The 114,749-nt window shown below is 38.1% G+C and overlaps 7 protein-coding genes and 2 pseudogenes across 8 annotated transcripts; 5 read left to right on the forward strand and 4 right to left on the reverse strand.

Moving 5' to 3' along the window:
- The first annotated feature begins 3,571 nt into the window (after positions 1 to 3,571).
- GLYR2 (glyoxylate reductase 2) lies at positions 3,572 to 12,359 on the forward strand. Its single transcript, XM_089149823.1, has 12 exons — positions 3,572 to 3,880; positions 8,546 to 8,627; positions 9,042 to 9,107; positions 9,407 to 9,482; positions 9,558 to 9,613; positions 10,662 to 10,746; positions 10,872 to 10,932; positions 11,207 to 11,259; positions 11,356 to 11,426; positions 11,549 to 11,621; positions 11,719 to 11,823; positions 11,901 to 12,359. Exons 1-12 carry the CDS (start codon positions 3,661 to 3,663, stop codon positions 12,069 to 12,071), a joined length of 1,119 nt encoding a protein of 372 aa, XP_089005949.1. The 5' UTR covers positions 3,572 to 3,660; the 3' UTR covers positions 12,072 to 12,359.
- Positions 12,360 to 17,027: 4,668 nt separating this feature from the next.
- On the forward strand, positions 17,028 to 22,327 carry LOC149021595 (nucleosome assembly protein 1;3-like). Its single transcript, XM_089149824.1, has 11 exons — positions 17,028 to 17,240; positions 17,373 to 17,416; positions 17,537 to 17,632; positions 18,560 to 18,652; positions 20,462 to 20,540; positions 20,638 to 20,699; positions 20,780 to 20,964; positions 21,062 to 21,239; positions 21,322 to 21,365; positions 21,596 to 21,797; positions 21,936 to 22,327. Exons 1-11 carry the CDS (start codon positions 17,198 to 17,200, stop codon positions 22,002 to 22,004), a joined length of 1,095 nt encoding a protein of 364 aa, XP_089005950.1. The 5' UTR covers positions 17,028 to 17,197; the 3' UTR covers positions 22,005 to 22,327.
- An 816-nt stretch (positions 22,328 to 23,143) lies between these two features.
- Positions 23,144 to 37,134, reverse strand: PM-ANT (Mitochondrial substrate carrier family protein). The gene is made up of 2 exons (XM_089149826.1): positions 36,495 to 37,134; positions 23,144 to 24,368 (listed from the first exon to the last, which is right to left on the reverse strand). Exons 1-2 carry the CDS (start codon positions 36,819 to 36,821, stop codon positions 23,736 to 23,738), a joined length of 960 nt encoding a protein of 319 aa, XP_089005952.1. The 5' UTR covers positions 36,822 to 37,134; the 3' UTR covers positions 23,144 to 23,735.
- Positions 37,135 to 39,834: 2,700 nt separating this feature from the next.
- Positions 39,835 to 43,299, reverse strand: LOC149021597 (beta-fructofuranosidase, insoluble isoenzyme CWINV1-like; annotated as a pseudogene). The gene is made up of 7 exons (XR_016172348.1): positions 42,784 to 43,299; positions 42,641 to 42,649; positions 41,702 to 42,558; positions 41,452 to 41,610; positions 41,072 to 41,310; positions 40,793 to 40,881; positions 39,835 to 40,506 (listed from the first exon to the last, which is right to left on the reverse strand). The product of XR_016172348.1 is annotated as a beta-fructofuranosidase, insoluble isoenzyme CWINV1-like (transcript).
- An 11,547-nt stretch (positions 43,300 to 54,846) lies between these two features.
- On the reverse strand, positions 54,847 to 58,570 carry LOC149021598 (beta-fructofuranosidase, insoluble isoenzyme CWINV1-like). The gene is made up of 7 exons (XM_089149827.1): positions 58,267 to 58,570; positions 58,121 to 58,129; positions 57,148 to 58,001; positions 56,914 to 57,072; positions 55,768 to 56,006; positions 55,567 to 55,657; positions 54,847 to 55,375 (listed from the first exon to the last, which is right to left on the reverse strand). Exons 1-7 carry the CDS (start codon positions 58,433 to 58,435, stop codon positions 55,193 to 55,195), a joined length of 1,704 nt encoding a protein of 567 aa, XP_089005953.1. The 5' UTR covers positions 58,436 to 58,570; the 3' UTR covers positions 54,847 to 55,192.
- Positions 58,571 to 60,058: 1,488 nt separating this feature from the next.
- Positions 60,059 to 64,378, forward strand: IDD7 (indeterminate(ID)-domain 7). Its single transcript, XM_089149828.1, has 3 exons — positions 60,059 to 60,782; positions 60,892 to 61,288; positions 61,850 to 64,378. Exons 1-3 carry the CDS (start codon positions 60,575 to 60,577, stop codon positions 62,790 to 62,792), a joined length of 1,548 nt encoding a protein of 515 aa, XP_089005954.1. The 5' UTR covers positions 60,059 to 60,574; the 3' UTR covers positions 62,793 to 64,378.
- Positions 64,379 to 71,061: 6,683 nt separating this feature from the next.
- LOC149021600 (putative transcription factor bHLH041) lies at positions 71,062 to 74,557 on the forward strand. The gene is made up of 8 exons (XM_089147147.1): positions 71,062 to 71,289; positions 71,377 to 71,499; positions 71,597 to 71,702; positions 71,810 to 71,824; positions 71,907 to 71,969; positions 72,062 to 72,796; positions 73,149 to 73,538; positions 74,231 to 74,557. Exons 1-8 carry the CDS (start codon positions 71,174 to 71,176, stop codon positions 74,297 to 74,299), a joined length of 1,617 nt encoding a protein of 538 aa, XP_089003273.1. The 5' UTR covers positions 71,062 to 71,173; the 3' UTR covers positions 74,300 to 74,557.
- Positions 74,558 to 76,005: 1,448 nt separating this feature from the next.
- LOC149021601 (ATP-dependent zinc metalloprotease FTSH 5, mitochondrial-like) lies at positions 76,006 to 114,545 on the reverse strand. Its single transcript, XM_089149829.1, has 7 exons — positions 114,329 to 114,545; positions 113,185 to 113,260; positions 99,815 to 100,078; positions 89,755 to 90,000; positions 89,520 to 89,644; positions 78,075 to 78,551; positions 76,006 to 77,772 (listed from the first exon to the last, which is right to left on the reverse strand). Exons 1-7 carry the CDS (start codon positions 114,353 to 114,355, stop codon positions 76,846 to 76,848), a joined length of 2,142 nt encoding a protein of 713 aa, XP_089005955.1. The 5' UTR covers positions 114,356 to 114,545; the 3' UTR covers positions 76,006 to 76,845.
- LOC149021602 (fasciclin-like arabinogalactan protein 10 pseudogene) lies at positions 87,974 to 88,647 on the forward strand (annotated as a pseudogene).
- Positions 114,546 to 114,749: the final 204 nt, after the last annotated feature.

A 114,749-nucleotide genomic window follows, 5' to 3' on the forward strand; every position in this document is an offset into this window, starting at 1 on the left:
ACCTAATGAATTCTCCTACCTTGGTCATTTTTTCACCAAAATTGTCACACCCCACCCGTTGGTATATGTCTTGCCCGATAACCCATGGGTGCGATCCACAGTTACAAGATCCACGGTTTAGCAATCAATGATAATAAATACACATAATAATAAATCAAGAGCAAGAATAATTCAATAATTAAATGAAAATGTATATACATGTGTCCAACATCCAAAAAGGGAAGAATCAAGGAAATGAATAAAATAAACATGTCCAAAAAAGGATATCTTAGCGGAAGCTAAATAAATCATAGTTTAATTATTTTCTGTTCTTTTCAAGAATGACGATCTTCTCTTCTAATTTCTCGATGAACAAGGTCATCCAACCTTCCTTCATTGATTTATCAAAATAGCGAACGACATGAATTCTTCTGCCATGTATATTCATCCAACCTTTTGGGGGATTTAAAGTTCATCTGAGCCAGCTGATGTGCACCTCGACTATCTCCTCAATACGGGGAGCTTTGTTTAATCAATATAGGCGAGGTTTCGGCCTTGGCCGTTAGGGGATTTGAACTTTGACCTTCTACGTGGAACTATTGGTCTTTTGCGAACTAAGCCACTCATCGGGTTTAATTGTTTAGCAATCTTATTAAGGAAGTGTAAAAGAAAATAGTAAGATGGTTAGGTTGAGTTGAGTCAATTGGAACTTCCTTCAAAACCGTAAATGCTCTTAGTAGTGATTCAGGTTGCTTCCAAAAATAAGCGAGCATTTTGTCTATTATTAACCCCTTTATGTGATTTAAGATAATATTCAAGTTGTAAAACAAAAGAAAATGTGTTTTTTTGGTCACTAAAGTCTACAAGCAATAAGGGTGAATAGTACAAGATAAGGATTACCCAAAAAAAATAGTACAAGACATGGAGGATATACATGTGGAGGGGTTCTATCGTAATTCTAGAGTAATGCATGATGCTAAAATGAAAAATTGATCTTCGTTGATCCAAAAGATGAAGGACCTCTCTTTTTTTTTCCCGATATTAAACAACGGAGTCAAAGACTTAAAGAGAACTAAGAAGAAACAACAACACAATCTGCATGAAGGATCTCTTCCAAACCTTGAAGAATATCCTGAAAGAACATCCAAGAAGATAATCTAACTCAAGAAGAAACTTAGACATCTAATCGGTAGCCTTATTAGCAATACGTCAAACATGGACGCACCGCAGACTCGCCAACCCATTCAGACGAGCGCCAATCCGCTCAACCCCGGGAAACAATATCTAAAAAGAAAAGGCATTATTAATTGTTTGTTGTGTGGGGACCCGAGGAAAGGTGGAGAGGCACCAAAGGTAAGGGTGGTAAGAGGCACCATGAGTAAAGGAGGCCCTCATGACCTTGGTAGAGGCTCCCATGACATTGGTCAGGATCTTAAAGGTCTTGATCAAAGGGACGAAGAAAAAAAAACAAAACCAGACCAAGGAAAAGAAGAAAAAAACAAAAAGAAAGGACCCCAAAGGGGGAAGAAGAACAAGGGAGGAAGGACAAACAAAAGAGAAGACCAAGGGAGAAACCCCAGGAGGGGGAACAACCACACAAATGGGCAGAAAGGAGGTACGGAGGGGGGGGGACGGGGGGCACGACGGCGGGGCACATCCGGGGGGCGTGAAGTTTATGATACTTTGTTGAGAATTGTAATACAATTACCCCCAACAACTTCCCACAATCCTCGCAACAAACAAAGGAGAACAACTCAAAGGACCAGCAATTACCAGATTCAGGAGGGGGGAAAAGAAAGAAAATAAAAAACAAAAAACCCTCCCCCTCTTTCTGTCTCAATTCCAGTGGGCGCTGGTAGGGTAGTTAATAAGTACACCACTTGGACCCTGACTTGATCAGTTTCAACTAATAATTGCAACCAAAAAATAAACACCTTTTGAGTCGAATGACTGGATCTCTCATTCTGAGCGAGAAAGAAGTTTTTTTTTTTTCTTGGTAACCAAGCGAGAAAGAAGTCAAGTCTCAGATATCATAACCGATCAAAAGACAGAAAGAGAGAAAGAGAGAGAGGTGATGAATTAAGTGCTTTCACTTCATTACTTAACTCTATAAATTAGTATTATCTTCAAGTTGGGCTGCTGGGTTGGTACTGAATACTGCTGGGTTTCCTTTCTTCCTTTCCCCGCACCTTAGGGGGAACAAAAAAAGTGTCCTCCCATACCTGCTTTGATCAATCAAGGGTGGGGACTTCATTTGGTGAATTGGCAATGTAAGAACATGATCAACATCAATCAAACTATTAAAGTGTGTCAAACCATCCATGCCAAACCCACTGATTATTCCCACTGATGATGGCTTTCTTTAAATTAAAGCGAAACCTAGAAAAGAGATGGAGATGGAAAGTGGAAACAACAAACACCCCTTTTCTGAGGCTTTCAGAGACAAGTTCACAAGAAAATTTGTTTACGTAACTGCCTGGTTTTCCAAATATCATATCTCTTATAAAGGCAGTTGCTTTGGCAACTAAAAATGCAGGCTTAAAATGGTAAAGAAAATTATGAGGTTTCATAAAATGTGTAGAGCGACAAAAGAGTTACACAGTAGTAAGGGCAACATGATATATCTGGACTACATGCATTTGGTTGCTTAATTCAATCGATGCTTGTGTTGATTCAGATTTTGAACTCGTGGAATCAGAATCCATGGAGTCGTAGCTCATTACAGTTAACTCTTCGATTACATCAATCTTGTGAACTGATTTTTTAAAATTATATGATTACGTTAGTCAAAGATTCTTTTTTTATTCTTTCTCATTAGAAACAATTTGAAGGAATTTATAGATTTAACCTTAAACTATAAAACTTAAATTATTCCAATTTTTGGGTAGAATTCATAACCGTTAAAACAAACACCAAGAAATAGTGATTCGAAAAGAAACAAAAAAGAGAACACTGAAATTTAATACGATTCACACAATGATGTGGTATGCTATTACGTCCACAGTTGAAGTTGAAGAGTTTTTCCATTATATAGAAGAAGAACAGAAAAAGATCTTTTAACCCATCGCCAAGAACGACGTTATAAGAACTTTCACCCAAAGCTCTAATCGAAAATTTTAAATCTCCCAAAATAATATGTGGTAAGAGAACGTAAGATATATATATATATATATATAGACTTCAATTAGGTAAACGGGTCGACTCATTAGGTCGGGTCATACCATACCCAAACCTTCCGCTTCTACCACAGATCTCTGCAAATGGGTTATTCGAATCACCCACCAAAATATGTCAGTGCAGGTCTATCTTTCAAATCGGATAAAAGAATTTGGATCAAAACATAACCATTAACTCCATATGATTTTCTTATTAGATAACCAAAACACTATATTTTAAAGTAGTCATAATTTATGGAATGGCATTCTTCCTTGAGAGCATGGCACTTATTTAATGGACCTAGCTTGGGCTAGGGAATCCAGTCCACTAAAAGATAGTGGGCTTACCTTCTTTGTCACTTCATGGCCCAACTAAATGAGCTCTACAATTTCAAGAATACATACCAAAGTGGATTCTGTAGTGGTCAGTAACGGGTCACTGTTTCTGTTTATCCAACCCGTTGCGCCGTAAAGCGTGCCACTCCATCTGAAGCTTTTAGAATAAGAGTAGATAAAGCAGGAGGACATGGCAAAGGCATTGGTGAAGACCAGCTACTGTTCCTTCGCGTCCGTGATTCTGAAGATTCCAACGGTCACTTTTACCACCATGACAATGTGCTCAAGCTTCTGTCCTCAGATTCCCATCCATCTGAACAGACGACCTATCTCTCCATTTTCCACTAAACCTTTCTTCTCCGTTTCTTCCAAGGTTTTTTCTTCACAAGCTTCGAATGCGGCACCCAAAGGTATTTTCTTTCTGAATGCTTATCAAATCCATGTTTAGTGTCTGTAGGGTTCCTGATTAATTCTTTCGATTACTAATTCTCTTTATGAGGTCGAGTTTTACTTATTCACTTGAGACTTTCCGAAGGCTCGATAAGGGGAAGAGATTAACTGGGTTTTATTTAATTTGGAACTTCAGAACAGAGAAGACACTTAATCCTTAGTTGGAACGATTTTCATGATGCAGACACAGTTCCACACCCGGTTTGTGGTTAATTTAGCTCTCTAATCTGGACGATTAGCTGCTTTTGAGCTTTCTGTTGGAAATTTATAGATGATTAGACATATAAAGCAGCAAATTAGAATGCTTTTGAATATCCATTCTCTTTCATTTTTTTTTTCAGTTGTTCTCTGGAGATTGGGTGTTGCTTGGATTCCAAACAACATATGTTTCTTGAATCCCCAAATTTTATTTTTCTTTTCTTGGTTGTCTATTCGGAAATACTTTTCTGTGTGTTTGAGTTTTTCTCCACTCTCATTTGATTTTGTGTCCCTGTTTGGAGGCGGTGGATTCAACGGCTTTAATGGGGAATCTGAAAATGTCACAAAAGGCATTTGCCTTACTGTCTGAAGTGCCGTGTCAAGGATATTCAAAATTCGATTCTTCAATTTTGAATATTCAAAATTCAAACACCATTTGAATAAGTCTTAATTGTGATAAGGTTTGTTACAATGAATCACAATCTTGTCAATGATAAAATTAAGGAATTTGAGTTGTATGCAATCTCTTTTACATGTAAATAGAGTTTGAGAGGCAAACAAATGTAATTTCAAAATCCTTTGAAAATACCTATAAATACAGTCATTCCTATCATTTTGAGATAGGGTGATTCAATTCAATTCAATCTAACTCTCTAACTTGGTATCAAAGCCACTGACCACCATCCTCTTTAAAATTCAAAAATGATTTCTTCCTCTTCCTCTTCCTCCCCAACCCCAATGTTGCCATTGTCAAACATTGCTTCCCTTTTACCTGTTAAACTTGATAAAAACAACCACCTCCTTTGGCAATCTCAGTTCATTCTTGTATTGCATGCCCACAACCTCTATGGATATGTCAGTGGATCAATCACTTCTCCACCTGAAACTCTCCCTCCCGATTCATCAACCTCAAGTACAACAGCCAAGCCGAATCCAGAATATATACTCTGGCGTAAACAAGACCAGATCATACTCAGTTGGATCATCTCATTGTTATCTAAAGATCACTTCGCCTACATTGTTGGTCTCTCCTCCTCTAAGGCAACTCTTGATTGCATCTATGCGTCCCAATCTCAACCCCGTATCATGCAACTTAAGTACTAGTTCTGTTAAATCAACAAAGGTACTCAACCAATGGCAGATTATATTCAACGTGTTAAAAGCATAGCAGACAACCTTGCTGCAGCAGCAAACCCCATCTCTGAATCAAACATCATTCTTAGTATCCTTCGCTGATTAGGTTTTAATTATGAAAATTTTGCAACCTTTATCACCTCTTGCTTGGAACCTCTTCAAATGGATGATTTTGTTGGTTTACTTCTCAATCACGAAATTCTCAAAGATCACCAAAAAATGCCTCTTGATTTGCCTACAGTTGAGGCTCATATAGCCACCATACCACAAGATATTCGCTCTCCTACTTCTTATTCCAACACACATAGTAGAGGCAAACCTCAATTTAGAGGTCATGGCCCACTGAGGCTCCAGAACTAGGTTTATATAGGTGTTACCTTAAGCCGTTTGTGATTATAATAATAATAATCAACATAAAGGCCCTCTCACTCACCAATAACCCACCTCAACCCACCCACAACATTTCCTCCCAATGATTTACCTCAAAGTTCATTAGAAAACCCTCTACCTGGGTCCACATATAACCCACCCAACACCACATTCACTCCCACTGAAATAACCCAAACCTCATTTGAAAACCATTTACCCAGGCCCATTGATACCCCACCCATCACTCCATCTACAGAACCCACTCCACCACCACTATCTAATCCCTCTCCTCTCCCAAGCCACCCCATGGTTACTCAATCTAAAATGGGAGTAACCAAACCTAACCATAAATACCCAATTCCCAAAGCCCGACTCGCTACTTCAACTACTGATGAAATTCAACCTACTTGCTTTACCAATGCAAATAAGGATCCTAAGTGGCATTTAGCAATGAGTGAAGAGTTTGATGTTTTTCTTTGTAATAACACATGGCAATTGGTTCCTTATCGACCATTTATGAACCTAGTTATAAGTTGGTGTTTCACATCAAGCGTAATTCTAATGGGTCGATTTCATGATATAAAGCAAGGTTAGTTGCCAAAGGGTTTCATTGTTGTAGTCAAACCCACAACTATACGTACAATTCTCTCCATTTTTGTCTCTAGAGGTTGGATTCTATGCCAACCCGATGTCCGTAATGAATTTTTAAATGGTGCCCTAGAAGAACAAATGTACATGAGCCAAGCTCAAAGGTTCGTTGATTCTGCATATCCAAATCATATCTGTCATCTCCAAAAGGCACTATATGGCTTAAAACAAGCACCACATGCTTGGTCTCATTGCTTGGGGTCTTTCCTCATATTACTAAGATTTGTTTCAGCTCCATTAGATGCAGCCATCTTTGTTTGCTGAAGCAAAAATCAGCTCATATATCTCTTAGTCAACGTGGATGACATCATCATTACAGGATCTCATCCAAGATCCAATTATCACTCTTGGTACTAAGTTTGCAATTAAAGATCTCGGCCACTTGAATTATTTTCTGGGCATTAAGACATCTCAGGATTTAAATGGCCTCCATTTATCTTAATTCAAGTACACCTTGGACCGACGTAAAAGAGTCACCATGGATTCGACCAAGCCCATGCCAGCTCCGTGTGCCCCCTCGTCCTCCAACTCTATAAATGACATTGCTTATAAAGACCCCACACAATATGGAAGTGTTGTTGGTGCATTACACTACCTAACTTTGACCGGACCGGATATAGCATACTCAGTCAACAAAGTTTGCCAACATATGCACGCTCCCACTACAACTCATTGGTTTGTAGTTAAGCGCATTCTGCGCTATCTCAAGGACACAGTGACACATGGGATTCAAATACGACCTTCTTCATCAATTGAACCCCATGCTTATACAGATGTTGATTGGGTTACGTGCCCCATTGATCAACACTCAACTAGTGGTTATTGTATCTTTCTTGGTCCCAATTTAATTTCATGTAGTTCTAAGAAACAATATACTATGGCCCGCTCTTCAACTGAGTCCAAATACAAAGGCCTTGCCAGCACAGAAGCACAGCAGTGAAACTCCTATGGCTAAAACAATTACTGACCGATTTGAGTCTCACTTCTGTACCTTATTTATACTGTGATAATATCGGTGCCACATATTTAGCAGTCAACCCATTGTTCCATGCTAGAACTAAGCATGTTGAAATAGACTACCACTTCGTGCGTAAATAAGTGGTGGACAAGAAACTCTATATTTGGTTTGTTTTTAGCATGGATAAGGTTACAGATATACTTACTAAAGGGTTATCATCACCGTGTTTTAAAACTCTGCGGGTCAAGCTCATCGTCTGCCAAACTGCTTCACTTGAGGGGGAGTGTCAAGGATATTCAAAATTCAAAGACCATTCAAATAAGTCTTAATTGTGATAAGGTTTGTGACAACCGAATCACAATCTCCTCATGATAAAAATTAAGGAATTTGAGTTGTATGGAATCTCCTCTACATGTAAATAGAGTTTGAGTCGTAAACAAATGTAATTTCAAAATCCTTTGAAAATATTTATTGATAGAGTCATTCCTATCGTTTTGAGATAGGATGATTCAATCCAATTCAATCTCATTCTCTAACTTGCCACACAAATCCTTATGTTGTCTTGATTTTTCTGTATGATCCATTTTATGTCTTTTGCCTTTTTGTGTTTTCAGCTGTTAATTTCTTATGTCACATGTTTAACTGTATCCATTAAGATCAATAGATTCATCCTCCTTAAGTGGTATGTCATCTGATTCCTTCTTTCCCTCTTTATTAACCTATAGAAAGGAAAAGAAGATTAATATCATCTACTAAGAAGAAAAGAAGGAATCAGTTGTGGTAATAATGGTTTTCTACCCAGACACAGTCACTTGATCCGATTCTTGTTTAATTACTGCTACTTAATGGAGGCTAGACATTTTCACATATTTATTGGGAGTCAGTTCCACCATTGCGTGATCTAGGATCCTTTCTTTGCACCATCGTAGTCACATATGGTAATTCTGTTAACCCTAAAATTTTGTGAAAATGCCAACATCTAGTCATGGACCATATTCAGACAAATCTGGATGTAACATTCTGTAGCCAAAAAACTGCATGAATTTTCTGTGTGGATTGTAGAAAAACCAAGAAACAAGCCCCTTACTTTATGCACCACGTTCTTGAGATAAGCCTCCAATTTTGGCTCGTCAGCTATTAAGGGGATCCTTTATTTATCCAATAGTCAACCTGACAAGTGCTGACTGTATGTTCATATGACTCGGAATTGGGGGTGATTTAAAGGGTTCCAAAGATTGACATGCTGTGATGGAGACATATTTCCATATTTATTTTGTTAGAGTTGATGTTTTAATTGCTTATTATCTCAAACTTGCAGTGGTTGAACATCCAGCACATGTTGGCTTCCTGGGTCTTGGAATCATGGGTTCTCCAATGGCACAAAATCTCATAAAAGCTGGGTATATTTAATTACCTTTATTTTTGGAGAAATTATTATATTCGTGTATAGTTAGAAAATAATTTAGGTTTGAAAAGTTTACATTGATTCATGAAAGTTAAGTAGTTCAATTCAAGATTAGAAGAGGATTAGTTTCTCAAATATTGGTTGCATATATAATTGATGAGCATGGAGATTCTGCTTGTGGTCACGGCACCAAAAGACAAATAACTAAATTCAGAAAGACTGTAAGTTTAAGATGTGTAAGGAAGTCAAGCTTTCTTACTTCATTCATTAAGTTGTATAACCAAATCTGGCTACTTTTCAGGGACTTGATATTTTGTAGAGTAAGCTTCTTTGAAGATTTGGTCCCACTAACAGTTTCTATCTCTGCTTAGATGATTGCTAGTTTAATTCCTTGACTTGAATGTTGTAGATGTGACATCACAGTCTGGAATAGGACCAAGAGCAAGTGTGATCCTCTCATCAGTTTGGGGGCAAAGTGAGTTTTTGATGTGCAAACTTAGTATTGTTTTGATATTTGATATGGATGAAATGATTTTAAGGCTTACTGTATTTTGGTATTTCTTTATGTTTCTCCCTCTCTTTAATTCTGTACCATTTGTTTCATGGTTAACTTTTACTGGGTAAAGACTTTCTTAAGCATGATGATGGCTTATTTGCGTAAGAAAACATCAAAAGATGAGAAATGTGTTGCTGTATTGAACATCCCGTGCAGATCTTCAATGCTTGTATGTCTTTAGAAATCCTAACCTTAGACTTGACTACTTGTTTCTGCAGATACAAATCCTCTCCTGAGGAAGTTGCCGCATCTTGTGATGTCATATTTGCGATGCTAGCTGATCCTGAAAGTGCAGTGCGTACATTTGATTTAGTCATATTACAGTCTGCACCATGTTTCAGGTGCAATTAATCTTAGTTACTTTTTCAGGTTGATGTTGCATGTGGAAAGCATGGTGCTGCCAATGGAATGAGTCCAGGGAAAGGGTATTAACTTTTTCTGCTTCGACCATGAAATGAATATCTAAACTTAGCTCTCAGTGACTTCCATCCTTAGCACTTTACAGGTCTTTCTTTTTTTTTTTTTTTTTTTTTTTGGGGGTGGGGAGGGGGGTGGTTTGTAACTCTCTATTACATGGGGTTAAATCTTTTCTTGTGTCCTTTTCCATTAAATGATTCTAAAACTTTTCTGATTTTTTCTCAAATTCTTAGGTCATATATTTGGATTTATAGAAGATGCCAGTATATGCGTATGCTTTTCTCACATACTCTTGACGATGCTTTGGTTTTTTGTTTCAGTTATTTGTTTTCTACTCTTTTCTCTATTTATTTATGTTGGTTTTTTTTTTAATAGGACTGCTGAATGAATTAATCTGTTTAAACTGTCAAAGTGTGTACTCTAATGGGTCAATTTGAATTGTTATCCCCAAATTGAATTTACAGACTCAATAACAAAGCAGCTTCCAGTTTATTGAACCCACAAAAAGGAAAGGCTTCCAATTTGGGGAGCCAACCATGAAAGCAATAAATTCTATCCAATGGCAATTCAATACCTTCCCCAAAAAGGGTTCCAATTTGAGGAGGCGAACTTCCTTTTTGTTGAACTACATTTCAGGGTAAAGCAGTCTGGCCCAAAAGTACCACAAAACCAGTTGTATCGTAGTTTAGGTTTTTTCTATGTCAAAATCTGGAGGAAGTAATCGTATGCTTTCAAGCCTTTAACCACATAATCTAATCATGTGCACTTTATCTCCCATTCATATTGGGACATCTCATTAATATGTTCAAACATTTTGCAATACCCCCCCCCCCCCCCCCCCAAAAAAAAAAGAGGAAGAAGAATAAGAAGAAAAAGTCATCAAAACCTGTATCTTGCCTTCTGAAGGAGTTTTCTCATTTATTTACTCAATGATAAGCTGGATATAAAGTTATTATGGCTGCAGTGATGTGTTGTTGAAGTTTGTTGTTGCTTTTCCTTAAGCTTTTTTAGTTTCTTCCCTTGTGGTTAAAGTTCTCTTTGGATGGGCATTGGCAGTTATGTAGATGTTTCTACAGTTGACGATGGCACTTCTAAATTGATAAGTAGACATATTAGAGCTACTGGGGCACTATATTTAGAGGTAGGAAGTTTAACTGTTTGCAATTTCTTGATTCTTTGTCTTGAATATTTCCTTACAGCAAATTGATGTATTACAGTCAACACATGCTTAAATAACAATCAGCTAGTTTTAGTGTTCTTTAATAGGCTCCAGTTTCTGGCTCAAAAAAGCCTGCAGAAGATGGGCAGTTAATATTTCTCACTGCAGGTAGCTACTACCCCCATATGTCCAGTTAGTATTTATTCTTTTATGTTGTGCATTATAACATGTATTTTTATCTCAAATGGCAACTAAAAAGTGTAAAGTAATTGGCATTAAAATTCTATCCTGTCTCCAATACATTGCACTTTGGCTTTCTACATCTTTCTATCTCTTTTTTCCTTCATTTCTCTGCTTGTTTTTTCTGTTTCACAAATGTGCATTGTATAGCACAACCAAGGGCCATTTCATATAAATTGAAACTTTGGTTGCAATCTAACAGGTGATAAACCTCTGTATGAAACTGTAGCTCCACTCTTGGACATCATGGGGAAGGTATTATCATATCTGTGATATCTACTTCCTTTTCCTACATCCAGAATCTTACTGTCTCAAGCTTTCCTTGTGGTTTTTTATGTCTCTATTTTGCAGTCAAGGTTTTACCTTGGGGATGTTGGCAATGGAGCTGCAATGAAACTCGTTGTCAACATGATCATGGGAAGGTTTGAACAGAACTTGAGTCTCTGAATTGACCAACAGACTGTATATATTTGCTTTTCCAATTTTATTTGAATCTAAATAATTAGCAGCTATATTTCTTGAAGCTTCAGTTTTGTAAATGCAGTATGATGGCTTCTTTTTCTGAAGGGTTACTTCTCAGTGAGAAAGTAGGACTTGACCCGGCTGTACTAGTTGAGGTACTTCAAACGTCCTTGGCACATCTCCTTGCAATTTGGATCACTTTGCGATAGGAAGGAAGCAAGTCTCTTATATTTTATTTAACATTGTTTGCAGGTAGTCTCACAGGGCGCCATTAGTGCACCAATGTTCTCAACCAAAGGTCCATCAATGGTTCAAGCCATGTATCCAACTGCATTTCCTTTAAAGCATCAGCAAAAGGTCCATTTACTCTTTCTAGAATGCCTGAAATATATGTATTGACGACTGCATTCTCAAAAGTGAATTCATGTTGGCAGGACCTAAGGCTTGCTTTAAGATTGGCAGAATCTGTTTCCCAGTCAATTCCAATTGCAGCAGCAGCGAATGAGCTATACAAGGTAGCAAAATCTCAAGGCCTCAGTGATGATGATTTCTCAGCAGTCCTCGAAGCTTTAAAGACAGGCCGAAATCCCTCATCTACGGAATGAATTCACCACATGTTCTTAACACTATGGCTTGAGATAGAAGTTCAAGTTCTTTGAATGTTCAATAATAGACATGAAATGTTTTTCTTTTGTATTTTTGGGGTGAATAATAAACACTGAAATGCTCTTTTATTCGCTGGTAGGGTTTTTTCAGTGAAAGATTATGGGCATGAAATATTAGCATATCCATTTTGTACGGCTGTTAAATTATCAACCCTTAATTCCATGACAATCCTATTATAATTTTCATGTACCATTACTGCTATAAGCACTCATAGTTAATAGCCTATCTGCCACCAAAACCAGGCATGCCCATTGAAACTAAGCTTTTGGAATACAAGATAAATGGAGCATCACTAAGGACCAAAGTGCCTGTGCAGGAGCATTTGAGTGAGTGAGATTTTTTATTCACTTCTGTCTGGGTGCAAGAACCACGCAACATACCAGCATTTATCTCACAATGGACTAGCATTCTTTCTAATTTTCCTTACAAAATTTGGTAATTGTGGGATACATGTATCTACTTGCACATATAATACATCTTCTAGCTGGTACTTAGGAATAGATTGATGCATTTGTGTTTGTGGTGCAGAAGATATTCTTTGAACATGAATGGATAGAGAGAGAAAGAGATGAATGGATGAGGTACTTAGAGAAACTATCATATGCTTCCAATGTATTTATATAGATTCATGTTCCTGAAAATCCCTACAGCGCTTACAAAGACGGCTCAATTAAATGGTGTCAAGTATACGGAGATTTTTCCCCTTTTGATCTTTTTTTTCTGGTAAACCCGGATTCAACTTCAGTGTTGCGCATTAAAATGCAGCATTCAAGTCTGCCCAATGGCTCAAAGAGAGGCTTAGCACTACTTTTTAGCTTAGAAAAATCTGAAAATTTCAACAAACTCAAATGTCCAGCTAAGAGATAATTCCAACAAACTCAAATGTCCAGCTAAGAAATATTTATTTTAATTTAAACTAGGACGGGAAATTCCGTAAGATGTTCTACTGCATTATTTTTATAAAACTGATTCAAAAGTTTTGGGCAAGGCAAACAAGCTCGTATATTAACATAGTATTAATTTATGAAAGGAAGTGGTGGTCCTCTTTAAATCAAGAGATGCCTAAGATAATTTTACTGTTTGTTTGTGGGAAAAACAAAATATGTGGGCTAAAGTTTATTTAGGTTCTTCATAAAATCTCATACAAAATGGTAGGACATGAGAGTGGGTGCCATATCAACATATAAACTTCTTAATTTAACGAAACTTGTCTACTCATTCTTTCATCTTGGAGTTAAACAAACTCAACTTTTGAGATTTTCTTGAAAAAAATACATTTTTTCCACCACTTTATATTCACCTCATTTTATTCTATAAAATAATGGGTCTCTAAATCTAATTCAGATCCTCTACCCCAATACCTCCAAAATCACTTATCATAGTTTACCTGGGCCCTACCTATGTCAGGTACACTATGAGAGGGAAATTAAGGGTAGGGGTACTGGGGGTAGAGACACTAGACTGCTCTAAAACAATAGGAATTGGCTAGAATTAGCCAAATTCTATCTTGACTTAAAACGCAATATGGATTCATGAGTTAGGAATGACTCTGCTCGGTCTTAGAGTTTAGAGCTGAAGAGAAAAGCATTCTTAGGGTTAGGCTAATTGATCTTGTGACTTAGTGTATGTACATATAGTATTTGCTTTGAGTATTCTAGTTGCTCAACATTCATCATTTAGTCTTTACTAGAGAAAGTGAAACACACATTGTTTAAGTGTTTTTTTTTTTGAATGGAAGAAGAATTTTATTAATAAAAAAAACCACGAGAGAAGCCTTTGTTAAGTACAATGCCAAAGAAATATATGTGTAGATTTGAGTGTTCTTTGCCCAAAGGGTTCCCACTATGAATATGAATGTGTTGGCTTTGCCCTTAAATAGGGCAATTTGTTACTTTATTCATTTGGTTAGAAAAAGATGAAATCATTTGATCACATTGTCAAATCATTAAAGATATTTGGTTACAACTTTCAATAACATTAAAAAAAAGGTAAAAAAAACCTTCTTTTAACAAAATGCACAAGGAAAACAAAACTTGTGCTTGCTTGGATTTTTTTTTTTTTTTTGAAATATTTCAATCTAAAGGGGTTTACTTAGTTTTTTTTTTTTTTTTTTTTTTTTTTGGTAAACGGGGTTTACTTAGGTTGGACCAAAGGCCTTACATCCAAGGATGAACCTTGCGACTCAGAGGACCATGCTCTAACAATATCAAAGCAAAGTTTACAAATACAACACCCTCTGCACTCACAAATTCTCATATACAAAATAAATATCAAGACTACAATAACAAGCCGAGCATTTACACCTCCAAACACTCAAGAACATTGCAATGTTACCTAGCACAAAGAACCTTCAAACTCCAGACTTCTTCCATGTTAAACCAAAGATAGAAACACCATCACACGAGAGATTGAGGGCTGAAACTCTTGAGAACTAGAGTACTGCTGGGAAGAAACTCTAGAGGCAAGAAAAATCCAAAACCTAAACCTAAAAAGGTATTTGTACAAAACAATAAAATGACAACAAAGCCCCCGAAATAGATCGATAAGACCTCCATGTCCAGCCTGCATAAAGACCATAATGCCCTCAAAGAAAGCATCAATTTACAACACATGTTATATTTCACAGGAAATGCAAATATTTTTTGATAAGGCCTGTTTGATTATTTGAGTTTGAAGATTTCAAAAATCTAGATATTTCAAATTTATAAAGTCATGGTTCATAAAATTATCTGTTTGGTTAACTTGAATCTTTGGAATGAAATTTGTAGATTCACCATTCATCTTGAAAAAACATCTATGGAGTCAGTTCAAATGTTTAGTGTTTCTATAGTAGGGGTTAAATCTCTGAATTTTACCTCCTACCCATATATCTATAAATTCATGTTTTTAGTGTAAAAAGGTGGATTTCTAGATTTCATGAATCCAAAGATTTACACAATCAAATGGATATAAATCTCCCATTTGTGAAATCCAGAGATTTCAAACTCTGGATTCATATAACCAAACAACCCAAGATTTATTTTATTTTACTTCTAGACTACCAAACAAGGTTGAAGGAATTTTTGTTTTGTTTTAAGTCACTATTTGTTGGGGTAATTGTATTACAAATACAATTGAGAGATGAAGATCGTCTTTAGCAAATCCGGAGAGCTCGAAGTTGCAATCGAACGAACCATAGATTGATGAGGTTGAGTCACACCTTGATTCTTTTAAGGTAATTGATGCACCCTACTACCAAGGGTTTTTCGCACCACCACCTCCAAGATAAAGCAACCTCCAACTAGAAGATGAGGTAGTTCTTCTAGTCCCTTAAAGGAGCCAAAAGCTAGAGCACAACACTTAGACAACTCAAGAAAGAAATGAATTTTGTAAAACAAATAATGTGAGTGAGGAGAGTCACTATTCCACACAATATGCAAGGAAGGGTTGGGTTTATATAGGCCCAAACCACACCTCCTCACAAGGGGAGAATCAATTCTCCACTAATGGAGAATCAATGGTTTGTCCCTCCTCCACTAATGTGAATAAAACCCCTTGACCTAACATCCTCACTACTTGGGGAAGTAACTCTCATATTCACTTCTTTGGAATGAATAGGATTTAACCCATTCAAAGACCTTAACCCCCACTCATGGTAATGGCCATGAATGGTCATGAAGTTGAAATGAGAAATGAATGTCAAGAGTTAGAATTTGAGTAATTCCACCATTCAAGTAAGTCCACTTCATCACCATGATCAAGACCTTTAAGACCCATGACCAATGTCATGAAGAGCCTCATAACCAAGGTCTGAAGGGCCCCCCTTTACTCATGGTGCCTCATTACCACCCTTACCTCAAGGGCCCACACACAAACAAAACAGTTAAATAAAAGGAATGCAAAAACTAATTTTGAAACTTAATATATAGATAATATAGATTTTAATAAAAAACCTAACACTATTACTGCTATGATAACTTTAAACTGATTCATGTATAAAGATCTTTCAACCAGCCAGACACATGATTTGCATTCACTTATATGGAACTATTATTTAACTTATGGATGCCAAAATATTTCAATGAGTACTTTCTTATTTTATTTACGTAATTTTTCTTTCTAATTTGGTATTTAATAATATATATGGAAAAAAAATATTCCTGATTTGATGAAAAAATAGATCAAAGTCCAAATAAATTGAATAGATCGAATATCAAAAATAGAAAAAAGAAAAAAAAATAATGATTTTTTTTGGGGGTGGGTTGTAAAGTAAATTTGTTTTTTTATGGAAACTGAGGTTCATGTGGGCCGATTACATACATCCTCTTGACTACCCAATATTGCCTTATAAATTACAGGGCATCCAGTAAAATTACACTAATGCCCCTGTGCCTTCACCTGAAGGACTCATTAGCTTGCCTCAGCGAGACTCGAATCCACAACCTCTTCACTAAGAGGTGTTGGTTTCAACCACTAGAACAACTCTTTGTTGGCTTGTAATTCTTTATTTATAATGAAATTGGCTATTCTTAAAGTCAAATGTAGTTTATTGTTTCCAACCTTAGTCCACATCTTCCTCCCTCTTGCATTGGATTTTCTATCCGTTAGAGTAGGTGTCTATGCTCTCTTCATACTTCTCTACCACATAGTAAGATGGAGTTCACTTGGATTCAGGGTTGACTCATTTTGTTAGGATTAAAAAAATATACACTACCCTCTTTTAAAATTTTATAGGGCAAGTGCTTGAAATTTATTCATCTGTTTCTCACACTTTCCCATTCTTTTCCCAACAAACAAACAGGGTTTTGCGAAAAGAGCCAGACCGTGCCGCATCAGCAAGCACAGCTGTCCAGTGGTCCCACGGGTGACGGTACAGAACAGCTCAACTCCAACTCGAACTGTAGAAGCCCCAACTCCTTCCATCTCTTTTCCCTCCCTTTCTCACCTGAGTCGTCACGACTCCTCCACCGCTTTTTCTTTTAAATTCTAGGGCTTTTAGGGTTTTATTCCTCTATCTCCTTGCTCTCTCCTTGCTCTCTCCTTGTTCTCTCTGCTTCAGTAATTCAGTGACACCGATCGGTTCGACATGGCCGATCTCAACGCCTCCTCCCTTCCTGGTGCCGCTGCAGGTATTGTCAACCCCATTCACCATCAACCCTAAATTCTCCCTCTATATCCCTGTCATAATTTATCCCTCCATTGTTTTTTGTACTTTTTTTTGTTGTTTTTAATCTTCGTCTGTTGGACGATCCACTCTGCAGCTCTTAGCCCCGAGGATAGAGCAAGTCTCGTTACTGCTCTTAAGGTGACATTTTTTTTCCCTCTTTCATTCTGTTGCCATGAATTTTTGTTAACCCCGTGGACAAAGTTTGCTCTAGGGTTTTTCTATTCCCCGATGGATTTAGGGTTTATTGGGTTTGTGCAGGATAAGCTTCAGCATCTTGCGGGACAACATTCAGATGTCCTCGAGAATCTCTCTCCAAATGTTAGGAAGCGCGTCGACACTCTCAGAGAGATGCAGGTTCGGCTTATTCCCTCTTTTCAAGCTCTCTCTTTTGTGGAAGGAGTAATACAGTGATCTGATTCAATCTTCACTAATATCCCCTGCACATTTTTTTGTCATGCCTCGGGCCTCCCCTGTAAAGAAGGAAAGGGAAAAGGATATTGCTTTAGGTTTCCAGCTTTAATGTTACTGGTTGAAAACGTTATACTGTGTCTTTCTAAACTTGCTGTTCAGTTGGAATCACTATTTGTTGGGACCGGATTATTTATGGTTTCCGGATTTATCTGCATGTTGATCTTCTAGTCCTCTTCTTCCACCGGAAAGGACAGATTTGCGAGTTGTAGATAAGAAAAAATTGGACTGATTTGCTTACATTGCAGTGTGATATACTGATTCAAGCTACTTTTTCTTACTGTTCTTAACCTTAAAAAGTAAAAATGCTGGTCTGGATGCGGTAATTGTGAATATGTATTGCATTTGTATGTCCAGTTGATTACATTCAGGTTTATAATTGGTTGTATTGTCATTTTTACATCCTGATGTTGTGAAAGGTGACTTTTGGCCAATTTAATGCTCATTAGGGTTATATTAGGAGCCAAATAAAGTAGGACAGAAACAATGAAGATGTAATGATTATTGGTTTATTTGTTCTCCTATCTCTTAGAGAAATTCCGGTTGATTATCCATTTCCTAGGCTGTAGTAATCTTACAGACGATTAGCGCATGACAACATCAGTAGGTTAAAATTATTGGCTCTTTGGTTATGCATATAACTTTTTCCTCGTACATCCAACAGGTAGATCTACCTTCATCTCACACACATACTAGTGCAGATTTTTACTCTGTTTTAGTTGCTTGAATAATATATGTTGTTGTATTTCTTACCTTTTCTGTAATGATGAATCTTCAAGTCATGGAGCCTTCTAATGCTTTCTTGCTTTGCAGAGTCATCATGATGAGCTGGAGGCCAAATTTTTCGAAGAGAAGGCAGCACTTGAGGCAAAATACCAGAAGCTGTATGAACCACTCTACACCAAGGTATGATATAAGATGTTTATTAATTAAAATAATTTAAAAAATTATGTTTTGTTCCTTGCTATTCAGAGCTTACAAGCTTGTAGCCCAGTTCCTTGCCGGCAGACCTTGTTGGTTGTATGTACCACTGCCTTAACTGTGGGTTATGATGTCTTCATTATATGGGTGAAGATGATGGTGAGGGGAAGTTGTATTATGGATACCTTTGGTAGTTTTTTTGTCCTTGAACCACACAACCAGATGTGGGGACCTAGCGACCATAGGTTTTGCAATGAAGTGTGGTAATGAATATTTAATATGAACCTTGTTCATTATTCATTATATCTCATGAATGATGATGACTTTTGGGAAGAAGGATTTCTATTAGGCTGTTAGGGGTGGGAGGGGGTGTTGCAGGTGCTTGGCCTTGGACTGACCCAAACCCATTCCAGTATTCATGTGAAGATGAACTGATCCAGCTGGGTCCTCTGGGTTCAGTAGGATATTCTAAATGGATTTATTTGTTAGGTTTTATTGAATTGAAAATTTTTCTTATAATTGTTCATTTTAAATGGAACACTTAGTGGTAAAGTCCTTTCCATATTTAGTTTTTTATTCCTATTGTGATTTTAGTTCAAGATACCGTTGAGTTTTATTTAGGGTTCCCCCCCCCTCCCCCTCCCCCTTTAAATACAAGGCTGTAACCTGGGAAAGGGAGCTTTTGTGAATTATTAACTTGTTTGGTTGAAAGCCGTTGTGAAAACGATTGGTCATGTGAGCCCTTCTCCTTTTTCTGTCTCTTTTTCACTTCCAACTACTACTATTTTCATCTCTCTCCCTTGTTGTTCTTAAAGGATCTATACTGTTACTTTACTTCCCACTGTAGTCTGTAGAATCAACCCCATTTTGGATAAAATCCCGAGTGACTCTGTATTTGATTTTTGGTTCCATAATATTATATTATCTGTGTGATTTGAGACCCCTAAACGAGGTTGGTCCAAAACAACTGCCAGATTCTTTTTTTTTTGGGTGGATTTTATTTGTTGATCCTTGCCTTCGCTACTTGCATTCAAGAGAGCTCATGTTGCTAATCTTCACCCAATTTTCTTTAGTTGGTTATGTTGTGTTCTAAGGAAGAAGACAACCATGTACTCTGTGACTCTTTGTTTCTTTGATTTATTTTGTTTTGACTTTCCCATCATATCCCTCTTTCTCCCTGATGCTTATTTTACTTTGTTTCCTAGTTTACCCTTTACTAGATGCTTTATAAACCTATGCTTGATAGCTTGTGTTTTAGCATTTTGCTAATTTACAACTCTGCTACTCCATCCACTCTGCCATCTTAGTATAAATTTTTGTTTATTTGCAATTCTGCCCCAGGCATCTATACTTCCAAATATTCACTGTTTCTCTGTTTGTGCTTATGAATTGAATTATCTAATTGGGTGGGCCAGTAAACAGTCCATTGATTAAAATGATTTGGCACTTCTTTCTTATCTTTTTGGATTTATTCAATTGGTTTAGCCATTGCATTCTTTAGCGCCAATACATTATAAGACCTGTAAAATAGGGTTTTCCACCACTGTCTAGGCATTTTGTAGATTCAAATTTCAACTGATAGTTGTATTGTTTTTAGTATTTGTAGATCATTATTAGGGTAAAGTGGTTCAGATATTGGTGAACATCCATGAGGCATGCTTGTGTAGGGACATTCATTTTATCCCTTGTGGGTGCTTATTGTCTGGATGCTGGTTCTACAAGGATGTTTGTATTGTTCTTTATTCTTCTTTTTCCTGGCTGGAATTGCTCAGTAATTATTTTGCACTTCCCCAGCGATATGAAGTTGTGAATGGTATAGTTGAAGTTGCAACTGAACCTGTGAAAGTCGAAGGAGAAGATGAAGGTACAGAAGGTATGTGGAAACAGAAACGGTAGATACTTCAATTTGCCCGCGTTTTTTTTTTTTTAATAATAATAACTTAAAATATATTTTCATATCATTTGTCCAGAGAAGGGGGTCCCTAATTTCTGGCTTACTGCAATGAAGACTAATGAAGTCTTAGCTGAGGAGGTACGCTTGTCAAAAGAGTACTGTATACTTCTTTGTTCTTTTCTATATTGAAATTTGGTGTTGCTTTTCCTGGAGTCCAGATCTCAGAGCGTGACGAAGGGGCTCTCAAGCACCTCAAAGATATCAAGTCGTGTAGGATTGATGATCCCAAGGGTTTCAAGCTTGAATTCTTCTTCGATACTAATCCTTACTTCCAGAATGAAGTTCTGACGAAAACATATCACATGATAGATGATGATGAACCAATTCTAGAGAAAGCAATTGGGTACCTTGTTTTGCAACCTCAGGAGTTTTTACAAGAGTTTTTATTTAGTTCTTGTTTGCCATTTTCCTCATTATTTACTTATCTTGGTTGATTTTAGGACCGAGATTCAATGGCATCCAGGAAAAAGCTTGACTCAGAAAGTCCTGAAAAAGAAGCCAAAAAAGGGATCAAAGAATGCCAAGCCTATCACTAAAACTGAGGAATGTGAAAGTTTCTTTAACTTCTTCAATCCACCACAGGTTCCCGAGGATGATGATGATATTGATGAAGAGATTGTAAGTATTAGTTCAAAACTTTACATTGGGTCAGTGGAGGCTAACGTTCCTTAGTTAATTTTGCCCTTGGGTTTCTTGATAGGCTGAGCAACTTCAAAATCAAATGGAACAAGACTATGACATTGGGTAAGTTAACTCTTGTTTTTTTCTGGGAAGAGCTCCCTGAATTCTGGTATACAATGCATTGTTATGTGGATGTCTAATCGAGTGTTTTATAGTGAGAACCTTTTATAGATGCAAGCTTCCTAATTTTTATGTTGTTTCTGTGAAAGTATTCATTCTTTTTTGCTGTTGGTTCCACTTGGGAATGTGTCCGTGGTCTCTCTGAACTTATGGCTTGTTGATGCCTTATGCAGGTCGACCATTCGAGATAAAATTATCCCCCATGCTGTGTCATGGTTCACAGGGGAGGCAGTCCAAGGGGACGAGTTCGAAGATATAGAAGACGATGATGAAGAAGATGAAGACGATGAAGAAGAGGATGAAGAGGAAGAGGATGATGAAGATGAGGAGGATGATGATGACGATGAAGAAGAAGAAAGCAAGACTAGGAAGAAGGTATGTTTATGATATTTCCTATTTACTCGTTCTGATCCAAAACCCAAGGTAAAAGAATGAAGTTGACCTGCCATCCTTACAAGCATTGTTTTTTTGCTTCTTGTCACATTCATACGTATTTGACATTGTAAACTGCAGAAGGGTGGAAAAGCCCGAACAGTGGGAGCTCCACAGGGAGAGCAGCCTCCAGAGTGTAAGCAGCAGTAACCAGGAAAATATACCAGACCAAATTATTTGTTTAAGTTGATCTCTATGGATTGGACGACAATGAGAGAGCAAAGGATGATGAGAATTTTGGTGGTTTATTTTTCTTCTTTGTTATCCTCATTATAATTATTGTTATTCTTTTAGGCCCCCCGTTTCTTTTTTTCCTTGTTGTCTGGGTTTTGATTAGGTAGGTAGGAGGTGCCTTGCAATTTGTTAAATGTGTTTCGGGTCTTCTCTCGTTACCCAGAGTTGTGAACTTCCCAAGTACTATTTTAGGATGTATACGTAGCGTGCTTCATATTCCGTGATTGTGATGATCAAAATTTGGTGGTGTTTCTCATTTGTTTTCTAGTAATGCTTTGATATTCAAGCTTTGAATTTGATGTGGTGATGTACCCGATGGTATGTTTCTACCTTTTCCTGAACACGAGTTTTAACCACCATTTCCTCTGATGTACCCGATGGTTGTAGAGTGTTTCTGAATGGTACATAGAAAACCATCGTTTTGAGTCGTCAGGTTCCATTCGATGAATCAGCAGATTGGGGTGTGTCACAAGTATGGAGAACAGTTCAGAATTGTGGTAGGTAAATCTAATTCAGATTAAATCTCCAGGAAAATTCTTGTAACAGGAAGATCTATTATTTTATTCCTTCTTTCGGATCTGCATCGTTGGTTGATCTGTACCCATAAGGTGAACTGAAAACTAATCTGCAGTGTGATAATGTTAGCTCTTACAAAGATACACAATGACAGGAAAATAATTCGATCAGTCATCGTGTCTCTTCTGATAAGCTCTTAACGTCAATCAGGTTTAGATTCTTTACCAAATGTGTGCGGAGATGTAAAGGGAGATTAGTTCTCCTCCTCCATTTGGCATGTGAGAGGAGGTACAAATTCCCTTTCTTTGCTATTAGCCCTTCCAGGGCTCTTGAAGGGGTCCCTAGTCTGGATTTTATGTAGGCTATTAGCACTGGCGCCCTCTAGATGAATGATATTGTTTCCGAGCTCTTAGCCACTGCTTACAAAGCCTTAATGCCTGGCTGATTGAACTCTGTTGCCTCAACTTGTATCCATTTACAATGGAGTTTATATCTGCAGGTGTATCAGCAGGGTATGTCTGGAAACATAAAGCGGGGTGTCCAGATTTTTGATTCATAGGATGTTGAAAGAACATCTATTGAGCAATAGAGGAACAAAATCTGCTTGCATACTCGTTTACCATATACTCTTGTGTTCTGAATTGTCCAGAAAAGATCATTTGAGTTGTCCAATCTGGGGCTCTGGCAAATAATTGTGCTGTTTAGATATAACACTTTGAACCTGCAAGATTAAAAAGATTCTACACAGTAAACAAGCAACTTAAACTGAAGTTCCATCTTTGATTGATGACAAAGCTGAATCTGTGCATGCTAATGGTACAAGTGTTTTTTGGGCTATTGCTACAAGTATTCACTTCCTTAAAAATGAAAAGAAAACCCAACCCTTTATTTCGCAGCGAGAGGAAGGACATGGAAGTTGCCACGGGACCTCAATAGGAAAATTTGTTTGCCAAGGAGCCTCAAATTGGCAAACCCGGCAATTACATTTCAAAAATTGTATGCATTCTGCATTTGCTGGCAATTATTCCCGCAAGCATATCCAGAAAGGCTTCCAGGCCACAAATACTCTCAGTTTTATTTGGTTAAATAATGCTGCAAGAATGATCCAATTGAAGGAAGCTCACTTTTTGGCTACAACCCGCTCCAATTCATAAATTTTTTGATCTCGTCATACAAAACCAGGATTGCAGCAGCCCCAACGCCCCTAAACATGTTTGAAAGCGCACCACGGTAGAAGGAAGCAACACCTTCTGTCCTATAGATCGTCTTCCAACAGTCCAGGGTGCTTTTATACATAGGCTTTTCCAAACCAGATTGCATCATTATTCGCCTCCTTACAGTATCTAATGGGTAAGATAATAAGCCTGCCGAGGTCGTGACAGCTTGGGCAACTATCCAGCGCTTCCACAACTCCAATTCAGGTTTAGATTCTTCAGACATCATCTCTTTTACAGTGTCAAAGCCTCCAAAATAAATACCACGGTGGATGATCATCCCATGTAGAGAGGCAGGAAGGCCACTATAGATGCCCTTGATCCCATCTTTCCTGCGAATGGTGCTGAGGAAATGACAAATGCCCCTGAATTGACGAGCTTCAGACTTTCCTACATCTGCTGCTAAGCGCGTGTGAGCAATATCAAGTGGGTAGATGATAATCAGTGTCGTACAGCCAGCTGCAGCCCCAGCGACAAAGTTAGCAAGAGCACCAGACATCAAAGGAGGATCTTGTGCATTACCACTTCTTAGTATGTTTCTGTAGAGGTCCTGTAAATGGTGATAATGAAATAAGACACTAAAAGATACTTTTTTAAGTATTCTGAATTATATCAAGAGCACTAATGTTGGGTATTTCATGCAAAGGACCATTAATCCACATTTACAAAGAAAACAGCTAAAAAACGTTAAGCAAACAGTTCAGGGAAGCAAGAAAACAGTTTTGGATTCAGAGAAAGCTACATACTGTTTCAGCCCCCCTGAAGAAAAAGATGACAACAGCTAAGCAACTTAGAAATGAGGGGCCTAGTGAGAAGAGAGAAGAAACTTACTAATGAGGGCCCACATAAAGAAGCGTTTGTTAGACTCGTATCCAGACCGTGCCAGGTTGATCTGTTAATAATTCCTGTCACTTTATCAAGTGTTTTCGCGCCTTGGTGGTGTTCATGTTCATTGGAATTATACATCTAGATGTGAAGAGCTCATACCAATAGATATAAATATCATTCTAGGCTAGACAATCCATGAGATGACCCATTGGTTGATCAATCAAAACTGTAATTGCTTCATGTCTCCATTTGAATAGAGATTTCATGGCTAGTTGGTTCTATAATGAGATGAGATGGGTGGCTTCCATTTCCATTAGTGCCTTATAGGATCTTTATGACTCATATCCTCCTCGAAAGATTTATCCCTGAGAAGTTAAATATGGGTCTTGCCCCAGATAAGCATCAAGGAATTACTTGACAAAGAACAAGCCAAAGCTGTCATACGCTGCTCATTGAAAAAAAAACAAGAGGACTACCTAATGAAACATTGTTTAGACTGATCTTAAACTGAAAAATCTGAAGGTGCAAGTATTGTTGACAGATGCCTGGAATATGGAAATTGGAAATCAATAGACAGGAATCAGATGTTGCTCCAGCAGAGTTTTAAAAAGGTGGTGATCATGGGTCAAATAGAAAAATGATGCACCAGATCTTAAGCTTGTAACTGGATCCACAATTATAAATCACCTTATACTACAAAAGTTTCATAAAGGGCCAGACCACAAAGGGGAAAAATTAATAATAAAAGAAAAAGAAAAAAGAAAAGAAGAAGAAATGATACAACACTATCACCACAATGGCGCAGGAAATATAAGCAACTTTTATTTTAAACTAGTGATGAAAGCAGAAAGTTCTGGTGAAACAACCTCGGACATTTTGAGTGCTTTTATGCCACCTCAAGTAACTGAAATATTCAACCATAAATTATATCCATCAAACGGAAAAGGTGAAATAAGGGGAGACAAGGATAGACAAATTCAAGACCCACGATAAAAAGAGTGGAGAAATCAAATAGTTGGATGCTAAATCAGAAATGTCATTTCTTCTGAACCTTCTAATCCTACAAGCACCTTAGGTGGGACTTCCGTTCTTCATTTGTGAATTCTAGAAATTCCAGCATTAACAACTGAAGGTTGGCTGATGCATCATTCAGCTCTCAAAACTGGAGCAGAGAGTGAACTAAAAGCATATATCAGATTCTGCGGTTTCCAGGTTTGACAGAACCTACCCCAAAAACTATGAACTGAAAATATATCTAATATTCTGGTTCCAGTCGTCTTGTTCAGCAGGTGGTTCTGCATGGTTTAATATGCTACAGAATCAGATTCTGGAGTTTTCCAGACCTTTACTCTTTTTATTTTCTTCTTTTCAGTGCTCTATTATTTTTCGTATGTTGGAATCTGACCCCTTTATGCTTTATTTTAATAAATGGAGTCTTGGTAAGTGGATGCTTGGATCATCTGATAATTCAACTGACACCATCAGGTGACAGACCACTCCTAAAGATCCATGTTTTTACTGTTACGCTGCCAGACTCCCAAAGATTGCAAATGATAAGCTAACAAGCTGTGGCATGATTTCCTCCCAGGGAATGCTCTGTGGCACCTTTTTTTTGGGGGGGGGGGGGGGGGGGAGCTGTGACTTATCCCACCCGGGACCCCGACCCTTCAGAAGAAATTTCTCTTCACTTCTTCAATTGACTTAGTAGACTTTTCTAATGGGTTAATTAGCAGAGGTGTGCAAGTAAAAGACCGGAGGCTATTACTGCTAATACACCACAGAATTTGCAACCAACGACAAACAATCATATAAACCCATCCAAGTTCTTCAATACACGTCTGCCCCTCTTGACAACTAAACAATACCCTGACGTGAATGTTGGGATCCCTAAGTTAGAAAAAACTCAATCCAATTGAGGAAAGTTGTGAGATAAGAAGCTCACTTGAAAAATCAGGAGCTTTTGTTGGAAATTGATATCATATGCTTGAGAAGTAGCTCTTTGTAACATCATCAGTCACCTCTGATCTAATAAGTTCATTTTGTATGAAACTTGTAAAACTATAAAATAAATGTATAAGCAAATAGAATTATTAAAATGAAGTCCATGAACAAAAGTAATTTTCCCATCAATGAACGGCTGATTTGTGACAGACTTGTTTGAGGGAGACACCACACGAACCTTTCCTAACAAGAAGGAATTTTTCTGCCAATATCATTGTTAGTTGAGTTCTATTAGGAGTTCAATTCTAGGAGTTTTAGTCCATGTAATTTTCTATTTTTTTTTATTACCCAAGTAAGGGTATTTATGTAACAATACTCTTCCACATTATTATAAATAGAAGGCTTAGGATCACACTGATCAATCCAAGCTATTCTACCATAATCATTTCTCAACATGGCATCATAGTCTCAAGTTGATTAGGGAAAGAACAAGAATAGAAGGAAGAAAAAAAAGAAGAAGAAATCCACGGCATCCGTTGGGCGTTCTCTATTCTCTCCTCGGCCCTCGCGCTGTCTTTGAGACTCGAATCCCCAAATCTACCACCCTTGATGCCTTCATTTCCAATGGGTCTTGGTCCCCTCTCCCCCACCCTAGTCTCGCTCTTGTTTGGAATGCCCTCCCCCTATCCTTAGTCAATCGTGTGACTCCACCATTTGGTCCCCTTCCACCACTAAATCTTTTACCACAGCCTCTGCCTAGAACTTGCTTCGCCCCCACCACCCCCCTGTCCCTTGGTCCCGATTGGTCTGGTTCAAAGGTCACATTCCCCGCCATTCCCTCACTCTCTGGAGAGCTCTAAACCTCGCCCTTCCTACCCAATCATTCCTTATTAGCCGCCATATCCACGCCACCCCTAACTGTTCCCTTTGTTGGAATGCTTCAGAGGACATTGATCACCTTTTTTTCACCTGCCCCCTTTCTTGGTCCCTCTGGGACAGAGCCATTGCCTCCATCTGGCCCCGCTCGAGACGATCTCATGGTTTTGCTCGGGATTGGTCTTGGTTCTTGAGAAATTTTGCTGGTCCCTCCATTTGCGATTGCCTTGGCAAGTTAGTTTTCGGTGCCACCATCCACCATCTCTGGTGGGAGCGAAACATTAGAAGATGGACTTCCAAATCTCGCTTTCTTGACTTGATTTGGAGCGCCATCTACTTTGATGTATCTTCTAGATTGCTATCTATTCCCCATCCCCCTGTGGTTGACTCCCCCAGAAATAGGTTAATTGTTAGTTTCTGGGGTCTTTGCTCTTGAGCTCTTGAGCTCTCTTTGTGTGCTTGTCCGTTTTGCTTGTTGTTTTTAATATAATTAATTATTCATCCAAAAAAAAAAAAAAGAAGAAGAAATCCACCTGCACCACCACAGCCGCTGCCCTTCCTCTAATGCAAACCCATCACCATTGCCGCTGCACCACCACCACCCCATCAAGAACCTATCAAGCCTATTGAGCCTTCTGCCGGTAACCATCGATTCCTATCGAGAAGTCTTCCACTAGAAAAGCCTTCAGCTAGAACCCCACACCCTATTCGAGAACCAGATACATTCCGCCAGTAACCATCAAACCAGAAACCAGAAAGGCCTTCCACTTTAATCCTATCAAGAACCAGAGAAAACCATCGATTCTTTTTAAAGCAATGTTTATTTGATTTTTTACATTCTCATCCCTTGACTTTGGATTTTTACCTTTTAAGCCCTCTTCTAATCTGTAATCACATACTCCCCCCCCCCCAAAAAAAAAAAAGAAAGAAAAAAAAAAAGATATTGTCCCTTATACTTTAAATCCTATGAATCCCTAAAATTTATTTGGGTGGCCATGTTATACAAGTTTTGCGATGTTTCAATTGTTTCGAAAGGGTGAAGACTGAAAAACAGTAGGAAGTTTTTTTGAAAGTATGACAACCACCAATGGTACTCCTCCAATTGGCTCATAACATTATACTACTCTTCCTTTTATTATTCCCCCAGAGGTTTTTGATTGTGTGTGTTATGCCAGAATCATAGATCACCAGAGTAAGCTGGCTCCCCGCAATCCACACTACATTTTTCTGGGTATTCTACTACTTAGAAGGGGTACAAATGCTATCATCCTCCTTCTAGGAAAACCACTGTATTCATGGATGTCATTTTTAATGAGTCTTACCCTTGGTATACACCTCTCCAGGGGTAGAGTCCTAGAGGAGAGGTGTTCTTTCCAACTCTAGACCTTCCTACCACACACATAGACTCTCACACACCACAATACAATTTAGTAGCTTAGGAAGAGTTTGACCAGGGGAAGACTTTGGCCAGTATACCGTAGGACTCTAATGCTCCTCCTCTGTTTTCTAAACCATGTGAAGAACCTGGTTAGGGGGAGACAACTCCAATGAGACACACTATTGAGGTGTTTCAAAACAAGATTGACCAGAATTAGGAGGTGCAGACTTATCATAGGAAGAATTACAATCGGCCAAAGCAGGTAAAGAAAGATGACATGTTACCACTTCAGTCTCTTACTCCATAATCAGATGCTACTGTTCCCCTTGAGATATCTTCTTTTGATCTTCCTACTGCTATTAGAAAAGGAGTTAGATCTTGTACTCAACATTCAATTGCTAAAGATGTTTCTTATGAATCTTTTTCTAGCTCTTACCATGCTTTTATATCCTCTCTGTCATCTGTTTCTATTCCTAAAAGTTGGTAGGAAGCCTATGTTGATAAGAGATGGAAGACAACTATGGTAGAGGAAATACTTGCAATGAAGAAAAATGATACTTGGGAGCTGGTTACACTTCCTCCAGGAGAAAAACTCGTAGGCTGTAAATGAGTGTATGTGGTTAAACAGAATATGGATGGATCAATCAACAGTTTGAAAGCTAGACTAGTTGCAAAGGAGTTTACCTAGACATAGGGGATTGATTATCAACAGACTTTTGCCCCTACTGCAAACTGAATATTGTCAGAGTTCTGTTATCTGTGACTGTGAACAAAGACTGGAACTTGCACCAACTAGATTTAAAGAATGCCTTCTTGTATGGGAAGTTGGATGAGGAAGTACATATGGAGATCTCACATGGTTTTTTTTATAACAATACTGCACCAAAAATTTGTCGACTAAAGAGATCAATTTATGGGTTGAAATAGTCTCCTAGATGTTGGTATGGACGCCTCCAGAAGACAGTGTGACCTCTAATGGGAACAAAGCAAAGCAATGTTGACCATACATTGTTTGTCAAGAAGTTAGGTACCAATACCACATTTCTCATTGTTTATAGGGACGAATTGCCATCACAAGGAATAATAATGAGGAAATACAATGATTAAAGGACTTTCTTAGCAAAGAGTTTAAGATTAAAGATCTAGACAAGTTATAGTACTTCCTAAGAATTGAGGTGGCTTGATCAAAGAAGGGTATATACCTATCTTAAAGGACGTATGTTCTAGATTTATTATCAGAAGTACGAATGTTGGGGTGTAAAGCAATTTATCCCTATTTAAGGAGAAAGAGGGAGAACCAGTGGATAAAGGAAGATATCAAAGGCTGATAGGGAAGCTTATTTACTTATCCTACACTAAACAGAACATTGGTTATGCCATAGGAATAGTAAGCTAGTTCATGCATGATCCATATTCAGCTCATATGAAGGCTATTACTAGAATGTTGCAGTACTTGAAGGGAACTCCTAGAAAATGAATACTTTTATCACTCACTAATAATTTAAGGGTAGAAGCTTATACTGATGCAGATTGGGCCGGGAATCTTGATAAGAGGTAAATTTCAAGTTAATGTACCTTTGTTGGAGGTAATCTAGTTACTTGGAAGAGTAATAAACATAATGTGGTAGCCTTATCCAATACAAAAGCTAAATATAGAGCTATGGTTCGTGGACTTTGTGAACTACTATGGTTGAAAGGTCTGCTAGAAGATATTGGAATTCAAGTTCTGAACACTATGATGTTGTATTGTGACAACAAGGTGGCCATTAGTAATGCCGATAATCCTGTGCAACATGATCGAACTAAGCACATTGAAATTGACAAATTTTTGTCAAAGAAAAGATGGAACAAGGGCTAATCTGCATGCTTTTTGTGAGATCTGGAGACCAAGTGACTGATATTTTCACTAAGGGTTTAAAGAAAGGAGATTTCCCTCCTATTGAAGGGAAGTTGGGCATGCCTAACATCTATGCCTCAACTTGAGGGGGAGTGTTGGTTGAGTTCTAGTGGGAGTTCAATTCTAGGAGTTTCAGTTCATGTAATTTTCTACTTTTGTTACCCAAGTAAGGGTATTTATGTGATAGTATTCTTTCCACTTTATTATAAATAGAGGCTTGGGATCACACTAATCAATCCAAGCTATTCTACCACAATCGTTTCTCAACAATCATCTTGAGGCTATAATGGCCATGTAGTCAAGGTGAATGTAAGACAGCAGGGTAATCTATTTTTTGCATATCAAGGAAAAAGTAATTGGTTGGGACTTTTATACAACACTTCTACCCAAAGCACATTCGTTTAACTCTTCATTGTAGCCATAATAATCTTGTTGGGGAATTGCTTCAGTTCAGATCCTAGGTTTTCTGTAAAAATAAGAAACATGACACGGAAAGCCCAGTAACTATGCCAAGTGAAATTATTAGTGAAGTCTAGTGAAACCTCTACAATGAGTTTGTTCTTTTCTGGTTTCAGTATCACAATTAATTGTATCCTTGAGGGAGAAGCTATTGGCATTATTTTTAGATCCTGTTAGTCAATAAATAGACACACAACCTAACTCTGAATTTGTGACAGCTAAGACAATGCATTTCCTGAGGCTTTTACTTTATCAAGTATGTGAACTGTATTGTGTTATAACATCCACACACCTCTCCCACATTATGAATTTCTAGTGTTCTAGAGTACCTATATATCTGGGATCCCAACTTCATGTTACAAGTTGATGTCTGTGTACTATTTTTTATTATTTCTATTTAGACTGAACACATTAGATAACTAATTTATCACTTCATCTTCCTTGACAATTGTCATATATGAAATGTCCAAGTTTCCACTTCTCTTTGGAAAATGCTCATTATCCAGCCTTGTAAGTCCATATTTTATAAGGTTAGAAAGGTCATATTCCTAGACACATGCTCGTACACATTACCCATAACCAAATACATGCAACCTTGTTAGTGAGAAAGGTGTCAGTGGAGTAAAATAATTTGCATTCCTGTAAACAAGATTTAAAGTAGTGAGAGTAGGAGAGTTTGGATTTTCAATTCAAGGTTTATCATAAACCAGATACTTTCACCTTAGGCTAACTCCACCATCTAATTTACTTGTTAAACATTGGTGGTGGAGCATAATCAAATGTATGGTAATGGCTTCTCTCCTTCTCAGAAACATACTGAAGTTTTCATTCTTCAGCAACAAGAAATCCTTGCTTCTTCTTCATAAAGTTCTAAATCAGCTTCAACTAAATGTCCAACCTTTTTTTTTTTCTCCCTCTCTTTGGGAGACATGACGGTGCATTGAAGTTTGCAAGGAGAATGGAATTGCGCACCAACATAATAGAGTTTTCCCCCCTTTTCTTTTTAACTCAAACATCTACCACACCATGCAATATTCATTTAAGAATATCAGAAAATAAAATTGACTGTGTCAACACAATGAATTAAATATGCACACACTTGCTATCTTGAATCAGGATAACAGAACTTAAAAAATAAAGTAGAAGAAGGAAAGGAAAATTATTATGCAAAGTTAGACTGATTTAGAACTTCAAAATAACTCCTTTTTTTTTTTTTTTATTATTTTTTATAGGCTTCCATATAAGAATGGAGAGGGCCAACATTTGTCCAACACTGGCTTTGAGATCAGCTTCAGGAAGATAGGTATCTGCATTCTTTTTTAGAAAAAGCTTAACGCAAGACCTACTGCCAGCTCAACAAGCTGGAATTCCACAGTTATGAGTTATGACACATCAGTTTAGGATCAGAGAGATTTGGTTCTGATCAAGACAGTTGTGACCCTTTCAGATGGTTAAATGGCAATTGCATAGAATGATGACAGGTGGTTTCTGAAAAATCAGTGCTCTGATTACCAACACAGCTGTAAAGATCTTGTTGGATCTCTACCATGCTAGAAGAAATAACCTAACTAATCTAGTACAACATGTAACTATCTAGTTGAATCGGTCCTAGTTTTTTGGGGGAATTAATTCAGATACTGAGGCGTTAAAAAAAAAGTTTCTACCATAAGTTGAGACTTGGGCCTTTGTGTGGGTAACTGAAAAACTGGGACCTGACATTCTGAAGGCCAAGACTACAAAGTTCAACATATGGAGATAAAATTCAGGGCTTCAAGAAGTGTTAGAAGATCATATGAATGAAAGATTGACTAGATGATAGCTATAGATGGCAATAAAATCTGGTACTTCAACAGGGAGATACAATCAGATGAAATCGAAACATAATGTACATAGCCAAGCATTGGTCTCTGTTGGGTCATTATCAGGCTCCACGCCAGAACTGCAAATAAACATAGATGTTCTCAATTAGGGTTGCAAGTTCTACAACACCCTTGACAGCTCAACAAATTGGAGTCTCAACAGCTGTCCTACATCATGTTTTCAACAATCAAGCTTTATTTTAACAGCATCAGATATGTCCCTGGAAACGGAAAGGAAAGCCAATCTTGCTTTCAAGCTTGGACCTGATACAAGAGTATTACAAGCCAACAAATAAAAAGGAAATAGTATCTCTGAGCTGCCAGGCAGGGTATGCTACATTTCTCTTTGGTGTCCCCTCTTCAGATGAAATAACCTTGGTTCCCTCCAATCTATGACACTACATTATTCCACCACATTGGTGCATTGATGCAAATGGTAAAGAAGACAAGGAAGAAAAGAGAGATGGTAAAGGAACTGCAACTCTGGAAGTCACAACCATTGGGTTATGACTGCCCCAATCTATTCAATAAATGAAGCTAACCCAACAACAGGAGAAACAGGAAGAGTAAAACAAAATAACTGTAAGCATCCCCGTAATTTCCCACCCTCAAGCTGGAGCGCAGCTATCAATCATACCACATTGATGTATAAATAATTAAACCTCATATTTTTCAAGGATCTTGTATAGACAAACTTAAGAGCGTAGCTATCAATCATACCACATTGATGCAAATAATTAACCCCCTCAATTCACACCCTCTGTCAATAATCATCTATTTCTTAATAAGATCCTAAAGAACACATGAATCAAGGAAAAAAGTCCTTGAATAGTTCTATGCTTTAGTGATTAACTACAAACAGGAGGGCAACAAGGAAACTCTGGGAGCTAAAAAAAAATGGAAGACAAAGACCAAGAAGACTTGGGATGAAAAATCCTAGTGCCACTATCCTTTGCTAACAAACCACCACCCAATGTAACAACGGAAAAGGAATCATGAAAAGAGGAAAATATACTTGAAAAACCAAACTCGGATGCACCTGAATCAATGACCCAGGGATGAGAAGAAGAGGAACATGCAATGGCAATAACTCGTTGGATAGAAGTAGCAGTAGTGGATTAAGAGGGCTGAGAAACTTGAGATTGAGTATAACATGCATTTGTGTGTCATAATAACCATCTTACCCTTAAACAGTTCCAATTGTGTGGTAAACTACGCATTTGCGACCAAATCAGCAAACAATTGCTAAGGTGGTTTGTCATGAAGTTTCTAAAAGAACATGTTGAGTATTGTGCTGGCTAGTCTGAATGGTGGCATGTTTGCACTAAGCCTCAAAAGGGAGTTTGATTACCAAAAGTTGTCCCTTACTATAATCACAGCCATACGTGCCACCAGTGCCATGAGAAAATTCACAACTACTGTTTGGGATAGAAGAGCTGAACCATCAACAGTTGTAGTATCTTGGAGTGGTAAGTTTGAGAGATTATTGCTTAGAAGGTATGATTTATTCATAGGCCCCAATGGGTTATTTATAGTTACAAGCTGAGTAAGTCCTACTCTGAGTAGGAAAAAAAATAAGAAAAGCATGTAGGAATAGAAAACTAATTCCAGAGAATGATTAGGAGACTAGTCTAAGGTGGAATGGGAAATCAAAATAGAAAATATAAGAAAACAAAAACACAATAAAAATAGGAGTTTTAAAGAGGAGTTGAACTCTAATTAGGAGTTTAAAAAGGAGTCATACTCTAATAAGGAAACCTCACGATCTAGTGCTAGTGCCAGCTAGCGGTAGATCGAGAAGGATCTCACAACACTTGGAAATCCTCTTAAGGTAACCTTACAATGGAAAAATGAATCTGTGACACAGGCAACCTTACCACTGCCCTAAATATGAAAATGAACAGAATCAAGTTCCTGTCTAAGACAACCCAAAAAGCCCAAAACTACTAGATCTTCCCTCTCGGCTTGCATCTGTTTCACATCAAGACTAACAGGCAGCAACAAATTCAACTTGTCATACATCCATTTAAAATCGAGAAGGTATCGATTCAAGGACAACCCTTTCGATCAGCATGATCAAAACTAAGAGAAATTATTGTCCTAAATGTAAAATACTCGAGTTCCTCCACAAATCCTTTACAACCAATATGAATAACAAGATCAAGTTGATCAATGATATGGTTTGCATCATGCATAGATGGTGCCGCATGACTTCTGTTGCAAGCTTAGTCTTTGTTCAAGTGATTCTGTCAGTTATGGCCTGTCAAAATCAATCGAACAATCTTCTTCCACTGCTGGAAATTATTTATAGATTCTAGTTTCTTCCTTGTAATCCAATTATATTATGAAAACACAAGTTCAGTCATCATATTCTTTGTCTTTGCAATCATCCTCATGCCATAGACAACTCAAGGAACCAAAGTCAGCTACTCCAAACAATTGACCAGCCTAAAAAATATCACTAACCATGAGAACATAATCTTGATTGGATTTGCAGCAGTACGTCAAGGATATCCATTCAATAGATAGAGTTAGAAGATAACCACGAAACCATCGCTGTGGGCTGACCTAATAACATAACAATGACTAAAATATGGAAAGAAAAAAAAAAAAAAAAGAGGGAAGAAAGAAAATTGAGAGAGTTTTCATCACAATTCTCTTTCCCTCACACTCGATAACTAACACCTCTAACTGCTTTCTCAGGATAGGGCAACAAAAAGAAAATTTTAAGTCAACCCTAATATGGTTTGAACATGTGCCATTACAAGACAGACCACTGAATAGGAGTTATGAGGTGGAAGTCAACAAAAAAGGTATCAAAAGCATAGTTAATAGGCTAATTGGGCCCTATAGCTAAACCTGCAGCTCTGCATTCATTTACAAAATTCAGTTATCTATCTGTGGCTAAAAATCGACAAAAAACCTTGCAAGTCTTCTTATGTTCTGCAGAACTTAAGTAGTCCAACAATTGTCTCCACAGTTGGAGTCATTGCAATGTTCTAATGCACATTTGGTTTTGAGAATCTTTGCAAAAGAAGCCCCTGTTATGCCTATATAAACTGTTTTAACAAGTTTCAGCTTTATTACTTGCAGATCACTCCACAAATCCTTCCATTTGCATGAGGTGGCAGGACAAAGAAATTCCAACAAAACTCCACTGAAAAAAGCATGGTCATTAACACCAAAACAATTTTTCTTGGAAACCTTGACATTGCTTAAGCCTACCTATTGAATTTTTGCTGGGTAAGGCATTCTGACTATTTATGCATGGATGATCAATTGTTCATGGTTAGAATTAAAGAAAATCAAATACAAAAAGAGAATTTTGAATCTGAATATGTGGCGGCCAATAATTTACCATCGAAATGATAAAGGAAATGTATCTAACAAGTAGAGTCATATGATGAACCGAGTAAGAGGGACAATGTGAAAATGCACCTTGAGGGAAAAATTAAGGGCTACAGATGGGTAGTAGCGGAGAACACTGCTTCCATTACCCCTCCAGAGAGATAGCATACCCTCCTCCCTAACAGTCCGGGCGATACAATCAAACATGCCTCTGAACCTGCGGTGGCCACCACCAACAATAGCGTTATTGCTTTCTTGCGTCTGCAAAAGTAGCTTGGCTCTCTCAATCGGTGCCACAATCGTATGAACCACTCCACCCATTACTGCCGCAGCCAACATATCCCTGTGAAAGCTTGCCAACCATTTATACATCCTTGGACTCGTTCCCACATTCTTCTCATCATTATTTTCTTCCATTATCTTCCTACCCCTTTTCTCTCTCCCTTGCTTCTTCACCAGTATACAGAATAGGTCAAAAGGGGTGCTAAAAGCTTCCTCTCGGATGTTGCAGAGTCTAAAAAATCAAACCAAGACAGAATTTTCTCCGCCTCAATTGTGTTGTTCTATCGTTTCTTTCTCCTCCATACTCTTCGCCGCGTGTGTTGTCGTCCTTGTCGTTCCCTGCTTTCAGATTTTGCACTCTCTCCGTCACCAATCGCCTTCGCCTTCGCCCTCTTCAGTATTTTCAACGGAACATTTCTCTCTTGGCGCTTCAATTCCCAGGAATGTGAGAGATGTTAGGTTGTGAAAAGCTTTCTCATTAATCCCTCGATTATTTATAGATTTAGATAAATGACTGTGATCCGCTGCTTCAATTCCGAATACCACTTTCCCATCATTACAGTCGATCTAACGGCCGTTTCTGTCAATCTGACGGCTATGACTCACCTTGCGTTGCTTGGAACCTAAGAACTCACGCAAAATTCCTCGGCCGTTCGATAGCTCTGGAATAAATAAATAAATAAATAAATAAAAACTGAGGATAAGGTCATGGAATCCGTACCTTCAAGCCCGATAACGGTGGGCCTTCACCCAATTGCAAGGAAGTGGGGACCACTATTCAAATTCTCAGTCTAACAACTATTTTCAGACACATCACCCTATAAAATGAGATTTTTTTTTTTAATTGTTTTATATAAAAGGTTTTTTTTGGGGTGTAAAGTGTAAACCTTATAAAATGAGATAATGGTGTGGCATGGATCACCCTCTAAATTTGGACTTTTTTATGCTAGTTTTTAGTAATCTTTCAATTAAGATTCTAAACAGTCCCCAACCCCAAAAGAAAAAAAAAACAGAAACAAAAGATTCCAAATTTTACAAATGCTCAAAATTAACAAGTCACCGAAAAACAACTAGTACAAAAATGTCTTATAAAGGAAACTTCCTCACCTCTCTCCTTTCCTTCAATTGGACCATGGGATCTTATATAGGATTCAAACACACATACAATATGTCCTAGGGTTCTAGGAAGAGGAATATATATAGTTTTTATTTTATTTCAAGGAGAAAATATATAGTAGAATACAAATATATTAACAAAAGACGAGTAGATAGAAGAATACAAAATTTTTTTTTTTTCTTGTGATAATAAGCTAATTTATTGAGGCATCAAAGTCAATGAACCAATGTTACAAAGCGATTGAATCTAACGAGTGGAGGTTTGTCAAGAAGTTGTGAACGCAATTGACCTGACTTTTTAAACTAGATAATCAACAACAATGTTTGCACGATTCAAAACATGCACTCAAAAGTCCCTAGTTTAGCAAAGCAATGTCTAAGATCATCATCTTTGAATATCTTATAAGAAAACACATAAAACTAGTGAAAAGAAATTTAAAATTACCATGTGTTAAACAAAAAATGGTTAATCCCTCGTCCGTCCATTGAACTGGTGGTCCGACCATCGACTCGGGTGATTGACCCAAAGGATCATCATGACAAATTGAGGATTACGTAGGTCTGATGACCCACCTCTTATAGGCAAACTCTTACAAGAAACTCAAATGAAATGATGAAAAAATAAATACAAATTCAAATAAAATACAAATAAAAAAGCACCTTTCAATAATGTATAGCGATGTCATTCCTTCAATCCCAATTGAATGCAAATGCACAGGATGATTCAATAGACTAGCAATTAGATGGAGAATGTTTACAAAACATATGCTAATGAATCGTGGAACTCATTTGCAGAGCTAGGAGGGCGAAGTTGTCTTCTTTGGGACCCCAATGGCAAATTTATTATAGCATCAACTGTCTTGTATAGGATATTCAATGACCACTTGGGAGTTAGAAGCGATTAGAGGGGGCAGGCTTGAATACTGTGCATTAAATGCTTAGATGCCATCATACTAGCCACATGCATCTCTCCAAAGTTCTCGACTTGAAGTCTATTCTAATTGCGCACCAACCACTCTTGCCCTAAAAGGGCAGGCCCAATCCATGAACTAGCCCAGTTGCAAGTAAATTGTGGAAACACTAAAGCTTCATGTTCATTTTGATTTGTTGATTTTCATTTTCATTTTCATTTCTGTACATAGGTTTAAAAATTGATATGCAGATTACTTAGTTGAAGGTGCTTATAAGTCCAAGTCTTTCTAGAGTTTGAGGGCAGTCTCTACAACCTTTTATTATTAACTCATCTTTTAATGCCTCTAGAATCACTCTAGAGAGCTTAATATAATCTTGTGTTTGACCCTAAAAAATTCACTTTAAAGCCTCAAGGTGGTTGTTGCATCCTAATTTGACTTGAGCTTTCCAGGGGCAGCTCATCGATCCCAATGGTTGGTCCATTTTGATAGTGTGCTATTTTGTTTAGGTTAGACCTTGATTGGTCCATATGGCCTTAGTTCAACAATAAGATCATCAGAGTTGGCAACAACACTATGAATCCTCCATCCATTGCAGCATAGGCATTTCATGAACAAGAAATAAACAACAACAACAACAACAATAAGCCATTTTCCAACTAAATGGGATTCGGCCACATGGATCTTTGCCCTTTAACAAGTTATATTTGAGGTCATGCTAGAAACAAAGCCTAAGCTATGGATATTCTTTTTCACCACTTTTCTTAAAGGTTATCTTAAGTCCGGACCTAGCTCTTCTAGTTCTTTCAATTTAGATTATATCACTTCTCCGTACATGAGCATTGGTACAGGTGTCTGTTGAACGTGACCGTGGCATCTCAAACGAGAATCTTTTAGATTTTAAAAGGAGAGAAACCCAGTCGGCCAAACACCACGCAACGCATTAATGGCAAGCAACCCACCCGCAGGTTAGGGGAGATAATGCAGCGAAACTGCTCTTGGTAGATCAGCTTCTTTATTAGAGACCGCAGTCTAGCTGGTAGAGCATCCATTAGCTAAAACTCAATCAAAATGTTGAGCTTGATCAGTCTCCAATTAAAGACAAGCTTTCTTGCTAATCACTATTTTTTTGCACGGTAGAAAATGCTCACTTCAAAATGGATACTGGAAACCTTGAATTTCAGAAGAGATTCCCAGACTTTCTTTCCAATATGATATGGCTATGAATGTTTCCCAAGCAAAACTGAAAATCTTTTGCTGGTTAAAAAACTGAAAATCTATTACCAGGTGAAAGGGGTCCCTGCTTGACTTCAGCTAAAGAGTTCTCCAAACTACAAGGATTTTCTTATCTGAAAACAAAAAGGAAAAAAAGGTACAAGGATTTAAACTATCCCCCAACATGGTAAGTAGAAGAGGCTTCAGAAGATGAAAACCCTAATTATTAGGAACTGTTGATTGTATCATATTAGTTTGTAACATCAAATTAATAGCTGCCCAGAAGGGTTATTAATTGAATGTGAGAATCTTCACTGGATAACTAGAACCAATAATTCAATAAGAATTATCAAATTGAATTCTCCCTTAGCTTGTGTCTTCTTGTTGCCTCTCTTCTAATAGCTGATCTGTGCTTTCTTCATGCTCCAAGCGTTCAATTTTGAGAGTTTTACAGTCTCGCTTCCATTATTGAAGACATATAAGTGTGCTTTATCATTAATAGCTATTTCAGGATAAACCCTAGCTGTAAAACAGGCTTTTCCTTCTCCACCAAAACTCTCAACAATGGAGTGATCAATCTGCAGAAAATGCATTGAGTTGTAAGTTTTCTTTTCATGAGAGAAACTAAAACTTCAGCTAAATAAAAAAAAAGGGAAAGGTGGGGGGGGGGTGAGAAGATTTTTCAAATTTATAAAAGAAATTGGTTTAATAATTAAACTTCAAATCATTCAAGATTTGATTGATTAAATTTTGTTTTATTTTATACCCAAATTCCATCAATTTGAATAGTAAGACATAAATTATGTTCTAAATTTATTATTAATAAATATTATTAAGAAATAATCTAACAATTAATGAACTTACCAAGCTCCTTAGTGAAAGCCCATGAAGAGGATTCACATCCAAAAATGCTCCATAAGTGGTTTTGATCCAAGTCTTGCCCTAGAGAAGACCTGTTTACATCAAGTTAGGTGAGAATTTAAGGGTGATGAACAAAAGATAAGCCTGAGAAACACTGAAGAAGAGACCAGAAAAGAAGAGCCCAGAAAGGAGAGCCCAGAAAAGAGAAGGTGAGGAAAGAAGAAGAAGATTCTTATATAAATATTAAAAGGGAAAAAGCAAAAGGAAAACCTTGAAACTGACCTGCTCTGGTCACTACACATGAGCACCACATAACTTTTCTTAGCTTTGAAAACCCTAAAATATATGGCTGTTTGTTCTTGCAACCCTTTTGAAGCCAAAGTCAATAATCCAAATGGTCCCAATCTTCCTTTTACAGAAGCCAGTTTTTCACTACAGAGCACTTGTGGATCAGTCCAACTTGGGTCCATCATTTCAGCCTTCTCCAGTGTTGACAAATCAAATGAAACCTCTACATCAGCCTATCAAAAAGCAAGTCAAGTACGAATGATTCAAATGACGCGGAAAGAGATTGGAAAAGAAAATCAAGAACAACTCAAATTGAAAATGAACTCATCAGGGAAATTTTGCTGAGACCCAGAAAAATAGAAAATACAACTCACCTGAGAAGCAGTGATGCCAGAAACTTCAATTACTGATCCTGCCTTCAGCTTTGTGCTCTGCCAATAAATGGGTTTTTCACGCAACATCTCGATTTCTTTGATTGGCCATTGAACCACTTGCTTCCCAGATTTGTCGAGCCAGAGATTTCTCGGAATTGCCTGCAAATGGAATCACAAAATCTGAGTCTTCCTTCGCTCTAATCCACAAGGTCATAACAAGAACAGTTTTAAAACCTCAACTCTGTTTTACCTGAATTCCTGACCACCCTTTATTGATGTCATCTTGTACGCTGTCCGATTCGTTAATCCAACCCCATAAAATCCTTCGATTTGTAGAACTGTCGAAGAATGTCTTTGAAGCATAAAATTTTCCATAATCATATCTCAGACCTGTACGATTATCGACAGAACACTCGTCTGGAACATACTTATCCTTTTTCAGATCGTAAGTACCGACTGTGTAGTACTCATGTTTGTTATCATCCAAGCTTACCTTGAGGACATGTTTAACATTTGGGCCATTCACAGAAGTGTCAAGACCAACTGTGCTGTTCACAGAGACCGGGAAGAAATCTGGGCACTCCCACATTCCTGTGTTCTTGGATGAATGAAGTGGGCGATGGGCTCTGTTCCAGTGAGTAAAATCTTTACTCCTGTAGAGGATTGCCTTCCCTAATCGATCGATCTTGCTTCCGATTATAACTCTCCATCGACCATCTGGGCCCTTCCAAGCAGTGGTGGGATCCCTGAATGAGGTTGCATTGATCCCATCAATGGGACTCATGACAGGATTTTTGGGTGATTTGATCCATTCTTTCAGGTACCGATCAGAAAGATTCTTGGGTACTGCTAAATTCTGGACTTGGCGGTTTTCTGGGTCTATACCAGTGTAGATAATCGCTGGTTTATTACCAGGAAGCATTGTAGTTGAACCAGACCAACAGCCATTAATGTCTGACTTTATTGATGGTTTAATTGCAGGAACATGGTGAATCCAATTGATGAGATCAGTTGAAGTGGCATGTGCCCAGACAATATTACCCCAAACTGCACCATATGGATTGTACTGGTAGAAGAGATGATAGATTCCCTTATAAATCAATGGTCCTGCAATTTGATGAAACCATTCTCTGTCAGTAAAAATGGTGCATATCAGGAGTTAAGAGTGATCCAAAGCGAGTTGACTAACCATTTGGATCTGTTCACCCAATCCATTCCACAATTACAGACATGCCCACAACATATAAACAGAAAAGAAGTTAGAATCAGATTCTCAGATGTTCTATAGAAGCTAAATAACAAAGCAAGGTTGCAAAAGGAGAAGAGAGGCACCATTGATCCAGTTTTTGGCCGGTTGGAAGTGGTAGCCAGTTCTGTAAGGCTGATTGGTTGCCGTAGTATTCTTGCTAGATTGAAGGTGTAAGAAAACCAGATGAGAAGCTTCAACATGGAGTCCATAGTCAAGAAGAAGAGAACATAACCCAATAAACCAGACAACAGTACTGAATCCCATGGCTTCCCCTTGAAAAAAAGAAGGAGAAGTGGGTGAAATGAAAACCATCTACTCTGGTATAAATATTAATTTGGAGGAAGAGGGTTTACCCAAAAAAAGAAAAAAAAATGGAAGAAGGCAAAGAAAATTGGTGAATATTAAAATGGCTGGACTGAAAGGAGCCACAGGAATTAGACCCAACAATGGTAGTTAATTAGATCCAGAATGTCCACTCAAAAAAAGAGGAAATAACGAAGAAGGAATTGGGCATTTGAAATCAAACAATTGAGGAGTCAAACTGACAGAGAATTAATTTTCAAATCACCATTTTCTAATCTAGTAGTAGAAGAAAAATAGAACTAAAATTCTCATACGCATAAAAGCAGAACTGAAACAAAAAAGTTCCAGATAAAGTTTCACGGTAAACAAAGAAGCAAAGAGATGAGACCGGGCCTTGTAAGAAAAGGAATATTCTATTCAAGAGATAATAATAGATAAGAGTCCTTTTCTTAAAAGATAGGGTCCTTTAAAGTCCTTTACTGTGTTTTTTCTCTCCAGAAAAGATAAAGTTTACTAGGATAAAGGAAACCTTGGAGAAAGTTTGAAAAATCAAAATTTTCTATGAAATTTCACAAGGATGGTTTGTTTAGTTTATGGAATGAGAAAGTTGGCAGACAAGCTAAACTAACTTTCTCACTCTATGTCTATTCAAAAATTTCAAAATTAAATAAAATTTTATGAAAAAAATATAAAAAATAACAAAGTAAAACACATTTAATACTTTTTTCACAAAATTATTTTCATTTATTGCTTGCTTCTTTATCCCATTACATATAAGCCTCATGATTTTTTTTCTCACCCCACCTTATATTTGTAGGCAAAAGCAACATTTTTACTTGTCTTCTCGAACATTTTGAAGAAGGAACTTTTGGGGTGTGAGACGAATCGTGATGAAATTTGAGAGTAATAGGATATGAATATGGCGTTGCAGTTGCAGATGATTCTGTGAATCACAGAATGGAAGAATGAAGAAGGAAAACAAGAAAGGAATTTCGCAGAGTGAGAAGTATATCTACCATGTAAGAAAAGAAATATTCTATTCAAGAGATAATAATAAGTAGAGTCCTTTACTAATCTAGGTTACTTCTTTTTTCTTTTTGTCAATAAACCGAAAACTTAATTATAAAAAAGAGTTAAAGCCAGGAGACCTAGACAATACAGACAAATTAAGCATAAACATTGGTGGAATAGTCCACCAAGACCTAGATAAAGAGAGACGACGAACTCCTTTAGCAAGAAAATCCGTAAACACATTTGAAGATCTAGAAATATAATTAAAAAACACCCAACTAAAAGTAGAAAAAAATCGTAAAATATCTGAAGTTAAACTAAGACACATCCAGTCCAAAGAAGAAGGAAGGCCCTGCAAGGAGAGAATCGTTGGCAGACAATTAGAGTTGACTTGAATTAGCTCCATCCCCAAAGACCTTCTTAAAACTTAAAAGTAAACCATCTCGAATGGTAAGAAATTTCATTGCTGTAACAGACCAGTCCAAACAGTCCTTACACTGAGCATATAGGTTTTTTTTTTTTTAAACATATAGGTTACTTGAAAACAAAAATAACGCATGTGCATGCCTGCGTGTCTTCTTTAAGAAGCAATTCGTAGCAGCTTCAAGAACTCTAAAAATGGTTACATTATTTCAGCACATAACATTGCCCGAAACCGCATCTTCCGTATCGGTGTCTGTGGAGTTAATGGTTTTCATTTATCATTGTCTGAGAAATTCCGAGTGGTTCTATGGAAAATCGTATCTGGTCAATTATTTAGCTATTTACCCCAAATTTTTTTTTTATTTAGCTGACAAACTCTTGCTGTCATCATCATTTCTGAACAAATTCCCAGAGCGTTCGAAGGTTATTTTAATGATTATAGTGTTAGATATTGATGACAGCATTTTTAATTTTTACTCTTCTGCTAAAAAAGAGCGTTCTTTGATGGTCTTCACGTTTATATAAATATATAAATAAATAAATAAATAAATATATATATATATATATATATATTTACTCTTCTGCTAAAAAAGAGCGTTCTTTGATGGTCTTCACGTTTATATAAATATATAAATAAATAAATAAATATTTATTTATTTATTTATTTATTTATTGGTAATCATAATATTTATAGTTTTAATAATAAAAAATTAGGTTGTTTTTTTTGGCAGTCAAATTTTGACCGTCAAGTAAAGGTTTAGAAAGATAATATTATTCTTGACGTGCTTTAAACCTTAATGCTGCATTTGTTTGCTAGAATAATAGTAGATTGGGAAAAAAGATACAAAAATTCTTGAAAAAATAATATATTTTTTATTTTTTCTTTAAATTTTAAAAATGTATTTTGGTTGGTTGCTTGAGGTGAGAAAGTTAGAGATTGTTTGGTGAGGTAGTAAGCCAAATTTCTCATTCCAAGCATTTTCAAAATCCTACAAAATGTATGAATTTTGTAGAAAAGTAAAAAAAATGAGACTCACAATTAACATTTTTCTACAAAATTCATTTATTTTTTATCTTTTTCTATTACATCCCATTATATGTGGGACCCACATTTTTTTTCTTTCACCCTACCTTTGCAAACAAACGCAACCTAAATGTTCATCAGTAAAATTGACCTCTAAACCCAATCCTAATTGGGAGAAGGAATTCCTTCACCCATATTCTTCTCTTACCTTGCCAGCAATCACCACTCCCCCTCCCCTACGGACAAGTGTAAAGAAAACAAAATCCTCTCCAGACCCGAAATTTGCTATTATGTTAACACATGTTGAAAACAAGAGAAAGAAACAACTCCATCAATGTAGACATTGATACAAAATACTCTTTATGATAAAGATGTATTTTTTACTTAAACCCTAATCGTGACATAAGAATTTGCTAGTTTGTGAACTGATTCAGAACAAGGGAAGGGGAAACTGGGGTGTTCAAGCTAGTTTATGTATGCTTTGATTAATTTTTCATGGACAATTTTTACATTAAAAAAAACCTCGATCTCAAGAGTAGTTAAATTCTTGACCTCTCATGACCTAATTGGTCTTTAACAACTAAAGCAACTCTTAGATTAATGTAATAATCTATGTGTATGGATGTGGGGTTGGGTAAGGTTTTCCAAAAAGAAAAAATAGAAATCATAGTTTTTTCTGGTAAGTTAAAGTAATTAAAATTAATGATGCAAACCACAATGTTGAGATATAGTTGGCTTCATTCATAAGTGGCAGAGAGCATGCCACCCTAATAAATTAAATTAAAAAAAACATAAAAATCCATCAATACCGACAATATCAAATCACGCGGGATGAGTTATGAAGAAAGGGATGGGTGCTATTAAATAATATATATATTTAATTAGAGATATTTAGCCATACGATCACAGGGTGTTTTTGGTATATAGGAAGACAACAATATGAAATTATAGATTAGATCAATGTCGGAGTTAGGTTGAGTCCAAAATATTTATAATTTTGCTTGGGTCATGTGCATTAAATGTGCATGACTGTCAAGCGAGATTGCGAGATTTTGGACCATCAGATCTAAAATCTCGGTTGAAATTAAATTTTGACTGTTGAATTTGAATAGTCGAGACCCAAATTTCGATCTAACGGCTCGAAAAGTTTTGATTAATACGCAGAACTGGAGCAAAGTTTGAATATTTAGGATTAGTGTAAGAGTAAGCCTAGGATAGTTAGGGTTTGGACAAGATCAATGTAACATATTTGGACCTTGCTTCGGCACAATACTGCACCTACAACCAACGGTTGGATTGGCGTCTTGCAGACATCAAAAATCTAAACTGTTTAATTCAATGTTTTCCTTCATCATGTCTATTCAGTCATTGGTTGCAGGAGCAGCACTACACCGAACTTGGCTTGAAGATATTTAGGATTCAGGTTAAAGTCAAGCTAGGATATTTGGGTTTATGATTAGTCGTCGTCCTAAAAGGCCAGCGCAACTCAACGGTGTTATGATCCTGTTTCTAGTGGTGTCTATAAAACGTTTGTGATGTCAATAACAATGTTATATATTTTTTTTTTTGGTGAACCCAATAACAATGAATCTATAACCAAATGAGACAAAGAATGACTAATGCAGATCCTACGTGTTAAGGTTGGTTTCCAAATGATAAAATAATTGAAACCCGTTTGAGATACTTAACTACAGTTACAGATAACCAATTTGGGTTTATGCTGGGAAGATCTACAACGGAGGCTATTTATCTAATTAGGAGACTTATGGAAATGTATAGAGATTGTAGGAAAGATCTTTATATGGTATTTATTGACCTAGAAAAAACTTATGATAGATTCTCTAGAGCGTTAATTTGGCAAGTACTAGAGAAAAGAAGTATTGCAAGTAAATTTGTAAATATAATTAAGGATATGTATGATGGTTTGGTGACTAGTGTTAGAATAGTGGCGGACAAAGTAATGAATTCCCGATAATAGTTGGGCTACATCAAGGGTCAACTTTAAACACATATCTATTTGCACTGGCAATTGATGAATTAACCAAAGACATTCAAGATGAGGTCCCCTAGTGTATGCTTTTTGTTGATGATATTGTGTTGATTAATGAAACCCAAGTGAGGATTAATACCAAATTAAAATCATGGAGAGTAACTTTGGAATCAAAAGGCTTTAAACTTAGGGATCGAAAACAGAATATCTATTTTGTAACTTTAGTTATGATCGGGCAGATGATGAGATGGTGATACTTGACGATAAAGAGATTCCTCAGAGTGATTGTTTTAGGTACCTAAGTTCAATCATAAGTAAAAGAGGTGATTTAAAGGATTAGGTTTCCCACATAATTAAAATAGGGTGAATGAAGTGGAGAGGTGCGTTCGGGGTCTTATGTGATCGGCATATTCCTCTAAAACTTGAAGGAAAATTTTGTAGGACTGTTGTTCGACCAACTATAATGTACGGTGCAGAGTGTTGGGCTGTTAAAAAGAATCATATTGATAAACTTAGTGTAACAGAAATGAGGATGCTAAGATGGATAAGTGACAAAACTAAGATGGATAAGATAAGAAATAATTATATTAGAGTTGGTTTGGGAGTTGCACCCATAAGTGATAAACTTCGAGAAAGTCGTTTGAGGTGGCACGGCCACATTCAACGAAGACTTATAAATACTCCTGTACGGAGAAGTGATATAATCCATATTGAAGGAACTAGAAGAGCTAAAGGTAGACCTAAAATAACTTTAGGAGAAGTGGTGAGAAAGGATATGTATAACTTAAGCCTTGTATCTAGCATGGCCTTGAACAGAACTGATTGGAGGGCAAGAATCTATGTAGCCGATCCCATTTTGTTGGGATAAGCCTTATGTTGTTGTTGTAACCCTGGTATTTCAATGTCCTCATCATTCCTTTGCTTTAGTCCCTCTCATAGCAATCTCAGATTGACAACAAAAGAAACCAAGTTGTTGTCTCAAATCATCTCCGTATCTATAAGAAACTCTTTCTTTCTTTTTTTCATCCAATCAACAAGATGATTATATTAGACACTTTAGCATGACATGACTACAGAACATTCGCAAAATCAACCACACATGAGACAACACTAAATCTTCGAGAAATTAGACCTCCTAAAATGGATTGCTTTCTCTTTTTTTTTTTCTTTTTCTTTTCTTTTTTTTTTTTTTTTTCTTTAAGGGACAACCCCATTCTTATGTGAATGTGAAGTCATCGATCTATAAAAATATTAGGGTTCGTATTGATTTCAACAAATCCATCCAATCCGAATCAAAACCAGCTCAAACACCTCTTCCCATAACACAAACCATTTATTATGGTTAAACTTATTTAATCTGCATTTCATCTTCAGAGTTGGGTAGCGTCTAAAACTTTTTTGGTTTTGTAGAAGATACGATAAAAATAGAAAAAGAGTGATAAAATTTTAGGGTTCATGTTGATTTCAACAAATTCATTGAATCCATGATAAAATTTTAGGGTTCATGTTGATTTCAACAAATTCATTGAATCCAAATCAAAACCAGCTCAAACACTTCTCCCCAGAAGACAAATCACTTGTTAAAGTCAAACTTAATCTGCATTTCATCTTCAAAGTTACGCAACATCTCAAACTTTTTGGTTTTGTGGAAAGATATGATTAAAATAGAAAAAAATGATAAATCATTTTTTATATGTCAAATCGCACGCAATTGAAAAAAAAAAAGCATGGTTATCGTTAGCGTACATGAATTAGAGATTTAATTCACATGTTGATATTGATCACCATGAAGAAAACTAAAAATCCCTTTAAGGTCGGCAAAATAATTTATCAATTACTTCAGTTGAATTTGAAAAACAAGAAAAGTTTTTAAAATAATGAGATTTTTTCGTAATGATATATATTTGATAAATCACGTTTACATTATTTTGAAAACAATTCTTTAATTATCTTTACTTTAAAATCTTTTGAAAATACAATTGCGGCTACTAATTAAGGAAGTTCCATCTCAGCATCCACTTATAGGGTTTTTGTTTAGATAGTCGAGTCTAAGGGTGCAAGTTTGGCCACGATGACAATGGTTTGCCCTGAGCTCCAGCAAATATTATTGGGGTTAAGGGAGGATTTACAATTAATTTATATCTTGCCAACTGGTATCATCGATGCATCCCTGATTTTTTGCATTGTTCTTAAACGAAAACAAAATTAACTTGCAAAGAGTTTGAGATCGGAAGGAATCATTGCCAAAATGTTACTTCTTGATGCTTATAACATTTGTATTTTCATCTACGTTCAAACAAATTTATTAAGATAGGGCCAGGGCCAATCAAGGACATGACAATGGCCAACCGCATCCTGGCTAGATCCAATTAGACAAGAACTTGCAAGTAGCTAAACCCTGCAGCAACAACGGAAAGATTCAGAATTGGTGACACCAAGATAGAACGACCGAGAGGCACAAAGATCATCTTATTGACTTAATCATTGGAGGCGACTTCCTCACTAATTATTTATAATGGAGATTTAACTATTTTATGTTTAAAAATAGGACTATAACGGTAACAGTCAATAATCACTAAAAGTGTCATTTATAGTCATTATCTTTTAACTTCAAAAATGGTTTTGGTTTTCTCTCCGCTCCTCTCTCCTCTCCATTGGGGGTTTGAATTAGCATTAATGGTTCGTTACTAGTTATCTGTAAATGATAAGTCTCTAAATTCAAATTCACTGTAACTCTATCATTGATTGATCTTATCTTCAACTGATCAACAAGAGTTTGAGTTATAGTTAAAGTATCAACAACTTGTAGAGTTTGATTGTAAACAAGTTGTAATTCAAATTCAAATATTTGAATTGTAATTCAAATAATATTAAGCCTCTTTCAAATGAAATTTTAACTTTATCATGTGAGAATATATCGGGGGGTTGAACTTTACTTGGAAAAGGAAACGTTACGAGAAGATTACGTTTGAGATTTATTTATTCACAGATAGATGGGGGAGGAGATGGTTTGGAACTCATCAGAAGAAGGCAGAGGCAGATAATCGGATCATTCCCTAGAGTGAGATTAATTCACCCAGGGCTTGGGTTGTGGTGTGTTTCTTCGGCATCAATCTACTGATTATCACTCCATCCCTACAGATATTCTGTATCTTGATCTTCCATTCCTCCTCCTCGACCGATAGTTTCTCAGTTTGTTTGTGTTCTATATAATAGATATCCCATCTGCTTCCTTCCATGGCATATCGATCCATTCCTAATATGACTACGATTGCAACACTTCCGGATGATATCTTGATGATAATACTAAACAAATTAGACTCGGTGGAGTTTCATCGTGTCGGTGCAGTCTGTAGATTATGGCGTCAATTTATCTTTAAGCCTGAATTCCTTAAACCTGAATTCCCGTGGCTGATGCTTCCCTTCACAGAATCCAAATGTCATCATGGGGTTTTCAGTACCTTATTTGATTCTGATCATGAAGGGTTTTACAATGCCTTCCATGATAAAGTTTATAGGTTAGAAATGCCTAAAGTCCCGGGTGCTCGGTGTTGTGGGTCTAATTGGGGATGGTTGATTATGTTGAGTGCTATGGAGGGATGCATGTTTCTTTACAATCCATTTACTAGGGTTCGCATTGAACTTCCGCCAAAATCTACGCTTCGGATAAACTTCATTCGCAAGGCTATGTTGCTGTCAGCAGCTGCTGCTACTACTAACAATAATTCTACTTTGGATGAAAACAAGGTTGCATCAATGGATGATTGTTTGGTCGTAACTCTTTCTTTTACCATGTTTCCTGGGGGGCCGGGGATGGGACGGGTTCCGTAAAGATGTAAAATTGAAGACTTTATTGTCTATGAAGGAAGACTGTATGCCATCACGCTTAGCTATGATCTTATACTCTTGGAATTACTTCCTCAAGTAAAGGAAACAAGTTGTAACATTGCTCCTCCAGAAGTAGATATTGATATTGATATTCCATTTCATCTGAGGTCTCATTGTGTGAGGTCTCTTTATTTGGTGGAATCTTGTGGAGAGTTGCTAATGGTTATAAGACGAAGATGTATTTTACCTCCCATGACTGACATGTTCTGGATATTCAGGTTAGACTTCCAACATCGAAATTGGGTTAAGGTTGAGGACTTGGGTGATCAAATGCTATTTATTGGCACAAGTAATGGCTTCTCTCTCTAAGCACTTCACTACGATGGATTTGAAGGGAATTCCGTGTACCAGGCCAAAGAAGGGGGGAGAACGGGGCGGGGGGGGGGGGCGGCGGGCGGGTTTTTTGGGGCTTTCATGGATGTGTGTTGCAATTTTTACAATATTTCAGTGGGAGTTTCTCTCGTAATGCAACTGAACTACTTCATGGATCAATGTATTTTGAAGCCTTGCAGGTGAATATAAATGGAAAACTGCTGCCAATGGCAGCTGGTTTCCTTACAAGTTCTGATCAAAATGCATTAGGACTTCTCTTTTTTCTCAGTTGTCCTCACAAAACGTTTCACACACCTATCTGCAGTATTGCTACATATTGAATGACCCAATATGTATAATACAATACTTAATACCAAGTGAGACAAACAACACACCAAAATATAGAAAAATAGCAAAAAAAAAAAAAAAAAGAGAATATGATTTGGTTACTCTCTGATATTGTTTTGGTGTGATGATTTAAACCATGCATGCATGGTTTTGAACCTACTTCCTTTATCATTTCCCTTTGCAATTTGATCTTTCCTGGGATTACACCTATATGGTTCTACTCTTTCATTACTTTGCTTCAAACTTGAATACTCAACATCAGGTTGATGGCCCAATCCAGCAGAGCAGCTTCAGCTGGGGGAAAGAGCCTTCTTCTTTTTCGGCACCAGGTGAGAATCCAGCACCCCAGTTGAAAGTTCTATATCTCTAAAGCATGCCTACACATCCATTGAAGTATCACATTCACTATCAACATAACACGTAGCAATAAACATATTCAAATCTGCATATTGTTCAAAATGAAAGGAATTGGAATGTGTATGGACTATCAGCTTTCCAACTCCAAATATATAATTAGAGATATTTAGCCATACTATCACACAGGGTATTTTTGGTATATACAAGACAACAATATGATATTATAGATTAGATCAATGTCGGAGTTAGGTTCAGTGAAGAATATTTATAATTTTGCTTGGGTCATGCACATTACTGTCAGCCAGATTTAGGACCATCAAATCTGAAATCTCGTGACTGTTGAATTTGAATGGCCGAGACCCAAATTTCGATCTAACAGCCCAAAAAGCTTTGCTTAATGCATAGAACAGGAGCAAAGTTTGAATATTTAGGATTAGTGTCAGAGTTAGCCTAGGATAGTTAGGGTTTGGACAAGATCAATGTAACATATTTGGACCTTACTTCGGCACAGTGCTGCACCTAGGATATTTGGGTTTATGATTAGTCATCATCCTAAAAGGCCAGTGCAACTCAACTATGTTATGATCCTATTTCTATTGGTGTCTATAAAATGTTTGAGATGTCAATAACAATGATTTTTTTTTTCCTTTTTTTGTTGAACCCAATAACAATGAATCTATAACCAAATGAGATAAATAATGACTAATGCAGATCCTACGCGTCAAGGTTGGGCATCCATCCTATGGTACCAGGTTGGTTTCCAAGTACCACGAGCAAGGCATCCAGTGGCCGACGGCATGGATGGAGGCCATGCAGCAATTTAAACTCAATAAAAATATTAACAAAGTCAAGTATATTCTAGGGAAGAGGGATCACCTTTGATTCTACATGCCCTTTTTGTACAACTAACCAAGAATCCTCTTTGGGTTGCGATTTCTTTGGTGGATTTATTTATTTTGCATTTGGAGTTGGAATCCTCTATCCACAAGGGTAGAAGATTGTGTCTTTGTCACATCCTTCAACCATATGTTCAAGAGGAGGTCTCACCTCCGGTCCATATTGTTAGTACTCATTAACCAAAAGTGAGCTCCCTTCCAAAATGCAGCTTTCCTAAGTTGGTGCATCTGGCGTCGTGGTGTTTGTGGTGCCCAGCTTTAGATGGATGCAACATTAATTCTATTAAATCTCAGTGCACAAAAGAGCATATGCAGATTATACCAACTTGAGTGAAATAAACTAGTTTTTCCATGGTATGAATTGAGCGATTCTTTTGTGAAGTAGAGATCTAATAATCCACGTGACATCCATCAAATACTACGTACAAAAGAAAGTAAAAGCCACCCAATCAATCACACATGAGACAACACTAAATCTTCGAAAAATTAGACCTTCCTAAAATGGATTGCTTCTTTTGTTTTTTTTTTTTTTTTCATAAGGGACAACCCCATTCTTATGTGAATCTGAAGTCATCGATCTATAAAAATATTAGGGTTCATATTGATTTCAACAAATTAATCGAATCCAAATCAAAACCAGCTCAAACACCTCTTCCCATAACACAAACCATTTATTATGGTTAAACTTATTTAATCTGCATTTCATCTTCAAAGTTGGGTAACGTCTAAAACTTTTTTGGTTTTGTAGAAGATACCATAAAAATAGAAAAAGAGTGATAAAATTTTAGGGTACGTTCATGTTGATTTCAACAAATTCATTGAATCCAAATCAAAACCAGCTCAAACACTTCTCCCCAGAAGACAAATCACTTGTTATAGTCAAACTTGATCAGCATTTCATCTTAAAAGTTAGGCAACATCTCAAACTTTTTTGGTTTTGTGGAAGATACGATTAAAATAGAAAAAAATGATAAATCATTTTTCATGTCAAATTGCACGCAATAATTGAAAAAAAAGAAGCATGGTTATCGTTAGCGTACATCAATTAGAGATTTAATTCACATGTTTATATTGATCACTATCAATACAACTAAAAATCCCTTTAAGGTCGGCAAAATAATGTATCATTTATTTCAGTTGAATTTGAAAAACAAGAAAAGTTTTTAAAATAATGAGAATTTTTTCGTAATGAGATATATTTGATAAAATCACGTTTACATTATTTTGAAAACAATTATTTATCTTTACTTTAAAATCTTTTGAAAATACAATTGCCACTATTAATTAAGGAGGGTTCCATCTCAGCATCCATTTACGGGTTTGGCCCCGATGACCATGGTTTGCCCTAAGCTCGAGCAAATATTGTTCAGGTTAAGGGCGGATTTGCGATTAATTTATATCTTGCCAACTGGTATCGATCCATCCCTGATTTTTTGCATTGTTCCTAAACAAAAAAAAAACAAAATTAACTTGCAAAGAGTTTGAGATCGGAAGGAATCATTGCCAAAATGTTACTTCTTGTCTTCTTGCATTTATTAAGGTAGGACCATGGCCAATCAAGGACATGACAAGGGCCAATGCATCCTGGCTAGATCCAATAGAGAATTATGGGTGGATTGGGATTGGCTTGTCCTTAAGGATTTAACCCTAGGAACAAGAATTTTACGCTATGAGTTAAGGTCAAGGCGAAATGGGCTTGGCTATGAGCATTTAGGGTTGGAAATGGGTTTTGAAAAGCTCAGGTCAGCCCATCCCTGTTGCAGCCCTAGTCGAATCTAGCTTCAAGGTTCCAAGTTCTTCTACCAAAAAAAAATGGTTTCTAGTCGCGAACCCTAGTTACTGTTATGTACGTAGCCATGACCAAAGCGTTGACCAATGAGAAACTGTGTAACAAGAATCAATAGTGATGATTTTCTAATCGTTATCTGATCACCTTCTTTTTAGTAGGTGATTTGAGCTTCCATCATATTCCAAGCATTCAATTTTGAGATTCTTACATTTTCTGTTCCATTATTGAATACAAACAAGTGTGCATTTTTGTTTATTGCTACACTGGGATAAACCCTAGCTGTGATACACACTTTTCCTCTATTACCAAAGCTCTCAACAATAGAATGATCAATCTGCAAAAGACAAAGTTTAAATATGATTACCCAAAATTGAAGGCTAAAAAGTTGGAAATGAAATGTTCTTTGAAGCTAACACCAACTTGAAATCTATTTTCCTCTCAAACCTTGAAAGTCTTTTGTCTGAATCATTTTAAATTGTTGATGAGAATGAGAAAATGCAAGTTTTCAAGACTTGATCAACTCACCAAGCACCTCAGTGAGAGTCCTTCATGAAGAGGATCCACAGCCAAAAAAGCCCCATAGGTGGTTTTATCCAGATCTTGCCCCATAGAGGACCTGTTTACAGCAAGTTAAGTAAGACCCTACAAACAAAGGCGCGTGATGGAGAAAAGAGGAGACTAACAGAAGCCAAAGTCCAGATAGAACAGGAAATCCATGAAACTGACCTGCTTTGGTCACTGCACATTAGCACTACAAATCTGTCTTCAGCTTTGAATACCCTGAAAAATATGGCTGTTTGTTCTTCAAAGCCTTTGGAAGTCAAAACTAACAACCCAAATGGCCCTAAGCTTCCTTTCACAGAAGACCCTTTTTCACTACAAAGCAGTTGTGGATCAGACCAACTTGGGTCCATGTTTTCAGCTTTTTCCAACATTGCCAATTCAAATGAAACCTCCACATCCGCCTTTTCAAAATCAAAAAGCAAGTGGGGGAAAAAAATTCTTAGACAGCCAGAAACAAAAGAAGAGAACTGACAGTGGCTGAGCCACAATAACCCAGCTAAGAGAGAATCTAGAAACATTATTGCATTCTTGTTTTTAGTGAGATTTAAACTATTGTTAAGTCTCCTTAGTATAAAGAATCACGTCTAGATTCTAAACCAACCAGCCATAACCTCATTCAAATTTCAAATCTAGAAAAACCAAAATACCCTGAATTTGTTTAATAAATATGATATAACTAAAATACTCACATATCTTATTATTATTATCAACCATATAGGAGGACGAAGGAAGAATCCCTTCATCCATCTTCTTCCTTCACCCTGCCGGAACTATGACTGGAAACCACCCCCAAAGGGTGAAGGGAATCACCACCGCCACACCCCAATAACCAAAGCCCTAGTCTTGCATTGATTGAAAACAAAATCTAAATAAGTCATGTGGAGCTATTCCACCTTTGGTTTCTCTTCTCTTGAATGGGTCGGGGAAGAAAGACACCCTTACTATGCTTTACAAACTCTGTATGTGGCGACAAAACAAAGAGAGGACCGTAAGTGCCGGAGCTGTGAAACTGCTTTTGGGGATGGTTTTGGAATAAGGGAGCGGTTTGACTGTCGTAATTTTTTACACTAAGGAGACCCAACAATAATTTGGTCATGTTAAGAGGACCCACACCTAAATATTTCAAGACTCTAAAAAAGGTTCCAATGCCCAAATAGTGCTTATATGAGTGTAATAGTGCTTATTTTTCGACTGAATCAATGTTCTGTTTCAGGTTGGTTGAAAATTTGAAATATCTCATTATGGGTTTCAAGTTATATCTCGAATGAATCAAAACTAGAAGAATTGAAAACAGATGATGCAACTCACCTGCGACGCAGTGATGCCCAGAACTTCAAGTACTGATGCTGCCTTCAGCTCTGTACTTTGCCAATCAATTGGGTTTTCATGTAACATCTCGATTTCTTCTACTGGCCATTGCATCAATTGCTTCCCAGTTTTGTCGAGCCAAAGATTTCTCGGAATTGCCTGTAGATGGAATCACAAAACTTTATTTCTTTCTCAATTCTAATCCACACAGACACACACGCTGCTTTTACCTACCTGGACTCCTGACCATCCTTTAAGGATATCATTTTGTTGGCTATCGGATTCGTTGATCCAACCCCATAGTATCCTTCTTTTGGTAGAATTGTCAAAGAATGTCTTCGAAGCATAAAATTTTCCATAATCATATCTCAGAGCTGAGCCATTGTCAAAGGAACCATTCTCTGCTGGAACAAACTTATCCTCTTTCAGATCATAATAACCAATTAGATAGCCATCATATGAACCCAAGCTCGCTTTAAGCACATGCTTAACATTTGGACCATTCACAGAAGTCTCAAAGCCAAATGTGCTGTTCACAGAGACCGGGAAGAAATCTGGGCACTCCCACATTCCTGAGTTATTGGATGAATGGAGTGGGTCTTGGGTTCTGACCCAGTGAAGGAAATCTTTACTCTTATAGAGAATTGCCTTTCCTTGTTGATGGGTCTTGCTTCCAATGATCGCTCTCCATCTCCCATCGGCACCTTTCCAAGCAGTGGTGGGATCCCTGAATGAGCTTGCATCGATCCCATCAATGGGAGTCATGACAGGATTTTTGGGTGGTTTGATCCATTCTTTAAGAAACTGGTCAGAGAGATTCTTCGGCACTGCTAAGTTCTGGAGTTGGCGATTTTGTGAGTCTACACCAGTGTAGAGAATGACTGGTTTGTCACCAGGGAGGATTGTAGCTGAACCAGACCAACAGCCATTAATATCAGACTCTATCGATGGTTTGATTGCAATTTCATGGTGAACCCAATTGATGAGATCAGTGGAAGTGGCGTGTGCCCAGACAATATTACCCCACACTGCTCCGTATGGGTTGTACTGGTAGAAGAGATGATAGATTCCCTTATAAATCAATGGTCCTGCAATAAAGGTGGGCATGAAACCATCATGGGTTAGTACTTGAGTTGCTCCAGCTGGATGTGAATTCAAGTGTGCATGCTAAGTGTTTGGGATTTTGATTCAGAGAGAGTTGACTAACCATTAGGATCTGTTTATCCAATCACATCAATAAGTCCATTCCACAACCACAGAAATGTCCACAACATAAACCCAAAGTTAGAATTAGAGTGTAAGAAGTTGAATTGAAGCTACTTTAGAGCTAAGGTCACAGAAGTGAAGTGATACCATTGATCCAGTTCTTAGCCGGTTGGAAGTGGTACCCAGTTTTGTAAGGCTGATGTGTTGCTATATGAGATTGAAGGTGCGAGAAAACCAGGTGAGAGGCTTCAACATGTGCTCCATAGCCAAAAAGAAGAGAACACAACCCAGTAAACCAGATAACAGTGATTGCCATGGCTTCCCCTGAACAGTAAAGGAAGCCAGCAAATGGAGAGGGGAAAAAGGCAGACTTGCTGTTGATCCTCTCACCTCTAACATGTGAAGTCAAATTCAGAGTGAGAACTCCAATTAAAAAAAGGAAACCCCAAAAACCCTAATACACAGATCCAAAGACTTTAACATTATCAAATAATACTATATCCATCACAATGAATTAACTTAAAAATCACAAATGCACAACTCTCAATTAAGAAACCTATTTCTTAAAATATGGGAAGAAACATATAAATAATAGCAACATATGAATACACGCAGCAAGTAATTGTTGTAATTCTGTCCCAAGATCAGGATAATAGAATAATAAAAATTATTATAAAATTCAAATAAGACAAAAAGGATAATGACCTAACTTAACATACACAACACACAAATAAAGAACCTAGAGTTCAGAAAACGTAAAAGATATAATATTATTCATCTAATTAAGTTTGCGATCCATTGGCTCCATTGGTAAAACCAATTTCTCATAATATTCAGTTAAAATTTTTTTTATTTTTTTAAAGGTAAATGAGTTCTTTTGTTTAAGACCCCATTATCTAAAGATACTAATTTCAAATAAATAAATAAATTTAAACTCGCAATCAGGGTTTTGCTGAGCTGGGTGCGCATACTGGGGAAGGTGAAGCCCATTTGAAAATCACATTATTGGGGGATGAAGTCATGAAACAACTATCTCCCAAAAACGATTTTTCTTAGTTGTTTCTCTCTTGTTCCTTGTATGTTTATTTCATGAAGCTCATCGAGAACACAAATCTACCCACTAAGACAGTGATGCTCCACATAGAATTAACTTAAAAAGTATTGTCTTACATACCCATATAGTGCCAACTGCCAAGTAAAGTGGACTTACTGACGACTGATGCTTGCTGCTGGCAGCATTTGAAACATGGTTTTCCCTCTTATTTTTAAATGGGTGGCATCCAATGAAAGGCCACCTTTTCTTTTCTGGGTTTTCGAAATTTAATGTCATTCATTCATTAACTTAAGAACAATAGTCATGTGTTAGGCTAAGAAAACACAGAAATCCCAAAATCCCATGTTACAAATGATTTGTTGTCTTTTGAAGCAGAGCATTAATAGCATAGTGTGAGATAGTGAGAAAACGGAAGTTAACAAGAGTAAAGATCTGAAATCTGTTACCCATGAGCATGTCTACTGAATTCAATCGATGAAGCAATCATATTGACATAAATGCAGAAAGCTGAAGAGGATTACTTTAATAACTAAAATGCCCATGATGTAAAAATATGTAAATCTAACATCTTATCATTCTTTTCTCTTTCCCTCTCTCAGATCAGGCTCTGCAACCATACTCTCTTTTTTACTTTGGTTGTTTTTTCCTACTTTTTAAGAGAAGGGAAAGGCGGATTGATTAGATTTATTTTGTTCAAAAAGATAAATAAAAATGTACATCGAGGAGAGCAAAATACAATAAAAAATGAAGTGACCTTTCTGGGTTAGGAAGGGAACAAAAGAAAAGACAGAAAGTGGGCCGTCAGAGTAATCTATTGAGCTGTTTTGTGCTATGGTATTGAAAGGGTAACCCATTCTTGTCCACATCTCTCTTTCTCTCTTCTCTCTCTCTCTCTCTCTCTCTCTCTCTCTCCATTCATCGAGAAATTTTCTTTCTGGTTCTTCAGTACTTCTGTTTGATCTATTAGGAAGGGCCTCCGGTTTAATTGTTCTTATTACGGATTGACAGTATTTTCTGCAATGGGCAAGTAAGGTTGCTGTTGAAAAATGAAGAAGAATAATATGATGAGCAGCTGGAAGGGTTTGGTGCAGTTCCACTTAGCTTTCTTTTCTCTTTAAACTTCCTGTTATTTATTTCCTGTAGTAAGCAGTGTTTCTTGGCCAGAAGCAAATCATCAGCAAACCACCAAAGGTAGATGGGTTCTGCTTTGGGCTAATTGATAAATCGAAACCATAGTTTAAGCTTGGTTTTTACCATCTTATCGTGTATTAGCCTTTCTAGAATTGGTGTTTGCCAGATCTAAGAGTATCTGGAGAAGTGTAAATTAAGATCTGGAGCTGATGAAGGTAGCATAGTAGTTCAGTCCCCACCCTCCAAACCCTAAGACAAATCAGATACAAGATGATGATGATGAAGGGCTTGATGTTACAACACCACCCAGTTGTGGAGGAGAATATGTCTAATTTAACTTCTGCTTCAGGAGAAGCAAGTGTTTCTTCTGGCAACAGGACTGAGACTGGCACCATGTACACAGAACAGTCCTTCGCTTCAGCAAACCAAACTCCAGTGGTGAAGAAGAAGAAGAAGAGAAACCTTCCAGGCAACCCAGGTCTCATATGAATTTCTGAAGTCCAGCTATCAATTGGTGGTTATTATTATTGTTTAAATAGTTTGATTAGTACTGCAATTTTATTTTATTTTTCTTGGTGTTGAATCAGACCCAGATGCAGAAGTGATAGCTTTATCTCCTAAAAGTCTTATGGCTACCAATCGGTTCATCTGTGAGGTTTGCAACAAAGGATTTCAGAGGGATCAGAACCTTCAACTGCACAGGAGAGGACATAATCTTCCATGGAAATTAAAACAAAGAACGAGCAAAGAGGTAAGGAAGAGGGTATATGTATGCCCAGAACCTACATGTGTGCATCATGACCCTACAAGAGCTCTTGGAGACCTCACGGGTATCAAGAAGCACTTCTGCAGAAAGCATGGGGAGAAGAAGTGGAAATGTGAGAAGTGTTCAAAGCATTACGCAGTTCAAGCAGATTGGAAAGCTCACTCCAAGACTTGTGGTACAAGAGAATACAGATGTGACTGTGGAACCCTTTTCTCAAGGTCAGAATAGAACAACTTGATTTCAACCAAAATGAAAAATATATAGCAACCATATCAATCCATATTGCCATTGTTTACCTAAAAATGACTCTACGCAATACAGTAATTCAAAGTTCCATACCTATATCTGCATTGAGTAATTCAATATATAAACTTTCCCATGCTCTCATTTTCTGTGCCTGGTAGAGATGAGGAAACATAACAATCTCAGATTTAAGAAGAGACTTGGAAATCTGACCCTCTATTTTTAAGTTAATTAATCATATTAATCAGCATTTCCTGTTTCTATCTCTCCCTTCCTCCCCGGGTTGTGTGTTGATTCAATGAGAGAGAGAGAGACTGTGTGTGTGCGTGTGTGTGTTTTTTTAGCCCTGTTGCTAGCTGTTAGAACTTTTAATGTTAATCTACCATGCATTTTGTCCACTGGAAAAAGAAAAGAAAAGAAAATAGCCTGCAAATAGAAAGTGAAAGGAACAAAACAGAGCCAGAATGCTTTTTCGCAGTTTTATCTCTCTCTGATGGTTCCTTTTTTTCTTGGCTGTTTGTGTTGGGTTGTTGCAGAAGAGATAGTTTTATCACTCACAGAGCTTTTTGTGATGCTTTATCAGAAGAGAGTGCAAGAGCTATTACAGCAAACCCATTTCTCTCATCTCAATCTAGCACTTCAGCATCACATATAAACCTACAACCTCAGTTGAATGGTCATGTTCTTCAAGCACTCTCCCTTAAAAGAGAGCAACAACATCAACCCCAATATTTCAATATCAAGCCAGAGATACCTCCATGGTTGGCTTGTTCATCAGCCTTAGGAGCTGGCCCAGGTCCACCTCCACCCATTGAAAACCGTAACCCTAACCCTAGCCCAAGTCCTCCTTTCTCCCATTACCATTCCTCTTCACACATGTCAGCTACAGCATTGCTACAGAGTGCGGCTCAAATGGGCTCAACAATGAGCAGATCTTCATCTTCAGACATGTTTATACCCCACCAAGCTCACATGTCTGCCAACATTGGTTTGTCTTCACGAGAAGAGATGGAAAATGGGTTTATTCATGAACTGGGTTCTTTCAGGGATAAACCTGGTGTTGATTCTGATCTTATGGACCACATGTCTGCAACTGCAAATGCAGGAACGTCAGCTCCTTCTCTACTTCAAGACATGATGCTTTCGTTCTCTTCTGCAAGTGGGGTAAACAGATCTTCCTTTGGAGATGGCTTTGGTGGGATGTCGAGTTCAAACAGAAATATAATTCTGCATCAGCATGAAGCTCTCTCAAACTCCAAGACATCATCAACTACCCATCAAGGTAGACTTGATGAAGGAGGTGGAGGTGGACGTGGTGGTGGTGGTAATGGGGGTGATGACTTGACCAGAGATTTCTTGGGTCTTAGAGCTTTCTCACACACAGACATTCTCAACATAGTTGGCCTTGATCACTGCATGAGTTCTTCTGCATACGATCAGCAAACCCAGATTAAAAACGATGGCAAGGTCAGCCTTTAAAATTTACTTGGGTGTTGTTTTAGTTACCATTCCTTCTTCAATTTTGTTTTCCTTTCCCCTTGTATTTCCATTCATGTTTGTGTTTAATTAATCTTTCCTAGCTCCATTACATTTCTTCTCTCTTTGGTCTTATTCCAAATGGAGTGACCTCTTATAAAGCTAGTATTTATGCTTCCTAGTCTTCAATCTCTGTGTGGCTATATATCTTATTCTTCCATTTCTTGGTTGCGTCAATATTTGTTTTTCATCAATAGAATAAGAAAACCACCAACGAAAGCCCTAATAGTCTCCATCCTTGGTGGTAGTAGGCTTTGGTACGCCTAGTGCTGTTACCTACTTTAAATAGCCGTGCTGATCATATAATTTCATCAATTATTTGCTTTCTTTTTGTGTGTAACTGTACTAGCCAACAATGATCCTTGTGCACATAGCAAGGATCAGGACCACATTCCACATGGCTCTCAAGCTCGTCAATTTGATGGTCATCTATTTAAGTATTTAATTAAATATTTTTGAGTATTTTCGGTTAAGTCGATAAAACTTATTTTTCATAGTATGAGATTAAGAGTTCAAATCTTACCTAAAAAAATATTAAGAGTTTAAATTTGCTTGAAATTAAGGGCAAAGCTTTTTAAATTATATATAAAAATATTTCTAAAGATATAGTCGAGGCACACGTAAACTGACCCAGATGGACATCAAATCTACAGAAAAATATGAATATTTTTGTAATATAGTATACAAGCTGCTTCTATCGATGATGCAATTAATGATCTACACGGTGCTTTTGTATGGGTATCTTCCACACAAAGCAATAAGAGTAAAAGATCTTAAACTAAACTTTTTGAAGTCTTTCAAACGAGCACCCAATTTTTGTAGTTTCAAAACCGGAGCAAGCTTCATCGGCTTTGATGAGTGAGGCCCTAGCACTCCGATCCGGGCTTCTTTACACAGTGGCCAAGGCTATGGATCAAGTAGTGGTGAAATCGGATTGCGAGGTGCTGATCAAGTTCATCACTACAGGATCTTAACCCTATTTTTAGCTGACATTATATATCTTAGTTCTTCACTGGAGGAATGTTCTTTCTCTTATGTTCCTAGGATGGTCAATTTTGTTGCAGACCACCTAGCAAGAAGGGCCTTGTCAGTTTCGACTACGTCTCAATGGCCTTTATTCACTCCTTAGTTACAGTCTTTGTGCAATTCTATAGCCTCGACTCAGTCGATTCAATAAAGTGGATTAGCTTAATTTCTTTCAAATATAAGGGGTACAGGTGTGGAACAAATATAAAAGCTAATCCAAAGAAACTATTTAAATTTGTAAAAGATTGAATGTATAGGTTTGATGTTATAAAGTTGAGGATATACAGTTGGGTAGGGCTTGGTGCTCAAAACATAGGATACTCACATAAAAGATTCTTGAAATGCGACACATGAGCAAATAAAATTACCATTGGCCAGAGATGCTCCTTTGAGTCCTTTGGTCGATGCAATTGGGATTCAATCCCGAGGAGGATCATTAGTTATATTCCAATCTATAAAGTGTTATGTTCTCTATGCAACTTTTTTTCCGGTAAGATGTCCAAGCAAAGCAAATAATGTCTTTCATTCACACCATTCAGGCTTTTTATTTAATCCCATAATAAGGTCATGATTCAGACTTTATATTTAATGTATGTATAGTGAAAAATACTTTATTTAATGGATGGGAGTGTCTATATCTATAACATATTCCCCTGCAACAATAGAGGGGACACATGAAATTATGTGAGGTTAGGCAATTCAGATCCTCTCCATTCACGCGGGTTGTCTCCTATCTTTCTACCTTTACAGTTGGGCTGACATAGGCCTGCCTGTGTATTATGCGTAAGCCAAGTGTGCCGGTAAAGACATGAAAAAATGGGCAGCCTGGGTTGGGAGAATTTGTCGTCAAGGCTAGACTGATTAGGGATGAGAAGAGAGACCTGAGATAGTTTACAATGAAATGAGTGCATAAATTTTTTTTGTTTTAGTTGTGTCATTTATATTCAATTATTGTAATATTCTTAATATAATGGATTTGCTATGCATTTATTTTTTTGGAATTAATTAAAGTTCCTTTTTTTGCTTTGTTTTGTATTACGAACGTACAAATCTGTTTCGTCATAGTCAATTTTCGGCCGCTGCCATTGATGCGAGTTGTAGTGCGCGCGGGCATGCCAAAGTCCTGAGGACTTAAAGAAAACACAACATGTACATTCGACCTCTAGGCAAATATTGAATTAATTCACTAGCTCCACATATTGAGGACTTTGAAGGCAATAGAAAGTTGTAGAGTCATTTAAGGGTGGACTTGAACCCATTCTAAACTAATTGAAGAAACATGAATGTTACTATTAATACACATACAGTGTTGGGCTCTCTTGTATCCCAAGTGAAAGTGACCATTCGTTTTAACCTTCCAATACACAGTGAGGCATGGAAGTGAATCAAGTCTTAATTGAAATAACAACATAACACACCTAGAAGTGCAAACATCCAATCTCCGTTGTGTTATTTCAAGTTTTCTTTCTAACATCAATTGCTATCTATGGTTGCTTATGAGGAACGTAACTCAGTTTTGAAAACGATTTCCAGTCGCCCATTAATTACACAGTAGCTAGCAAAACAGAAATATAGACTCAGAACGGGTCTTGTACGTACTTCCTTGGTGGCACATCCAGAGCTTCATTTGATGTCTTATTAATGGAGTCACTGTTTCTGCAAATGAAACGAATTGTTCAACCCCAAGTCTTCCTCCCTCTCGTAGGTTGTGGGTTGTGTGTTCTCTTTCAAGCTAGTGTCACCTTCTATTTCGTGTTCTCTGTGTTGGTCTCATCTATGCCCCCAGTTAGACGTGTGAAGGTCGATCTATGGAAGAATGGTTCTTCAATCAGTAAAAGCAAGGGTTGGAAGTTGTCACCTTCCAGTGGGTGACGTATAACAACTGGGTCGTTTCCTTTCAAATTAATGTCGTCAATTTGGAGACCAACATCTCTTTCTCAAATTATAGGAATTCTTCAATGGAGGAGTGGATGGATTGACCACATTTAATGATCTTAGCTGCAAATTTAGGAATAATTCAATAGTTTGGTCGGTGAGTTGACATAGATCAATGGTGTTGGAATTTCTTCTACTTCTCCCTCGATTAGTTCAGTAGATATAGGATTATTTACAACCACAAATCAAGGGTCTCAACGTATAGAGAGCATACTTTGAACTGATCAACACCTCCAAAATGGTACAAGTGCAGAGTTTTCAGGATAAACTGTGGTTCTTACATTAGGACTAGGGGTGTGAGTTGGGCTCTAATCACATACCCTAAGTTCAAATCCAAATTTTGGTCCTAGATTAGGGTTGTAGCTAGATCAAGATTGAATATTTGATTTGATTCAATGTATTAATCCTACTCTCATGGGTTGCAATGACGAGGGAGAGTGGGGGTTACTTGCAGACAGAGAGAGCTTTACGGTCGTCGGAGTCGGAGTCAGAGAATGTTGTGATGAAAGCAATCATGAATGTTGTTTGTAGAAGCTTCTTCGTGAAAACATAGAGCAAATGGGAGGAAAAGGCATACGAGGGCATTTTAGTAATTTGACAAGCAGAGGGTATTTTAGTAAATTGACCTATAAAAATTTAAAAACTAACCATCAAAACTTTGAAATTTAACTGTGAATAATTTGAAATTTTTCAAAAAGTGAAAAGACTCCAACGTAAGTAGTGAGTAGTCAAGAATTTAACTCCAACTTAAGTAGGCGCTATTAAAAAAACTCTTGAATGTTGGATTTGGCTCAACCTAATAGAATATCTTTTTTAGTATTAAGACTGATACTTCTTAGTGAAGAGATTGTGGGTTCGACCGTTACAGACAACATATGTAATACCCTGTCGGACTATCCCGTATATATAAAAAACTTATGCTTGAAAGAAAAAACAATGTGAAATTATTGAATTTGATTGAATATTTTGGTTGGGATTTTGTTACGGCTGCTACTACTTTTCTATGGTCTCATTTTAGTCCGAGTTCTCTCACGTGCAGATCCGGCAGCGATGTTTCAATTATTACGGACATGTTTTAAAAAATGGGAAGATGGAAGTGAAAAAGTATGAAATCAATCACGGCGGCGTGCTCGTCTCCATGTGAAAGAATTTCAATTTTCAAGCCCATTCCATGATGGTGTGGCATGCGGAAAGACAGTCCACAGTCTCTCTCTCTTTGTTTGTTTTGTATGTTAATATAACCTTGTGGGTAGGGCCCAGTTGAGTATGATCAAATACCAACATATCTACAAGAATTTATTCTTGGTCAAAAATGAAAAATGGTTTGGTGACTTTTGTCAATAATAAATTATGAAATAAAAAATAAGATTGGTATATTAAAATAAATAAAAAAAATTTAGAAAATTATAATAAAAATCGATACTAAAAAAATTTACTAATCAAAATATTAACAATTAATCTTTTTTGGTAATCACTTCATTAATTATAAAAAATTAAAAAAAAAATGCATCAAGCAAAAGGCATTGTAGCTGGAGCAGCCATAATTCAACTAGAAGATCAGATCTAAGTCAAAACTGGAGATTCACAACCTTGAATTGTCGATTCCTTCGACATTCTCCGCCGAACGAGAATTGGTGTCATTTATGTTGTAATGTTGACAGCAGATGTAAGTGACGGCCGTTTGCTGTTCATCGCTCTTCACCAACTCTGGAAGGTATCTCGTGCCACATCAACCACTCAAGCTTGTTCAAACCTTTTCACCTGACCTCTATTAATGGCAAACATGTCTAGCTGTTAATGAATGTATCATTATGAAAAATCATGTCTCCAGAGTTCAAAAGCAAAGCTCGGTGTCTCCGAAGCTTTAGCACGGGAGAAGAGAAAAGGTGAAGAGCTAAATTGATCCAAAGCTACAATCCCCTATTGACCCATTCACTACCAGGCATCTTTGAGTGAACTATACCCCTACTAATAGTCATCCACTGAAGAACATAACACCAGATAACCATGAATAATCACAAATGTATCAAAGAAGGTGGGCTCTACTTAGTATTTGAACCTAATTCATACATGTACATCACCAGTTCTAATTGTGCCTTTATTTCTTCCAAAATCTTAATGTAACCGTAGATAATCGTTTAGAATGAGATGACTCTGTTCTATTATCCAGTTTAAATCCTAGTTTTTCAATCATAAGAAATAGTTGAAAACTATGAATATAATGCATTTGGCACCATATGTGCCTGACAAAAAATCTTATCCCCTCACCTTTCATTTTTTTTTCTTATATTAGAAAATATACACAGCACCATTCTACCCCTTAAAAATCTTCGCTCCTCCACCATTAAGTTTCTACATTTCATTGTTGTCTGTACTCCATGAATGTTACTTTTGAACCAGAAAAGGTTAAGATTTTCACGAATGGGAAATCATGATCTGGATTTCAAGATTTGTCCATTATCATCACTAAAGCGACTTTTATTAACACAGTAAAACTTCCAGACGACATGAAGGAATCTCTTGACCAGTTTTCTTTTTTTAATTATAGAGCTCACTTTCTTCTGTCTTTTCATGTGGAAATTTTACAAGAAATTATCATCTCAGGCTGGTCTTCCCATTGCTATTAATTAAACAAAATGGGTAATAGAGAAAACAGAAAAGCAAAACGGTAAGTGAGACAAGGTGACCTGGTGTTACTCCAAAATTTGATTGTGGACTAACTGGTTCGTTACAATTTGTGTTGAGTGTTTGTTTATATACTAGGTTAATGCCCTTGAGGAGTAGCCTTCGGATTCCTTGATCCCAACTGGAGGGTTGTGATGGTCCTTATGTGAAATCTCTTGAATTTCTAACCCGTTAACCAATAATTTCAGGACCGCAAACTCAAGCCTCAAGTGGGCGACAATTGTGGCCATTCGAATCAAGCTTGAAGGTTTGAAAATGGACCCAATGCAAGTAGATGACCCTAGTGATGACTTGACACCTCTCCTAGAATTTAAGAGGAGAGAGAAGGATAATCACGTTGGTGTAAAAAGTCAATATTGGCACGTCCGGAAAACGATGATGGAGAATCCAAATGACGATGTAATTTCACCCAAGCGTAGATCATTGAAAGACCTTTCTATCAAGTCAAAAATCATTGGATCGGACCTTGAGCGCCCACAATTCCCATTGCTACTGAAGGTCACTCAACTTAAATACCCTTGCCGATGAGGTTAGATATGACGGGGTTTCCTAGCCAAACTCATCTAGAAAATCAAAATCACACAAACCAACTACCATCTTTTCTATCTATAGTCAATTCTTTCAGTTAACCCGTCCCCAACACTAGACTCATGGATGTCCCTTTTATCGACGACAGGCAACTCTCTGCAAAACTAGCAGGAATTGCATTGTCAAAAATGAATATAGCCAAGACCCACTGCCAACGTCCGCTAAACGGTGGAGGTTCCTTTGGAAGTTACTAATACATCCAAAATTTAAAATATTTTTTTGGCAACTATTAAATGCAAGGCTACCAACAAAGAAGACCCTCTTCAAATGGATGGAAACAAATCAAACTTGTGTCGTATGCAACAACACAGAAGAATCAACTTGGCACATCTTCATCTCGTGCGATTGGACAAAAGGAATATGGGCATTAGGAGCTCTGGGGTTGCGAACCAAAATTCATTAGCAACAACTCATTTCTTAACTTGTGCATTTCTTTTCTATATGAGCACTACCTAGATAAAAATACTAAAATCTAGTTATTCTCTAATTTTATAATCACATGCCATTTCATTTGGCTGGAAAGAAAAGCAAAACTTATTAATAATAAAGATCCTATTCCATCTCAACTTCTAAATAACATAAATAGATGGCCCAAGGACTTAAAAAAATTTCCCAAAATAGATATTGAAATGACAAGTAATGAAATAACTTTCTCGACTAATTGTATCAAATGCTTGCTCTCAAGAAAAAAAAATTTGGAAACTCACCAACACTTGTGTGCAGGTGTATCTAGACCCCACCAACATTCGCATCTTATCGTTAAGGGCGCCGAAAAACCGGAACCGACCGCCGCGCCCGGAGAGGAAGCACGGACGGAAATATCCGGATAATTTATCCGGAAGAGAAGATAACATCTTTAAAAAAAAAATCGGACATAGCGGACGAATCAATTAGAAATCTATAATAAAAAAGTAAAAAAGACAATTATCAATCAATAATCGGATATGGAATCATCGGATTGGATTCACGGATACTAGGTATTCAAGGCCCGTACGCCTAGGTGTATCTGCTAAACCAACTGGAGACAGGTGGAGCGTAAGACTGCTTCAAAATGGAATCATCATGGAATTACAACAAGGAATGGCCCCAGCCGGACAACTTTTGAAGCGCTTATTATAAACCATTTGGATAATGATACAAAATGCCCAAAAAAATGAAGTGCATCTACAGTATATTTGGTGTGACCAAACACTAGAAAAATATTTAACCATAGGCAAGGAGTTAAACCAACTATCTCCCACCTTTTTTCCTATTTTTGACAAAAATGATACCAATCACATCCAAGTTACAAGTTTGTAATTTAAAACACAATACAACTAAAGACTGGTTACTAAGTGTGACAGCAGGACACATAAGGTCTACTTGTAATGAGACTGTCTCATATTGATTGTAGCTACTACTTATAATTTCTATCCAATTTCTCTTTATCGTCAAAAAAAATGAGTTGCAAAGCGAGAGAATAACAGGAGTCCTTGGTCAGTACCTTGAATCGGTATGGTATTTCTTTACCGATTCCTCAGACAGTGCCAGAGTTTGAGGTGTTGAGATTCTGGGATTGATCTTCCCAGAAAGTTAAAAAGAAATTCTATTCTGGAATAATCTTATAATTAAGGAAATAAAATAAAAAGATTCTCGATAGAGATAGAGACTCGGGAATCTATGACTCGGAGTCGGGACGAAAAGATTAGAAAATGACACGGTGCCTCCTCGTTTGACTCTTTTCAAACCTCCCTCGAAAGTCCCCGCCTGCCAAGACTTTGACCCCTACTTTTCTTATGTTCATGGCTTCCTGTTTCTTTTCTCTTTTTATTTATGATCTCCTCCTTTCCCTCAGTCTTCCTCCTCTTTCTTTCTTTCTTTCCCCACCAATTCATAGCTTTTAACCCCACCTTGTCTCTCTCTCCCCCTTCCCCTCCCTTTTAAAGCTCTATAAACAAACAGTTCCTTCTCTCCCTCTCAACACGCCTTCCTTGATCTCACCCCTTGCACATGAAAAGGCAAAGAGACCCAATGGGCAGTGAAAGTCTTGGCAAATAAAAAACTTTATCATCTGATCGATCATGAAGTAATATAAAGGCCTTCCCCACCTCATGGACTCGGTCTTCTTCCTGGATGAAGAAGCTCGAGCTCGCTTTCTCCTAAGCTTAGTTCAATCTGTTGGTTGCACCTACGTTTGCTTATGGTACAATAATCCCCCTTCATCCAAGTAAGGCTCTCGATCGATTCTTCTCTCTTCCATCCACATATTCTCTTTTTCATCTTATCCGTGTCCTTTCAATTTGGATTTCTTCAGCTACTTGATCTTCATGGACGGGCTTTACAATGACCAAAACAATCAACCCAGTTCCTCAGTTGGTAGTTCTGCTCGAAGATACTTTGATGATTATTGCCAAAATCCATGCTGCATCGACAATGGGTAAGCTGGGATTTGTCTGAACATACATAATAATCATGCCCACTTTGCATTTTTGTGATGCTTTGGTGATTAATGTGTTCTCTTTGTGCTGCTTAAGCTACGTTCCTGGACTTGCTTTCAAGGAAGGTCTTCCCTATTTAGAGCTCGAGGAACTGGAGCTTCTAAGCAGGGTTTCAACCGAACCCCAGAGGCAATTCTATCAGGTAACAGAAAACCCACAAAGAAAGAAAAAAACATCTTGTGTTGAAAAGGCTTTTGATTTTTAATGAAGAAATGCTGAAATTGTGTCTTTGTCTGATATTTGTCACAGGAAGCCATGATTAAGGTTTGGTCTCCCTCATACACACATTTGAGTTTTGTTTCTCAAGTCCGAGTTATCATGATTTCTTTATATTCATTTCTTACAGGCTGCAGCATTCATCGGATGCAGAAATGGTGAGATTGAGATAGGCTATTCGATCCCGGCTGAGGTAGTCGTCACATCATCTAACATTCTTCTTAATTTGTTTATATCTTGTTGAGGGTAGAGAAAACTATTCATTTTCTGGGTTTCCTGGAGCAGGATAACGTGGAGATGGAGATGAAAAGGCGGTCTCTTAATGAGTTCCATTTGCAATCTCAACTTCAACATGGAGAATCTCATCGTTCACAGGAGCAAAACAGGCCTTCTTCTTCTTCATCCTCATTGAGATCACTATCTATGGCTAGTCCCTCTCCAGAGTATTCATCTCTCCTCTTCAACATCCCCAGCACTTCTAACCTTCCTGTATCTCTCGAGGAAGCACTACCGGTTGAGAAACCAACAAGACCCACATCATCAATACGCATCCAACCGCCGCAGCAGCAGCAGCAAAACATGCAACCTCCACATCATGGGCTTCACCATCTACTTCCATTCCAAATTCCTGATAAAGATATTGATGCAGCCATGACAAGAGCCATCCTTGCTGTCATATCTTCCCCTTCAACTTCGTCTTCCTCATCTTATCAAACCCAACAAAATCCATTTTTCAATTACCAAGTAGACAATCAAAGTAGTGCTTTCAAGTCTTACCACCCAGCACTAGCCCCTAAAATCCATACCAAATCCACTTCTCTCAAGAGACAAAACATGCTGAAGCGTGCACTTTCCTTCCTTAACAAGGTGAGAGCAAAGACGCTACAAGAACAAATGCAAGGGACTCGCACTAACCCACCTAGTACACAGTTAACCCACATGATTTCAGAGCGCAAGAGGCGAGAGAAGCTCAATGAAAGTTTTCAGGCCCTCAGATCATTGTTGCCTCCGGGTTTCAAGGTAATGTTTTTCATTCATTGCCATTTCATTTAAAAGCTCCAATTATCAACTGATGGAGAGTCAAGCCTTTTAACCTATTCAATACTAGGATTAAACCCAATCTAGCATCCATGCAGCAGCAGTGGTCACTATTAGGCACATAAAAACGTATGCTTCTTCTTCTTTTTTCAATATATTCACCCCATAGAAGTCACTACAAAATAAATGAGTCCCCAATGATCATGGAGCACTATCTAGGATTGCCTGTTTCGAGATCTTCTTGTTTTGATGAAGTTTCCACACCAACAGTAGCAATATGGCACTTGTTATGGATTGGTTCCACTCCTGACAGTGAGAATTTTGTTTCTTATAGAAAGACAAGGCATCAGTGCTCAGTAGCACAAAGGATTATTTGCAGACTTTGAAAGCTGAAATTTCGGAGCTGAAGCAAAAGAACCAGCTATTGGAATTGCAGCAGTTTTCATCATCTGAAAGAGAAGCTAGGAAAGAAGTCAGTGAATCTACCTGTTCAAGCACTGAACGAGTGAATATTCAAGTTAACCAAGCTGCAGAGTCTACATCAGAAGGGCAAGGGATAGAGCTCAGAGTTTGTGTGAGAGGAGACTGTAAAATGTGGGATTTGATAATTCGTATACTGGAATTTCTGAAGAAGGTGGATATGAGTTTGGATTCGGTTGAAGCAGACACTCAGATGCAACAGACCATCCCACTCAACCGAATTATCATAAGATTAAATACAAAGGTACAAGCTCTTATTGAATACCACATAAAATATAAGTATATGATCATATCATTACAGTATTGAATACCACATAAGATATAAGTATATATCACTACCATACCATATTTATTCAATAAAAAATGGTTATGATATTTGGTATGATATTAGTTCTTGTGGAGATCCTCAATCTCTACCCAGCATGCATGTTAGACTGTTCTCCTACCCTCGCATAAGTGTGGATCTCACACTGCTCTTTCTAACAGAAGCAAACCTTGTAAGTGTGAATCCCACTGGCTCATGTGAGTGTCAAATAATGATCTGACAAACAGGTAGGTTGGATGGAGATGATATAGTTCATTTATATAATTTTTACTACTGTATTCGATAAATAACATATTATATAATATAAATTACACGATTTCGATAAACCCATTTGCACGCATAAGACTTAAAGCTCAAGTGGGTAGAGAATTAGTCCTTTCATTTTTGGAAGCGAAACCCTAATAGAGGGTTTTCTTCAGACTGGGAAGAAACCCAATCTCTGAATCTTAGTGGACATAAAGAATTACAACATTACACGAGACGTCTTTGAAACTAAATGAATAATTGTATAGGAAACTAAGCAGAAAGTGCATATGAAGATTAAACATGAGGTTAAATGAACGAACGATGAACCTGTTGTTTTATTTACTTTTCTTGTGTCGATTTTGTAGGGGAACGAATGGGACAAGTCGGCCTTCGAGGAAGCCATTGCCAGGATTGTTGCCGATGTAACACGCTGACCATTCGCCATGATGGGCTTGACTTGTGCTTTTTCCTTTGACCCTTTTTTTCATGGTTTTGGTAGTCCAAGAAAACAGCATTGTCACCACCACCACCACCGGAAGTCCTCAGCCACATCACTACTTATTCCAATTATATTTTTCATTCAGTTCATGCATTCAAAGATGGCTAATCCCTTTCTTTAAAGTAACTAATAATTGGTGACTAGAAAATCCAATGACGGAGGAGCAAAAGCCCACCACGGTGACAGTGTTGCATTCGGTCGTTCAATATTAATTTACACTCAGGAAACTTGTATGGAATGTCTTTAACAGGCTAGGGCATAATTCTTAAGTAGAGAGAATGGAAGTTCTCTGAGGTTGATATGGTTGAGGGTTTTTATTCTTGTGACAGTGTTTTATATGGCTACCGTGAAATCTTTGAAGGAAGAAAGTGGCATCACAGACGGGTGGTTCGACCGTTCATCTCGCTTTTAACCATCTGTAAGACGGATGGTCGAGAGCATTCAAGTCTGCCCCGTGATGTGAAGCGACCGGAGAAGGTGTTTTGGTGTTGGTTGCTTGTTGGGTGGTTCATTAGGGGACTCTGAAGCTACAAGTTTGGGTGAGCTCTGTAGAGATGAAATGACAAATACACTACTACATGCATTTCAACTTTATGATAGAATTTGCTTTTGAGAAGATTTGGACAGAGAAGGATTCTGTGGCGGTAGTTCATCTAATAAGCACCTCCATGGTTTGTGTGGTGAGATTAAGGGGTCCTCGGCTATACCTAGGTGACATTAACTGAAAAAATCACACATTCTCACAAGAAAACAAATTCAATCACGGACTACATGACGAAATCAACTGCAAAGGGTCAACTGCTTACTCCAATTAAGTCTTTGACCATCAGAAATTGTTCAAGAGTTGCCGTCCTCGATCGAAATTCTTGTACATGGTAAGAGATTTGTGGCTATGGATATTTTGAAATAATAAATGTCAGTCTATTGTGTATTGATTTTCCATTTTATTGAATACGACTGATCTTTAACCTAAAGAACATTGTGTATTGATTTTCCATTTTATTGAATACGACTGATCTTTAACCTAAAGAACGTAGATCGTTGAACCAAGAAAGAAAAATCAAATCAAACCCAGATTTAATATTCCATCCAAATTGGCATATTTTTCTTGTGGGTTCCTCTTCCCTTCCTCATTCGCCAACGCCAGCGATAAACCTCTTCTTCTCTTCTCTTTTCTTTACTTTTCTTTCTTGTTTTGGGTCACGTGGGAAAAAAAATCTTAGTTCCATATTTCCGTTATTAATTATAGAATATGAAGACCTTGCAGGTAAAGCACCAAGAACTGACGCGACAATTTTGGATTTTTGTTATCATCATCTCCAAGGCTTTATCAGTTCCGTTGCTTCCTTCCACTTGCCAGTGTTTATCTGTCGGTAATCTCGAAATTCATTTTTTATGGAAAGAGCTTTCCAAGTCTACATTATTTTCTTACAAAAAAAAAATATCCACATTATTTTGAATTAGTCATGTAACCACATAAAATAATAAATATAAATGATTATAAAAACTTCTATCTTAAATTCCCTTTCTGTTCTAATAATTCCCATTGCAACCAAATCAAACCGTAAAAAGAAATGACAAAAAGTTTCGCATTATTCGTCCAAAGAGGCAGTCACACTGTATGATGTATGGATCATATCATTGTAGCAGCTGAAAAGTTTTTTGTATCATGAGAAACTGAGTCTGATTAGAGGCTGTGAAGCGAAAATAAAGGGATAGGAATGTGGATAAATGGAAGAGTGAAACTTGAATTTCAATAAACTTCAATCATATTTGTAGACCATATGACCCAAGCATTACAACATTACTTCAAGCTCCGGAATCCTCGGAGTGTCTACTCACCAACCACCAGCACCCACAGCTTAATGTCGTTTTTCCTTTTTAAGTTCCCCACTTCATCCATGGTTGGCTTAACTGCTAAAGCCTAAAGCGACCCAGAGAGGCCGGCAGCTTTGACTGACTATGACTTCATGCCATGGGCCCCTAACCTCGTTGACCGGATATACTTACTCCAGCAGGAGTCCCACCTACCTCTCTCTCTCTCTCTCATCTAGTTTATAAAATGTCAGTTTTACAACAAATTTGTATTTTGAGCAGCACCATGTAACACCACCACTCAACAAAAATAGATCACCTCAAGACAATGAAAAAAAAAGGGGGCGAATCTTCAAATAAATTACTGACTTTTTTTTTCCTTGGGTTAACTTCCATGTAAAAATGTAAGCAACATGAAACCAATGTCTTCCCTAGTTCACTCTCCAGCTTCTAAAATTGGTTGGTAAACTCACATTACTTTCCACAGCTTGTGTTCCCCTTAAACTCACTGAATAGTGATTACATGAAGAAACAGCTACAACTTTTGAAGGGTTTTCCCCTTCCTTTCAAAGATGATAAATCTTCTATGATTAATTATGATATGCACATTAAATTCAATAAGGTGGAAGTGTAACAGGAATTTGAAACTTACCAGTACCACTTGCACTAGGATCCCACAGGAGCAACACCTTTGGCTGCAGCTGTTGCAGCTGTTGCAGCTGCAGCAGCAGCCGCCGCTGCTGCAGCAGCAGGTGTAGAAGGCGGTACAGGTGCAGGCTTTGAACTACCTGGCGATGAAACAACCTGCTGTTGCACTTGCTGCTGCTGCTGCTGCTGCTGGGAGTTGACCTGCGCAAGCAAAGCTTTGATCTGATTCCCTGTAAGGGTTTCCTGCTCAAGCAAAGCTGAAGCCAGTGCATGTAGCTCCTTGTTATGGGTTGTGAGAATAGTTTTAGCATTACTGTAGGCCCTATCCAGTAACACTCTGACCTCCTCCTCGATGAGAAGTCTTGTCTCAGTGCTCATACTCTTCCCATTGTCATCATAATCATGAGAAACAAGCCCAACCTCTTTGCTCATCCCATACTTTGTCACCATTGCTCTTGCCAACGTAGTTGCTTGTTGTATATCGTGAGATGCACCAGATGTAACTTCATTCTCACCAAAGATGAGCTCTTCCGCAACCCGCCCGCCCATGCATACATCCAACCTAGCAAGCATCTGTTTGCGCGAGATACTTGTCTCATCCTTGTCAGGCAACTGTGAAACCATTCCAAGAGACGTCCCTCGTGGAACGATGGTTGCCTTGTGAACAGGAAGAGCACCATCGGCGTAGATGGCCACAAGGGCGTGACCGCCCTCATGAAAAGCTGTCAACTTCCGTGATTCATCGGATATTACAGCTGATTTGCGCTCACTTCCCATCAAAATTTTGTCCTTGGCATACTCTAAATCAGCCATGCTCACTGCTTTAGCACCATCCATTGCAGCCTTGAGAGCAGCAATATTCACTAAGTTTGCAAGATCTGCACCTGAAAACCCAGGAGTGCCTCTGGCAATGATCATCAGATCAACATCATCTGCCTTGAGCACCTGTAGAACAGTACATGGGTAAGGAATTTCGTATAAAGAAAAAAACTAAGGGAAACTAGTACATTTGGCATGAATGCAGCACTGGGCTGGCACTTCGACTTGTCCAACCAAGAGGTTGTTTTGCCTGGACAACCATCAAGGAACGGCAGTAAATGATCCATGGAATTCATTTAAGTGAACAAATAGGGCACCAACAGGTCATTTACTCTGGAACCACACAGTGGGCCAGGCCCCAGAGAAAAAGTACATCAATAACATGTACCACATTTCTATAAACAGGGCACAGTGGAAATTCAAATTACCTTGGACATGTGAGCTTCCATGATTTGTCGCCGTCCTTCTACATCTGGATTAGGAACAACTATGTGGCGGTCGAACCGTCCAGGCCTAACCAGTGCTTTGTCCAGTGATTCAGGAAAGTTGGTCGCAGCAATGACAATAATCCCTTCATTTTGTTTGAAACCATCCAGTTCAACAAGCAACTGATTCAAAGTCATTTTCATGTACTGTTGGTCCTTTGGGTTACGACTCCCCCCTATTGCATCGATTTCATCAAGGAATATTATACACGGAGAACGCTTCTTGGCTGCTGCAAAAAGATCCCTCACTCTCCTTGCTCCCACACCCACAAACATCTCCTCAAACTCACTGCCGCTGCAAGAGAAGAAAGGCACTCCAGCTTCTCCAGCAATGGCCCTTGCCAACATAGTCTTACCTGTTCCAGGAGGGCCGACAAGCAAAACACCTTTGGGGAGCTTGCCTCCTAGACGGGTAAAGCGCTGCAACAACCAAACAAAGGTGAAGGAAGAAAACAGTTATCTAACCATCATAAATTCTACTACAGTACAGTGTCCCTCACCACCCCTAGTCTCCTACGGTGGGGACAGAAGTCTTGGGGTGGCATTGAGGAACATTACAGAAACCCTGAGCTAGGAATGTGGTTACCACTGAAGTGTACTACATAAGAAATTAACCTAGTATTGGCACCAAGGAACAGTTATATACATAACAATAAATACTTCATACTATGACCCCCAAAAAAAGAGAACATTGGGGAAAGAGTCATGGAGATTAAAAAGTAATGAGCCATTTCTCATGTCTAGAACAAGAACAAGGTAAGAGACATTAGAATTATCCATTTCTCAATCCTTCAGTATTTTCCGCATTTCACATCACAATCTTGATACCCATGTAAAGGAAACAAAATAAAACATTCAGCAATGCTAGATAAGAAAACGGATTCATTTGATGTATAAAATAAAAATTCCAATGGCTTTTGCTACTATCACCTTCCCAACCACAATCTTTTTCAAACATTTCTCCTCAAAATACGAAACTTTATCGATACTCAGTATCAAAAATAGATACTAAAAATAAATAAATAAAGGATGGAAAATAAATAAAATATATGTAAATTGATAAAAAGAAGTTAGTGGGCTCCATCATTTCTATGGCCACTTCTTAAACAATGAGGTCCCCTCTATACGCCAGAGCCCTTCCCTGATTTAATGAATGTTACTGGTAACTTGTACAGTTCACACCCTTTGGCTCTACCCATGAATTATCCAGTAATTTTCACAATGAGATCTACCTATACAGTAACGGCTTTTAATTATGAAGGTTGGCTAAGTAGCTAACCTACTTAGTTTGTTCTTGCAAAAGTAGGAGCATACTTTTTCTGCTTCTAAATCTTAAATAGAATTTCCCCACTTAATAGCAAAGTGCAGAGTGCAAAACTAGAATGCTTCTTTAGAGCACAACTGACAAATAAGGGAAACACTAATTGAAGTTTTGCACAATAAGTAATGTAAACCAGATCCGAGCCCACCCAAAGACAGCCCAAGGAGTTGACCAGTACTCTGTAGCCCTACCAGCAACCCAGGGAATTTTGGTAATTTTGCAATTTTTTGGTTGAGTCCTCTTAAGGTTTAGTTGGATCCAATATGTTTGTGAGACCCTAGATCTACTTTTGTTTTTGAATTTGAGTCCTTACTTGTCAAGTTATTGAAGAATCCTAATTAGAATTGGATGCCTAGTTTATGAAGGAGTCCAGTAGAGTTGTCGTACTCCTTGCAAGGAAGCCATATCTATGTTAGAAAATTATATATTTACTAACATAATTGTGGACTATATATATATATGTAACGATTATATTATGATTTTTAAATTGGGCCTCATAATTGGTCAATTTAGTAGAGTCTAATAGATTCTAATTGAGTACGGGCTAAATGATTACATACCCAATTAATGGGAACCTAACGGGACAGTATATAAGGGAACCCAGGTTATGGTCCTCAATATATCAAATCATTCAGCAGTTCTACTCTTTCCCATCTAAAGAGAACACCCATTCACGAATCCGGTGATTTAATTGAGGAAGACAAAATCAAGCAAACAAGATCAAATTGATTCTATAGAGACATGTATGTTTTTCTTACTGTTATTATTTCTCGATAATCCGATGATGAACAGAGATTTAAGGTGATAGTTTTCACCATAGATTTATGGATTAAAATTTTTCACAAGTGGCATTAGAGCCGCGTCATATTGAATCATTGAGATTTTCAAGTCAAGAGTTTTTTAGATCTATGATTTTTCTTTTGAATCTAGAATTTTGAATCTGTTATTTCAAATCTATTGTTTTAGATCTAGGGTTTCAAATACATTATTTCAGATCTGAAGTTTTTAGATCTGTTATTTCAAATCTAGGATTTATAAAAGTTAAACTAAATCCATGTTCTCAAATCCGTTATTTCCGATCTGTGAATGTTCATTGTTTGCTTTGGTTAAAATTTGATTGTTGACGGTTAAATTAACGAAGAGGGATTTGAAAATCTCATATTGAAAAGGAAGGTTGTCTCTTATGACTTGATTCGAAAAGAAAGTTTTCTTTCATGATATTCTCTTTGGAAGAAAGGTCAAATCAAGGTATGTGTAAATAAAGGTAAGCTTTTTTATATTTTCTTTGGAAGAAGGATCAAATCAAGGTATTTATAAATAAAGGTAAGTGTAATTTGAACAATTCTCTTTAGTATTATTCTTTCAAAAACCGTGTGCTCTGATTTGAAATTTTGAAATGGTAAGTCTTTTATATTTAAAAGGATATTTCAATGGGTGAGCGAAAAACCCGTAGGAATATTTAGAATTTAAGAATTGAATAGTTTTTATTTTTCTCTTTGGACTTACAGTTTTATTTCTATAATTTATTTTTGGACTATTTAGTCCATCAGGATCAATTTTGGGCCTTTAGGTATTTCTTTGTTATTGATCCCGTTGATAAATTAAGTGCAATGAATTAAGTGTTTTTTTGGATTTAATTAAATGAAATAGAACTCCGGGGTATATATTTTATTTTATTCAATTATTATTGCACTTAATTGTTTTGTATTTGATAATACAATATTCATTTCTTATATTTTATAAAGTATAAAGATGTGTATGTTTATTATTCATGCAAATGATAATCAGCCTAAAGGAAGGTTATTATTTGGCCAAGTAATAGGCATACAAGTGGTAATAAATATGTGATAATTATAAAGTTTTCCATGTGAACAATAGTCGGCCTAAAGGAAGGCTATAGGTTGACAGGATTTAATATCAATATTTGATTATCGCATAGAGAGTACCACTTACAAATTGATATTTTTGGTCCAAAGACTAAATATTAATGTTTTGCTAGGTATCTTGTAAACGGATCCATTTTTGCTTCGGATTATTTGTCAATAGTATGATATATTATTTTGTTCTCTATACAGTTTCTACCATGATTGCTAATTATTCTGCTCAAGTAAATTTGATCCCTATATTGAATTGTACAAATTTTAAATTATGGAAAGAGAATGTGGAAATCATTTTTAGTTGCATGGATCTAGACCTAGCAATACGGAATGAGAAAACTACTTCCACCATAGAAAATCCGAGACAGATTAAATTGAAAAGTGGGAGCACTCTAACCACATGTGTCTAATGATCATGAAGCATTCCATTCTAGAGACGTTTCAGGGCTCTATTTCTGAGAGCACTGATGCCAAAAAGTTCCTTACAAAATTGAGAAATATTTTGCTAAAAATGAAAACGCAAAACAAGTAACACTTTGGCAAGACTTGTTTCCATCATATATAAAGGAAGAGAACATAAAGGAGTATATCATAAAAATGTCTAACTCGATTACATTGCATGTAATTTCCATGCCACTCATCCATACTTGATTTATCACATTGAATATGTTGACATAGTGACCATGGAAGGTTTAGTTATGTTTTAAAAAGTGACGAAAGCCGCCATGATTTTATGTTAATTTAGGAAATTGACCAAATTGTACCTTAGGAGAAATCTAAAGATCAATAGCATACGGTTGCACACTCAAGAGATATATGATATAATCGTTATATATATGTCCAAGTGGTTAGACATCTCTATAATGTAATCCCTTATGTGCCCTTTTCCTTTATACATCATGGTATAAGGTCTTGCCAAAGTGTTACTTCGTTTTCGCCTTTTTCATTTAGAGCAAAATATTGCTCAATTTCCGTAAGTAATTTTTTGGCATCAATGTTCTCAGAAATAGAGTCTTGAAATGCCTCCAAAATGGAACGCCTCATGATCATTAGACACATGAATTTAGAGTGCTCCCATTTCTCAATTTTATCTGTATTTTTGGCATCAGTGTTCTCAGAAATAGTCTTGAAATGCCTCCAAAATGGAGCGCCACGTGATCATTAGACACATGCGTTTAGAAAGCTCCCACTTCTCAATTTATCTATATTCGGATTTTCCGTAGCGGAAGACTGGAAGTGGATTTCACATTCCTTGTCACAAGGTCCAGATCCATACAATCGAGAACGATTTTCACATTCTCTTGCTATACTTTAAAACTCGTCCCATTTAACATAGGGATCAAATTTACTTGAGCAAAATAATTAGCAATCGTAGCAGAGACTATATAGAGAACAAATAATTTATCATACTCAAAATAAATGCCAAATCATAAGCATAATAAATGATATAATGCACATTCATGAAATTGACAATAATTTGAAGCAAAATGAGTCCGTTTACAAGATACCTAACACAATATTAATATTTAGTCTTTGAACCAAAAATATCAATTTTTCATACTTTCCATACAGTAATCAAATATTGATAATAAATCCTGTCAAATTATAGCTTTCCTTTAAGCCGATTATTGTTCGTATTGAAAACTTTATAATTATGACATTTATTATCACGTGTATGCCTATTACTCAACTAGATAATAACCTTCCTTTAGGCCGATTATCATTCGCATGAATAACAAACATATGCTAAGATGGATGAGTGGCAAAACTATGATGGATAAGATAAGAAACGATCATATTAGAGTTGTTCTGGGAGTTGCTCCCATAAGTGATAAGCTTAGAGAAAGTCGTTTGAGGTGGCACGGCCACATTCAACGGAGACCTAGAAATGCTCCTGTACGGAGAAGCGATATAATCCATATTGAAGGAACTAGAAGAGCTAGGGGTAGACCTAAGATAACCTTAGGAGAAGTGGTGAGAAAGAATATGTATAGCTTAGGCCTTGTATCTAGCATGGCCTCGAACAGAACTGATTGGAGGGCAAGAATCCATATAGCCGACCCCATTTAGTTGGGACAAGGCTTATTGTTGTTGTTGTTGTTGTATGCATCTTTATACTTTATAATATAATATATAAGATATAATAAACCAATACCTACAATACAAGTTACTTTGGCAACAATATTGTCTCAACTAATCTATTATAAAATACAAGACAATTAACTGCAATAATAATTCAATAAAATAAAACGTAAATTAAAGTTCTATTTTATTTAATTAAATCCAAAAAACATTTAATTCATTGCACCTAATTTATTAATGGGATTAAGAAAAAACAAATGCCTAAAGGCCCAAAAGTTATCCTGAGGGATTAAATAGTCCAAATATAATTTCTGTAATTCTGAAGAGAAAAATAAAAACGGTTTAGTTCTTGAATTTTAAATATTCCTGCGGGTTTCTTTGCTCAGCCCTTGAATATTATATAGATATATTCCTTCAAAAACCAATATGGAAGTTCCTTTTAAATAAAAAAGACTTACCTTTTCAAAGTTTCAAATCATGGCACATGATTTTTGAAAGGATAATACTAAAACAAAACTGTTCAAATTACACTTACCATTATTTACACATACCTTGATTTGACCCTTCCAAAGAAAATATCAAAAAGAAAACTTTCTTTTCAAATCAAGTCACAAAAGACAACCTTCCTTTTCAATATGAGATTTTCAAATTGTTCTTCCTTCATTTAACCGTCAAAGAAGGAAAGTTATGAAAGTTCTGTCCCCCCCCCCCCCCCAACCCCACTTCAACACATTTGTGGTATAAAAGGTAGAGTTAAATAATGTTTCAATAATAGGATGCCTTTAATTTGCATCTAAACAAGTTATCCCATCAACAATCAAATTTTAACCAACACACAAGGGGACATTAACAGATCTGAAATAACAAATCTGAAAACATGGATAAAGTAAACATGGACTTAGTTTAACTTTTATAAATCCTAGATCTGAAATAACAGATCTAAAAACTTCAGATCTGAAATAATAGATTTAAAACCCCAGATCTAAAGCAATAGATCTGAAACTTTAGATCTAAAATAACAGATTCATAAGAAAACTCAAAAATCTAAAAAACTCCTTACTTGAAAATCTCAATGATTCGATATGATGCGGTTCTAATGTCTACTTATGAATTATGAGAATTTTTAATCAATAAATCTACGGTGAAAACTACCACCTTATATCTTTGTTCATCAGATCGGATCTGCTTATGAGAATTTTTAATCAATAAATCTACAGTGAAAACTATCACCTTATATCTTTGTTCATCATATTGGATCATCGAGAAAAAATAAAAGCAAGAGAATATAATTGTCTCCATAGAATCGATTTGATCTTTGATCTTGTTTGGATGGTTTGGTCTTCCACAATCAAATCGCCAAATTCTTGAATAGGTGTTCTTTATAGATGGGAACCACTTATTAGGCCCAATTTAAATATCATAATATAATCGTTATATAAATATATATATAGTCCACAATTATGTTAGTAAATATATAATTTTCTAACAACCTACTCTAAGAACTCAAATTGGATTCCTCTAGAGTAAGTTATGAAGGTTCCCTTTGTGAATTAAAAGTCCTAGCCAATTAGGAGTTTCAGTTTGATTTGCATTGCAAGTTAAAAGTCCTAGTTTAATTTCTTTCAATAGGCTATAAATAAGCCTTCTAGAATTGTAATCAGCAAGTTGCTTTGACAAATAAAATATTGATTAAGTTTGGAGGCTAGCTAGAGAGGTCGTGGTTCCCTAGAGGGAGCCTACGGCTACTCCAAGGAGTGAATTTCTACATATTTTCTGAATTACAACATTCTACTTCAAAGTCCCAAGTTTAAACCCCCACCCCCACCGCAGCCCTTTTTGCCCCTTTAAATCCTATTCTGCAATTCCAGCACCCCTCCCCTATCGCAAGCTTCCATTCCCCCTCCCCAAATACAGCAGCAACCCTAGGACTCCCCCAGCCCTCTTCCATTAAACCCTCCCCTCCCCCAACCCTATGAAACCTTCTAGCTCCTCTCTTCTCTTCTCACTTTCTTCTCTTTTTCTTAAACCCTCTAACCAGCGGCAGTTTAGGAAACCCAGAAAACACAAAACCAGAATTTACCTAACCACTTAAACCCTAGATTACCTCTAACTTCTAAATCCCAACCCCAATTCCCCTTTAGGATCAACTTACCCATCCCCTTACACTCAATCCCTTACCCCATCCCTATCTACATCTAAGACCCTAGAAACCCTAATTTCCATCAGAGAGAGAGAGAGAAAGGGAACCCTAAATTTCTTAACCCTAACTCAAAGATATAGTTCTGAAATTACAAGTACAGAAAGGTTTAAAGCTTGAAAAACCAAAACCCTAGACCCCAAAAGTGGCCGATTATATCCTAACCCTAGCACCTATATATTTTGTCATAAAAACCCTCCACCTAGGGTACTACAGCTCTTGAAGACTTCTGATTCTCAGGGAAGAGGATTGATGTAACATAGATTTTAGGGTTTTCAGATGTTCAATAAGCTCCCTAAAATTAGGTTAATCCAGGATCCTCTGCTTTGTGAACCATCAATAAAGAACCAAGGTTTGGAAATTTGAGTCTTACCCAAACTAAGATGAGATAACAATTGAGTATTTAAGGTTTTACCAAATCTAAATAGGATGGATTTGATGGTGAAATTTTGGGAGAAGGTATGGGGAAAGCTCAATTAACAAAACCAAAATGGGTTGGGGATAAATTGGATTGATGATGTTAGGGTTTGGAAAATCAATATGGGTTGGTTTTGTGAGATACCTAGACTCACCTTAGGATGGAAAGAGAAGCCTACAGTTGAGCCTAGAGAGGATTAGGGTTGAGCGAGGAAAAGATGTTGTTGTTATAGGGTTTCAGGTCGATCTTAGTTAGCTTTTTTCGGATCTTGGAAGGATCTTGGGCTCTCTCTCTTTCTTGAACTTTCTTTTCCTCTCTTTCTTTCTCTCTTTCTTTCTTTCTTTCTTTCTTTCTTTTCTTCTTTCTTTTCTGAATTTTCTTCTCTCTTTTAAAGGCTGCCACAAGATCCAAGAAAGGGGAAAAAGAAGGTGGAAGGAGGAAAAGGGGGTTGAGAGAGGCTGCAGTGAAGAGGGGAAGGGATTCAGATGAGGCTGCAGGGTAGGGGAAGGGTGGGTGAGGGGGAATCTTGCTGCCGCAAGATTCAGGTGGGGGGAAGAAGGACCTGCAATGAAGGGGAAGGAAGGGGGAGGGTTTGCATGGGCTAAAGAAGTGAAAGGAGAGGCTGGAATGAGAAGGCGAGAGGCTGTACTTGATTGAAGGAGAGAGGCTGCTGAAATTTGAAGATGAGCTTCAATAACCGCCATGGCCCTCCCAAGAGACCACAACTTGATTTCCTGAATTCTCTGAATTGTTTATTCAATCCAACTTGTCCGTTTATAAAGAGATGGGGGCTTTAAATAGCCTTACACTTGGAGGGAAAAGACTTAAACTTTTGAAACCTAACTTGACTCAACTAGGGGATTCTTTATAGAATATGATCCCCTTTACAACTCAATAAATAATAACCACAAAAAAAAAAAGGGAAAAACAATTAGTAAAAATAACAAGTAATTATCCAAAGGAATCTCACTTTTAAACTGATTCCAATTGGGACTCCATCACTGACTAGGAATCTCAATACTAACTCCATTAAAAAAATAAAACTAGATATGGACTAACAACACATACAAAAAATTACTGGACAAATTAAAAACAACAAAAAGTGAGAAAATGACCAAACTACCCTTGGTAGGGTTCTGCCAGCCTACTTGGTGCGCAAATGGGCTTGGGTCTTGGGCCTCATTTGCTGGTTCAGCCAGGTGGGGTGGGCTTGCTTACATCAAGGATCCAGGAGTGAGCCTAGATTTAGGACATTACCTCAATCAACCAAACCCTAGATCCTGGTTCACATCAATATGACATCCCCTTTGAATGAGCTCCACATGATTACAAGGTGAAGGATTCACCATAAATAGAATACCTTGTGGCAGAACTTCTTTCAGTTCTTTATAGTGATAATTGTTCCATCATTTTCCACTTGTTCTGGGGGAAGTCAATCATCTGAACAATGCTCATTCTCTTTTAATATTATGACCTTTTAAGAGATCATCAACATGGACCTAGAGCTATCCCTTGATTGTAAATTACATGAACTTTAACCGCTGCATACAACAAATGAATTTTTTATCTAGACCATTTACTTATCAGACAATAAAAGTTTATATGTGAAGGTAGCAATTTCCATAACATCATGATGATTGCAGAGGTCTTTGTCACCAAAACATTAATAGAAGAGAAAGCTTCTATCGTTCTACCTCCACGGATTTTTATTTGCGGCAGCAGCTGCCTGCTGCTGCCGACGGTTCTCAACGTGCCACATCATTAGTATTTGATCAGACGGTTGAAATTCAACTAGTGAAAAGTTATCTGTAAATATTGATTTTTGTTTTTGTATTTGAAGGGCTTAGATTTTATTAATTTACAAAAAAATCCCTCATTTACCCAACAGCCGAAACCCTATCTCATTCTCACCGACGCCATTTGGGAGCACCGGCCATCATTGGCTAATTCGCCGATCATCGCACCGGAGATCCTGCTGCTCCTTCCGCCTCCGACGATAACATTACGGCGCTGCTCGAAAACCACGGATGCAAAACATTTGCTTCGCTCATCCAAAGCTCTGGAGTTGTCAAGGTTTATCAGTCAGCCATGGCTAAGGGTTTAACCTCGTTTGCACCGTCGGATGAGTAGTTTGAAGACCACCAAGACTCCAATCAGCACTCTTGCAACCAACGGCGCCGGAAAGTATGACCTCACGGTGAAAACAGCTGGAGATTCTGTGACCTTGGACACCGGTGTGGATTCCTCGAGAGTTGCTGACACGGTGATTGATAACACTCCGGTATGCATTTTCACCGTCGACAATATTTTTCTTCTGACCGATCGGTTTGGGAAGGCGCCTTCTCCGGCACCATCGCTAGCGCCTGTTTCTTCTCCATCTCCCACCCCCGCAACATCTCCAACCCCAGCTCCGGCAGCCGTTGAAGCACCAGGTCCATCTGCAGTATCACCACCCATGACGGCGACATCCTCTCCGGTAAGTTCTCCAGGAGAAGCACCGGCGGCGGAGGCAGAGAACAGTATAGCAGGTTTTCTGGAGCTGCAGATTTGGGATCACCTGGATTGTGAAAAACCCTAGTCACAGTATCTCAGTTTTTGTTGCCTGGGCATTTTTATTGTAAGAAATTATCACTGGCGTGCTGAGCCTCTTTGTGTTCTTGAAGAAGAACGGTTTGTTTGAGCATGTCCGTGTTCTTGAAGGGGGAGGGCTCGTCTCCGGCGACGACGGAAAACACACGCTGTCGATGAGGAAGGAGCGATGAGATGAGGGACTTCTTTGTAAATTTATAAAATTTAAGCCTTTAAAATACAAAACAAAAATTAATATTTACAGATGAGTTTTCACTAGTTGAATTTCAACCGTTTGATCAAGTATTAATGATGTGGCACTATGAGGACCGTCGGCAGCAGCTGCCGCAAATAAAAATCCCTACCTCCACTGACAATTGCTATCCTCTTTGAAAACAATCCCAAGTAAAGGTTTGCTAGAAGCAGATCCTTCTCCCACTTATTTTTAATATTAGAAATGTGGTAATAACCAATAATGTAGTGAAAACCAGATAAAGGACTTGTACATATGCATAGAACATTCAAATCAACTAGAGCTAGTCATCCAATGTGAACTTTCTGCCTGGCCATCGCTTGCAGCTTCAAAATAAAGTTTTCTTTTTAATGGCTAATTCTCTATGGAAAAACTGGCATAGAAAAGGACAGTTTCCTTCATAATATTAAACAAATGACAATGGAAATGCAATGCATTCTTTGCTACCTTCCAAACATATATGATCATGTAGATAGATGTATAGATATATAGGTAGAAGGACCATGACTACCAATAGAATCTTCTAATGTGATTGATTTTAATGTCATTAACTGCAAGTTTTACAGCTTTGGAAAGTGCAAGACACGAAAATGTTTCTCCTGTAATTCTCAGAGATGGTAAACAAGTAACTATGGGAAGTTACAAGGGCATCAATTCAACAAAGCATTTTACCTTGGGATCCCGAAGATAATGAACAATTTCCTCAAGCTCAGCTTTAGCCTCATCAACACCCTTTACATCATTAAATTTTGTGCTAGATTCCATGCTGGGCTGCACTTCTTCATTTAGTCCAAGACCTGGAGACAGAAAATATCAAAGAGGAACTCTTCATCCATTAACAATGATGATAGTACATCTCAACCACCGTGCAGAAATTGCACGTACAGATCATGAAAACTGCTAATACCTTTACTGATCCCTCTATCCTCTATGAGCGCTCCGACTCCTGAAATTAGGAGAAATGCTAAAGCAATAGTGCGAAATGTACGCCACAACTGGTCTTTGAAACTCCCACTTTCCGATGCTACCATATGAATTGGTGCTCCGGCGGTACCAAGTATACCATCTTTCGTAGGCCTTCCCACATTCCTGAAAGCTGAAAGGCCACCCAAACTCTCTTCTTCTTGTAGTGCACTAGAAGTCCCTGTAATTCCTGCATGCAGTTCCGGCTAACTATTTCCATAAAAAATTTCAAGAAAAACCAGAAACAAGAACACACAAAGTCAAGATGAACAAAACTTCCAATCTTTACTCAAAAGCAACCACGTATCCCAACCAAATAGGATCCGCTACACAGATCATGAAAAATGCAACTGAAAGATGCAAGCAAGAGAAAAGAGGATAGCTTAAGGAAAAATTCAGATCAACAACATGGATCATTGCCCTCTAATAGGTCTCATCAGAGGCCATACTTGAAATAAGACCCAATATGCATTCTTCACCACCTCACCTGCGGTCATTTCAGGCCAGTCCCCAACTCTTTAGGTCCTTTGGATTAGAGTCAAGGGCATTCGTAGGTACCTCAGATGTCACTGATGTAAACATAGATTTAGGGCTAAGGGAATTTCCCTAAATCTAAGGGCTGCCCAGGATTTCCAGGAAAGAGAACTAACTTTCTAGGCTACGTGGGGAGGGTTTTAGCACCTCAAACCTCATTGTACACAATTTCAAGATCTGATTTTATCAAGGAGAGGCTGAAACTTAGGATTTAAGGGTTTGTATGTTTTAAGGCTTCTAGGGTTATAGAATTATTCAAGGGTTCAGTTAGGCTAGAACTAACTCTGATTTTGTTGTTTTACAATTTCAGAATTAATCCTTTAAGCCTATGGTTCAAGCTAGGTTTCTTACTTGGCTTAGGACCCTTCGTTAGGGCTTGGTTCGATTGAGTTGAAATTAGGATGGTCACTAAGGTTAGGGGGATGATGTACCTAAAGTTTGGGTCAGATCTAACAGTAAGATTGTTGTAGATCTGACTTTAAATTTTAGGACTAAGAAAAAGTCCAAAAATTCCAGAAAATTTCTGGAAAATAAAAGAAGTATGTGGATGGTGAGGAGAATCTTGTGGGTGGTCTAGCAAAAGAGGGAGGGGCTTATGAAGCTGCGATGGGGTTGGGAGGGACTGGACTAATTTGGGATTGATTTTGAGCTGTCGTTTGGTGGTTGTAGTTGATGGAAACTTGCTGGAAATTGCAGAACAGAATTCAAAAGCTTGAATAAACTTGCTGGAAACTTGAATGATGCTGAATATTTGAAGATCTTCTAAAATCCGCCAAGGTCCCCTCAAAACAAGAAGCCGAGTCCTTGATAACTTTTCATTCAATCCAAAACTGAAAATTACATAGACTACTTGGCTATTTATAGCCTTTACATTCTTCAAAACCAAAATCAAACTCTATTCCTGACTGACTGTAACTTAGGTCCCTAATCTAACTAGGAAACTGTATCCAGATAAGAAACCGCTAGACACATTAATTGGGACTCTTAAATCAAATTAGAATCCCAATAAAGGACAAAAACTCAAAGACAAATCCTAATCAAAAGAAAACCCTTAAAAGATAGGAACCCTCCAAAAATATAGGAAAGAGTCTTATCTTACCCACAACTCAGATAAGAATTTAAAATGGACTATAACTCACAAAATACTAACCCAAATAAAAATAGATCCATAGCCCTTGGATCGAGAGGATTCCAACTAGACCCATACTGAACCCTAAAAGGGCATGAAAATGACCAAAATACCCCTGGGGTACTTGGCCAGCTCTGGATTGGGATTTTTGGGCCTAGGTGTTGGGCCCAATTATGGGGGGTCAACCTTGGTCACATCAGGCATTCTTCAAGATAGTAGCTGATCATCGCAATTCCAACATCAGCTCTAATTCATTAGTTCCTCACTTTATCTTCCTAGTTTTTCCACAAATCTGCGTCAAGTCTTCATCACAACAGCACAAAGTTTCACTATATGACACCTGTTTAAAACCCAACATTCTACCCCATATATCATAGTTGGTTGGACAACAGTCCTATAGAACCTCCCCATATGCTTCAAAAGAATGTTTCAGTCGCATAATAACCCAGCCACACCTCTCCACTTCATGTATTCACTTTGATTCTTTGTGAAACAACATTAACTATTTCACCTTCTCCGCTTATTATAGACCATAGATATCTAAAATTGTCACTTGGCTATCTCTTTCTTCAATTTTCACCAAGTGATTACTTGTTATATTATGGCTAAAGTTACACAACATATATTGTGTCTTGATATACTAATCTTAAAGCAACCTGTTCCAAGGTTAATCTCCACATCTCTAAATCAGCATGAATCTATGCTTTTGTCTCATCCACCAAAAAAGATAAATAGCTAAAAGCACAAACTATGCTACATCATCTCGGATGTTCGTGGTTAACCCGACCAAGAAACGAGGAAAAAAATATCATCCTTGTTATGTGCAAAAAAAAAGGAGCTTGGGGCTGAATGTTAGTCTAACCCATCCGTAACTGGGAATTTATTCCCATGGCCTCCAACAGATCTCACACTGCTCACCACATCCTCATACATATCCTTAATTACGTCTATAAAGTTACTGGAAACCCTCTCTTCACCAGAACGTGCCAGATTAAATTTCTAGGGACTATTTCATAAGCAATAAAGACCATGTGTGGTGTTTTAATGAGTAAAGCAATTAACTGATTCAATCAGGTTCTATCTTCCTCCATTTATGAAGTTCACAAATATATTCATCCCATTTCCTCCCAATGTCTCATTCCTTACCAATACTCTACCATCCTACCTGGTCAAAATCTCTACTCTTCCTTTCTCTAACTCTAGGTATTTTATAATTTTATTAAATAGCTTTTCCCCTTACCATATATTTAGATTAACATAGAGTTCTTCATATTTCCTCACCCTAGCCATCCCCACCATTTTCTTATCTTTATTTTGGCCTCATTGTACCTGTTTTCATCCTTTATTTCTCTTTGTAACTTGCCATGTCTTAGAACTCTCTTTCTTGGTCTAGGTGATTGCTTGGGTATCCTTGGATCCTGATGCCTACCCTTTGCTTCCCATAGAACTTCTTTGGCAGTCTCTTAATACAGACCATCATGAATCATGATGTTTCAGATCACATTAGTGTCTACTTCAAATCCCCACTTTCCTTGTTTACACACATTTCACCAGTGTGTTGAGGGACTCCCTTTTTAGTCCCCAGACTCTCCACCCTCTTATCTTAGAGACATTAATTTATTCCTCCTGCACTTCTGTGCTCTGAGGCACAAACCCAAAACCACCAGTCTAATAAACCCATAATACAAAATACAGGAATAACAATCAAATAAAAGATTAGCTAAGCTTTAACAGTACAGCAATAAGATGATTTCCCATATAAGCAAATGATAAGGAAAACATATCACATCATAAGGATTACTAAATAAATAAGGATAACACATAATAGGACAACTCAAACAGTATCAATAAGCAAACATATTATTCTCAGCAAATTTGCACCACAAACATGAGCACTGTTTCTATAAGCAAACAGTCTGCAATAGATTCACATCAGTTAAGTACTTCTCAGAATTTCCAATAATGATGTTTCTTTAATTTAAGATATTATCTGCCTTTTCATATGCTGATCTAGGCTGTTTCCCAGTGTACCTTCATTTCTGTATAAATCATTCAAACTTTGAAGTGGTATTCCGATATCAACCTTCAAGAATATTGATGTAGAAACCGGTCACAAAACAGTCTGGTCTCATTTATGGACCCAACCAAGCAATAGAAGACTCAAACTAGAGCTTTGTGGCACAAACAGTAAATATTTTGAAGTTTATCAGATAATGGCTGAATTATGAATGGAGCAAATTACACACACACACCCTTAGTTTGCAAACAATTATGTTTACACCCCTTGAAATTCATTCTATTACATTGACACCCCTTATGTTTCAAATTATATATCAAGCATACCCCTACTGTTAGTATAAGATGGTTAAGTGATGAGTCAGCCTCTACAATATTTTCAAAAATCCCATATTGCCCATCTTTATCTAGAAAAAAGAAAGACAACCAAAGAATTCCCCAGACCAGCAGTGGTTGATCTCAGCAGAAAGCAGTTCGAAGATGGCCAAACCGGCATAGCTGACTAGAACATTCAGAACGGATCCACTCTTCATCTTGTCCTCAGGCTCAGATGTAATATGCAAATCTGGAAGGACCCTCACCAGAAAGACAAGTAGAGAGCTCTGACAGCATCGACAACATTAAGGGTTAAGGCCAAGAACCAAGACAAGGAAGGCATTACACCAGATGAGCAACTTTTGATCTTTGCCAATAAACAGCTTGAGGATTGCCTTGCCCTGACAAGTCTTAATCGAATCTCTCATTCTCATTCTCATTTCTCTGAAATTCTAGGATCCCTTTCATTCTCTTTTCCATTTTCTTTTGGTAATGTTTAGTCCTCATCTTCACAGAAAATCACTATCCGAATACTCAACCACCTATTTATTTCAAATTACACCAACCCTAGTCATGGATGAAATTCGTTATGATAGTTAATACAAATCCAAACTCTTGCTGGGCATGCTGCAGATCATACCTGTAAAGGATCAAATTCAGCTCGAATACACCAGTATCCAAATCCGAATTCGATTAGCAAAACCATTATCCGTATCCGAATCCGATGGAAATTTAAAGAAGGCATCCGAATCCAAATCTGAAACTTTACCGGATTCCCGATAATAATCCGATCTGATAAAGTATCTGATTATTGATTGGTGATTGTCCTTTTTTTTATTTATTTCCAATTACTGATATACCGTTTTCCGAATCCAATTATCAGCCCTTTTTCAGAGAAAAAGAATGTTTAAGACTTTACTCTAACTGGATAATTTCTGATTTCTAATTATCCGATTACCGATTACCAGTTTCCGAATCCGATTATCATCCCTTTTCATAGAAAAAAATGTTGAATACTTTACTATATCCAGATATTATCCAAATCCGAATCCGGTTGCTTATCAGACGGATACAGATATTTTCCAATAAGAAAATTTCTGGATACGGACACACTTAAATGAATACAAATGCAAATTCCGAGGCAGATTTTGGATATCCATTTACAGGTCTAAGCTGGAGAATAACCATGAACAAATGAAATATTGTAACAATGAATTTACTTGGGATTCACGGACCCAAAAAGAATTTCCAAAAATATCTTCTTCTTTTTTCTCTCTTTTTTTTTTTTTTTTTTTTTTTTGGGGGGGGGGGAAGGGGGCTTTTTTGTTCGGCTATCCATTTTGTTTGTCCTTCCAATCATGCCTAAATTTCTTAAGAAATTACACTCAATCCCCCATATTTTTCTTGCCCTAACAAGATTGAATTTAACCCCTTCAAAGAATCCAAATGTCAAATTCCCAGAATTGTCTCACAGATCATTCACAAAATGACATAGCTAAGTACAATAGTTCTCTTTAGTCAAGAAAGGAATGTGGAATTGCAACTGTAATGCTATTTCAGAGGCCAAAACCACCCATTCCTAAGTCTCAGGGTTTCTGTTTTAAGCAAGTCCGTGGAGTCATACTGAAGAGATGCAGTTTAAGTTTTCTGGCTTTTGGGTTTTCATTGTGCTCAGTTACAGGTCTTAATAGAAGAAGATGAGAAGGAGGACAAGGAGAGGCATTGAGGTTTGAAACTCTAAACACAGGCATATGCATCCAGAAGGAGTCTACTCTCCACTTGGCGCTTCGTTTGAGGGGAGGAGTGTAGATCTTCATGAAAACCCTTACCGGCAACGGCAAGTCCATAACACTAGAGGATGAGAGACCGGACAGCATTGATAATGTTAGGGCCAAGATCTAGGACAAGGAGGGTATTCCTCCTGACCAAGAGAGGCTCATCTTCGCGGGAAAAGCAGCTTGATGATGAGCGCTCGTTGGTAGACTACAACATCCAGAAGGAATCAACCCTTCACTTGGTGATGCAACTAAGGGGAGGTATGCAGGTAGTGTGAAAACACTGATGAGCAAGACCGTTAGCGAAGTGGAGACCTCCGATACGAATGAAGCCAGGCATAGCAGATGTTACCAGAGCAAATATCTAAAGCTAAAGGTTAGGTGAGGGGGGGAAACTTAATACAAAGATTCAGTAAGCATAAATATGTCTTTTTATAATTAAAACTAACTGTGTTAAGCACAGGGGAACATTCAAGGTTTAATAAGGAATGAAAGAATAAATTATATGAAAGGGTTTTGATTACTGAAAAGCGATAGACTTGAACACAAAAAGCAGAGGAGAATAAAAGAGGTAAATAGTGGTGTTGTCCATGTGTCCAGGTGACTCAAGGTGCTAGAGGGGGCCTATACACAAAGCAACGCCAACGAGGCATCCAAGGCAGGAAAAAACCAAGGCGACGTCTTAAAAACTATGGCACCTGAAAACATCATGGAAAAATGCAGACAAAATAAGGAAATAAACAATTGGCAAGGAAGAACCCAGATTCGTCTTCAACCTTTTGGGTTCCAAACCAGGAGCCAGAAGTCCAGCAACTGCAGGAAGGAATAACTCACACCCAACAAATCCTTTGATGAGCCTGAAATTTCAGGCAGGAAATTAATTCACCTGACAACTCTAACCCATTGATTCCAGCTAGACTTAGTTCTGCTGTCAACTGTTAATTAAAATCATGGACTGGTGGTAACACCACCAGCAAGTTGCAGTTATACAAACAATAAACTAAAAAAGGGCTTTTCAACTTTGGTCATAAAGATTTGAATCCCTGAAACAAGGGCACTGCCACGGTTAGAGACCTCACAAGATATCTCATTTTGTTGATCCAATATGAGATTAAACATGAAACTGAGGAAATCATAAAACTAGACCGATATCTCAGTTCAACCAAAATCTCCAACCACAGGTATATAATTCCTTCAACTTGATCGAGAAAACAGATCTGAGCAAGATTTCGACTCTCTTGCCTTCTTTTTGCCCCATTTTTTTGCCAGATTTTTGGCCTTTATAACCATGCCTATCTTATCATGTGAACTTACTAAATTAGACATTATTGATGATGAAGATGAAAATGTGTGATGTAGAATATATCATACTTGTTTGAGTTTGAACCTTAATGTATTCATAATATTGAGTAAATCATGTGTACAATAGGTTTTATAAGTCTACATCTTCACTTCTTCAACATCAACATAGTGATTTCAAACTTACAGTCAAACTGGTACTTACATTTACAATTTTTTTCATCAAATGGGAGGTATTTTCCCTCTAACTTGCCAAGACCTCACGAGATATCAGTTTTTTGGCCCCACAAGATGGCCACTGAGACCAAGTTCTTGAACCACGGGTACTAATAGCACTGATGGAACAGAGTAGACTAGAAGAAAGAAGAATAGAGATCTGACAACATATCAATAACTATAACAACTTAAAATTCCTTCTTTCAAAAAACTGCAACTCTCTTTGGATAAAATCTAATATTTCAAGAGGGAAACAATAGTCCTAATGAGACACTAAAACTCCTTAAAAGAAACACTAAATCAAACTCCACCACTACCTAGTCTATTGAAAACTAAAAACAACAATACATCCAAATAATAAATCCACATCTAGATCTAAATAAATAAAAACTTTAATATCCTAGTCCACCAAAACTTATTTGAACCTAGTTGATCTCCATCTGGGCTCCCCAATGGGCTTGGATCAGATACCCTCTACAAATACTGACCAAGAATCTATGATATACACACACACACAAGCACTCAAGTAGCCATCCTGTCATTAGATAAACAAACCACAAGTTAAAATAAAAGAGCAAATTACATATAGACCCCCTAGATTTGCAATCAATTACATCTACTGCCCCTGGAAAAAAAAATAACTAACGACTGCACCCCTACTGTTAAGGATTAAAGTTAAATGATGACATCATCACTAAACAAATATTTGAAATACCAATTTTACCGTTGTTTAATTATTTTTCAACACCAATTTTACCCTCATCCCTCTATTCTATTCCCCCTCATCTATCCATTCTCATTCTTCGGCTCCTAACGGGCCAACGGCCCAGATCTAGTGCGCAATTGACATCCCAACCGAATCTCATCGATTCCAGTCAATTCGGATCAAAATATTCTAATTATGACAAAGGTCTGGTCAGAATGGTAGGGAACCCTAGATTCCCATTAAGTCTCCTTTTTCTTTCTCTTTTTTTTTTTTTGGAGGGGGGTGTTCATCATCAAACCAGTCATTGTGACTGGGGGCCCACAGGCTTGGGAGAAGGGGGGAATGTGTGGTAGTGACGGAGATTCAAACCCATGACCTCCCCGGACTTTCTACCTCTACATAGGAGGCTATTACCACTATGCTAGAAGCACATCCACAATTCCCATTAAGTCGACCCAGTAAAAAAACATAATGGCCCAATTTGAGAAAAACCCATTACAGAACAGCAAGAGGCAGACGACGGCCTAATATTGAGAAGCTTCACAAACTCTGGAGCACAATATCAGGAAACAAAGGAATAGAGAACAAAAAGCTTCGGCATTCTTGTCATAGCTGCGAAAGACAAACCTTAAGAGTAGCCATTCGAAGAAACGAATGCAATTTTCCGGTACTCCTCTAAGGACAAACAGGTCCACAGCCAATCAAAGAAGAAAAGGCAAATTTTGGCACTCACAATGAAGGTGCAAGGACAATTCCTAAAAAACCAAGATTCACTCCATCAAAACCTGGAAAATCTCAAATTTCTTCCTTTTCAAGTCTAAGACCATCTTATTCTTGAGTAGATATCATCAGATTACTGTTTAACCATCAACAACCCCAATCACAAAGCCTTCAATAAAGTTGAATATTAAATATATGATCCTAAACAAGGAGGAGAGAAGCTGTGGGAGGGATCGAAACTCACTGCCTCTGGAATCATGAAGAACTGAAGTTGCAGAGTTGCAGCACTGCAGTCAAATCTTCCATTCAAACAGTTGATGGCCTTCTGGTCTCTCAATATCTGGATTAGTCTCCTAGAAAGTGAAGAATGAACAGTGGATGGAGTATGAAAGAATTGAAGTAGAGCACTATAACCATAATGCAGTAGCCAGAAAAACAGAGGCTGTACTTATGCAATAGGGACCAGCTGGATCAGAAAGAATTGAGGTAGAGCACTATAACCATAATGCAGTAGCCAAAAAAACAGAGGCTGTACTTATGCAATAGGGACCAGTTGGATCAACTTCCTCGTTTCTACTAGCATGGTTCTAGTAGGAAATTGTTTTTGAATATCTGTTTCACTGTCATGTGCAGACCTATCAGCGTGATGGTGGCTGATTACAGGTGGAGGAGGTGATTACAGAGGAATAATGGACCAAAATGGGTCACAGGATCGTGATGGAAGTGGGCCACTTTTAATTTGATACTACATGGGTCGGTAACAGTGAAATTGTAACACTAATATTGGCAAGAGTTTATCTTAAGGGAGCAAAAAAAACTTTTCCACCAAAGTTCCATTTGTCGAAACCTGGACAACATCTAACAAGAGAATCGAAAAATAACCGGTCATGGTGAGACCAGTGCTGCCGGAGCCGAGCAAGGAGAAGGCCAAAGAACGAGTGTGGAGAGACAAGAGAAAATAGAATAGAGGGATGAAGGTAAAATTGGTACTGTAAAAAATATTTAAATGACGGTAAAATCGGCATTTCAAATATTTGTTTAGTGATGATATCATCATTTAACTTTAATCCTTCACAATAGGGGTGTGTTTGTACTTTGTAATTGATCTTTTTCAGGGGTAGTAGAATGTAATTAAATGCAAATCCAGGCAGTATATATGTAATTTGCTCAAAATAAAAATATCAACAAGCTACAAGTCCCTCTATTTTGCTAAGAAAGGTCAAAATGTTAAACCGTTAATCTTCAATAAGATATGAAATTCTTACAACAAAGAATGGAAAAGTTCCTAACCCACCTCTCTGCAATGTCTTGAGCAATTCACTTTCATCCAGCCTATCAACTTTAACCAATGCTTTAACATATTCACGAAGTGCGGATGGATTGGAATGAAGTGAAGGTTGACTTTCAAATAGTCTTATCACACCTTCTGGATCATTCCGGCGGTAGAGCTCTTTAAGGAGTGCGATGTCAGTTGCTCCATCTCCATCACGTGCTCTCCAAACTAAACTGCCAACTTGGCTTGACAGACACCTTTGTTGCACATCCAAAAGCCTACTCTCTGCAGAAAAAAGGAAAAGATATGATAAACAAGTAGTCAAGAACCATCTCCTAACATAAAGCCCAAGCAACAGCTGCAAATATTCATGGACTGTTTCATACAGTTAAAGAGTGATGAATATCTCAACCTGACAATTTACAAGTAGCGAACTGGTTACATTGCTTTATAACTTACGCAAGGACATCATTACTTGCCAAAGACGAGATGCTATGTTGTTAAGAAGATTAGTAGAAAGGAGGGAGGGAAACCCACATCTCCATAAGTCCTGACCACAAACTGAACCACCTTGAGAAGTTCAGACCTGATTACAGCTGAAACAACAAATGTAACAAGGAAACTGGAAAGAGCAAACCTCATTCCTAAAGTCTTAATATCTAATTCTTAAATTATATAAAATAAACCAAGGTGCCTCTTCAAGCATATAGCAAGAGATCATTGACCCAAATGGTGCAACTTTCTGGAATATATATGCAGGCCATTAATCAATACAAAAATATGATATAATCAACACAGGAGCTGGAGGGACAGCAGGAATAAATCAAAAGGAGAAAAAAGAGGATATAATAGAAGGAAGCAAAAGAGCTTAAGTAAGGCAAGAATCAGAGAAGCCAAAAGAACAACAAAGGACAAGGCAGAGAATCACAGCTGAGAGGATTGTGCAAAGGCTAGCCAACAAAAATGCCAACATAAACACCAGTTACCAGACAGTATGACACACTTAAGATTTCATTAGAGATCTATCTGACTGCTCCTAGGTTTGGTTAAAGAACCCAAAATCTTCCAAAAATGTAAGTTCAGGGAAAGATTATGCGCCTGAGCTAGGGAAAAGTTTAATGATAAGTGCAAGGCCAACAGAAGAAAGGATGTCATGGCAAATGCAGTGAAGCACCAAATAACTTTAGGTTCTTTCAATGTCTAGAAATAGTAAAAGAGATCCAGTAACCGCTTATAGCCAAAAAGAAATGCAAACTGAGCCATCCTTTTCTGTGCTGTTGTAAAAATTCATTTTCCCAAACAGTCCAGCACCAGTCAGCTCAAAAATCTTATCTCTCCAACTCCTTACCTAAAAGATCCCAGCCCCATCACTTAAATTTCTAAGGGGCAATGCAGCGCAGCTCAGCACAATAATACACAATGACCCAGTATGCACTATAATTTCTGGACAAATGACCAATAATTTGCCTCCAATATCACCCAGATACTCCAAATCGAAACTAAAACAGGACCAATCATTCCACTTCTACTATTTTTTGCACTGAATACATGGATGCTGCATTTGTGCCATATTTAGATGAACAATTCTGTATAAAACCTTCAACACCCCCCCCCAAACCACACACACACACCAAAAAAAAAAACTGTATAAAGCCCAGAGAAAGTTTCACCAGGAATCCTTGCAAGAAGACAACCCGTCACTGAAGTGATGGAAACATCAGCCCTCCTTAAAAATAACTTCACGTTTTGTCACCTTAGAAGAGAACTTGATCAAGTCACAATCACCACATATTCGAAGTCTATTCACCACTCTGATTGTCATACTTGAAGGTAGGTAGAATGTCCCAATAAGTTGCTTCTTATTGTGCCCATACACCATCTGCTTCTCATGGTTTCTGTTAGTTTGCAGATCTCTAGCCCTGAACTTCTCAGCTCCTCCTGCGTGACCTTCTCCCTCGTCATGTCCTCTGCAGGCCCTCCTCTCCCCACTCCTCCCGACCATCCTCCCTCCTCTTCTACTGCCCTTGCCCCTAACCCTCCTCCCCAAAAGCTTGGAACTCCCTCTTCTTCTTCCCTCCCCCTATCCATTCCGCCTCTGACTACAATCTCTCCCCCCCCCCCCCATCTTCTATTGACCCTGTCCCAGTTGTCCGATGTCCCTCCACATCAACTGAAGCCGGCATCTATCGTTGGCCATATGTCATCATTGGCCAATTCTTAGGTCCAAACCTCCCCTTGGTATCATCAAAGTGTCTCTCTCAAAACAGTGGAAATCTCAAGGATTAATGGAAACCTTTGTGAGGGCTTTGGTATTCTTCAATTCAAGCTAGCTTCCCCTGTTTGCAAATTTAGAGTCCTTGAGGGCTCGTGTTGGTTTGTAGGGAAATCCCTATGTTTGTCAATCCTTGGGAGCCTTCAATGCCTCTCCGCAAGGTCAATTCCAACTCAATTCCCTCATGTATCAATCTCCCTGGCCTCCCCTTGGAATTTTGGAACCATGAATGCCTCAACCGTATCAGCTTTGCTATTGGACGTCCATTGCAATCTAAACTGAAGACCCTCAACATGGAATGCCTACACTCGCATCTGTGTAAGAGTTTATGCCTTTAAATCACTTCCTCCATTTATCTCCCTTGAAGATGACAAAGGCTTCCATCATGTCCAAGTCATAGTGTACGATTGGATCCGAGCAAGGTGTGACATCTGCTTGTTTGTCAGTCATGAGCATCTACTTGTGTCTCTACCCTGAATTCATCAACTTCTATTTCTGAAAATTCAATTCACTCTCTTGAAGATCACATGTCTCTAGAAGTTCTTGCCGCCACTGCCCCAATAACTCTTCTCAATGCCCAGGAAAAAGTCACTATCGAAGTCACCACCACTACAACTCCGGTTGTCCCCTCAATAGCAAGAATCTACCAGAAGAATAAAAGAAGCAGAAGGCCCATTCTCCTAATGGTTATGCTCCTCTAGGCTCACAAACCTCTGACGACTCTGCAAACTTGCCACTTACTGTTGCCCCTATTGGCTCACCTCAGGTTATCGCTCTCACCACAACTCCTGGTGATCCCTCCATTTCTACCTCTCGATCGCAAAAGGTAACTGACTCTCAAATCCCTGACACTTGAGCATACTTTCCCTCACCCTGATAACCTTGTCCTAGCCTCGTCTGATGACCACCTACAACTTTCCCTTTTCCACAAACTCTTACTCCTTGCAACAATGGTTCTTTGAATCCCAAACAAGCCTCACCAGAACCTCTTTCGTCTTTATCTCCTTCCCAGGCAAAGCTCACTTTTTCAAACCCCAATTTACCCTCTCACCTACTACAACATGGTAGGGCCCACCTCCACCTGTTTTCCTAGCCACTTGTTTACGATTACTGGCAATGGGCCCTGATACTGCCCCTTATTTACAACCCATGGGCCTCAACCTCCACTCACTAATGCGCCAACTTCATCTTTTTTATCTCGTACATCATCCCAACTCAAATCCCCCTAATGACTCATCAGGTCCTTTAAACCATTCGGCTAGCCCTTTAAATCCGTGCAAGCCCTTTAGCACTCCTTATCTATAACCTAATTGGACCCAACCCATTCCCCTGGTCCATATACCCCTTGTTCTAGCTCCTCCATTGATACTAACATATTTGAGACCCCTTCCCCTTGGGTCCCCCCTTGTCTGAGGCTTCCCTCCATTGATCCTAACATATTTGAGACCCCTTACCCCTTGGGTTCCTCACTTGCACTCCCCTCTTGTGTGAGGCTCCCCCCCCCCCCTTTTACATAAAGATTGGCTGGATATTCCAACCCCTATTATTGAAGCACCCACCCATAGCAGCCATAATGTCTGATATCCTCAATTGAAATGTTAGGGGGCTCTATTGCTAAACAAGCCGATGTCAAAAATACCCTTCGTGAGTTGAATGCCTCTTCTTGTGCCCTCCTTGAGACCTATGTCCATAGTCATAATCCCCGTCGAATTGCCCACTCTACTGCCCCCTCTTGGTCTTTTCTCTCTAATACTAATCTCTCTCCTAACAGCCAAATTTGGGTTTTGTGGGACCCAGGTCAAATTCTAGGTCACCCACTTGGCTCCCTCCCCTCAATTCATGCATTTCCGCCTCCCCCTCCCCCCCCCCCCCATCCTCCTCTCCATTATCCAAGCTTCAAATGTGCTTCCGATCATGCCCACCTATGGGATGACTTGTGCTCTAACTCTCCTCCACCGTGGGCCGCCCTTGGGGTATTGGTGGCAACTTTGACATTGTCTACTTCTCACTTGAGCGGGCTGGAGGTTGCCCCCCGAATCTTACGGCAGTTGACGCCTTCAACTCTTACATTAAGGATACCAGTCTAATTGACCTCCATTGGTCTAATCACCTTCTTAAGCGGCATAATCACAAGATTGGGTCTGACCATATTGCTTCCAAGCTTGATTGCTTTTTAGCCACTGAGTATTGGCTCTCTTGCTTCCCAACCTCCCATTCCTCCTTTTCCTACCCAAGTCTCTCGGACCATTCTTGTCTCCTTCACATTCAAAACACTCTCTTCCTTCAGCCCTAAACCCTTCAAAATCTTCCATGTGGACTATTAACTCCTCCTTTCTTCCCACAATTAAAGAAGTATGGGATAAGTTTGTCCATTGTCGCTCCCTCCCCCTCATTGCCTTTGCTCATAAGCTTCGAAACACTAAGGAAGCCCTTTTCTCTTAGAATTCCTCCACTTTCAGTAATATCTCCTCCAAGGTCTTCTTATGTCGCTTCGACCTCTTGAGGGTCCAATTCCTTCTCTACAGGGACCCTCTTAACCCTTCCTTGGTGGAGGATGAAGTCTCTCTTGCCTCATAACTATGCTCCCTTGCCTCCCAAGAGGAGAGCTTCCTCCGCGAAAAATTTACAATCAAGCGGCTTGAGCTTAGGGATTTTAATACTGCCTACTTTCATCGTTCCCTAACAGCTCGCCTTCAACTCCATTCCCTTCCTGCTAGTAATAGCTGCCAGGTTTCCAATCCTCTTAGTATCAAGGCAAAAGTGGTTTCCTTCTTCTCTAGCCTCTTCTCTCCTCCCTCTCTCCCCCACTCGCTCCCCTCTACCTTCTTCCCCTCTCAACAAAATTTGTTGACCCTTCCTCCATAACCAAGAGGCTTGGTCCATTCCCTCCTTCAAGAAGATCCTCTCCGCTATTCGTTTCCATAAAGCCAATCGTAGCCCCAGGCCTAAATGGCTTCAATATGGGCTTCTTCCTTGCTGCTTTGAATTTCATTGAAGAGGACCTTGTCTGGGTTGTCCAAAGTTTCTTCTTTAATCCTTCCCAGCTCTCTTCCATCAACCAAACCTTTCTCTGTCTTGTCCTTAAAAAGCCTGAGGCTTTTTCCCTCTCGAATTCCCATCCCATATGCCTTTGTAATCTCCTTTACAAATTCATCTCTAAAATCCTAGCGTATAGGCTAAAGATTGTCATGCCCTCATTTGCGAGCGCAAGTCAATCCGCTTTCATCTTCGGCTATAGTATTGCGAATAATCTCCTTCTCTGTGCGGAGATTGTCAGAGGGTTCGATAGGGCTACCCACTCCTCGGCTACCCTTCTAAAATTAGACCTCCACAAAGCCTTTGACTCTATTCACAAGGACTTTATCAATAAAGTTCTCTTGGCTATGGGTTTCCCACCCTCCTTTGTCTCGTAGATTGAAGTTTGCATCTCCATCCTCACTTCTCCATTACCACTAATGATACTCCCACAGGATACTTCCCTCCTTGTGTCGGCATCCACCAAGGTTGTCTCTTTTCCCCTTTCTTATTCTCCCTAGCTTTGGAGGTCCTTTCTCACGTTCTCCAATCTAAAACGAATCAACCTCTCATCTCCCTCATCCCTAAGTGCATATCCCTTAAGCTCTCCCACCTTGCCTTTGTTGATGACCTCATAATCTTCTCTAAAGCCCACTACTCATCCATCTCCTCCATTCTTTTGGACCTCTCCCTCTTCGAGTCCTTATCCAATCTTCGAGGAATCCTTGACAAATCTACCCTCTTTCTTTCGGGTATTTCCGATTTGGTTCTCACCACCATCCAGCAGCTCACTGGCTTTAAGCTGGGATCCTTCCCTATGGTCTATCTCAGCCTCCCTCTTATTCCTAATAGACTCACCAACCACCATTGTACCCCCATGCTTGATCACATCAGCAAAAAGCTCTAACTCTGAAAAGGCAAGCTCCTCTCTTTCACTATTAGAGTGGTGTTCATCCGTTCAGTCCTTCAATCTTCAGTCTTTATTCATGCGGCACCTTCTCCATTCCCAAAGCCATCATCCATGCAATGGAATCCTCTTTTGTGCCTTCCTCTAGAAGGGCCAAGAGTCCTCTCGCTTCCTTCACCCCATTAGTTGGTCAGATACTTGTTGCCCAAAATCTAAAGGGGGCTTGGGGATTCGCCACATCCAAGAAGTCAATGTGGCTTGCCTCCTGAAACTAATCTGGAAGATTGCCTCCAAACATGATTCTATTTGGGTTAATTGGGTTTCCTCCTATGTCCCCAAATCTGACTCGATCTGGATTGGTCCTATTCCGGCCAACCCCACTTGGCTCTGGAGGAAGCTCCTCCTTAGACCGCGTGCCCTTTTCGCCATCTCCACCCAAACCTCCATTGGCTCTTCACCTCCTTTTGGCTCAACCGTGGCATCTGATGGGTATATTCTTCACCCTTATGGTCCCTCACACAATTTATGAGTCCCACGCCCCTAAAACTTCCCACTTTCCGCTTTCATCACCAATGGTTCTTGGTCCCCTTCCCGCACGCAGTCTCACACAAGTCTGGGCTTCCTCCCTCCCCTTTTGGACACCCCTCGTGACCACACCGTTTGGCTCCCCTTAGCCTCCAAATCCTTTGCCACTTCCTCGGCCTAGAACCTGTTTCATTCCCCCTCCCTCCATGTCCCTTGGGCCTCCTTGATTTAGTTTAAAGGGCACATCCCTCACCACTCCTTCATCCTTTGGCGAGTCGTTAACCCTTGCCCTCTATACCCAGTCTTTTCTCATCAGCCGCAAGTATTGGGCAACCCTAGTTGTATCCTTTGTTGAAATGGTTTAGAGGACCTTCAATCACCTTTTATTCACTTACCCCTTTTCCTGCCTCCTTAGGGAGAAATCTTGCTTCCATTTGGTCCCGTTCGAGGCGATCCTTTGGCATTGCTCGAGATTGGTCTTGGGTTTTGAAAAACTTTTCAAGCTCCTCTATCTGTGACCAAGTAGGAAGCTAGTCTTTAGTGCCACTATCCACCACCTGTGGTGGGAGCATAACCTTAGGAGATGGACTTCCAAATCTCGATCTCTGGACACGATTTGGAATGCCATTGCTTTGATGTTTCTACCAAGCCCCTTTCCATCATCCACCCCCGGATGTTGATACCCCAACGAACAGGCTTGTCTCTTGGGGTTTTAGCTCTTCCTTCGACCTCCCTCTTTTTGCCCCCCCAAAACCCACCCGCATACATTCTCTTTTCTTTGCTGGTTTTAATACAGTTATTTATTCATCCAAAAAAAAATTGACTCTCCTCATCAACAAGCAATTCCCAACTGTCATATACATAGCCCCTTTAAACCCCAGTCCTTAATGATTTCAAATACTTCATCCAAACCTGATTGGGACGGTATTCCCAACCGAGAATAAACAAACGTTACAAACCTCCTGCACATAAATCCAGCTTTGACCTGGGCTTTTCTTTAACCCTTTTGACCTCTTCAGACACCTCTGTCTTTTTGTATATCCTGCATTAGTTCAAGAACGAACCTCAAACACATCTACCGTGTTTCATTGTCATCATCTTCCCAATCTCGCATGCCTTTTGAAATTGACCACCCCAACCAAAAAGATCAACCACAGAAGCATAATGCTACATTTTTCGAGGAAGCTTGAACATCCTGATCATTGACTAGATGTCACGTCAAATTGCCAAACAAACAAAAAGTTATTCCATAGAATCACTCCAGCTCTAATCATCTCAGCTCTAAAGCATCCTTCCTCAAGGCAAGCATTCCATAACCCATGATCCTTGTGTTCCAAGAGATCAATTCTCTACCTTCAATCCAATCAAACAAAATGCCCCTCTTTAAGACTCCAGACTTCATGTATATATTGACTAGTCTATTTCTTATCGAAAAATGTTTTTTATCCATCAAGCTCTATTGACATTGGAGTGGATTGCCAATCCGAGATGCAGTGCTGCTACCTCTGCACACAACAACAACAACAACAACAACAATAAGCCCTGTCCCAACTAAATGGGGTCGGCTACATGGATTCTTGCCCTCTAATCAATTCTGTTCGAGGCCATGCTAGATTCAAGGCCTAAGCTATGCATATCCTTTCTCATCACTTCTCTAAGGTTATCTTAGGTCTACCCCTAGCTCTTCTAATTCCTTCAATATGGATTATATCACTTCTCCGAACAAGAGCATTCATAGGTCTCCGTTGAACGTGGCCGTGCCACCTCAAACGACTTTCTCTAAGCTTATCACTTATGGGAGCAACTCCCAAACCAACTCTAATATGGTCGTTTCTTATCTTATCCATCCTAGTTTTGCCACTCATCCATCTTAGCATCCTCATTTCTGCTACACTAAGTTTATCAATATGAATCTTTTTAACAGCCCAACACTCTGCACCGTACATCATAGCTGGTCGAACAACGGTCCTATAAATTTTTCCTTTAAGCTTTTGGGAATACGCCGATCACATAAGACCCCGGACACACCCCTCCACTTCATCCACCCTATTTTAATTCTTTGGGAAACCTCATCCTCTAAATCACCTCTTTTACTTATGATTGAACCTAGGTACCTAAAACAATCACTCTGAGGAATCTCTTTATCGTCAAGTATCACCACCTCATCATCTGCCCGATCATGACTAAAGTTACAAACTAGATATTCTGTCTTCGATCTACTAAGTTTAAAGCCTTTTGATTCCAAAGCTATTCTCCATGATTCTAATTTGGTATTAATCCCCACTTGGGTCTCATCAATCAACAAAATATCATCCGCAAAAAGCATACACCAGGGGACCTCATCTTGAATGTCTTTGGTTAATTCATCCATTACCAATGCAAATAGATATGGGCTTAAAGTTGACCCTTGATGTAGCCCAACTGTTATCGGGAATTCATTACTTTGTCCCCCCACTGTTCTAACACTAGTCACCGAACCATCATAGATATCCTTAACTATATCTACATATTTACTTGCAACATTTATTTTCTCTAGTACTTGCCAAATTAACGCTCTAGGGACTCTATCATAAGCTTTTTCTAGGCCAATAAATACCATATGAAGGTCTTTCCTACATTCTCTATACCTTTCTATAAATCTCCTAATTAAGTAAATAGCCTCCATTGTAGATCTTCCCGGCATAAACCCAAATTGGTTCTCCGTAATTGTAGTTAAGTGTCTCAAACGGGTTTCAATTATTCTCTCCCATAATTTCATCATATGGCTCATCAATTTAATGCCTCTATAGTTATTACAACTTTGAATATCTCCTTTATTTTTGTAAATTGGAACCACAACACTTCTCCTCCAATCACCTGGCATTTTCCCTATGTTCATAATCTTATTAAACAACTTAGTCAACCAAACTAGTCCATGGGTTCCTAAGCTCTTCCATACTTCAATTGGGATTTCATCAGGACCTTGTGTCTTGCCGAGTTTCATCCTCCTTAAAGCTTCTTTTACTTCGGACATCGAAATTTTACGTATATAAGGTTGGACACCGGTGCCTTGGTGAAAAGTGTAACCGTCCGAAACATAAGTGCTTAAAGAATGCTCATTTAGTAAACTAGAGAAATAGGTTTCCCATCTTTTCTTAATATCCTCCTCACAAACTAATACTTTACCATCTCCATTTTTAATACATCTAACATGTTGCTACCTCTTCACACACTGATAAGATATTGGCAACCGTGATTGAATTGGTCTTCGCACAAAGATACTCATTTGACAAAAGAATCCCATTCATTCATCAGCCGTTTGAAGAAAATCCCCCCATTCAATGCCCTCCATTCTCCAAGTTACCGCATCAGCTCTTATCAACTGTTCTTTGGAATTCTCCAGCTGCAAAAAATGCTAGAAGCCTCTTCTCACATAAACCAGCTTCAGGAAAGGAGAAAAATTTATACACTCCAACTCACCAAGTCCTTGATTTTTATATCCAGAAACATCTTTGCAACCCCAGTATTTCCACGTTTACCATAAAAATAGATAAGGTTATGTTCTTCACGGTCAACTTTCAAAATTACCCCCAAATCCATGAACACCATCATTCTCATTAAGATCATCAAACCTCCACAAACAGATGAAAACACCCCAGCAGCTTCTGCAGTAGCACCATTAGCTCACGTTCTCCTATCAGCTAATATCACTAAAACTTCCCTCTGTCTCCCACACCAGGCATGGGCTGACAATAGTGATGTTCATGCCACAAGATTAGGTTTCACTTTCAACCCTTCTTGTCCCATCATTCAAGATACCTCAAGAGCACCATCATGATCAACAATCATAATTGAGAGGAGAAATCTGAAAACATTGTATTCCAATTTCCAAGAAGTAAAACTATTGTGAAGCATTCTATTGAACAACTGCATGCACAGTCCATCTGCCCAATCTTCGCATACATAACAATCAATTCATTTGACATAAAGATGAAAATGGTCACCCAACAGAACAACATGAACGTGTACGATCATGCACAACATAGGGTTCCCGTGGAAGCACAAGATCTTACAACTAAAGGAAAGTAGGAAAGTAAACCCATCACCAGAAGTTCCCATGTGACACATTTGAGAGAAAAGTCTTAGGGACTCCTCCGAGTGTCCATGAGAGAATTTTGCTCTCAAGATGGAAATCCATAGTAACATTTTTTATCAGCACTTACAGGTATGCTAGACAAAAACTATTTTGGCATCATTGAGAAGCCAAAATTGCCCTAAAACAATACAATTCTTGCAACCAGAAATGTCAATTAACATGAATATTCCTCCGTGGATGATTTGTGAACGAATACTCCAACTGCCGTATACTGCAGAAGGATTGGACCAGACCAGATGAGACAATTTCATTGTTGTTGAAAACGCTTTGGTCTGTTTGGTATGTCGTTAAGAATAACTATGACCAGATTCATTGTACATAGGCTTAGGCCTGTAAATGTATGATGATTTCAACTGCTGCACACTGCTGGAGTATTTGATCAAATGAGACAATTTTGTTCTTGTTGTTGAGAAGAATTCGTCTGTTTGATTAACTTTTTAACTATTTGGGCTTAGACTTGTGATTGTGTAATGACTCAGCCCTACCCACCATACCTTAATTGTAACTGTTATTCTCAATAAAATAAGAGCAGTCTCTAATCTCTATCATCTCTGACAAGCCAAATCATTCTCACTGTTACTCAACTTTGTGTCAGAGTACACAATTCATTTTTGGGAATTTTTCACAGCCATCAAACCACCACCACCACCGACACTTCATGATTCAGCATGATTGACTGTTGTGTCAATGCACCTGGGACCATGATAACCACCCAAACATTATGATTACTCCAGATCATTCAAGGGGCACCACTGCCACGGACCCAGTGGACCCTTTTTCTCTCACACAAGGGTTCTGCCTTCCACTATGCCCTGTCACCACCTGCTGGCCCTTCTATCACCTGCCTTGCCCTCGGTCAACCTTTCTAGGCTACCACTGCTTGCTAGCGTTCCACCAGCTTGCCCTTGGCTATCGCTTTCTGCCAACGTCCATTGGGGTATCGCCTGCAACTATCGGCCCTCCTGTGCCTTGCTTTGGTTCTGCCAGCACATTTATGCGTCTTGCAGATCTTTTATTGGCCTCTCAAAGGGTTTAGCATGACAATTTTGCCCATTCTGTGGGCATATTTGCTGCCTTGCCAACTGCTTCTGAAGACCCTATGAGGCTTTACTATGAAAGGTTGCATTCCTTATTGACAATGATTCAGTTCAACATGATCGAACTAAGCACAATGAACTAGACCTGCCATGTCATTAAGGAGATGCTTGAAGAAGGCTTGTTCTGCATCTTAGTTTGAGTGCATGGTTTTGAAGCCCAACTCGCACAACCAATAAATTGAGTTGGATTGAGATCTCGTTGAGTTGGGTCCTTTTTTTTTCTTTTTCTTTTTTTTTTTTTTTTTTTTTTGGGGGGGGGGTGTCACCAAGCATGAATGGGGAGCATGAAATAATAATAAAATTCCGTAGATACACCAGGATGTTACAAGATACCAAGACATTACTGAGATATTCAGGACACTAACTTGTATGCCATCTTGCTTTCAATCTGATCTGCATACCTTTTGTTGCAAACTGAAAGCAATTGGCAGACATATTTACCAAGGGTTTGGCTTCTAAGCCATTCTATCTTCGTATTTGAGTTGAGCAAGGATATCTATGCACCAACTTGAGGGAAACATTGAGGTTAACTATGTCCAAATTCATTATATGAAGACTAAGGCTATGGTCGTCTTATGCCATAGCCCTAGCCACCATACGTTATTTGTAACTGATATTCTCAATATAAATAGCCGTCATCTATGACATGTCAAATTATTTCAAATTATTCTTTCACAACTTTTACCAAATTCTATATAAAAACTGAAGGAGATCTAACATATTCATATATTTCAATCTCAGAATCAACACAGAATGTGAATATGCTGTGTTTGAAGCAGTATCTTAGACTACAACCCTACATTATATGCATGCACAGCATCTATATAAGTCAGCAAATAAACTGCAGCAATGCTGGATCAGGTCAAAGCCTTCATAGTTGACTCTAATAGACTTGATTAGGATGCATCTTCAAAGCATCGCAGGAGAACGCCTTTTCTTCTACTCTGTGTGATTATTGCTTCTGATAAGTGTATCAAGTTTACTGAAAGACATATTCCATGTGGAACTGCATGCTATTATCCGTTTCCCCAATTTTGGTATAAGGTTCTTATGATTTTCAATATATATAATAGAAAAACTGTACACCCTTTTTGTAGATAGAGTTCAAAGCATAACAAAGAAATGAATTGACATGGAAGCTCCATCCAGATTAAAGGTCAAGTGAATCGAGGACATTTTCAAACATAGCATGAGCAGTTGAGACTTGTACCCATAATCTAAATAAAATAAGTACATGTCTACAAATAAAGCAACAATATTACACCAAAGATAGCTGTTCTACTTTCAAAAGCAGAAGGATTTAATATGGTAAATACCTACCAATAAATAATATCTTATATATATATATATATATATTGCCAGGCATATCCTGTGAAGAGCAAAGAATGGATAATTTACAATACACGGTGGCATAACCTAAATGATATAATGCTCCACTACCTGTGAATTTCTGCACTAGAGGAGGTTGAGCATAGAAATCCTTAAATTGTCTCAACTGTGAATGCTGTCTTGAGACCTGTGCAGTAAAACAGGGTATTGTGAAATAACAGAATACATCTAAAAAAAGGATGTTGAACTAAGAAGAAGCAACAAAATACATCCACAAATCAGAATAAAGTAATTACACAGAAAATAAGGGCCAAAAAGAAAAGGTTAGCCCACTTCAATTATGGAAGCAAATAACTAGTATGGGAAGATTTGCTAGACAGTCAAAGTATTTATGGTATTTGCTCTCAATTCAGGAAATCTTTCAATTAAGAAATTCAATTTCAATACACTACAGTCCTAGACAGTTTCCAAGCCTTATCTCCATTTTACATTCCTCGAGGCAACAAGGACACCTCAGTTTCCAATTCCCTTGACTCTTATGGTTATCAAGATTCTGACATGTTTATCACTTCCATCTGTCTGCCAAAACCAACAATTATGTTTTCTGTAGAGCCTATTCCATTCCGACGCAGGAATTGATGTTCTTCTTCTTGTTAACCAACTTGAATACGTAACTGAAAATTTCTCAACAATCAACACTACTCTGTTTGAAGAATGGAAAGGACCTTTCCAACAGGGCTTTTCAATACCAACCGTACTACGCGGAACGCACATTCTTACTATCAACACAATGACGACAAACTTGCTAATGCTCGACTAGCTGAACTTTCTAGGTTAGGAAAAACTAATGATCGGTAAAAATTCAAACCTTAAAGTGGGATGTATACGAAACCAATACATCGTTATTTTTATATTTTATTTTTATTTTGTTTTTTTTGGTAGAAGATGGATTTCACGCATCATTCAAGCTCTAGGATCAGGCAAGTAGCAGAAACTGACATTCAAACATCAAGATTTTTCTTGGGCACCAAAACCTCCAATGGTTTAATTCCAATTGATTGCAAGAATCTCGAAACAACAGTGACACCCTTTCTTCGACAATGCAAAGGAACAAAAAAATTACAAGAAATTTAACAAAAGAAGGGATTTCGAATAGAAAGAGAAACATCCGCCGAAACCCAAACAAATTAAGAGAAAAAAAAAAAAACAAATAACCTATTCTTAAAACTGAAAACGTAATCAGATAAGATCAAACCTGCGTAAGAAGTCGCCTCCAGGCCATCTTCCTGTTACTTTTAATTGAAGCTGGAAGATGAATTTTGCACTGGTACTAAGCGCGAATGTTGCGTCTTTAACCTGCAAAAGGAGACGTAGTAGCACTTGCGCTTAGCAGGTTTCTGGGCCGTCCCACCCCCTTCCTCCGGACCAGAGAGGCATGAACGCATCCTGGGTCTAGAAGCTTTTAAGTTTTAACTCATGCCATTTTCTTTTTTCGAACAAAATTTCTATTTTTTCACAACAAAATAACAGAAAATCATTTTTATTTTATTTTATTTATTTTATTGGATTGGATAAGATGCTGCTGCTCCCAGATGTCGGTGACGTTGTGTGAATGTGTGATACGAAGTATCGTAGCGTGGACTTTGGGATGTCACCGCGAAATCAAAAGACAAAAA

Source organism: Hakea prostrata, chromosome 3 (assembly GCF_041222555.1).
Source record: "Hakea prostrata isolate BN-2017 chromosome 3, UWA_Hpros_2, whole genome shotgun sequence".
Classification (NCBI taxonomy): domain Eukaryota; kingdom Viridiplantae; phylum Streptophyta; class Magnoliopsida; order Proteales; family Proteaceae; genus Hakea; species Hakea prostrata.

Coding starts and splice junctions, on each gene's coding strand:
- GLYR2 (XM_089149823.1), top strand. CDS start 3,661: ATGGCAAAGGCATTGGTGAAGACCAGCTACTGTTCCTTCGCGTCCGTG. Junction 9,483..9,557: donor TAGCTGATCCTGAAAGTGCA/GTGCGTACATTT, acceptor TTACTTTTTCAG/GTTGATGTTGCATGTGGAAA. Junction 10,747..10,871: donor CTGGGGCACTATATTTAGAG/GTAGGAAGTTTA, acceptor GTTCTTTAATAG/GCTCCAGTTTCTGGCTCAAA.
- LOC149021595 (XM_089149824.1), top strand. CDS start 17,198: ATGGCCGATCTCAACGCCTCCTCCCTTCCTGGTGCCGCTGCAG. Junction 17,417..17,536: donor GTCTCGTTACTGCTCTTAAG/GTGACATTTTTT, acceptor GGGTTTGTGCAG/GATAAGCTTCAGCATCTTGC. Junction 21,366..21,595: donor GAACAAGACTATGACATTGG/GTAAGTTAACTC, acceptor TGCCTTATGCAG/GTCGACCATTCGAGATAAAA.
- PM-ANT (XM_089149826.1), bottom strand. CDS start 36,821: ATGGAAGAAAATAATGATGAGAAGAATGTGGGAACGAGTCCAAGGATG. Junction 24,369..36,494: donor CCCTTAATTTTTCCCTCAAG/GTGCATTTTCAC, acceptor CACCATTTACAG/GACCTCTACAGAAACATACT.
- LOC149021598 (XM_089149827.1), bottom strand. CDS start 58,435: ATGGCAATCACTGTTATCTGGTTTACTGGGTTGTGTTCTCTTCTTTTT. Junction 56,007..56,913: donor TGGGCATCACTGCGTCGCAG/GTGAGTTGCATC, acceptor GATTTTGAAAAG/GCGGATGTGGAGGTTTCATT. Junction 55,376..55,566: donor GACTCTCACTGAGGTGCTTG/GTGAGTTGATCA, acceptor TGTCTTTTGCAG/ATTGATCATTCTATTGTTGA.
- IDD7 (XM_089149828.1), top strand. CDS start 60,575: ATGATGATGATGAAGGGCTTGATGTTACAACACCACCCAGTTGTGGAG. Junction 60,783..60,891: donor AAACCTTCCAGGCAACCCAG/GTCTCATATGAA, acceptor GTGTTGAATCAG/ACCCAGATGCAGAAGTGATA. Junction 61,289..61,849: donor TGTGGAACCCTTTTCTCAAG/GTCAGAATAGAA, acceptor GGGTTGTTGCAG/AAGAGATAGTTTTATCACTC.
- LOC149021600 (XM_089147147.1), top strand. CDS start 71,174: ATGGACTCGGTCTTCTTCCTGGATGAAGAAGCTCGAGCTCGCTTTCTC. Junction 71,290..71,376: donor AATAATCCCCCTTCATCCAA/GTAAGGCTCTCG, acceptor GGATTTCTTCAG/CTACTTGATCTTCATGGACG. Junction 73,539..74,230: donor TCATAAGATTAAATACAAAG/GTACAAGCTCTT, acceptor TCGATTTTGTAG/GGGAACGAATGGGACAAGTC.
- LOC149021601 (XM_089149829.1), bottom strand. CDS start 114,355: ATGGCCTGGAGGCGACTTCTTACGCAG. Junction 113,261..114,328: donor GGAGGCGACTTCTTACGCAG/GTTTGATCTTAT, acceptor TTTACTGCACAG/GTCTCAAGACAGCATTCACA. Junction 100,079..113,184: donor TCTAGTGCAGAAATTCACAG/GTAGTGGAGCAT, acceptor TTTTTTCTGCAG/AGAGTAGGCTTTTGGATGTG.